Source organism: Prorops nasuta, unplaced genomic scaffold (genome assembly GCF_024137725.1).
Source record: "Prorops nasuta isolate Cenicafe-Biocafe unplaced genomic scaffold, Cenicafe_Pnas_1.2 PNAS00024, whole genome shotgun sequence".
Classification (NCBI taxonomy): Eukaryota; Metazoa; Arthropoda; class Insecta; order Hymenoptera; family Bethylidae; genus Prorops; species Prorops nasuta.
In genome coordinates this window covers 3662781-3801674 of record NW_027116821.1, presented here as the reverse complement: position 1 = coordinate 3801674, position 138894 = coordinate 3662781, and the positions used below count along the sequence as shown (strand labels likewise).

General features: G+C 38.5%; 16 protein-coding genes and 2 long non-coding RNA genes across 38 annotated transcripts; 10 read left to right on the top strand and 8 right to left on the bottom strand.

The window, feature by feature from the left end:
* Positions 1 to 61516: 61516 nt before the first annotated feature.
* On the top strand, positions 61517 to 63341 carry LOC136781914 (U11/U12 small nuclear ribonucleoprotein 48 kDa protein-like). The gene is made up of 5 exons (XM_066740940.1): positions 61517 to 61729; positions 61800 to 61968; positions 62039 to 62101; positions 62377 to 62521; positions 62592 to 63341. Exons 1-5 carry the CDS (start codon positions 61610 to 61612, stop codon positions 63232 to 63234), a joined length of 1140 nt encoding a protein of 379 aa, XP_066597037.1. The 5' UTR covers positions 61517 to 61609; the 3' UTR covers positions 63235 to 63341.
* A 201-nt stretch (positions 63342 to 63542) lies between these two features.
* Positions 63543 to 68964, top strand: LOC136781913 (transmembrane protein 135-like). Of its 6 annotated transcripts, none has more exons than XM_066740935.1 (10): positions 63543 to 64311; positions 65430 to 65722; positions 66474 to 66604; positions 66683 to 66809; positions 66875 to 67029; positions 67102 to 67357; positions 67422 to 67589; positions 67661 to 67801; positions 67887 to 68053; positions 68116 to 68964. In XM_066740935.1, the coding sequence occupies exons 2-10, from the start codon at positions 65576 to 65578 to the stop codon at positions 68228 to 68230; spliced, it is 1407 nt and encodes a 468-aa protein (XP_066597032.1). In that variant the 5' UTR covers positions 63543 to 64311; positions 65430 to 65575; the 3' UTR covers positions 68231 to 68964. The 6 variants fall into 6 exon arrangements, with proteins under 6 accessions (XP_066597032.1, XP_066597034.1, XP_066597033.1 ...); XM_066740936.1 differs by lacking the exon at positions 63543 to 64311 and adding an exon at positions 64479 to 65190; XM_066740937.1 differs by lacking the exon at positions 68116 to 68964 and having other exon boundaries at positions 64479 to 65722; positions 67887 to 68057.
* Positions 68965 to 69021: 57 nt separating this feature from the next.
* Positions 69022 to 71790, bottom strand: LOC136781912 (uncharacterized). The gene is made up of 7 exons (XM_066740932.1): positions 71658 to 71790; positions 71266 to 71423; positions 71097 to 71189; positions 70703 to 71036; positions 70451 to 70638; positions 69420 to 70381; positions 69022 to 69352 (listed from the first exon to the last, which is right to left on the bottom strand). Exons 2-7 carry the CDS (start codon positions 71316 to 71318, stop codon positions 69048 to 69050), a joined length of 1935 nt encoding a protein of 644 aa, XP_066597029.1. The 5' UTR covers positions 71319 to 71423; positions 71658 to 71790; the 3' UTR covers positions 69022 to 69047.
* LOC136781915 (haloacid dehalogenase-like hydrolase domain-containing protein 2) lies at positions 71326 to 73326 on the top strand. The gene is made up of 4 exons (XM_066740941.1): positions 71326 to 71708; positions 71902 to 72198; positions 72411 to 72621; positions 72686 to 73326. Exons 1-4 carry the CDS (start codon positions 71617 to 71619, stop codon positions 72851 to 72853), a joined length of 768 nt encoding a protein of 255 aa, XP_066597038.1. The 5' UTR covers positions 71326 to 71616; the 3' UTR covers positions 72854 to 73326.
* Positions 73327 to 73464: 138 nt separating this feature from the next.
* Positions 73465 to 79763, bottom strand: LOC136781910 (WD repeat-containing protein 48). Of its 4 annotated transcripts, none has more exons than XM_066740931.1 (12): positions 79138 to 79763; positions 78683 to 78899; positions 78323 to 78535; positions 77940 to 78235; positions 77679 to 77864; positions 77292 to 77606; positions 77124 to 77226; positions 76880 to 77045; positions 76619 to 76810; positions 76196 to 76361; positions 76010 to 76134; positions 73465 to 75939 (listed from the first exon to the last, which is right to left on the bottom strand). In XM_066740931.1, exons 1-11 carry the CDS (start codon positions 79183 to 79185, stop codon positions 76072 to 76074), a joined length of 1965 nt encoding a protein of 654 aa, XP_066597028.1. In that variant the 5' UTR covers positions 79186 to 79763; the 3' UTR covers positions 73465 to 75939; positions 76010 to 76071. The 4 variants fall into 4 exon arrangements, with proteins under 4 accessions (XP_066597028.1, XP_066597026.1, XP_066597027.1 ...); XM_066740929.1 differs by having other exon boundaries at positions 76015 to 76134; positions 76196 to 76442; positions 79138 to 79761; XM_066740930.1 differs by having other exon boundaries at positions 73465 to 75934; positions 76015 to 76134; positions 76196 to 76442; positions 79138 to 79761.
* Positions 79764 to 79864: 101 nt separating this feature from the next.
* Positions 79865 to 81056, top strand: LOC136781973 (DDRGK domain-containing protein 1-like). The gene is made up of 2 exons (XM_066741031.1): positions 79865 to 80082; positions 80209 to 81056. Exons 1-2 carry the CDS (start codon positions 79992 to 79994, stop codon positions 80967 to 80969), a joined length of 852 nt encoding a protein of 283 aa, XP_066597128.1. The 5' UTR covers positions 79865 to 79991; the 3' UTR covers positions 80970 to 81056.
* Positions 81057 to 82786: 1730 nt separating this feature from the next.
* Positions 82787 to 96434, top strand: CLIP-190 (Cytoplasmic linker protein 190). Of its 3 annotated transcripts, XM_066741027.1 has the most exons (21): positions 82805 to 82969; positions 83333 to 83462; positions 86522 to 86587; positions 87224 to 87376; positions 87450 to 87614; positions 88448 to 88649; positions 88826 to 89042; positions 89486 to 89536; positions 91040 to 91180; positions 91253 to 91417; positions 91542 to 91562; positions 92287 to 92467; positions 92852 to 93157; positions 93229 to 93347; positions 93410 to 93722; positions 93788 to 93939; positions 94001 to 95223; positions 95287 to 95371; positions 95440 to 95639; positions 95712 to 95884; positions 96295 to 96434. In XM_066741027.1, exons 2-21 carry the CDS (start codon positions 83360 to 83362, stop codon positions 96339 to 96341), a joined length of 4083 nt encoding a protein of 1360 aa, XP_066597124.1. In that variant the 5' UTR covers positions 82805 to 82969; positions 83333 to 83359; the 3' UTR covers positions 96342 to 96434. The 3 variants fall into 3 exon arrangements, with proteins under 3 accessions (XP_066597127.1, XP_066597124.1, XP_066597126.1); XM_066741029.1 differs by lacking the exon at positions 86522 to 86587 and having other exon boundaries at positions 82806 to 82969; XM_066741030.1 differs by lacking the exons at positions 86522 to 86587; positions 87224 to 87376; positions 87450 to 87614 and having other exon boundaries at positions 82787 to 82969.
* On the bottom strand, positions 83471 to 87171 carry LOC136781975 (uncharacterized). 3 transcript variants are annotated; one of them, XR_010824042.1, is made up of 5 exons: positions 86485 to 87171; positions 86333 to 86408; positions 85369 to 85450; positions 84150 to 85031; positions 83471 to 84022 (listed from the first exon to the last, which is right to left on the bottom strand). It is a non-coding gene; the product is annotated as an uncharacterized lncRNA (long non-coding RNA). The 3 variants fall into 3 exon arrangements; XR_010824043.1 differs by having other exon boundaries at positions 84150 to 85028; XR_010824041.1 differs by having other exon boundaries at positions 84150 to 85450.
* Positions 96435 to 96726: 292 nt separating the features above from the next.
* Rpb11 (DNA-directed RNA polymerase II subunit RPB11) lies at positions 96727 to 97585 on the bottom strand. Its single transcript, XM_066741032.1, has 4 exons — positions 97345 to 97585; positions 97178 to 97267; positions 96942 to 97116; positions 96727 to 96865 (listed from the first exon to the last, which is right to left on the bottom strand). The coding sequence occupies exons 1-4, from the start codon at positions 97395 to 97397 to the stop codon at positions 96830 to 96832; spliced, it is 354 nt and encodes a 117-aa protein (XP_066597129.1). The 5' UTR covers positions 97398 to 97585; the 3' UTR covers positions 96727 to 96829.
* Positions 97586 to 102129: 4544 nt separating this feature from the next.
* rl (Mitogen-activated protein kinase rl) lies at positions 102130 to 106566 on the top strand. 2 transcript variants are annotated; one of them, XM_066740727.1, is made up of 8 exons: positions 102130 to 102382; positions 103083 to 103209; positions 103293 to 103403; positions 103483 to 103734; positions 103819 to 103986; positions 104121 to 104309; positions 104385 to 104517; positions 104665 to 106566. In XM_066740727.1, exons 1-7 carry the CDS (start codon positions 102258 to 102260, stop codon positions 104508 to 104510), a joined length of 1098 nt encoding a protein of 365 aa, XP_066596824.1. In that variant the 5' UTR covers positions 102130 to 102257; the 3' UTR covers positions 104511 to 104517; positions 104665 to 106566. The 2 variants fall into 2 exon arrangements, with proteins under 2 accessions (XP_066596824.1, XP_066596825.1); XM_066740728.1 differs by having other exon boundaries at positions 104653 to 106566.
* Positions 106567 to 106712: 146 nt separating this feature from the next.
* On the bottom strand, positions 106713 to 111673 carry LOC136781740 (nuclear cap-binding protein subunit 3-like). The gene is made up of 6 exons (XM_066740726.1): positions 111368 to 111673; positions 111072 to 111241; positions 110856 to 111007; positions 109538 to 110328; positions 109031 to 109470; positions 106713 to 108696 (listed from the first exon to the last, which is right to left on the bottom strand). The coding sequence occupies exons 1-6, from the start codon at positions 111470 to 111472 to the stop codon at positions 108564 to 108566; spliced, it is 1791 nt and encodes a 596-aa protein (XP_066596823.1). The 5' UTR covers positions 111473 to 111673; the 3' UTR covers positions 106713 to 108563.
* Positions 111674 to 113190: 1517 nt separating this feature from the next.
* On the top strand, positions 113191 to 119339 carry LOC136781859 (solute carrier family 23 member 2). 2 transcript variants are annotated; one of them, XM_066740867.1, is made up of 11 exons: positions 113191 to 113595; positions 114890 to 115009; positions 115111 to 115268; positions 116451 to 116656; positions 116728 to 116854; positions 116918 to 117038; positions 117112 to 117367; positions 117706 to 117834; positions 117904 to 118062; positions 118127 to 118348; positions 118459 to 119339. In XM_066740867.1, exons 1-11 carry the CDS (start codon positions 113563 to 113565, stop codon positions 118671 to 118673), a joined length of 1746 nt encoding a protein of 581 aa, XP_066596964.1. In that variant the 5' UTR covers positions 113191 to 113562; the 3' UTR covers positions 118674 to 119339. The 2 variants fall into 2 exon arrangements, with proteins under 2 accessions (XP_066596964.1, XP_066596965.1); XM_066740868.1 differs by lacking the exons at positions 114890 to 115009; positions 115111 to 115268.
* A 23-nt stretch (positions 119340 to 119362) lies between these two features.
* On the bottom strand, positions 119363 to 122923 carry LOC136781857 (bone morphogenetic protein receptor type-1B-like). Its single transcript, XM_066740866.1, has 4 exons — positions 122791 to 122923; positions 120988 to 121987; positions 120018 to 120333; positions 119363 to 119844 (listed from the first exon to the last, which is right to left on the bottom strand). The coding sequence occupies exons 1-4, from the start codon at positions 122879 to 122881 to the stop codon at positions 119716 to 119718; spliced, it is 1536 nt and encodes a 511-aa protein (XP_066596963.1). The 5' UTR covers positions 122882 to 122923; the 3' UTR covers positions 119363 to 119715.
* Positions 122924 to 123123: 200 nt separating this feature from the next.
* Positions 123124 to 123827, top strand: LOC136781858 (uncharacterized). The gene is made up of 2 exons (XR_010823999.1): positions 123124 to 123264; positions 123399 to 123827. It is a non-coding gene; the product is annotated as an uncharacterized lncRNA (long non-coding RNA).
* A 2761-nt stretch (positions 123828 to 126588) lies between these two features.
* Positions 126589 to 135610, bottom strand: Rad17 (Rad17 checkpoint clamp loader component). 2 transcript variants are annotated; one of them, XM_066740614.1, is made up of 9 exons: positions 135517 to 135610; positions 135243 to 135363; positions 134762 to 135161; positions 134241 to 134702; positions 134091 to 134177; positions 133826 to 134016; positions 133632 to 133750; positions 133402 to 133559; positions 126589 to 127106 (listed from the first exon to the last, which is right to left on the bottom strand). In XM_066740614.1, exons 2-8 carry the CDS (start codon positions 135249 to 135251, stop codon positions 133451 to 133453), a joined length of 1377 nt encoding a protein of 458 aa, XP_066596711.1. In that variant the 5' UTR covers positions 135252 to 135363; positions 135517 to 135610; the 3' UTR covers positions 126589 to 127106; positions 133402 to 133450. The 2 variants fall into 2 exon arrangements, with proteins under 2 accessions (XP_066596711.1, XP_066596710.1); XM_066740613.1 differs by lacking the exons at positions 126589 to 127106; positions 135517 to 135610 and having other exon boundaries at positions 133202 to 133559.
* LOC136781672 (putative leucine-rich repeat-containing protein DDB_G0290503) lies at positions 127048 to 133014 on the top strand. Its single transcript, XM_066740606.1, has 11 exons — positions 127048 to 127238; positions 127578 to 127908; positions 127996 to 128126; positions 128187 to 128367; positions 128432 to 128610; positions 128695 to 128884; positions 128971 to 129195; positions 129286 to 129357; positions 129452 to 131488; positions 131568 to 131663; positions 131735 to 133014. The coding sequence occupies exons 2-11, from the start codon at positions 127764 to 127766 to the stop codon at positions 131956 to 131958; spliced, it is 3480 nt and encodes a 1159-aa protein (XP_066596703.1). The 5' UTR covers positions 127048 to 127238; positions 127578 to 127763; the 3' UTR covers positions 131959 to 133014.
* On the top strand, positions 135357 to 136542 carry LOC136781676 (RWD domain-containing protein 4). Of its 2 annotated transcripts, none has more exons than XM_066740615.1 (4): positions 135357 to 135578; positions 135653 to 135762; positions 135976 to 136180; positions 136237 to 136542. In XM_066740615.1, the coding sequence occupies exons 1-4, from the start codon at positions 135474 to 135476 to the stop codon at positions 136402 to 136404; spliced, it is 588 nt and encodes a 195-aa protein (XP_066596712.1). In that variant the 5' UTR covers positions 135357 to 135473; the 3' UTR covers positions 136405 to 136542. The 2 variants fall into 2 exon arrangements, with proteins under 2 accessions (XP_066596712.1, XP_066596713.1); XM_066740616.1 differs by having other exon boundaries at positions 135363 to 135578; positions 135985 to 136180; positions 136237 to 136534.
* LOC136781674 (RUS family member 1) lies at positions 136490 to 138542 on the bottom strand. Of its 5 annotated transcripts, XM_066740611.1 has the most exons (8): positions 138318 to 138445; positions 138226 to 138251; positions 138091 to 138149; positions 137871 to 138031; positions 137289 to 137794; positions 136968 to 137227; positions 136706 to 136907; positions 136491 to 136647 (listed from the first exon to the last, which is right to left on the bottom strand). In XM_066740611.1, the coding sequence occupies exons 4-8, from the start codon at positions 138011 to 138013 to the stop codon at positions 136589 to 136591; spliced, it is 1170 nt and encodes a 389-aa protein (XP_066596708.1). In that variant the 5' UTR covers positions 138014 to 138031; positions 138091 to 138149; positions 138226 to 138251; positions 138318 to 138445; the 3' UTR covers positions 136491 to 136588. The 5 variants fall into 5 exon arrangements, with proteins under 5 accessions (XP_066596707.1, XP_066596705.1, XP_066596706.1 ...); XM_066740610.1 differs by having other exon boundaries at positions 136490 to 136647; positions 137520 to 137794; positions 138091 to 138251; positions 138318 to 138542; XM_066740608.1 differs by having other exon boundaries at positions 136490 to 136647; positions 138091 to 138248; positions 138318 to 138538.
* Between the last annotated feature and the right edge of the window lie 352 nt (positions 138543 to 138894).

Below are 138894 nucleotides of genomic sequence, written 5' to 3'. Positions count from 1 at the left end.
ATAGAAATTTTGCCATATCGTTTTCAGCCTCTGACTTTAAATATATATATATATACTCGGCTAATAAGTAAAGGCACGCAATGTAGTATATATATATATGTATATAGCTATAAAGAGAAGGTGGGAGTAAGAATTGCGACGAAGCTTTCTATGAAATTGCTTAATCAGTCGATTCAAAGTAAAGCCACGTTCTCGGGACGAGTCGATTAGCAATAAATTGGCTTGGAGCGAGAGAGCACGGAGGTCGGAACGAATGCTGGATCCTCGTGAGTGGCATTACCGGGCCAGTGACCATCGACGATTACCCCGAGACGGAATGGCGCGCACGGTGGCCGGAGAGATAGGCGGCAAAATCTTCGGCGTCCAATCCGCAGCGAGCATCGAGCGCGCGCGAGGGATCGGAAGAGCCCAGACAGCAATAAAAGTGATGAACGGGTCTGCTCCCCTTCCCCCCCCCCCCCCTCCTCCTCCTACTCTACCACCCCCCGACCACTGTGTCGTTCTCGCCGCATCGCCCATCGCTCGTTCGCCCCGAAGACGGCTCCAGTCACTCGTCAGCTTTACGTCCGAGCCGTTCATCATTCGCTTGACAGACTTCATTGCCAATTTCCCAAGACTCTTCTTCTTCAACACACACACGCACACACGTGCATACAGGACATAATGGATGGTGAGGGAGAAAAAATCTCCGCCACCGGATAACACGCGGTATAACGATCGATAATTAATTCCAGTGTTCACCGAAAAACCCCCCGAAGAAGGGAGGAGTGTGGGGTCGTTGGAAAAAACGAGAGGGTATATACGTATATATGTAGCGAGGGGCCGAGTGGTAAAATATGAAAATATAGGAAATAAAGGGAAGTAACGGAAGTGGTATAGGTCGGAGTGGTCGCAGGTCGTGGAAGATCGGCCGTAGATCGCGGGAGCTTCGCGATTGTTCGCTGTTGTGGATGAGGGGGTGGGGGGGGGGGTGAGGGTGGTAGACTCTCGTTCCGTAATTAGTGAAAGTAGGTAGGAGAGGAGAGCGAGAGCGAGAAAGAGAGAGAGAGAGAGAGAGAGAGATGGGAGGGAAAAAAGAGAAGAGCGCGTGGCGGGGTTGTTAGGTGTGGGTGGAGGAAGGGTGCTGCTGGTAGAAGGGTGGCCATAAAAGTTTATGCTCTCCATATGTTGTAATATAGTCGGTAGCAAGCGGCAGGGCGCGGGGGATCGGTAAAATATGCGGGCAATAAGTATGGATTGTTATTAACACGGGGCGCGCGGTGTCCGCCGCGTTTCTGAATCCATTACCTCCGCATGGCGGCTGAAATACCGGCCGATATATCCGACCTGGTGTGTACATCGCCGCACACCGATGCTACGCGACGCGAGGGGGAGGGGGGGGGGTGGAGGGGTCGTGAGAAAGAGATAGTTGGAAAGGGGTGGGGGGTGCGAGAGAGAAAAGCAATGGTGAAAAAGGGACATCTGGCGCGGTGTGCGCGGGACGAAGGAGGAAGGCGGAAAAAGGGTGAAGAAGGTGGAGGAGGGGGGGGGAGGGGAGGGGGTGGAACGAGCTGGATCCAGAGAGCGTATGAATGGATTAGCAGGTACGGCGCGGCGGGTGCGGTGTGGCTAAAATTACGATCGGATTTCACGTAGCGCAACCTGCAACGTATACGTATGTACGTCCTGGAGGCGAGATAGAGGAAAAAAACGTGCGGAGTGCTTTCATTTCCGGCCGGAGCTTATTAAACGTTACGTGTACGCGATCGGCACACGCGCAGTCCACCCCCCCCCCCCCCCCCTCCTTTCCGTTTCTCCCGCAGTTTTTTCAGGCAACACTCTCGCACACACACGGGGACGAATCGTAGAACCGATAGAGAGACGCGCACCTGCGCGGTGGCCGCATATTCGCGGCCCGATCACTCGGAAAGTTATATGAATCCACTCTGCAATTGCTGTCTCGATATTCGGCCTCGCTCGATAATCGTGATTTATGCCACGCGAATGGTTAAGATTCGCTCTGGCCGGATTTATATCGCGCGCAGCTTTCCGAATCAATGAGGAGGATAGCCTTTGGCGATACTGTAGCCGCGTTCTCCCATAATAAGCGACGGGGTTCGATTAAACTCGCGAAATATATCGTGAATCTCGAGCGAAACGTCGTCTCCTTCGATCGATGATTCGTCGTCCCTTATTTCTCTGTGTGATATTGTATGATAAATTTATACAATATATTTGGCACTTTCTTCGGTCCATCATCCACATAATTACCTGCAGTTTATAATAACAATAATATATATATATATATATATATATACGTTATTCGTTGAGCGATTTCTGGGTGGATCGGCATAATTAGGAAGGTATACTATATATATATATATATAGACGGTCGGCTGATTCTCGTTTCAGACTCTTAAAATGGGAAGACAAATAAGGGGGATAGGGAGGGCGAGGGTGAGGCGGAGGACCGATGAGTCTGGCGTGGTTCTAACTAGACGCAATCAAGCGAACAAGCAGAGTTTGCGGCTGGTTACGAGAGGTAGAGAGGAATGAAGACTAACAGCGCGTCGCTCCGAGGCTAACCAGAAGTAATGCTGCCTCGGATCAATCTCCCTGGACCGAGATCCAAAGCCTGACCATCCACCTTTTCTCCCTAATCCCCCCTCCTGTCCCTGTGGACACGTCCGATCTCTCGATAGACTCCAGAACGTGTCCATCGCTCCTTCCCAGGCTTATATATATATATATATACACACACACACACACAGTGCTTGGAAATTTACTCCTGGAGAACGGATCGTCATCGATAATGCGGGAAAAATTTCGCAAAGACGCGAGAACGGGGAGAAAGGTTTTCGCCGCGCATGCGTCTGGCGCCTCGTCAGAGGGTGGACGTGGCTGGAAACTGCGCGGCGTGTCGGATGAGACGGAGTTAACTCAGGTTGATTTAGCCGGTGGTGGCGCGGCGCTCCAGACACGTAGCGCCAGATTTAGTGAGACGTCGTGACGCCGCGACGGATACATAGATATCTTCCAGGGGCGTACACCTTCGCCCTTGCAACGTCCAGGCTGCTCCGTCTGTCTGTTCTCTGCGACGCGAGTCCCCCCCACCCCTACCACGAAACCTCGCAAACGGGAAGTAGCCCGCTCACATAAATTAGGGGGACGACATCTCGAGAGCGAGCGCAAGGATGGAGCGAGAGTAATAGCGACGCGAGGAACGAGAGGGGGGGGGGGGGAGAGGTACACGAGAAATATAGCGAGAGACAGAGATAACGGATGTCGGACGAAAGAAACTAAAAGCCAAAGGCCGTGTAATCGTAATCCTCCTGTGCTTTTTGCCTCTCTCCTCTCTCTCTCTCTCTTTGTTTCTATACGTATATACATACACATGTATAATACGCTCTTATTTTCCACCTGCAACCATCTTCCACTCTTCCGTTACAACTATATGTACAGGAATAAAACTACCTGCATCGATATTCTGTATATATATATATATATATATATATATATAGATTATAAAAAATAACAATGAGGTTTTCCCGTGGTCAGGAAGGACGAGGGAGAAATTGAAAAAGGCGTAACACGCACGAGTGGATGGACGGATATAGATAAATGCTGCTGGAGAGTCAAGTACGGTGTAATAATAAAGGTCCGGGGGCCATTGCGATCACCTGTTCATTCGGTTCTCTGCAGAGGCGCGCGACGCGTTGGATCGCCACGGTATTTATCGCTATCCGAAATACATTCATTTTCATTTCGAACATTACGCGCAGGTGGAGAAGAGGAGGAGGAGGAGGAGGAGGAGGGGGGGGGAGGGGTGGGGGGTGAAAAGGGGATCGCGGGATGGTTAGGCAACGAGAGCAGCCAGGGTATTACCAAGAGCCAATGATATAGTGACTATTACCGTCACTACATACCCGTGCACGGAGTGATGGCGGCTGACTGCGTGCCTCGATAGCGCTAAGCCTCGGGCCAGTAAAATACATCGGTCCGATGCCTGTGATCCGGCCGTATCAATGCTGCGAGGCCGTTATGTGCGACCCCGACACCCCTCCCTCCCCTCGCCCACCTCCCCTTACCCTCTTTCCGACTGGACAAGCCACGCCGAATCGCGCCCGCTACTTCCATACCGCTGCACGCACACACGCGTGCTATATATATATGTATATATGTATACACGACGCGTCACTCGAGTGATCTATCGTCCTTTCATCCCCGAACTAAACACCACGACCACCCTGCGGTAAACGCCGCGGATATTTCCTTCGATATCACTGGAATATTCCATTATGCGCATATACTGTGTGTGTATATATGTATATATATATATATATATATATATGTATAGAGAGAGGAGAGAGCGATGAAATTCTTGGAGAACAGCTCGCGGGAAAGGACGAGAGAAACGCGTGTACCTGTTGGTCGATCGAATCATTGAGCAAGCGAGTGAAATAATTATGTCCCGATAGAGGGAGGATGGAAGGTGGATAAGAAAATGTCTGAGAAGCGTCAGCACGGCATGGTGTTGCGAGGGGGATGTAATGGAGAGACGGGCTGAAGAACGAGGGTGGTTGGCACCATCCATCGAAACGTCCAGGACTCGATTCCCGGGATCACCCTTAAGACACCACAGGGAAAACGTGCGGCTGACTGAGCGCGTCCGCTAAGAAAAATTAATCGCATTCTTCTCCGGGCAAATCCAGGCCTTTACTTTGGCTTTACTCACTCACACCCTCCCCCCTGTACACCTCTCTCTCTCTCTCTCTCTCTCTTTCCACGTTTCTCCCTCTAGCCAACATTTTCACACACCAGCGTCGCATCAGCGTTGTATACGTTCCCCGCCGCTGAAAAGCCAGTTTCGTTAATTTCACGCGCGGTGGGAAAAACCTGGCGCGTCTGACTTATCGGTGACCGTTACTACTTCGTCCGACTCGCAAGCGACTCGTACCACTGATTCGTCGAGAGAGAACAATTTCGCCCGGTTTATCGCGACGCTTCCAGGAGCTGCCCGCTATATCTGTACGTGGCAAAGGTCGGGTAAATTAATTAGTGGTCAAAGAGTGATTTGGTGGATGCTGATATTTAATTCGTGCACGAAGCAGTGGTACGGCACAAAGCGTAGGCGCGGCTCGTCGATTCGCCAGTGTCCAACGCGTCACGATTCACAATAATTCGCGAACAATGATGGCGGCTCCCTGCTGGTGGCACACGCTGGACTTCAAAGCACATCGGAGGGGGGGGGGGGGGGGGAGGTATAAAGCGAAACGTTTCATAACGAGAGTTCGATTTGAATGTTGTGCGCGAGGCAGAGGCAGAGAGCTGCTGGGTGGATGGATCTTTTGCGGTCGACTGGAGGTGACCTCGACCGATGGAAACTTCGGCAATTTCCGTTCTCTCGGATATATCGCTTCTATATATATATATACGTGTACCGCTCTCGGACTCTACATATATATAAGATTGAGCAAAGAAAGTCCAAAGAGAGAGAGAGAGAGGGGTTGGTATTCAGCGCCAGAGGCAATATCGCCATTCGTTAAATATGCACGAGGACTCCGGGGGACCAGCGAGCACACGCTCGGATCTTTACACACCGGACGGTCTTCCTTAATTATCCGTGAGCTGACGATCTAATCGCTCGTGCGCCGGACGGGAGAGCCTTTGTACGGATCTACGAGGAACCCTTAACGGCCGCCTTAATGCAACCCGAGCAATTTACGAGGTCGACACCGCTGCGCGAGGGTTGCGGAATTACAGTTATCAGCGCGGCGTTATTTCGAATGTGATAATATTAGATAAACAGCGCTACCCACCAACATCTGCTACATCTAAATGCGCCATGAACTTGCTCCAACTTGCGAGAACGTTGGCTTATGCCGCGCTCCACCAGTGATAAACACGAGTCTTTATTACCGCCATTCGGCCCTGAACTTCCGAATCTACAAATCCGCTTTTTGGCATTCATTATTGTGTGTAAATACCCCCCCCCCCCCCCTCCCTGCAAGATTCTTTCGTGGGGCCTATTCGCACGTACGCCGCGTGCTCGGAGGGATGAAAAATTAATAACGCGGACATTCTGTACGTGGAAGGAGAGACGCGGAGGATTAGCGTCTTTTTTAATAAGACGAGGGGCTAATCAGGCGTTTGCAGGACTCTGTGTGTTGCCCCTCCTCCTCTCTCGTCCTGGTGCTATATGTACGCTTGCAGAGGCTAGCTGCTCTCTATATACCAGCTACTCTATGACCGGAGCAGCCTTTGTGCCACGGAAGTGGAGAGAGAGAGAGAGAGAGAGAGAGATCGACTACGGACCTCAACACCCGCCTTAATACCTCCGACTACACTTATGACAGCGGTCGAGGTACGAGGGTTCACGAAATTATACTTGTCAGGTCCATTATCCAAAGGCTGATGCCACTGGGATAACGGCGCTCGCTGTCTTAACAGCCGCGCACGCTACACCAATACTACGTTGCTATAGTAGTAGTGACACGCTCGAAAATTCGAGACTGCTATAAGCGTGAAATTTTAATTCAATCATTTCCATTTACCGAATCGTATCTAGGATTAAGTTTGCCCGCACCCACCACCCTACCGTCCTAAGTTATTTATCTCAGTTTACACACACACATATATATATATATATATATATATATATAGAGAGAGAGAGAGAGAGAGAGAGAGAGAGAGAAAACTGTCATCGAGTTTAACGAGAGCCATTGATAATTGGAGGAATTTATGTAAAAATCCTGGTATAAATTCATATCAGGATCGTACGAGAATTGTTTCGAAAGGAATTTTTGAAAATATTGATGATACTTTGATGATAAAGGATGCAAGAAAATATCTAGTGTCCTATATATATATACAGGCTAGTGACGCGTACAGCGAAATAAGCTGTTATCGACGCGAGGCCGTCGTGCCAACACGCAAACAACAATTAATTGTTTCGACAGTGGCGACGAATGCATTTGTCAGCGGGTGTTTCGTGAAACCGCGCATTTGCCTCAAGGGCGTCATCATTTACCGCCGTGTTCCACGTTGCGTTGTGTCTCTTCCTCGAACGGGAGAAGAGTCTAAGAGAGAGAGAGAGAGAGAGAGAGAGAGAGGAGGTTTGCTTTAGCAGCCTGAAGGAGAAACCTCCCACACCAGGATGAACCCACTTCATCGCCGTTTAAGGCGGATAAGCAGCAGCTATTCGTAACTCTCCGCTCGTGTAAGACGCTGAGAACTATAGTCTCAATAAAACTCGACCTTCGAGGCAATCCTCAAACGCAAGAAAATTTCTCGACGGTGTCTTCTCGCTTTGCCTCCGCGAATATGTCATCCCCGTTCTTGCTCACGTTTGTCCAAACTCTTATATATATATATATATATATGTGTGTGTGTGTGTGTGTGTATTTATAAATAGAACTAATTCTTTCCCAAAAATGACGTTTCACGAATTACGGGAAAATATGGATAAAATTACAAGTTTTTTCATCGCTCTACGCTCTTTGGAGAATTTACCCGACGCTTTAACAACGCGACACTCTTACACACCTTAAATGTATCATCGTTTCGTCGACGCGTGTTTTAATATACCTTTTCATAACTGTATGCTTGTGAACGATTTTGTTTTCCCATTATAGTATAACGAAGAGAGAGAGAGAGAGAGAGGCAATTGGATCGTGGGAATAATCGCAAATGTGGGACGCGATCGACGTTATGCACAGGAGAATGATTACAGGCCGTAATTCCCTGTAAAAGCCCATTTTGCGATTTCGTAATTCGAAATAATTATCGGGCGCATTGCGCTGGCCATTATCGCGGACAAACAGTTTTATATCGCGAGCGGGCGCCATTAACAAAGAAGAATTGCGTTGGCCACTGTGCGGATAGTATCGTCGATGTTGCTCGGCGACAAAAGCTGCGCGCTCGGATTACCGTCACCGTAACAACCTGCAACTGCCTGCGTGCAGCGAGGATTAACCATTTGCTTGCTCGCGATGCAGTCAATGACGCACCGATCACTCCTAACGCCCGTTTATTTCGCAATTAGTCCTGCGCGTTTATCCTACAATATATATATATATACAAGTGTGTGTGTGTGTGGCGAAGATTGTCCGGTACCACGGAGACTCGTCAAGTTCTCACGTTCAGGGAGAAACGTCGAGGTTTTTTGACGAGTCGAGTTGAGTGACCTTGGCAGACTCAAGGAGAATTTTCGTCCAAGTGCACGTGTACTTGGACGTATCACGTGTTTTCGGAATATATGTATAGAGTCTCGTCAACATCCGCACGATTTTCCAGCTGTTTCGCGCATACCCGCGGAAAGAGAGTCTCTTCCGGTTTGGCGAGAGAGCTGTGGAAGACGCGCGCGGCCGGTGAAAATTGAGATTCACCATATTAGGGACGTAACCGCAGTTTATTGGCCACGGAGTCTGCACGGCTGATACAGCCGCGTAATATTCCGTAATAACAATGATTTGGTGTGCAGGGCTGCTGGCAGTCTTGCCTCCCCCCCCCCCCTCCCCCTCCCCCTCCCCACCAGACTACTCCGCAGTTTTCCAGGCTTGGCGCTACGGTGCGAGAGAGAGAGAGAGAGATAGGGGGCTGTTACGAAGAACGAAACGAGCAATCCTGGGAAGGGAGTGGGGGGAGAGAGCCAGGCTGCCGTGAGTTAAGCGTTTAATAAGCTTAATCACGCGACAGATCTGTGAGATACAACTTGCTTCGCCACGCCACCAGCCAACCCTTCCTATATCCCCCTCCCACCCCTCTTACCCTCTCCCACTCTCTCGCAGGCATATATACACCTACAAGCAGGTTTCATCCCTGCTGTACCATCTGCTGTTAGCATTTTACCGCTGCTTCCACGAATGTGCGAGCACCACCTCTCTTTCTCTCTCTCTCTCTCTCTCTCTCTCGAGCACATACACGCGCAAACCCCCTTTCTCGTCCTATTAACGGAAAACTGTTTATCGCCAGCGAATAGCAGATCCACGCTATTATGCCGGCAGTTTTGTCTGCATCCTATATTTGTGTGGTATCAATTGCCTTCGTTAATAGGAATTATTTTAATACAGCCAGTGATTTGTGTTTATGGATATATTTATGCCGGATATTCATAATGCACATTAGTTTTTAGCACGCTTTAACGTCCCTCTCCTCTTGCTCCTCTTAATTAACGCTAATAAAGCCTGATAAACTGATAAAAGCTTGATCCAGTCGTTTCTTTCGCGACGGTGCAACGTAATCTCCATTACGATTTCCATGTACTCTTTGCGTTCTTTGCGCTTTGAAATATATAATTGTCGAAAGACGCAAAAACATCGGAAGATCGTTCGGCAGAGCTTTGATAGATGCAGAATATATACATACATATAATAGATTTAGGAGGAATAAATTAACGAGCATTCCGGAGTAATAGAATCTTGGAGCGATTGTTCGGAAAGAGCGGGAATCGCGCGGGCACCACCGGAGATGCTGCAGCCACGCTGGAAAACGGACATCCGACATCAGCATTCGGAGCTCTCGTGGCCTCAACATGCTACCCACTGCCGAATAGTTGGACGGCATTGATCATACCGCGCGCCCGATCTGTCGAACAATGCATCGATAGAATCCTCCTCCTGAATTCCACTTGAAACTGTTTCCCAAGTCGCGGACTTCCGGTCGACTCTGGCGACTCGTCTTCGGGGCCGATGCTCTCACCAAACCCAACCTATATATATATATATATATACTATGTACACGATTTGCCAAAAAATCCACCATTCCTCTTCTTTCTTCATATCACACCTATATATATATATATATATATATATACGTTCTCTCGAGTTCCATTCAAGGACTTCCGGTGGAGTTCGTTAAAATTCTCCAAAGAGAAAAACTATTGGAATTTTTCGAAAAACTGACGCGAGAGCCTGGTGAAAAATTCGACAGTCGGGTGAAACTTTTGATTATACTCGCAACGTCCACTTATATATACATATATACCTATATATCACTCCCTTCAGGTAATTGATTTACACCCGTTATACCAGTGCGCGAGGAGCGTGCGACAGAAAATGATAAACAAAATTCCTTCAACAGAGTCGACACTCGGAATCAAAAAAATGCCTCCGCTAGTTCACCCCCCCCCCCCCCTTTTAGTTTCAAATGCAGTGAAGGTTCGCTCAAAAAAATTCCACACACATCGAACAGCCATGCCTACACATTTACATCGGATAATCATTCGCTACTGGGAGAAATTTTATTTTCGTTCCAGGTGCTCTTTTTATCGTTGGTTTGTTTTTCACCCTTTTTTTTGCTATTGATTAGCCAGTTATCGCTCAACGGGGCAAGGATCGGACGTTGAGGGAAATTTATTCGGCGAGCGTTGGAAAAGCAAGCGCGCGGTTTGTCCCTTCGGCTCGACATGGTTTTTGAAGCGCGCGACGCGCGGCGTGGAACGGATCGGTCCGCGCTACTCGCACGCGATTGTAATCGACGTGTTTCGGGCATCCGCGCGCTCTCCGCGCCGCCTCCCGTCCTAGGGGCATTTCGCCCAATAAAAAAGCAAGGAAAAAAGTCGGCGAGGCCACAGAGAGAGCGCCAGGCATAAAAATTCCCCGTGAGCGTTGCGCGTGCATTCCGTTGCACGCACAAGAGTGCAGCGCTGTGCCACGGTGGGACGCGGTGCGAAAGAGGAATTTCCAATGCTCGTGGGGGGGGGGGGGGGAGGGGGTATCGAGGGGGTGGGGGTGGTTCACTGGCTGAAATCGACATGAGCGGTCGCTGCGAAATTTATTTATTATTTTTGTCGTGCAATTTTGTATCGTGCCCAACTGCGGTGAAATTAAATTATTATTTTGCCGGTATAAATCATTGGTCCAATGTGTGACGGGAGGGGGAGGGGGGGGGGGCGCGGAGACTGGAGTCACGGTGTCGAGGGAGGGGATAGGACCGAGCGCAGAAGCTTCGCTCGCGCTCGCTTTAAATCCCCGCAAATGAATATTTATATTTTCCATTGAATTACTCTTTCGGGGCGGCATAATACGTGTGAAATTGAAATATATTCGATAAATTAATTTTATCGAGCGACGGGACACGGCTAATCGGCGCGGTGTTCCACGGAAAATCCGCCGGACATCGCGCGCCGCGCGCGTTACGAATTTTACCCCGATGACGTTGGACGTTTTTTCCAACGGGAAACACGTTAACCTAACCGTTATTTGTTTAGCGAGACTCTCCGGCGATCGAGGCTTTTAATCGTAAATGCGAATCAAAATCGATGCCTCCCATAAACTATTACCGCGGTGCGAAATGACCGAGCGGAAAAAATAGCGGGAAAAAAAAGACGAGAGAGGAAAAGTATTAACCGTGCGTGAATTAAGAGACATAAAAATTGTCCAGCGATTAATGGCACCGTGAAATTTGTATCCCATCGAAATGGATAGCGCGTCGGGGGTGGAGGAATAAGTGCAGCTTTTAAAATTCGAAAATTCTTCCGAGGGCCGGAAAAGGCTCGAATGATTCACAGCGTGACGCCGCGCGAGAGCGATGAAACTTTTTAATCTGCATCTGCACACGCGCATCAAACCGGAGGAGCGCGCGCGAGAGAGAGAGAACGCGCAGGTTTCTCGCAGAAAGGAGAGACGATTCGAGAGAGGAAAGTGTCCCCATGTGCGTGAAATGGTTTTGCGGGGCCCGGCTCGATGTACTATCCCAGTGCTAATGGTCGCTGTACAAACATTCATTACTGGCCCCCACCGTAGCGTGGTTCGTCGAGTGTTGGGAGGAGGAGAAGAGAGTGACGATGGTGGTGGTGGTGGTGGTGGTGGTGGTGGCGGCGGTAGTGGTGGCAATATTGTTATCTTAGATTTATAGATGTAACGGATGGCGGACACCGCTGTGTGAGGACGGACCACCGTTCGCTTGGACATTAAACGTGCTACCGTCATACCGGCCTTTCCAACGACCCCCCCCCCCCCCCCTCCCCCACTCTTGTCCCCGACCATAGTCTAACCTCCTAAAACAGAGGCCGACCGATCCAGCACCCATGCGCCACCTGCCCCAGCATAAGATATCACTTCGACTCGTATATATGTGTATGTATATCGAAGCTCGGACGCTACCTTGGAATCTTTTCCTCGCAAATTTCTAATACGTGTAAAAAGTGGAGAGATAACGCGCGCGCTCGCTGTCTTTGTCTTATGAAATTATGTAACGTAACAGGTGCAGTTGGGATAAAAATTAATAAGCGAAGGTTGTAAAATAAATATATGCATCAAGGTGCGCGCTATCATCGTAACGCTCCATTGTTGGCATAACGCGATAATGCTTTTAAAATTCGATAAAAAGAATGGAAAAGTTACAGTAACGATACTTTCGATTACGCCTTCTCGTTTCGAAGGATGCTTCTGCACCGCGCACTCTCGCTACGACCTTTAATTACTCTTGTATATATATATATATATATATATACACATTTTCCCACTCGTTATACACATACATATATATGGAAGCTGGAGCTCTCAAAGCGTGCAATATTATGTGACATAGATCAAACTTAATAATTAAGACCGTTGCTTCGCCTCTCTTCGCTGGAAAAGCTCATTTTGTCTTGGAAGGGTATGGCGCGTTGGTGCAGCAGCGTGGTGATGGTGATGGTGATGGGGAGGTGCCGCCGGACGACCCGACCTCGAAGCCGCGGTATCTGAGACACTTGACGCCATTAGCGGCTCCAAACTGCTCCTCGCGCAGTTAAAGTGATTTGCGACTATCCGTAGCCAGAAACCACTTCTCACTCTCTCTCTCTCTCTCTCTCTCTCTCTCTCTCTCTCTCTCTCTCTCTGCCTTTGCGACCGCCTCACACCACCCCCCTCATAACCGTTCTCCGCAGTCCGTATGCAGATCCTTGTCCCTGCAACTCCCACCACTCGCGACCCGCCCCCGTTAGCCCCTTCCAACCCTCTTTCGGGATTACCTAGCAGAGACCAATTATAATTCTCCGTAGGAACAATGGCACGACAGCTCGAAAACGCTGCTTTCGACTCGATATATTCGCATACCGAACTCACCCCCTACCCCCCCCCCCCCTAACTCCACTCTTTGGAAAGCCCTTTTGTCCAGATTGCCCGTTCTGACAATCGACGATCGGCCTGCCCGCTGTAAATCGCTCCTATATATATCACGCGTATTTAATTCACCCTTGATTTGTGATCCAACGCTGTTTAACCAGATTCTCCCTTTCACGCCACCCCCCGCATACTTACCCGAATTCCCAACAATCTTTCTCTATACCCGCGTCTGTACTACCGACGAAAGACTCGAACTATATATATATATATATCGTATGGAATATTATTACACGCGATTTAATAGAGAATAATATACTCTATATTAATATATATATATATATATATATATATAGGTAACGCTTGAATAGCGATGACGCAACTTAGCTCAGATTTCGAGGTAACTATCCGAAAGTATGATTTAGCAGTAGCAAGGGAGGGGGGGGGGAGTAAAAGCGCGAAAAACCAATTTGAATATCCCGCCAAATATTAGCTCAGCGGGGAGAACATGATTAAAGAAATAAAGTGCGAGCGCGCGTGAATGGTACGTGGGGGAGGGAGATGGAGAGCGGAGGGTGGGAAGGAGGGTAATTTTCAGCCTAACTTGCAGTAAAGTGCAAAATAGCGGGCGGCCCTGGGAGAAGATATTGCGGGGTTAAAAAATGTTTTTATCGATATCGAGATTCCACGGGAGGCAGGACTGTCCCGAGAGGCGGAGGGTCGTGTCCAATTCCGCGCGTTTCGTCCGGACGCTTTTATTAACCCTTTTTAATGCATATTAACTAGTCTCGAGCTCGGCAAAAATTAATGGAAGAATTACAGTTGTTAGGGGGGGTGGGGGGTGTGATCGTAGGAACATTCGAGAGGAGTATCACCGTTAGCACTTCCTATTAGCGGGGTTCTTCATTGCTGCCAGGCCACAGCCCTCGCAAACGATATCGTATAAACGCGTCGTTAATTACTTACCCCGCGCACTCTGGCGAACCACCCCCTCCACCCCCCACCCGCGTCTCAGTCTACTCTCTCTCTCTCTCCGCACCTACCCTCTCGCATTAGAACGTCGCGTGTGTTAAGGAAACAAATGTTTATTCTCATAGCGAGCGCAAAAACAAATCTCGGCGAAACTCCCTCTACCTATATATATATATATATATATATACATATGTATACAGGCTGCGGATCGTGCAATAAAAATCTCGCTGCGTTAAAACTGCACGATTCACTCGGACCGATATACTTAATTACACAAATTAATTCTCGCCAAGTCGGGCGTTCGTTGTTTGGTCCATTCGCTTCGTTATCATTCCCAGCCAATTATACGCGATTCGACGACGCGTGCGGCTGCTTGTCAGCCACGTGTCGCGTTGCTCCTCTTTCTCTCTCTCTCTCTCTATATATATATATATATATACATACGCACGTTACACAGTGTTAATAGATTTGACGTATACCAATCCTACAGTTGTAATTTCGCGACGCGGTCAATGAATCGTTCGAGCCGATTGGCCGAACGCTTCTCACTTTTTCTACACACACACACGCACATTTATAGTAGAAGGAAAAAACGGAGAGACGATTCGAGGAATAGAATAATAATTGATTACCTTGTAAGAGCGAGTATTTAAAGAGGCGAGGAACAGAAGTAGCTCCAAGTGGAAAAAGACGATGTGGGATCAGACCGAGGAGAATTTAAGGATGAGGCGAGAGACGAGACGAGGGATTCGCCGCGCGAGATGATAAACGATCCGTGCATCGGGTGGAAAATGCGAGCTCGCGGAGTCCGCTGACTGAATCAAACCACTATCAATCACGCCCGGTTAGAAGAGTATAAACACAGTCCGGTGCTAGTGGTATAACCCAGCGTCAAGTCAGCCCTCTCTCTCTCTCTCTCTCTCTCTCTCTCTCTCTCTCTCTACTTCATCCGTGCGGCGTGCTACGTACGGAACGCTTGATTCGCGTGTTGGCAGCCTTAAAGTACCGCGCGAGGAAAAAACGGGATCTTCCGCTTTAGCGGATCTTTCATTTGTCACTCTCGTCTCTCTCTTTGTGGCCGCGAGAGCCCCGCTATAGATACGGCTTAACCGAGGAACGAAGACAAGTTTCAACGACTGCCGTCCTCCTCCTCCTCGTCGTCGCTCAATTTATTCCGTCCTTGTAAATGGCTCTGTAATGACGAGGAGCTCTTTCTTATGAAAAAGAAAAAAAAAACGATTAACGAATTTTTTCTCGACGATCAAAAATTGACGTTCGATCGAGCGACCGACGTTTTTTTGCTATTTTCGTGGAACAAACGAAGAATGTTAGCTCGAGCAAGTTTTTAAGTTGCGCTTTGGGGCTAGCGGAACGGTGGATGGGGATACTGTAAACGCTTTGGAGTAGCGAGTCTCGCGAACGGTGAGCAGGTAGCGGATGAGTGGGGAGAGAGAGAGAGAGAGAGAGAGCAGTTATTTGTCACGGTAAGCGGCCTTTCTAGCAGTATTATTTCCCGCAAAGTGTTATTAACTGCGCTCATATTTCGCCTTTTTCTCCCCCTCCGCACCCCGCCGCTTCCTTGTACTTCTTTTTTCCCTTTCGTTCCATCCTTTCGCCTTTTTTGTTTTTAATTGTTAATAGCCCCCGTCCTTTTCGGCCCTTAACCACCCCGACGCCTCGTCCATAGTTATTTACCTAGAATTCACCTCCTCCTCCGCCCCCCTCTCTACCCCGCTTTTTATTACCGGCCCACGAACAAAATTGTACAGCGTCAAATTTTACAAGATATCGCTTCCCGTTAAAATTATTTATTAACCATTTGCCAGTCCCCCCCCCCCCCTCCCCCTCCCATTTCCACGATTATCAGTCCCCGGTAATTATCGAAGCCATTAACGCGAAAATTTATGAAAATTCTAAAACGGTTATTAAAAACACGCGAGTGCCGGCTGGCTCGATACATTTTTTAATAGTCAATAACAGTCGCATTATACCGTCGGTGATAACGATGTAAAAATTAATAAATAATTATTCGGCCGCGCAAAGGCTTCGTGATACGCGTTTAATATACGACAATTAAAAAACAAAACGGTGAAAAAAAAAATAACAGTTGCAAAAAGCTGATTCGAAACGCGAGACGGTTTAAATAAAATAAAAAAACCTTTCTTTATTCATTCGATTAAAAAGTGTGGAGCACTGCGAAATGTGTGGGGGAGAGGTAAAAAAAATGGACAAATAAATATATAATAAACACAGCGTGCACACAATCGACGTTGGCTATAATTAAGTGATACGAGTGTGGGAGAAGTTGCAAGTACGTGTGTGTGTGTGTGTGGGTGTACGAACGAGAGAGTGTGGAGGTAAGAAAAACCAACCCTCTTGTGATCCATATACACGTGTGCATGTGTGAGTAAGGAGTATAGGCGTCGATCGAGGAAAAAGCGCGTGGACGATGAAGATATAATTGGACAAGATCGAGGGTGGTTTTTTATTTGCCGCGAGATTAAATGGCGGTGTCTGTTGGGGGCGGCAGGAGGGGGGGGGGGTGCTCGTCAGCTGTTTCATCCACTTCTCGCCCCGGGCGAATCGCGAGAAATTTCAGGCGTTTCCTGCCAGTCCTAGCCCCCCCCCCTATTTCCGGTTCCTAGATCGAGTGTGGAGGTGGGGGGGAGGGGGTGGCCGAATGTTTTTTGCCCTCGATCGAGCCTCATTAGATCCCATGGCAGTGTACACGCGATAACAACGTCAGCCGAGCTTCGTGGCCGTCAGCGTTGGAAACATTCAGAGTTGACAGATGTCACGTGGCTGGCCTGAGTCAGGCCTGTCACCTGTCAACCACCGGTCCGGACGAATTACGCACGACAATGAGCATGTGTTACGTCGCGAATAATCTACGGAAAATTTTAACTCGCTACATCACCATTATATCGTTCGCCAAACTCCCGCCTATCTTTGACAGCAAGGTGATCGACAAGCACTCGCCCATAACGCCATTTTACTCGCTAAATTTCAAAGCTCATCTGCCAAAACATTCCTCTCTCTCTCTCTCTCTCTCTCTCTATATATATATATATATATATATGCAGGTATTTACTTTTCCCTCCACTCTTTTGACACGGTCTATATATATTTATATGTGCTAACCCCTGCAACCCCCTATCACTGCAGTTATCGTCTCTGGTTGCAATTTTTATTCCTCGAATCTTCGACCATTCGATTCGTGCAAAAATCACTCGAATTGTTCCTTATACTGATCGATAGGAAAGAGATTCGTGGGATCTCGCGAATCGAATGGAAATGAATTTTAAGAAACGTGCATGAGACAGAGGCTCTTTCAACTCCCCCGATCCGATGCTGAAGAAGAAGGCGCGGCCAAACAATTTCAAACACCCGGCAACGAATATTACAACGCGATATTACGTGGGATGGAATAATCCAACCGGCTTTCGGCTCGTGAACAGGAGTAAACGAGAATCCCGTGCTAATTGCCACGAAAAGGGTTACACTTACAACCCCACCCTGTTCCACCCTCCCAATGCCCGCGCATATTGCCATTTATATTTAATTATAATCGCTCGTATTCTTCTTCCTCGACGAACAATAACCCGAAGAGTCATCGTATCGATAAAATTATCGCAACGACGAATCATTAAAAAGCCAGTCACGTGACTCCATCCACATCTATACAAAATAACAAAATTTACACAAAGAAAAATATTTTATTTTTTAAGAGAAGGGGGGGGGGGGTGAATTAGTGTTTACAGAAGCTCGTGGCATTAGAATATCGAATTTCCTTCAGCAGGAGGAAAATGGAAACAGAAGAAGAAGAGGGTGGGGGTTGGGTTTGGTGGTTGATACGGCAGTCTTGGGGGACGATATATTTGGAATCGTCGCCATGTCCAGGCCATTATTTTAAAAGGAGTGTCGGCGGGGATCGCAAGGCTGTTTCGCGAGTGGAAAAATATTTCTCAACGGCGCTGGGCTATCCCGCCCACTTCGGACTTTCCCCGTTCTTCTGGTTCACACCTTCTCCCGGCTCCCTTTCACGGACACGTATACCCTAGCTCTCCCTCTCTGCCGATGCTTGCGCTTTTCTGACTTTATTTCACTCGGAAAAATAATCGGCTGGTTCGCGCATTTCGCGCCCACTACTCTATATATATATATGCACACGCGTGTGTGTATGTGTGAACGACGCAAGAACAATAGGACCGAATTGGCGTCTAACCGGTGAGCAATAGGTCCGTCCCTTTCGTACGAATAAAGGCGCGCTTGTTAATTAATGGCCCCGATAAATCAGCGCCCTGGATAATACCCAAGGAGACAACAGGAATAGTTGATAAAGCGGCTGGCTTCGCTCTGCCTGCCGATGCCTTTGCTTTACCACGGAAGACCGTCTCGCGGATTCATCGCCGATCAACGAGAATCCTCTTACCGGATCGCCATGAATATCTCCAACTTCCTATTAGCTCCGAGGCCGAAACTTCAACATTTCCGAAGAAACTCCCTGTGAACCACCAGAACGAAAATTTCACTCTTCAAGATTACCTACGTGCACCTCGTCCCATAGTCCTGACAGTTTCATCCTAACCACATTCCTCGTACTCTTGAATCCATACGATGACCTTGAGCTGAATTAATCAACTTGGACGATTGTCCGTAACTCTTCATGGTTCAAAGTGGGAAATTTCGAAAGAAACTCTTGCAGGACGAGGTTCGAGTTGAACTCTTCAAGGTTGTATCATCCGTAGAAATAGTTAATCCAACGGTACATCCCACCCTGGTCCTCTGATCCTGACAGTCTCATCGTGCTCATATTCCCAATAATTGAGTTCTTTGTAGCTACGTCTGGAGAGTTGTTGCATCCGCAAGCCTGCAGTACATAACTGTCGAATCTGAAGACAGAGAAGGACAGATTATAGGGGGTTATGGTTAGTCCGATAAATCGAAGCATCGACGTATTATCGACAAGGCGAGATGAGACTGCCAAAGGCACAAACTGTATCATCTTTCCTGCCGATGCCTTTTCGTCCGAGCGAATCACCGGAAACTCCATTTATGCACCTATATATATATATATATATTTATATGTGTATATACATGTATTATATCGCAGAGAGAGAGAGAGAGTAAGCCGCTAATTTATCGATGACAGTAATCGCAACGGTTGCCAATTAACCAGCCTGGCGAGTCATAAAAATTTGATTCCCCCGGAATATAATAAATACGCGATAAAACAAACGTCAGGCATCGATTGGTATTAATCAATCGGCTATTGTGCTTGTTATTAATACCACTCGGTGCCGATTAATGCTTAAAAACGTTTAATTGACGCACAACGGAACACACGCTCGGCCGTAAATAAAATGAAAATTCGTCGCTGCTGGGCTAATCAAATTTGCATGGGCTTTTTTTCCTCCAATACTTTTATCGTCGAACCGCGACGTATGAACGATATAAAATGCTTTCCGCTATTCTTTTTTTTTCGCCCGTCATTAAAAGGGGGCTCGTGACGTTTGAATAAACGATAGAGATTTTTTATAAATAGAGGAAAAGCGTTGTAGCAGGTTTTTCGGACCCGCACGAGCGCCGCCCGTTTCGTCGTCCTTGTTCCGTTCGAGCGTCGTAATTCGCTCGTGATTGACCTTGATCCTCTTGCCTCGCAGGATCAGCGGGAGACCGTATCCGACATTGATATACACTCGACTATATATATATATATATATATATATAGTAGCTAGAGCAGAGTATTTAACCCGAGTGCTATCGTCGCGTGACGCATGCTTCGAGGGCTAATTTATAAGTCACGCTAATTAAAAGGATCCCTATAGTGGCCCTACCGAATCACCCTTATCGCTGTAGGATTTCTGGCGAGCCTTTTTCCTTTTTTTTTTTCTCTTACTTTGGTTGGACGCACCATCGTCCCTCAGCCTTTAAGGGACTGGCGTTTAAGCCTGAGGGGGTGGGGGTGAAAGCCAAAAAGGAACGAGATGTTGTCCACCCTGCATCGAAGAGACCCATAAAACCAAGTGGGGTGGAATAACAATAAACTAGCCTTATAAATCTTGGCCGGGACCTCCGATAGCGTGGACGATTATCTCGAGAAATGCGTTTTCTTCCGTGAAAACTCGTCCCTCTCTCTCTCTCTCGTCAGATCTCGAGGCTTCTTCTTCAGCTTCTTCTTCGTCTTCTTCGGTGGAAAGGCCTGGATCACTTATTTACGATTTCCTTACGTCATTATAGAAACGCGTAATCTCCTTTGTATCTCTAGCAGAAAACGTAGTTTCTCCTTGTAATATTTTTTCTTTTGGTTTTTTATATATATATACATATACAGCGCACGTATAGAGATTCGAAGTCGAACGGTGAAGTTTCTCGAGGGAGAGGGTGGAGAAGATCCTTAAGCGAGCGCCAGAAGGCTTGATTTGCTTAATGTTTACGAGTCTCTGGAGTAGCTCATAAATATTCTCCCCGGCCTGGACACTTGTACACAAGCTCACCCCTTCCTCAGCATCTTTTATAGCCCAGCCCCCCTCCAAAATCATTTTCCCCGTCCACAAATGGCCCTGCAATTCTGCACTTTGTTTTCCAGCGGTCGAGATAACGTACTCTTTTCGCTGTTTGGAGATACATATACGTGGTATCGCTGGAACCCTAAAGAATTTATGCCAATCAGGAGAGTTTGATACCTCGAAACAATAGACATTATAAATTTCTCATCTTGTTACGTTTTCGAACAATCGCTAATTTTCATTAAGAATTTTACTCTTTAATGTTTCACAGCAGTTTTGTAAAAAATTAAAATATACTTTTAAAATAATACTTTTTTCTAAGAATTACAAATTTTCGTTACGTAAGTCCTCGTTAATTACACGCCACTTTTAATAAGTACGTAAATGACTCTCGCGAGCAAAAACGAAGCACGTGTTAATTTATCGATACAAGAGACACACTGACTACATATTAATTTGTATCTCTATATATATATACGATTCTTCAATCCACGTCGATAGTCGTAAAAGTATATATATTATTACAAAAACACACACGAACGTTCTGGAAAGATTTAAAGCTTCTGCACATTCTTCTCCGTTCATCGAAATAAATCAATTTTATCCATTCGCACACTTTCGTTATTTATCCGAATATAAGCGAAATAGCGTTTCGCCAATTAGACAAAAATTCAATTTCTTTGGCAAATTTTACAAATGACGCTGGATGAATAATAAATATAGTATATTGATACAGTTTATCGCATATACCAGTCGATCGTCTATATTCGCAAAGGGTGGGAACACAGAATACAAGGCAGTAGGTGGGGGGGGGGGGGGAATTGATTTTGCAGGGTCATCCATACGTCAGTTTTTCGTCGGGCAATGAGAATTCGCACGCGGCGGAATTCGAGAGGAATGCCGGGCCAGTTTGAATCCCATCTGCCGCGAGCCGGCCAGGGAGAAATAAAATAATCGACGTCGCGTCAGTTTCGATCGGAACCACCACCCCCCTCCCCTCAGCCATTCTCGCGAATAGTTCGGAGGTATAATATGCGGTGCTCAGGATGATTTATAGGCGCGTGATATTTCGATACAATGGCAACTCGCTATAGGGCTGCGTCGAAGGAAGATGGGCAAAAGAGAAGGGGATGGGGAGGGGGGGGGGGGGGGGGAGAGTTTGAAAGGGTGGATGGGGTGGTTGTGCCACGGACCGAGAGCTTACCAATGTGTGTCGGGTGGGGCTCTGCAAAATGAATGCTCGCGTTTCTTGCCCCGTGGACTCTATCAGAGGACTCCGTACACACACCATGCAACGCTACGTGGCACTGCTTGCCTTTGCCACATTGCACAGCACTTGCACTCAGAGAGAGAGAGAGAGGAGAGACACGCTTATCTACCAACCCGTAAATAATAAAAATATAGACATTACCCAGCCATATATCAAATGGCAACGCTCGGTTCACTTTACTCTTAAGATAAATTCACGCGCTGGGATGCCAGACAAAGTTGCTCTCTTCGTTCCCCTTCGAGCAACGTTCTCAACGCTTCTCCCTTATTTCTATTATATATAGATATATATATATATATATATATATATATATATATATTATTTATATCGCTGAATTAGATTGGGAGTGACGAATAAATTTTCGAGCAGCACGCGTCTCTCTTACTCCTTCGTAAGTTAAAATTTTCTTTTATTTTACAAGAGGGGGGGGGGAGGAGGGGGTAATTAAGCGAGCACGGGAGCACGTCGAGTCGCAGCATCGCGAATCGAACGATTTAGCAAAAGTGCTGATGATAAAATTTCGATGACGGCGCGGGTGGTTGAATTTTCGGGTGGGAAGGGGAGGGAGGGGGGGGGGGGGGTAAAACTGTCGAGCCATCGCTCATACGGCGCGTTTCTCGTACACAGGCTGATCTAGTTGTATTTATGCCGGCAGTGAATCACGTCGAAGGTTTGATTTGTCGATGGCTTTTATGGACGGGAATTAACGCGTGCAGCGCTTCGCATTTTGTTACTGCAAATGCCTCCGACCACCCCGTCTCAACCCTCTCCCTCTCCCTCTCTCTCTCTCTCTCTCTCTGGCGACCACTCCAACATTTCCGAATGACCGCTCGTTCGATGATTTGTACCTCCACTTTGGCAATTTTTTAATGCGAAACCGACGAGTGTTCGTCCTGTCATTCGCTTCTTTTTTCGCCTCGGACATAATTATTTACAGTTCTCCAACCGCTGGCTTTATCGTATATTTATATTTAGTATTGAAGAGAGAGAGAGAGAGAGTATCCATCAGCAATTATTACTGATGAGTCCTCGAAATTATACCGCGATGTGAAACACCGCACTTTACCGATATACACGCGTCAACCAGTTTTTTGTTTTCCCCCACTCGCACTCACGTACTACTCTAAATAAACATCCCATTCCGCTAATTTGCAAAGTCCTCGTTTCACAAAAATCCTCGTGTTCGCCGCGATAACGCTCGATCGAACGGAAATATTATTCCATTTATCAACGAGAGAGTGACTGATATATATATATATATATATATAATATTTTAATATAGCTGAGGGGAGACTCGGTTGAAAATGCTGTCGAGTTTTCGCGGGATGCACGAGGCGTATTGGCGAGCAGTTTTGAAGAATAAGTTCGAAGAGGGGAAATTGTTTCAAGAGTGCTTTTATTCTTTGATTATGCAGGAGGAAACGTTGAGCACGCGTGACACTTTGGCGCGTAGTTAGATGTTGGGGTTGAGACCTTGGATAATTGAATCTGGCTATTGCACCTTTGCACAGTCAAGCAATACCAGCGTGTTCCTCATGATCGGATCGGGCTAGCCGAGGCGCAGGAAGGTTGAAAGCCGCTGTCAACATCTCTCAGTGGGCAGCGTTGTCTGGCTCGTAAACCTCGTTATCAACCACCGGCCATTAGGGGTCCAAGGCGACAAAATACCGAGCAAAGTGCCATCTTTCCCAAATAATTACGCTCCACATTGTCGGTGCCGTCCCATACTCTCCTTATCCTCACTCTCCAATCAGAAATTAACAAACTACCCTCCGACACCTTTTCATCCCCTAATTCCTATTTATATACAATTTCAGACTCGAATGTTTCTTTTGAGAAACACTCCAGCTATACACACATGGAAAACACGAAGAAAATTACACAATTTTTTCAATTGGTATCATAATATATTGTAATACATATATATATATATACACTTGAAAAAGAAAAGTTGATTAGATTTATTTTACAGTTGAATGGGAAAAGTATCGATGAGAAATTTTCTCCTGAAAATACAAAGTGTTTAATTGTTTGTTTCGTTTATTACAGTATATACTCATAGAGTGTGGGTGAGAGGTGAAAATTGAGAAGCGAAGAAAAGCTGCGATGGTTACATCGAGGGAAGTTTAAGGTGGGAAAATAACGCAGGGGGGAATGGCGGCGACTGGTTTCGCGAGCACAGTTGGAAAATTAGAGAGTTTGGCCTGCTTATTACGGTTGGTAAGAATTAGCATAGAGCGGAAGAGAGGCAGGGTAGGAAATGCAAAGGGGAACACGCGTAAACGTGGTCAGACGTGTTGCACGACACAAGAAGAAGGCTTTCGCGCTAATCCTGGGAGCGGCGCTAAATGAGGTGGTGGATTTGTTGGAAAGAGCTTATACTTACCGAGACATAGGGAAGAGAGTGCACGCCAGAGGGCTAAAAGCTAGCTGCTTCGTCCACGACGGAAGCTTCCGCTGCTGAAACTGCAAAGCTCGCATCCACACGTGGCCTAGCAACAATGGGATGATCCTGGCGGGATTACACGATCTTTAAAGGAAGAGGGAAAATGAAGGGAAAGCCTGCCAGCTTTTGCAGCCTCGCGACGCACGCTTATCGCGCGAGGCTTTAACTATCTCGCGTCTGAAGCAATAACCACCTCTCTATCTATATATATATATATATATATATAGAATTTGCGTACCGATCGAATCAAAGGAATCGGGATTATTCCTGAAATTTGCCCAAAATTCTCTACGTTTTCTTCGCTCTAGTAGCTGCTATATGTAGAATGAGAAAATAAATAAAAGTTCACGCGTGAATAGCGTGGAAGCATATAGAGGATGAAAGAGGGAAAACTCTAGGCATACGCGTGAAGAGTGGGGGAGAACTGTTGGATGGAGCAGCGATTTAGTAGTCGACGTTATGCCGGTAATAGATACAGGGTGGAAAGGGGGGGAGGAGTGAGAGAGGACGCGAGAGGGTAAATGGAAGCGAAAGGGAGTTGTGGAGAGAGGTAACGCGAGGAGAGGTATAGCTGTACGAAAAGAGAGAGAGAGAGAGAGAGAGAGAGAGGCGAGTGGTGACGTTGACTAATGATGGTGGTGAGAGAACACACTCCAGTCTAACCCGACCTGTTGCACCCCCAATAAACCCCGTCAAACGACGCGCCGCTAAATAGAATCGCGCCACGTCTTTCGACCCTCTGACTGATTCAGCCTGACACCGACAACCCGAACTGGGTCGAATCCTCCTGCTTTCCGCAACTTTTCACTCATCTTCCACTATGCTCGTACGTGTTATTCTATATAACGATTCGTATCTCGGTCCCTCGGTATTTGCTCGATGACGAACGCTGTATATTAGAGTGAGAGAGAGAGAGAGAGAGAGAGAGAGAGAGTTTGGTGAGAAAGTCGAAAGACATGCAAGGATGGCAAAATAAACGCGTAAATTCGCCAAAGGTTTAAACGACAGTACTAAATAAATCGAGGCCATATTTCGCTGGCAGTGCGGGGTAGCAGCAGCGTTGCTACATCCGAGCGGCTTCTCGAGTGGCACCTAAGTCAGAAGCAGCCGTGATTCACGGTAGAAGTCACGATTAGCCCTCTCGGAATCCCTGATTCCCCCACCATCACCATTTACAGGGGCAGGAGTGCTCCTCCTCGCAAGACGAGTGCAGTGACGTGGAAAATTGTCCGATTATTCGCGGTTAGATAAAGAGCTTCTTGGCGGTGGCCGCATTCGCGCTACGAGGGAAAGGGCTGAGACAGTGCTGACGACGGGGATGCTGAAAATCCTCCTGAGGAGGATGCCGAGTGTATATCTTTTGGTTTGGGACCGAAGTAAAATCGAGGCACAAGTTTTTCTGTAAAATTAATAATATAAAATAACAATAGATATATTTAAAAACTCGAAGATTGTTTCCTAAAGAAGAAATTAAATTGAAACTCGAGGGTATATGCAAACTCGATATATATACCGAGTTTCCTAATATATATATATATTGTGTTTGATGAAGAGGGAGAGGTGTTGAAGGACGAGATGACTGAAAATAGCGTAGTGCGGATGGTGGGTGGATGCGGGAGGGGATTGAGAGGGCGGTGGAATGAGATCTGGTGGGGGTGGGGGGTGCGGATGAAAAGGTCGGAGGCGGACGAAGGTCCGTGATTCTCGGAAAACGGGCCTGGCCGCAGCCTCGAGCACCCTCCAACGCTGCAGATTCAATCCCGAAGACCGACGAAATAATCATCCGGTGCCAGTTGATCCCTTCGCTTGCAGAAATCTCTTAGGTCCATCCTACACCGGAACCAGACGTCTGTCGCTCTCCTCTCCTTTCTTTTCTTCGCGGCTTCACCCTCTCTCTCTCTCTCTACATATATATATATATATATATATATATATAGATGCGGGCTCCTCTCATTATCAAGAGCGGAAGCGTCGATTCTACAATAAAACACTGATATCCGCATGGATTATCCTGCCAGCTACGATCCTTTACCAAAGCCACTCTCCTCTCTCTATCTCTCTCTCTCTCTCTATTGGCTAAATTCGCTCATCTCTCAACGACTCGAATCTCTCCACACTCCCTAAACTAATTAAATATTCCCTTCTACGTCCCAACCAATACGCACTATATATATATATGTATATAATTTCCTTCATTATGAAGCTGCGAATTTAGGTCGAAGCACGTATATAAGCACACACACACATACCTTATTTGGCGGGGTGAAAAATTTGTATTCCACAGGAGTTAGTGCCGTGTATGTGTGAAAGCACGATACAAGATTTGGATGTAAATGAGGTTAGGATGCATAATCGAAGATGGCTAAGGCGTGTTTCTCATTCAAAGAGGTCGATCCGCGAAAGAGGAGAATATGTGTGTGTGTGTGTGTGTGTGTGTGTATGTGCGTGAGTGAAAGAGGGTGGCATTTGGCGCGAGTGGGAGCTGGGGCGTCCCGAAGCGGTTCCTGAAGGATTCCAGCTTCGATCTGGCATCCCGGGAGGGTTTGGCTGGTGGTCTGGGGGAGGAGGGGAGGGGGAGACGCGGTGCGCATTTGGAATCCTCGGCATGGCGCTCCTGATGCTCGGTCCGCGATCTCCAACTCCTCACCCTTCCACTTGCTTTATGGCGCCATTGTTCTGAAAATCAAGAAATGTGTCAGCGGCAGCGAGGGTAAAAAGCTCGCTAGCTAGTCGCTAGTCGTCGTGTCAGGCCCAGGAAAACGCTAGGATCCCCCCCCCCCCCCCTCCTCAACCTCCACCCCCGGGAACCACCCGACGAACCCCGCAGGACGCCCGGTTAACGTTTCAACGCTAAATTATGTTGAGGACTTAAAGCAGCGTTAGCCCGACACTGGGACTCCCCCCCTTTCCTGCCCTCCACGGAATCTTAATTCCGCACCGCGTGTTATCCGTGCCACGCTGGACTTCCGGTCCGTTTCTTCACTCGACGTTCTTTATTCCCTCGGAATCCTAAAATTCCTACCCCGCTATATACACACACACACACATATATATATATATATATAGATACAATTATACCGCTACGGTGGATCTCCAGCCTTTTGTTCGTTCCGCTGATTCTCCCCCGGAACACTCGCAGCTTTTGGCAAAACAAGAGGCAGCCCGTCGACTCTCCGAGAAAGCCGTTAGGAAATTTCGTGGAATCGACGATAAAACTTGCGTGATTTCTCTTTTTTTTTTTCTATTTTCCTCAGGAATTTACCTCGCGATAAGTCGGTCCTGCCTGGAAATTATAATAAAAGTTTGTCGAATCGGGGATAAAAGTTGGAATATATATTTTTTTTTTGTTAGAAATGCTTTGTGATAGGTTGGTCGTTGAAGAGATGGAAAATGGCTGGCGCTTCGTTCAAAGATTGCAGTCTCGCAGTAGCGCATACGATTATAGTTAAAGGACGCTATACTATAGCGGGTTAGTCGCTATTAGTCGAAATGCTAGGTGGAAGTGGCTAAAGCAGGCGATTCGTATGCCGCTCGGTCCTTCCATCTCGGGGAATCGCGCGTTTCTGTCAGTCACAATGGCCGAGCAAGATTGCTCCCAGGAGAGGCCACGATCAGCCGTCTAATCAGAAATTAAATCTTAACCTTAATTCCTCGTGAAACGGGCGAGCTCCGACTAAAAGAATTCCAGATCGATCGTCCACTGCACCCGGCAATCCCCCGCAATGTTTTCTATATACCTTGAAACTCTCCTTCCCTACTAATACCACTCTCCACTCTTTCTCTCTCCTCTCTCTTACACTCCACTCTGGACACGTGCAGAAAAAACCTTGGAAATGTGGACCAGGAGAGTCTGCGTTTCACCAAGGGTTCACGTGTATATATATATATGTACTCTTTCATGATTATTATGGATACAAAAACTTATTTATATGGAAAGTGTCGATCGATGATTGTATCGGTAAAGACGAGTCGGAGGTTCTCTTCAAGGATTCGTGACGTTGTCGAGTGTAAGGATGACTCGAGTCGAAAGAGAGAGAGAGATAGGAACGATTTGGTTCGGTTCGAGTAGCGCGTCGGACCACGAGGAACCCTATGGACTTATTGGTAATCCGTGCAAGAGGATCCACATTCGATTTTATTTCACGGTTTCCTTTATGCGAGAGACGTAGGATTTCTATTAGCTTTGTGCTCCGGTTAGATTGAATAGCCGCGGGCTGCCCGGGCATACGTTCATGACTGTTTCATTTACAAATGTATTTGCCTCTCAGACGGAACTTTCAATTTAGTCGGGTGCTCCCTAGGATGCCGCGGAATGCGTTTGCGTTTGCGTAGGTGGGCCCGGTGCACGGTCTCCCTCGGAGAGCCGCCGCTTCCCTTTTTCGAGGAAACAAATCGAAACGACACAGACGAGAACCCCCCCCCCCCCCCACTCCCCCCTTCTTCGCGATTCGCTTATTTGCCCACGTTGCTCGCGACCGCGATCGCCTTTTCCCGATTCCGATTCTCTCACTGGCCAAATCCATTTATCGGTGAATCAACTCAACCCTCCCCCCCCCCTCTATACCACTCGATTCATTCCTAGCTAAGAATTTCCATTCTTCTTTTCGTTCCATTCTCCTCAAGTTCGCTACCCGTGCCTCGCGTTAATTATGACATATTTTTAATTATAACACGACACGACTCGACTCTTCAATTTTCCTTCGTCAGGTACACAGTTTAATCACGCATCAAATTCCTTTCAATTATTCTCCGTACATTCTTATACTCCTATATACAGAAACGAACCAATGAGAATCGCGAGTGAATTTTTAATGATTCAACAACGGAACGGAGAATCACCGATACCGAGATAAACTCGAGAAAGAGGCGAACATACATAGAACAGGTTTTTTTGAAGAATCGATCGTGACGAACTTTTCCGGATGATTTGGATAGAGAGGGAAAGAGTTTGGAGAGAAGGCGATTACTTGGATTTTAATGCCACTGGAGGTAGCTCGGAGCAGCCATCAAAAAGTTGGCGGGGTTCAAGAGGCAGCCCAACGGTGCTCCGTTGAAAACTGCGTGGCAAGTCCGTCAATTATGAAGGGACCTTTAATAATGAAAGCGGTGGAAGGAGCTCCCCCGGGCGGCATCACCATCTTTCATGCTTACTGCTTAACGGTCCAACGTCTGCAGCCGCCATTGCCTACCACCCACACCCTACATCTATACTCAACCAACTTGCCGCTATTCCGACGTATTCACCTCGAATCGACCTTTTCTTTGCCAAGCCAAAACTCTACATATATATATATATATATATACACACATAGCACAGAGAGGTGAAAAAGTCTGACTGTGTGCAAAACTTTCGAGCCTGCACCTCGGGTTATCGTTTTTATATTGCGGAATTTTCAGGAGGAACCAATCTCGTTTGAACTAGCGAGAAAAGCTAGTGTATATAAAGGGGGGGGGGGGAGTATTGGAATAGTTGGTACATATATACATGATTAATACCCGGAGGAGCAAAGCTCGTTTATGGCAGTGCGCGGGGCTCGGGGTAAGACAAGGGATGGCGCGAAGGTTTAATTATTTGCTGGATCGTATGAAAGACGAACGATAATCAGATATCGGCCGGAGTGGGGGTCGCGAGAGTAAGTTGGCTTCCGCGTTGCTCGCTCAAGCGCGTCCCCTTCTGCCAAATCCTACCTCGCAACCCTTTCCGAGCCACGGGACACAGACAAGCCCGAAACGGCGACCACACAAGCGCACGCCTACATATATCAAGTCAATAATTAACACCAGTTACAACTTGTGGGAATAGTAACGGCGTTTATGCTCCCGGGGACGTCGTATTTCAGAGAAATGTGCTCGTGCCGCTTCGTGGAAGCTGAGGATTTCTCTCTCCTCGAGCTCCTCCGCCGCGTTCTCCGCCGAGAGAGTGTGTCGGAGGACCCCCACGTTGCGGACCGAGAGCGTTCGAGAGCTCCGCGATCCCCCCCACCACTACCACCTCCGAGGAAAACCCATCCCTTATCACCCGGGGATGGGTTGGAAAGCGAAACGCTCCGGTAAGATCAACCGATACCGAATATGCATGCGCCACTTTCAATACATATATATATATAGAGAGATTTCCACCTGTATAGGAAGTACGGAGTGGCTCAGACCCGGTATACTTATTCTGCATATATATATGTGTATTTCTTTCACCGGGAATCCTAACGTCAGTTTTGGGACAAACTCGAAGATTCGACGTGGATCGGATTTTTTCGTAGATTCCTCAAAGTTGCGATAATTCTTCGCGGAGAAAGTTAGTTTGGGTCCGGTTGTAATTCAGTTGGTAACAGCTGCACCGTTCGTTTGGTTATATATATATATATATATGTGTGTGTGTGTGTATATATATATAATATCAATAAATTCACGTACCGGTTGCACGAGTGGCCAAACGCATCGGCTCGAACGACTTTAACGCAGTTATAGCTCGATATATCCTGTGGCCGATACGATTCGACACGATAATCCGCGTCTCGATGACACTGCGTCCTTCCGAGTGCGTCGATTACTTCGACTTCCGGTGGACGTGGTTCTCCTCGCGGAATTTCCAGCGAGAACCACGCGATTCTTTACCACACACGCATAGCACACATACATAGTATGATTATTATACAAATTCTGAATTTAACACCAGGTAGCTTTTAATTGGACTTAATGCCGTAAACACGGGAGGCAACGCATTAATGAAAAGTACTGGAACATTACTATTCGGTACATTAAGTCGCCAAATGAAATTCAAAATCGATGACCGCGCTGGAGCGCAGTGGCAAAAGAGTAATAATGCATCGCGATAAATATGTACAACGTATATCTGTATATATATATATATATATATATATACAAACTCGTTTATCGTAATAATGAGTTCAGTGATTCCTGCAGGCCGGGACTCGATTGGAGCGCGAGAGAAAAGCTGACCGGTTATTTTATTGGGAAATTTTGACGACGAGCTCGAATTTGTGAATCGGCTGTTCGATTGCTTTCAAAGGTAAATTAATATCGCGCCATGAACACGTGCCCATCGGATGCACTGATGAGCTTAATGAGAACGGAAGTAAAGAGCTGTAGATAAATTCGACTTTGATCAAACTCTAATTGGGCTCGCGGGCAAAGCTCTAATTGTCCGTAAGGTCAAAAGGTGACTGTTTGCCGCCAGCCTCCAGCCAATTTCGCCGAATCGATGCGCCGTTCGCGAGGGGACGAGGACGCCACGCGAATATAATAATTTCCACTCGCTCTCAGTGACTTTCTTTCGCGATTATTTCCTAAATCACTATATATATATATGTTCGTGTAGCAACGATCGATCGACGCCGTTAGTGGTACGGGCTCGAGAACGACCCTGAAGAGGATGCTGAAGAGACGACCGTGCAGCAGTGCACGTCCCGTTTGGTGGCGAGTCCGCAACGTGTCCATCCTCCGCAATAAGGAAAATGTAGGAACGAAGAGGCGTTTGGCTACATCTGCCGCTGCATCGTCCATCACCAGCTCTGCCCGGCTAGCTAATACGCGTATAATTACTCCTTTCTAAGATTTATTTTAATTAGCCCCTATATCTTCTGCTAACGACCACCGCTCTGATTTAGCGCAAACTGTTTCATCCCTCCTGGCGCGCGGCTTCAGACCCTTTTACGACTCCGATCCTTCTGCATGCTTCTCTCTCTCTCTCTCTCTCTCTCTCTTTGCCACCCTGAACTCTCTCAACTGCCCCAAGCTTCATACATTTATGCCACTCGTCGATCGCACCCACCTTAAAGTCACTCTTACATTCAGCTCCTGTAAATAAGAACTCGAGAAAAATTCTGATAATTTTCGTACAAGGAACATACGAGTATCGCGAGAAAAAGATAAATATGAAATTTTGTATATATATATAAATACAGGAAAATAGAGGGTTTGATGTGTCGGTAGTGGTGGTGGTGGTGGTGGTGGCTAGTTGGCACGATTGGTAGTTTGGCCAGTGCTAAATCAGTGTCTGACGGCTCAGACGGTCTTAGTCGCGGGTTTTCGTCGTTAATATTGTTATCATTAGTGATTAGAAGCGAGCGTTGGATAGAAAGGGGTTGTGGAGGGACGACTGGAGGATTGGGGGGATGTTGGCCCTCCGAATCCTCCAGTTTCAGCCCCGAAGGCACGCGTTTCCAGCGAGACGCTTGCTCCATTAACTCGTTCATAGGCGATCCAGCGTGTAGCGTCGTGGCCTTCTATCCTCGACTCACCCCCTAAGCCGCCACTAAATCAACCCTCGCACCAGAACCATCCGCGTCTCGCTCTTCCAAATATTGGTCCTCTCCTTCTCGCGCACTCCCTATATATATATACATATATAAGTGCACAGCTTCGAGCCGACCAAACTCGAAACTCAAGCCAAACACAAGGAAGAACCGGTGGCTCCTGCGCCCTCCAAGATCGTCTGAAAATCCGCAATCGTCCAAATCCCCAGGACTAACGTGCCTCGCGTGACCGCCGAGTCTTCCCTCGCTGCTGCACCGCTGCGAGAGTGTCGGCGCGGGGTGTGTAGACTCCGGACGCTCGGGGCATCGCAGTTCCTTATTGGCAAATATACTTGGATGTAGGATCTTCGAGGACCACGACCTTCCTTCCGTGTGCAACGACGAGAATTTCCCGTCCAAGGACGATGCGAGAGTCCAGGAGTGGACCTAACGATGATCAGGCGATAACACCCCACACGAAGCTTGATCTATATATATATATATAAGATGGAATATCAGGTAGTCATTTATTTTTTTCGATTTTTGGATGAAATACCAATATATATATATATACTAACGCGTGTCATTCTGCAGTAATGTTGCAGAGTGTACAGAACTGAAAGAAAATGTCTTTGAGAAGCTTATATTTTTTGTATATATATATATGGATAACTGGCATTACTATATACTATTCCCTCGGAGCGTAATAGAGCTCTTCAGGTATTTCCACGATAGAAACGAACAGGTTACTGGTATAGGAAAGGGCAGCCAGGTTGCACTTCAAAGTTGAGAGAGATGGGCTAGCTCCTGGCGTTAATGTCGATGGACCGAGACGTCTGTTAGGTTAGGCGTGTACGTTTAGTGCAGCGAGCCACGTGTACCAAATGGAGAGTGTATCTGGGTTTAGGAGCTTAATGTCTGGAGGAGCGGAGTATCCCGGAGTGCAGGTTTGCAAAAGCACATAGGTAAGTTGGTGGGAGCGCAAGCGCCTGGGAGAGCGCGTTGGTGCGCGGGGCGAGTGTTTTGGGTAGGATGGGTGGGGGTGGAGGGGTCAGGAGAGAGAGAGAGAGAAAGAGAGAGAGAGAGAGAGAGTGAAGGAGAAGAGGGGTCGAAGGAGGGTGAAGAGCGGGGGACGTTATTGTTATCTTAGATTTATAGTCATAACGGATGGTACTACCTCGCTAGCCAGCAACCCCGAGCGGTCTTATAATCACCCTCCACCCCCGCCCTCGACCATCCGCCTCAGCCACCCCCGCAACCCTTGCAGTCGAGCTCGCCCTCGCGTTGCTCCAGCCCGCAGTTTAAGTGATTTGCGACGCGGTGGAGCCGCCATGCAGATCCTTTTGCCCGTAGCTACCCCTCCTGCAGCCCCCCTCCCCCCACCCCCGACGACCCTGTGAGAGAACGCCAAACGCCTTTCTCTCTCTCTCTCTCTCCTTCTCACAGCCACCACCACCACCCCCGGCTTCCGGTGCCCACGAGGGATTAAGTCCCGCGAGACTCCTGCAAGCCGGCCTCAAATTATTATACATCGCGCAATAACGCAACGCTCTCTTATATATATATATATATATATATATATATATATGTATACACCACTGTTATCAGCTGTGTTGCACCTAAATATCTTCGCCGACGCATACACATATACACTCTGTGCGTTCAGAATACGAGGGTCTAACGCTGAACGCCCCAACGTGGACGAAGAGCTGACTGACGTTTGTAAAACGTTACAGGGACGAGTACCGTCAACCTCGCGTCAATATTACATCAAACCTATATAGGTGTAGAGTGGGGGGAAACGATTGGATAGGTCGCAGCTTGCGTCACAGCAGGATGGTCCGTCGACGCGTGCTCGCGTGTATCCTTAATGTTTATTGCTTCCCGCGTACGTAGCTGTACTTGATTTGATTTCGATTTTGCATAACAGCACCGCAGCGGATACACAGTTGTGGAGCCGCACGCAAATCGACTGGTGGATAAGTGTGGCAAATGCCAATGGGCTTTTCTCTCGTGCATGCATCGGATCGACGCGTATCGCTATTATTGCCCCGGTGCTTTCGCCTCTCGTATAAAGCGCACCCTGCATGACCGCAATGTAGTCGAAAAAAATATCGTTCGCCGTTGCATCTCCTGCCAAACTTCGATAAATCAAAATCTCGTTCGCGGTAATAATATAAAGCAATTTTCTTTCGAATCGATTTTTTCAAATCGAATCGCCCGATACTGCCCCCCTCTCTCTCCTTCGACCTTTGAATTCCACCCTCGATGATGCTTCCACACACCAGGGTTTCGATCTTCTGCATGGGGATTTATTCCGAGTGTAATTGCGTCGCTCGTTTAACAGCTTCGATGTTATACGTACGAAGCGGTGGTTCCTTGAGGAAATTTCGATATTCTTGGCTATATGTGTGTGTGTATAGATGTAGAAGGACGGGTTGTAGGTGGGGGGTGGGGGAGAGAGAGGGTGCGGGACAGTGGAAGGGGAAGGAACTGTTGTGACGAGCACGTAGGTCTGCGGATGGAGCCAATCAAGGAACCTCGGAGTCAGCGGGTTTACACCGCGTCGTCGTCGTCGTCATCGTCGTCGACGACGACGACGGTTGTTACCCTGACTCACCGAACCACCCTCTGCTTCGTGACTCTTCCATTCCGGGAAAAAGCGAGCAAAATTCAAGGACGCTAGTCGTCGTCACGCCTTCGCCAAAAACGTGTGAAATTAAAAGCAAACCTCGATGGAGAAACTTGGCTGAAATGCCTTGCGATCCTCCGGATAAAAAGTGCAACGATGCCTCCATCGACGATATTAAAATAGTTTTGCTTATTTAATTGAGACTCGCTGACTCGGCTGGAAATTTAAAAGTCCATGCAGATATGTACTATATATATTCGAGGTTAGAAAATATTGAGAGTAAAATGGATACTGTTATCGAGATCTCCTCCTCCACCTCCTCCTCCGATCCTCAGACCTTTCCCCGCAAGACTGCTGAACGTAGAGAAAAGATCCTGCAGTAAGGAGAAAAACCAGACTGCCTCCCTCTCTCATCCTGCAAATCAACCAGTTAACTTACCAGAATTTTCTGGAGAGAAAAAAAAGGAATAAAGGAGAGCAAGGGTAGAAATGACGAAAGCTCTCGTTGAAAGTGTTTATAATTAACGAACAAATTGCATCTATATATATTCTCTTAAAAAAAAAGAGAGGAAAAACTTTTTTTTTCTTCAACACAGAAAGAGAAAGAGAGTAGGTTGGGGGTAGGAAGGGGTGGTTTCTGGGAATTTCATTGGATCCAGAGAGTGGTAATTCGATCGTTCGTATTCCCTGACCGGTTAGCGTGCGACAATAAGTAGAGGGCGCTCTCGCAACAATAGTTTCTAGCAGTGTGCGAGAGGTATAGAGGGGGGGGGGGGGGGGCAATTGACGATGTGTCGTTCGGTGGTCGACGAGCACTGACGTTCGCTCGCTTGCACACTTGGCGAGCTGAGCTCAGCCCTCTCGGGGGTTGCTTTTGCCTCTCTCTGTCTGTCTCTCTCTCTCCCTCGCTCTCCTCGCCACATTGGAGAACCGAGGCGGAGGTGGAGGAGGCTGCGGGGGTGGCGGAGGGAACGCTGCTCGGTATAAGCCAGTGCGCGTCAATAACCGTCCATCAGATGTAATAGCTCCCCGAGACACATCGGTTGCATTTAAATGGCTGCTTAGCCGACTCTGTCTCGACGCCGACGTGGATCTATGGAATTCCATCAAGCTCCACAGGATCCCTTATCGTCCTAACCGGGTCGTCGCGTCTCGGTCCAAGCAACCCCCACCCCCTATTTTCTTTCTCCTTTCCACCAAAGCTTCGCGCAACCTCTCTCTCTCTCTCTCTCTCTCCCACCTTGGCATATATACCAGCACGCTTCCTACAGATTGCTAACTTTTTCTCGACATTAATCCCTTCTCTCTCTTTCTCTCTCTCTTTCTCTACGGCGAAAGCCAAAGCCCACCTAAAACCAATAGCGAGACTAGAATATCGCCTCGGAACTTTTCAACGAATAATCGTGACTCTCGGGATACAATGATATTGGCTGCGGCAGTCGGAGAATCAGAGAAACGACAATTTCTGTTTTTGGTATCTTCGGATGTCTCTGCGAGATATCCGGGATGACGCGAAATTCTTTATTAAAATGCCCTGGCAGGGCTCGACGACTCGTATCCTCCTTGGAAAGTAAGGAGTGCGGCCAGTAATTTCTCAACAGGAGTAAATCCCTTGGAAATCTTCTGGAGCTACGCGACATCACGGTGAATCGTTGTCGAAGCTATTACGAAATCGCAATAGCCCGATGTCGAGAAGCTCCCGGCTTGGTCAGGGAATACGAATGATCGAATTACCGAGCTTAGACTCGCGTCCTATGAAAAGCCAGCCAGCCAGCCAGCCAGCCAGCTACCTACCTACCCTCTACCCTCCCCCTCTCTCTCTCACTCCTACATCCTATACTATACATAGGGCCGTTGCCTCCGAAATTACCAAAAGCCAAATAAATATCGCTTCCTAATGGCCGTTCTCGCGAAACCATTACCTCTCGCTTTTGCGGATATAACGCGTCGCCGAACCAATTCATCCTCCCCCCTCACCCCCTACACACACACATACACACGGTACCGCGATAAAAGAGACTGCACGCAGCAATAAAATCAAGAAAGAATCAAACCAACTGATTCCACTCTGTCAATTAAATCCACCTGCGGTTATCACGCTCGTTCCGATCATTTTCAAGGTTATATCCGTACGAGTGGAGAGAGAGAGAGAGAGAGAGAGAGAGAGAGAGAGAGAGAGGGAGATGCCAAATAAGGAACGAGGGAACAACCTTGAAGATTCTGCATTGACGAGAAGCGACGCTATTGCGCACCCGAAAATTCTCGAATTTTGTCGATGATTTCGAGGGACGTTGGAAATGTAAAAATTGATCGTTCGCTCGAGTGGTTGAATCACGAGTTGGTCGATGGTGGTCAGGAGTAAACGTGGAGGAAGGGGAGTTACGTATATAAGAGTGCGTCGTACAAGGAGATTACCCAAGATATTCGATTGAAATAAATTCTCTAGCCTTCCCCCTCTCCTCCCCCCGACCGCCTCGGCGATCTCGAATTCGAGCCAGAACAGAGCAGCAGGCAGATTTGCGACGGACTTTGGCCAACTCCGCGAACGCACTGCGCGGCGCAATCTCCAAGGATCTTCAGGAATTTATTCTATCGCTTCTGCTGGGAATGACGTTCCGTAACGAGATATAAATTCCAAAGGTCCGGGTAAACAGCCTCGTACGTAATGCTACTATAGCTCTCTCTCTCTCTCTCTCTCTCACACACACACACTCTAGCTCTTTTTCTTATATATATATATATACACTAGTACCACACTAGTCTACATTCTCGATTATATTTTGCAACTTTATAAAAGTTGTCCTCTTCAAACCTATATAGCATTGGTCAACACCGTACAACAAAATACAGAGTTATTTTGTAAAACTGCCACACAGAGTTTCATTTGATTTTCAACGTTATTAATTGGAAGCTCGATAAGGTTATATCGAGGCAAGTTTTGCAAAGTCTCTCCTTTGGACAGATCGTTGTTCGATGAAGAAAAGCCCGAGGGACTCTTAATCCTGATACTCGCGGGGTAGGACTTCCGGCCCAGAACCGTGGCTGCATCTCTCTCTCTCTCTCGCTCTTACTTGCGTAGGAAAGCGCGATATTATCGTCGCAGAAATATTACTCAGAAAATTGCCGGCGTGACTCCGTCCAGCCTCGTTAATTACCGCGAATTACCCATAATTATAAGGACTGTAAAAGTTTTTACTATCGTCGTGGGGCAAACCGCGAGGGGTTGTGATGCAGAGCCTCGCTGGGCCCACCTTGTCTGCAGATTCACCGAGGTGTAACCCTGCCAACACCCCCCAGCCACCCCTCCCCCTCCCATACAGGCTCCAGCTACCCCCGGAACGCGCCGCTATGAAACCTACTTAACGAGACACTTTGCTAATAAAAGTTTCCCCTTTTCACCCCCTCCCCCTTCACTCCAGCCCCACAACCCCCATCAACCCTTTCAAATCCCACTGCTCGGTTCTCGTCTCTCGCTGCTTCTCAACCGTTCAGTGATAAATACAAATCGATATGATGCAGAGCTTTGATCATTTTAAATTGTGTGCGTGTGTGTGTGTTTATTTATATATACAGGTTATCCCACGACGATGACCATGCCAGCATCATTGGATAGGGGACAAAAATCTAAGTAAAAAAGTTGTAAAAACTGTTTGCCTAGCACTTTTGGTTAAAAAGTTATTTTCAATTAAAGATTATCGATTACAGTTTAGTTCCTTTCTTAAAGAGGAAGATTGTTTTGGTCGCATTAAAAGGACAAAGATGCTAAGATTCTGTGAATTAAAATACTAAGAAAATCACAAAGCCAAACATCCACTTGAGACTATTGAAGTGGTCGAAGGCCGATCAGCAGCTACGAGTACGAGCGCCATAAAAGCAATCAAAACATAAACAGTCTTGACAAAAGCTATTTATAGCTAAGATTAAAACTTTTGCAACTTTCGTTTAACAAATTAATTATTTATATTCTTGAATTGTGCGTATTTTTACGATGAAAATGAGTCCAAACGCAACATAATTACGTCAATTCTAGAGTTAATTGAAAGTTTTAATTGATTAATAATATCGCTAAAAATAGCCGTAATCATGCCATGTTTGGACTCATTTTCATCGTAAAAATACGCACAATTCAAAAATATAAATAATTCATTTCTTAAACGAAAGTTGCAAAAGTTTTTAGCTTTTGTCAAGACTGTTTATGTTTTGATTGTTTTTATGGCGTTGGCACTCGAAACTGCCGATCGGGCTTGAACCACTTAAATAGGCTCAAGTGGATGTTTGACTTTGTATTTTTCTTATTATTCTAATTCACAGAATCTTAGCATTTCTGGTCTTATAATGCGATCAAAACAATCGTCCTCTTTAAAAGAGAGGAACTACTACAATCGATAATCTTTAATTGCAAACAACTTTTTAACCAAAAGTGCTAGCAAAAAAGTTTTTACAACTTTTTTGCTTAGAATTTCGTAAACTACCCAATGGTATTGACATGGCCATCGTTCATGAAACACCCTACATATATATATTTATACGTACAAGTATTATAATAATTTATAAAAGCAATATCGCATTAGCCCTCGAAACGAGAAATCCTAAGATAAACAAGAGTATAGCAGCGAGTATATACCGCATCAGTGACGAGTACAACGAGTAACGAAGCATCAGCGAGATTAATTGGATCGAACGCGTTGGGTCGGCGAGTTTTTTATCGTGGATTTTTTCGGAGCGCGCGCGATTACAGTGGTTAATGGGAGGCACGGCAGTGGGAAGAGGCAGCTGGTTGTCGCGTTAGCTTAGAGCTGATACGCGCCACTCTTGTCAGCGTTACAATGGACCTTAACACCCATCAGTCAATTCGAATGCACTCGTTCGTCCTTGATAAACGGACGTGCACGCTTTATGGGCCACCTGTTGCATCCACGCGCGTCTCCTTGTCGAACTTTTAGACTTTCCGTCCTGGTGAAAGAAAGACTGCGATATCGCCATTTCTCTCATTTACTTATATATATATAAATCTCTTTGCGAAACTTTCTCCACTGACCGACGCCTTATTCGAACTCATCGGACATTTTAGGTGCAACCCTCTGCAGTCCCTCTACACCTATATATATATATATATATATATATGTATGTATATATATATTCTGATAACGGAACAAAGGGTTTAAAACGATCCCGCTTTACACGGATTTTCTAATTTCTCCCTTAACTCGTCCATGGACCAAGGGAAAATAATTGTTTCGTCGCGTCAGCGTCCTCCGCAGCGCGGACCATCTCGGGTAATTAAGCGAGCACCTGGGAACACCTCCAAGTGCACCGCGACGACACGGGGAACACCGGCAGCGGACACGAAGCAACTACTTTTATACCCAAGCCAGAGAGAACGTCCATTTCGCGCCTTACCGCACTGACGAAGGTCATCAACTCCGAATGAATGTAAATTAAGAATGCAAGCACATCCCTGTTAATTATTCCATTGCCCTGATTGCTACCGGGACGGCTGATGTTCCTCGAACGAGGAGCGTGTATAAGGAAAAAAAAGAAAATGGGAAATATCATTACTCGCCCTACATTTTCTCCAGCCAGCAACGCGCGACGCCGACGCGAGAAAGACGGAAATCAAGGAGGGACGAGCGAATTTAAAAATCTCGTTAAATCCAATCTTTTATTCATGCAACAATTTAATCGTGTCCTTCCTCGCCTCGAATGTATATTCCAAGCGGCTTTTATTATTGTTATATATGGAAAACTATATAATTTTTATTCTATATATATATATATAAAAGTTTTTCTATGTGTCCGAGGTACGAATGAAAAATGAAGAATCGATGAATGAATTTGGAACTTTGTTTGGAACCCGCCTGGATATTCGGGTTTGCAAAGGTGTAATGGTATAATTATATAGAGCCATGCACACACACATATACACACAGTTGCAGGGGGACATCTTGGAGGGGATGCGCTGCAAACAGCGCGGTTTCGTGACTCTCGGTGGGAACTCCGGTGAAAAGAGGTTTATCTGCGGCCCGAAGCGGCCGTTTCCGGTATCAGGTCGCCCGATGAAACTCTCTCACGAGCCGAACTCACAGGAGCACTCAGCCAGCCACAAATCACTGGCAATCTTGATTTACTTGTGTTTGCCCATTGGCTCGGTATCACTTGCGCAGTGGTAAGTGTAATATACTCGAGTCTGGCGCGCACACCGCGCCGGGCCCTGCAGCAGCCTAAGCAACCCCCGAAAAGCACACCCCCCCCCCCCCCCACCATTAGGAAGCGCGAGATTAGCTACTCTCTCTCCCATACGTATATATATATATATATAGCTCCTTCTCATCCTCCAAGTGGAATACCTAGCTCTTGGCCGATATCATCTACGCGCACACATACACACACTCTACACTCGTACACGTAACAGAGAACACACTCTCCAACCCCTCGCACCCCTCGCTTTCTCCGAGAAATCCGGAATAACTACCGTTACACCTTATCTCCCAGCAGCCGAAATCATTCAAGCCCCTTTTGTGTTATCCCACCTTTTATTCCTGCACCACCGAGAGAACTCATCCTTCGCTGTACTCTCGATCCACAACCGACTCTTCAATTTTCTTATATATATATATATATATATACCGTGCGCGAGCCAAAGCCATGCAGCAGAAATTACTGCCCCACTTTTCCCTTATTTTCCCCTTATTATTCCCTCGTAGCCACGCAACTGTACATTTTTCCTCAGCATCCGTATACCGATCGGAGCTCGAGCGTGGATGAGATACGCCACGGCAGAAATTATTATTGCAAAAGCGGAAGGCCGAAAATTGCGGATTGGAATAACGAAAGCGTCGCTTGTACAAATATGGAGTGACCGCAGGTTCAGCCGGACGGACGGACGGTTTTAACACGGCCCGTGCATTTCCCTAATGATTTACAAGCATTATTGGGTATTAATTTCAATCTACGTTGCCAAGGGATGGAATGGCGAGTGACGCGGTCGACACGGATAAAGAGAAAGAGTCTCCGTTTGGTGAGAGTGCGTGGGGTTGTGTGAGTGGATGTGTGAGGGAGGGGGGGAGGGGGGCGAGGGGTAAGGGGTAGGAGGGGGACAGGTCGACGCCGCACGTCGCGGGCTACAAATCAACCGTTCCGAACAAATTATGAATGATATATTCGTTGCACCATTTTGATATATGCACATCTCTCTCTCTCTCTCTCTCTCTCTCTCTCTCTCTCTCTCGTCCCTGCCACCCAGACTGCATTGAAAATTCCAACCGTAGCTACCACCGATTCAAACTTTTTAGCCCGAAATATATTACTCACTTGGCCAACAATAATCCTAAACTAATCTCCCATCGATAACATTAATTTTTACCATCGCTCGATCCTCCAAAATCGATTCGTGCTTGGTTAATTCGCCTCCTTTTCAATCTCCGCGTTCCACCATTCCCTTCGCTCCGATTGGATTTTTCTTTATTGCCACTTGAAAATAGTTTGCCCGTGTCCTCTCATGCAATATCCAGTATTTTCTATATATATATATATATATATATCGCGTTGCGTTTTAATTCGACGTCTGATCCGTCTGGACGTGTTCGCAGGTGATACACACACACACACACACACATAGACAGCACGGAGGGGTTGAAATCAGAGTTTAGCGGCGCGTGTTTTTCCTGTCGTGGAAACATTTTCGGAGGGACAAAGTGGAAATGGGTGCGCTATAGGCCGATAGCGCGGGGAATTTGTACATAACGTGCGCAATAACTTGCCACTATAAAAGCCATCGACAAATCAAATTCTGACGTGATTCACTGGCCGGCATAAATTCCGAGAGAGACACCGCTGACACGGACATGTGTTCGTCCTCTCCATTCCTCTTTTTCTCGCACCTATCAGCAGCGAGCTTAGTTGTCCTCTTCCTCTTCCCCCTCCCCCTCCCCTTCCTCCCCAGCCTCGCCAAATATTCCAACGAGACCATCCCCACCCCCACCCCCACTCCCGCAACGCGCCCTCTCGACACTACACTATATTTATCGCTATATACGTGTGTATATATATGTATACACTCGATCAGCAACTTTTCCTGCCCCATGCCCCCCCCCCCCCCCTCCCCATTATTACTCTCGCCCTTTTTCAAACCTTAATTAACTCGAGTCTCCTCCCCGCTCCCCTAACCAACCCTTAATTAAGAAGAGACGTCGCCGACACCACCACCGAGAGAACTCCACCCCCGTGCATCGTCGCGATACACTCGAAAATCATTTGGACACCCGAAGGCGAAATTTCCAATTGTAGATATGGGAGGAAGCAGTCTTTACAGGCTTCTTAGACGCCGAGCACAAAAGGATCTTACGTTTTTGGATGTTGCTTTCGAGACTAATGAAAAGTCCTGATACGCTGCTGAAACTCTCGCGAGGGGCAAATTTCGGCAAGACGTTACGCGTTCCAACTTCCTCCACGACTATATATACATATATATAGTATACTACTTTCGGAGCCTCTACATATATACCCTCCTTCTTTCGATCCTCACCGCCCTCTCCACTGTACAGGTATATATGACGATAAGCCGAAGAACTCGAACGATATCCGAGAAGAAAGAGTCTTTAATTCCGCAAAGAAACAACTAATGGTGAAAAAGGGAAGAAATCGTATTAACGTGGAACAAAGTGTATGTATGTGTGTGGAGCATCATCGTATAGTAGCAGTAACGATCGGTGGATTTTTCAGGTGGGTAAAATTGAATAAAAGGGATAATTTAGTGATGCTTGAAGTTGGAGCTGCAAGCTTTGCATATAATTAGCCTGTACAGTTGGCGTCAGCTACAATTAGAGCATGTATATGTGTGTTAGGGGGGCGGGGGAGGTGCATAGGGGTGAATAGCGAAGGAGAAGCAGTAAGCAGAAAACGTTTAGTTGCTCGGTTGTTTCCTGCAACGGCAACTACCATCGGTAAGTCCTGCGAGGAGAAGGACCAAAGTTGCTTCTCTCCATGCAATTGCCATTAACGGTGTCTATTGTTACTCGCGGCTGGCGTCTTTAACGACAACGACTTGCGCGCCATTCGATTTCAACGTTTCCCCAACGCTCGCTCTCTCTCTCTCTCTCTCTCATAGTAGATTCCTGTAATAATTCGGTAGCGAGAGACACACATCGAAGTATATATATATATATATATATAGAGTGCATGGTTTTTTCTTCGGGGTAACGCTGCGCGAGCATAAAAATGCAAGTGGGACCAGGAGGAGGAGGATCGAGGTTGATCTCGATGGAGACAAAGCGGATGGAGTATATATATATATATATATATATACCTATAGTAGCTGGGGAGAGTGGTGCGCTATAAAGGAGGGTGGATAGCGGTGCATGTATCCGAGAGAGGACTAAGTCGATTTTACCAGGAAAGGAGCTTCGAGATGCGGTATCGTTGGGGGTTGGAGGGGATGTGGGGGTTGGGATATAGGATAGGTTAGGGTGGTGTGGAGAAAGAGAAGAGGGGGGGGGGGGTTTGATTCGAAGCTGCCGAGTTTACGAGGCGGCCGTGAGGAAGTCGCAAAGTGCGGTGGTGGCTGTGAGAGGCGGTGGTGGGGGCGGTGGGGGTGGGCGAGCAACAGCAGTGCAGCTTGAAGGCAGCACACGGCACCGATTATAACGTCACATACCGGTTATAAGGTATACAAGCCGACGCTTTGCCCGCTTAGGAGAGCGGGGAGAGACTCTCCCCCCTCTCTGGCAAGGGGGAGAGCCGCAAACGTGGTGGGAGGACGGAATGTTCGGATTATCGCGAGGTGCCTGTGGATTTCAGGAGGAGGTTGGAGGAGAGTCGGCAGATAAGAACCGTAGCCACTGTGTCACGTACCGGTTTCAGTGTGATGCTCGACACCCCTGCACCGAAGCGCCCCGACGGTTCTCCACTCCCACCCCTCGCGCTCCTCCTCGCACGAGCTATAGCACAGTACGTATATATATATATATACATATATAGGAACCCTATTGCCAAAGAGCCGATCTCTCGCGAGAGCACCTAACCGACGCCGAGACGCGCGCCGCCCTCTTAACTATCCACCCCCTACAGACATCCCGCAGCCACACCTCCCGTTCTCGCAGAATCATCCCCGAGGACCGCTTCCCGGATCCACCCGAATTTCGTACTTACCGATTTCACCGGCCGCACACCTTTTATTCCCGCCTTATCGCGACTCTGCTTGTATATTCGCTCGGCTCGAGGGTCGCAGCAAATTTCGCAGTCGCGATCGAGAGGGTTCGGGGGTGGGGGAGGGTATCGAGGGAATTGGGTTAAAAAGGCGAGGGCAGGGGGGCGGGGGTTCGGTGCGCTCGCGCGTTCTTCGAGAACGTCGCCGTAACTCAGTTTCGTTAACTCGGGACAGCATGGAAGGAGAGCGTGGAAGCGCACAAGGGTTATGACAGCGGAGATAGCGAGGCACGCAGAGGGTAGAACGGGGAAAGCAATCAGAACTTGGGCCATTGCTGGATATTACGGAGACGTGAGAGATGTCTCCTCAATCATATTAATTGCCGAGATAACCGCTGCTTCGACGGAACCTCTTCCAACGACGACGCTAACCTCCGTGACCTCTACTCTTCTCCACCCCCCTGCAACTCCTTCGCTGTATATATATATATATATATATGTACCGATGCAATATTCATTTTTATCACATTTTCGTTATTTCATTACTGCACGACGATCTGTATAATAAAATTTTCTGCTCTTTCTTCTGGAGTTTATATACACGCTTATATTTATATGTATCTAGTCTTTGATATTTTCTACTCATCCATACACACATGTAGAGTAAGGAATAACGAAGGGACGGAGCGTGCAACGACATTCGTTTGTTTCTCGCGAATATATGTTTCATCTGGCAGAAAGTTAAAGACTCGGAGTGAAGCTGCCGACATCGCGAAACCTGTCTCGATGATGGCACTCAGACACGCTGCGAAGAGTCAGCACTCGTTACTCGATAACAAAAGGGCTCGACTGTACCTGTTGCATACGTCGGTGATCCTTCCAGGATACTCCGTCACGTCTCATATTATCGTATCGTTTATTCTTCAAATTTTTCGAACAAGTTTACCGATTCCAACGTTCTGATCGTGATGAAAATAACGTGGATAATGAAAGTAACTGCTGTGCGCCATATTTAAGATATTACGTATAGGTGCTTTTATACTATATGTGTGTGTGTGTGTGTGTGTATGTGTAAGAGGGACTGAGAAATTCTGTTTAAAGATAAAGGTTGTTTGTGGAATAAATAGTATTTGAAGGAATATGAATTGGTCGGTTGAAAAGTTGGTACACCTGTTTGCTCACTAGACACCTAAATTACGTCCTTTCAGCGGCAATGATCGTAAATTGCACCGATTAGCATACACGTACTGGAGGTGTACGCTCTTTCAGCGTACTTACGAGCGTTTATGCCGTGTAAATGTCGCTACGTGCCTGGCAGGAAGCGACTCAGCGTATATAAAACAAACCGAGCGACTCCATCTCTCTCTCTCTCTCTCTCTCTCCCAACCCCCCCCCCCCCTCTCCTACTCACTCTTCTCAGAACAGACGAGTTTGCTCCGAACAGTCCTGATTCAGCTCAAACTGGCGTAATCTTACGCCAACAGCTACTCCACTTGCTAATCATTCACGGAAATATTACGCTTGCCAAAATGCTGAAACTCGCTCGCGAAAAACAAGCAACCGTGTATTTTGCGCAACGTAGAAAAATATCAAGATCGCTTTAAGAAGCTGGCCTCGTACGCGAGAGACCATAACAACACACCTTCGACAACATTGCAACGAGTCTAGAAAATACTGCATCGCGCGACATACGCAAGAGGATGGATTACGCTGACGAGAATAAATATTAGTCGAAGAGAAAAAAGAAATATCCATTTGTGTGCCCGAGAGTCGAACAAGCTTTGGATTTTTATCGGATAATTCGTCGCTGGCGTTGAAAAATAGGAAAAGCTTTGGCAGGGGGTGGCTCTGTCATAAAGTGGAAGATCGAAATCTGGGCTTTAGGGCAGTAATTTTGGAAAATACTGTCGTTTTATTAGGTCGATCTGCCGGGGATAATCGGCGACAATCAAGTTTCACGGCGGTGATTGGCTGTGCATAGTCCGATGCCAAATGCAGCTGCATATGCATGACGCAATCTCATATCCTGCACATACGCATCCCTGGCTCTAGCTGTGGATGGAGGGGGGGGGGGGGGGGGGGGTTGAATGGAAGCTTCGATTCCCACCGCGGTCGGTCATTACTCGTCATTATCCAGCTATCAAATCGCTCGGTAATAACTATCCGACGTTGCCATTGTTACTGCTACGGTTCTTGTTATTATTGTCACTGTTGTTCTTGTTGTTGTTGCTGTTGTAGCTTGCTGTGCGCGCGGTACGGGCCCCGTGCCACGAGCCAGGCTTACAGGCGATCAAAGCCTCTCCATTCCTGAGCCACTGCTGTCCGCCGGATGCGATGTGTGCAACTCTGCTCTGGTCCGATCGGACAATTCTGCGACCCTCCTGCAAAACGGTTGGAATAATCCTTCTTTAATAACGTTGGCGAACCAACTACTATATATACGCGTTAATGATTCGACGTTACACTCCACTTTAGAGCGTTGGAATATTCGCATCAGGGATAATGGAACCTTGAGTTTTTGTTTGACCTTTCTCGCTACCGAGCGACTCGTCACGTTCGCGGATTGGTGTATATATATATATATATATATATATATATATAGACGCGTTGAGTATGCGCAAAGTATTTAACGGTATTTCGAAGGAGAGAGTTAGGGGGAAAACAGTTGTAAGTTACTGCAAGAGAATAAATACTCTTTGTTAAATGGCGAAACGGGTTAAAGTGGAATTTGCTCCAATGGTTTTTCGTATTTTTCTGGAGGGTGTGGTGGTGGGGTATTCGTGAATGAGGAGGCGGTGTGTTTCGGTGTGAGGTCGACGGAGAATCAAGATGGACAGAAGGGGGTGGGGGAGTGGTCGCAGGGGTTGGGACAGTTTTCGGGGAGAGAGCGTGGAGGGGGTGGTTTTATATTTGGCGAGTATATAAATTAACGGTGGGGGTGCGCAGTTATAGGAAGAGGACACAGTGCGGAAGGCGCGGAGTGCCATAGGAGGGCCAGGAGGTTAGCGGTGGAAACACGGGAAATTAATACCGGCCGCGTGGTAGCCGTGTGGTCGCACTTGAAAACGAACTGTAACAGCCGTAAAAACGTCTCGATGAACGTTACCAGCCCCTCCGGTAAAAGCGGTTTACGACGCTGCGCCAGGTTGTTATTTTTTTGTCCAGCCCCATAGTCCAAATTCGAGGAAGTCCAGGCATACTTCCGCCCGGAATTTACACTGCTAACGAGATATCAGTCGTGCAGGTTTTCTGCCGCGGATAATAACGAAGAGAGAGAGAGAGAGAGAGAAAGAAATTAACACTTTGTCTGCAAACCCCTTGAATTACACCGGATATAAAACGCTTGATAACGTCCCGAATTATACTTGGGCGAATGATCGTAACGAAAATGAGCAAAGTTATTTTTGTCCACTCCGCAGCGTTCGGGGTTCGCTCGGAAGATCGAGAGGACGAAAATATGGTTGCGAACCAACACACGCGTATGCTGTAAGTATACAGGTTGGGTGAGTGGAAGAAGAATGGGTAGAATGCATTGGTTGCATCGGGCGAAAAGTCGTAAGTAAGGTTGTGCGAAAGTATGTAACGGAGTAACGAGGAGGGGTGAGAGGGGAGGGGGGGGGGTGAGCCCGGCCGGATGTTATTGGCAGGAGAGTGGAGCCATTAGTCGCTATGATGGATGCCTGACAGGAACGGCAGCGTCCTAGCCTGCCGGCAGTTATAGTAAGTAATGGCTTCACTCTGTGTCCTGAGAAAGCCTCACCACCCCCTCCCCTCTCAGTTTCCCCAACCCCCTCCTCCTCCTCCTCCTCCTCTTTCTCTCTCTCGCACTCCGTCGCCGCCGTCGCCGCCACCCAGTAGTAATAACAACAAATCTTGCCTATATTAATTCCCTGACGGACATAACTCTCGGTATATGGACGGTAACTCGGGAAAAATTGCGCGATGAAAACGTCGTCCCGGCGAAATACGGCGGCTCGTATTACGCACGCACTTAGAACAAGCCAGCGTCAAGCTTTTGCTCCCCCCCCCCCCCCTCTCCCTACCTCCCAACCCTCCTCGGCCTGCCGCCTCTCCTAACCCATCGACCCTATATACCTACACCACCACTCGCGAGAGACCGTCGGAGATGTCGGAAAGACGTTAAGCAGCGTCAGCTACTTCCCTATTCCCGTGGGAGAAACTTGCTCTCCTTCTTCCTTCTCCTCCTTACGTGTGTGTGTGTGTGTGTGTGTGTGTAGGTAGATTATAACTCCTTTTCCATTCGATGTCTCTCTCTCTCTCTCCTTCTTCTTCTTCTTTTTCCTTCTCTCCCCTACATCAATGCAACATTCGTCAGATCCTCATCTAAAAACACGTATAATTACCCGAAGCAAATTATTTACAAGTTATCGAGTTTCTTTATCTGATCACGCACGAAGCTCATTCGCCCTAATTAACTGCTTACGCGATTATAAATAAGGCGCACTTCACCCGTTACCGGCACGACATGCATTTTTATCGCTTGATTAAGTCGACCAAAACGGTTACGAGATTCATTCGTCCGGGAAAGCAGAGAATTTTTAGCACCTTACAGCTATGCAGTAGGATTCCCTGCAGCAGACTCTGTGTTTCTCTTGATCCATCCTTTCTTCAAGAATCCCCGTTCGAACGACCCTTCTTCCAGCCACCCCCGGAACTTACACCTGTGTATGTGTGTGTGTGTGTGGGTGTGTGGGTGTGTCGAAGAAGAGGACCTTTGCAAACATTTTTCTTTACGAATCACTGAAAATTGTGTCCTATCCACTATACGCACACACACAAACACATGTTTATAAGCTTTATTAATTGGACACTCTGCCACAAGATTCTTCTTCTCGTTTTCTCGCGAAGGACGTGGGGAGGGGGAAGAGAAGGGTTTACGAAACACGACCAATTATTGTTAGGATAATCTGCCGCGAGCCTGTTGGGACTGTTTAAATTAGAGGGCGGATGCTGCAAACATCATTGGATTCGGAGCGTAACCGTCCTGCCCCGGTAACCCTCCCCCCCCCCCCCCCCCCACGGCATCAGAGCGGCCTAAATCATTGATTGTTGCATTATCTGTTATTGGCAATGCAATTAACCCCTTACGGTAAAACAACGCCGGCTCGTCGTTCAGGTTTGCAACTGTGCAATGGTATACACATATATATACACGCGCTATGGAGCATGCCATACTATCATACTCACCTATACATATACATATACATATATATAGATCGAGCTACAGCCATTATACGCTTCCTATAACGACGCGTGACTCTATCTCGGCGTGTGCGCGCGCGAGAGAGACAAAATTGATTTGTTATACGGGGTCCCGCGTGCCTCGGTCCCTCCCCCCCCCCCCCCCCCTCCTCGTCCATCCCCGTTAAATCCCGAGAGCGGGATACGCGACAGGATTAAACGCTAGCCAAATGCACTTTCCAACACACGCAACCTCCCCCTCCAAGCTCCGAACACAAACCGGATTTCACGTTTCTCCCAGACGCTCCCCCGTTCGCGCCGTACGATTATGTACCGATCGAGCTGGTAACTGTCACAACGCTCCCTCGCCTCTCTCGCGGGCCTGCTCAAGGACGACCCGAGCCCCACCGTACCTCGTCCTTGATGATCCACCTGACGCGAGAGCAGTCCAAAACTCTCGATCACCATCAATTTTGTATATATATAGTTATTCGGTGAGGAATTAGATTCGACACTCGCACGTTTCGAATTGTTCCAACGATTCCTCTTCTTTGAGTTTCGGAGTATTGGTCCTCGAAGGAGCTGGCTGTAAAAAATTTCAAGGCCATTGACAGTTTTTTGATTGCATCGCATACAGGATATTGTTATCGTTATTGATAATATTTGCCGGAACAGAGCCTGGCGAATGGCTTTGATGGAAAGGTTCTCCAAGGGTCGACGTGGTGCACAGCCTCCGCAAAGTAGGAAGATCCAGGTGGGGGCGTGGCGCGCGGAAGGTAACTCGGTGATCCAGGGGTGGCAGGAATTAAGGTTCGATGCTCCTGGTATACGGACAATGCCACTGTGGTATATATAGGGCGCTTGGTAATATCGCCTGACGCGGTGCTTTGGAAATAGACGCGCGAGGGAGAACGCGGAAGTTGTGGGGGGGAATTAGTGGTAGCAGAGCGTGGCCTTGCGAAGATACCGGGGGTGGAGGGAGAAGCAAGGGGTGGCATGCTCGTGGGAAGAGAAGAGAGAGAGAGAGAGAGAGAGAGGAAGATCGCAACCGTGAAGACCGGGCTTAAGGCGTGTTGAATCATAACGAGGACTTATGCCGAAAGCCTCCGACAAGAAGCCACCCCTCCCCGCCCCCAGCTGTTGTACCCCTTTTCGCCCATTTAGCTGCACGGTTGCCGGCCGTTTTCGCCGCATTGGCTGCCAGTGCTGCGAAACAACACAACGGGGGTGGTATTACCCCGGTCCCGCTCTACTCCATATTCATAGCGTCGTTGTCGCTCGCAGAGGCTAGGACCTGGCGAACAAAAAAAAAATGGCGAAATGCGCTGGGAAGAGAAAAATATAGGGAGCTTGGGGGGTGGAAATAAGCAGGAGGATCGCGAACGCCACCGTGACCCTTCGTGCGAGTTAATGGAATCGCCGGGCATGTAGGTGGTCCCGCTCTTCCCCGGGGATTAGGCAGATGGAGATATCCGAAAGGATCCACCCCTATACCTTCACCGGTCGTAATCGAGGAATCCTGCAGCGATCGGTAAACGATGCTGCGACGTTAAGGCGACCGTATCATCCCCCATTCTCCCCCTCGATTTTATTTTAATTCTCATCGACTTCCTTTTTTTTGCCAGCATTTTAATGCGTCGCCTGGATAATTGGTCGAACGTTGCGTTAGCCGTTCCCATTAGAAAACATCTTATTGGCCCTAAGGCGCTTATTACCGTTCCTAATTGCGCAAACGCGCGCTCTTACCCTTATTAACTGGCTGCTGGCTAGGAGTACCCTTAATGGCGCGCCATTATACGCGGATAATGCGTTTTTCCGCGTATGTCCACGCGCGCCTCCCCCCCCCCCCTCCCCTCCTTTTCTACATCCTTACGAGGCGCGGATTGCAAAAACCGATTAACTCCCGATGCGTGTGTCTCGCTGCCTCTTCCGCATGTACGATTATTGCGTCGCTGAGGAAAGTAGCGCTCTGCCCCTGCACTCTATTGGCTCCCCCCCCCCTCCCAATTGTGAATCAAATCTCATCGTGACGCGCTCTTGCAAAAACCGTGTATATATATATATACAGTAGGGAACAGAGACGATTTGAAAAACCACGGGAACGATGTAAAGGGGAAAATGAGGGAGGGTAGAGCAAAAAAATCCAAACAATAGATAAAGTCTTAATCCTGCAGGACGAGCACAGTGGGGGAGAGAGATGGAGGTCGAAGGATGCTTGATTTAGGTGTAGCGTGTAGTATATATAGGGAATGGGGGGGGGGGGGAAGAACGGAGCGGAAAAGAAAGATGGTTAAGAGTCAGTGGTCCATCCGTCGATGGTTGAAGGGCGCCGGTCGGGCTCGAATGGCGGATATACGACAAAGATCCGGACTGGTTTCGGGCCAAGCACGAACGTTGTACGTAGCAAGGGGGTATCCATTAGGGACAGAAGTATTCGCGCGCGAGATATATCGACGTCGCCCCGTAGGATTTATCGTGACAGCGGCGCTTGAAGGGATTGTAAATCCCCGTTTGAGGATCGCTGATACCAAGTTTTATGTGGGACATTAGTTAGGTGGGGCGTGGTTGAATGGTGCGGAGTCGAGAATAGCGCTGGAGCGACAAGGAGGTAAAGAAGAGAGCGCTGGTGAGGATGGGGGGGATAGCAGATATAGGGGGTTAGATATAGAGAGAGAGAGAGAGAGAGAGGGATGAAGGGGTGGGGGTGCATGGAGAGAAAGAGAGTTGGCCGGGCGCAATAAATTAGCCCGAAATGAAAGACAAATCGCCTCGGAGCTGTCCGCCCGTTCGCCCGACGTGATAGAAGCGCGCGGACCGAACTGATGCCCGGCTGTTCCTCTACCTCCCCCCCCCCCCCCCCCCTCCCCATACCATCCCCCTTAACTGTCTCTCTTTCTCCTCCCCAAGCTTCCAGCGAGCCTCTCTCCCCCTCTCCCTCTTTACTGCATCTCGCTTTATTTCAGTCCCTCTGGACCAGTCTTCCAGGGTGAAAACCCACTCCACCCCCTCCCTTCGATTCAAGGCGCTTCCTCTTTCAATCCCCTCCCCTCCTCCAGCCCGTTCATCAACCACCTCTGACGGACGCCTGTCGAACCACCAGGGAACTCGTCGGTTCCATCGCCCTTTCTCAGCCATCTTCCAATAGCAGAATCCAACCGTCCCATTTTATATCCCCCCTTTTCCCTCTACAATTCGTTTATCCGTTAAATAGCTGGTGTAATTAGTTGGGAAAAAGCAGCGCGCTGGCAATGTTTACATGTTTTTTAGTTTTTTAGACGAATTCTTATGTATAAACGTAGATACATAAATACTTTTATCTTGATCGCACTATATGCATCTCATTATTATTTTGTAGTTTAAAAATTGAGCGATTCTTATTTGAGAAAAGTTTGAATTTTAGTAAAATTATTTTAATATGATAATGAAATTGCACGTGTGTGATGAAAATAAAGTATTACATCATTTTTAATCGTGGATAAATATAGATAATTATCAGTGAATACGACGAAAAATACAACTCGTGGTTCACTGAGAGCACGCAATTTTGAAAATTGAACTGTCATAGGCTGTAGAAAATGGAACCATACGAAACGAGAGACCGCTCATTGGTCAGCGTACTGAATAATCGTATCCGATTGGTCGTATTCTAAAAACGCGCCAGAAAAGAAGGATTGCGCACAAACTGACCAATCAGCGGCCTCCGTTTCCCATAGTCCCATTGTCCACCGCCAGTGACAGTTCAGTGTCCGAAAAATACCACGTGTGTGACTGTCAGTGAATCGCTCGTCGCATTTTTTTTTCGCAAATCACTGACATTCATTCATTTATCCGCGATTAAAAATAAGTTCATACTCTATTTTTATCACACACGTGCAAATTCAATATTATATTAAAATATTTTTATAAAAATTTGCACTCTTCTCAATTAATAATTTCTCAATTTTTTTTAAATACAATATCACATTGGCATGCATTGTGTGAGATAAAACTAAAAGAGTATTCGCCTACACGAACAAATTCCTCAAATTACCGATAAAATTTGAAAACATTCTAAGTGCGCGGCTATGTCGATGCAGTGTTTTGATGCAACGGTCAACGATGTCAAGGACAACCACCACAAGGACTAACACAGCCTGTGTGTGTAAGTTTAATGTTTTGATTTTAAAGTTGATTGAACTCTACAATTAAATCGATAGAATTTAAATAGCTAATATTTTGTTTTGTTTTGTTTTTTTTTTGTTTAGAGTGGTTGACCTCACTCTCGGGCGATAGTACGCGTGTACCGAGTATCCGCGTCGTAGTTAACACTTTAAAAACTGTCGCGAAGTAAAGTTTAAAAAATCCGCTTCGCACACAGTGCGCGTAGTGCAGTTTCAAAATTTCGCGTCGTTTAGTGCGCGATATTTAAAACTTCGTATCGCGTGGTGCTGGTTCGAAGTAATTTTTTGCCAGTGTGTTTCATCCAACATCATCATGGTCATCCTCATCGTCGCCTGCAGAAAGATCATCGATGGAATTTCGCCGAACGAGTGAGTCCCACGGGTAAAGCCGTGGACATTTTTTTACCAACCAAAGGATGACCGAAAACCTATCGGTAGGTTTCAGTCTGTCCTCCTTCGATTCAAATCATTTCTTCTTTTGTATTCTTGCATGTTTTTTCAGCTTCTTCGACGCGAATATATTTGTTTTGCGTGTGTTTTTCTTTCAGTTTTAGCTTTCCGCAATAGATAGGCCCTTTAGCTTTGCGTATATCGGTTAGGCATTATAACTTCCGGTGTTACAGTAGGCTTTTTTCTCAGCTTCTTCATTATCGATCACCGAATAAAGTGGATTATGACAAAGACCTTTTAAAAATGCGATATTCGACAATCGGCAAATTGATCGTTGATAGACAGAGACAGCTGTTCACTCATTCTTCTATCTCTGTCCATTAACCACCAATCACATGCCGATTGTCCTCCATCGCATTTTTAGAAGCTTACTCGTCCCAATCCACTCTATCCGACAATCCCTGTATACTTGTGTACGAGTTTTGACGAAAGAGAGGAGAAGAAGAGATTTTGAATGGAATACGGATTGAGTACGCTCCGGGAAGAAGAAGAATAAGAGGGCGGGGGGGGGAGGGGGGATGAGTAAAAGGAGCGAAACTCGGTCAGGCAGCGCGAAGAGAAGGCGAAGGTCGGCATTATCCGGGGGGTTCGGTAGTTGGCAAATTGAAAGCGAGCTTCAAACGAGGCGGGAGAGGCAAATTTTCTGCGACAAAGGCTCACGAAGCAGCTGCAAACACGAGCCCTACGGCTCTGCCGCGTTAGAATTCTGACGTTTCGTCTACAAAGGCCAGAGACGTCAATTAATTAGTCGACTACCTTTGGATCTCGAAATACGCTCGGAGGATAAGCAAGAAGAGTCAAGGACTAGAACTTGCTTGGTGCTATAATTAGATCATCCGAGCGTATACCTAAGACAGCTCTCCGATATAATCGGAAGCCTCGTTATGGGAAAGAAGATTTTTCTCCTGGCTGCCATGGAGAACCGGGGGGGGGGGGGGGGGGGGGGGGGGGAACGATCGCAGAGTCGAAGGAATCTCTCTGGGAATATTTAAATAATTTGCTTTGCATTTTGGGCTTTTATCGAAATGAGGGAAAGCGATATACTCTCTCCTTTGGATTTTCTTCCACTCGGGCGAGACGGCGGTGTGACGCGTAGAGGGTTCCTCAGTGCTCGAAAGAGTAAGGTGAGGATGGATCAAGTACACTTGAAGAAATTGCAGGAACGACAGTTACGGTTATCGCCCTGCAATACAATCAGCAAAGTTTCCATCGATGGCAGCTAATAAAGCTTTATGTATATTACAGGGTCATGCGCCGATACTAACCGTACGTGAGCCTTTCATCAAACCGTGTTTCTCTCGCAGAATCTATTCGGGATGGGAAAGAGGTCAGCCGAGAGAGAGAGAGAGAGAGAGAGAGAGAGAGAGAAGACCTAATGGTGTACCGGGAGCTGCCAATAAAAATTGCCACTTTGAGAGCGAGCTACGAAAACCTCGCGCGAACCCAATAGGGTGATTGGGGAGGGGGGAGGAGGGGTGACGATGGCAAAGGCCCTCCGTCGTAAAAACTAACAACGCGTATCCACCGGAGAACGACCGAATTATGAGCTCTGGCTGAAAAAATGAGATAAAAGGGAGAAGGAACGCACAGTGGCGTATTGTCGAATTTGCTAATATCGCAAAAAGCGGGCCGCGCGGAGGCTGCGCCGGGAGAATAACTCATAGAGTCGAGCTTTAAGGGGGGGGGGGGGGGAGTGCGGATCGCGCGTCCGGTGGAGAGCAGAGACGGAACACAGTCACCGTTGGCGAGTGTCTGCGGCGAAATGAACGTTTTAATTCCCCTCCATAAAAGCCAACGACAAATCAAAGGACTTTGACATGATTAACTGGCGGGCATAAATATCGCTATCAATGCACGTGCACGTGCAATGACGTGTCGCGTTGTCCGTCTCTTGGCCTCATCCCCCCCCCCCCCTCCCAACCACTTCCAGCGTCCCTCTCGAACTCCGGCGCTCTGCCCGCACGAGCAAAAAGGAAGCCGAGCGACGACGAGAGAGCATGGCACCACGCGCTCGGTACCACGGAGTATGGTAGATGCGGCTCGATATTAAATATACAATGAATTAGCCTGCGTGGCCTGCCATTAAGAGTGAAAGAGGATATGCGCCGGGCAGAAACGCACGAGATCGAATGCAACGACGATTGTATGCTAATGCGACTACGCGAGTTCGATCGGGCCCTTCTCTGCCACCACCCCCCCCCCCCCCTCCCCCTCCGCTCTGTGCCAACCATACCACACTACTCCACTCTTCTTCTCTCCTCTTGTTTATGTGCGCGATTTCCCCGGATTATTTCAGCCATGCGGTGCGAACCAGTATCAATGCGCAAACTGAGAGACGACTTTACACTTTACAAGACGCGCTCCTTTCCACTCTCTCTCTCTCTCTCTCTCTCTCTCTCTCTCTCTCTCTATTTATTCCTCGCCCCCTGCGCAACCGGATGTGCAACTCCATGACTCCCTCTCCCCCCCTGCTACCTCCACTTTACCTCACCGTCTCTCCCTATCCTTGCTCCCATTTTTTAACCTCCATCCACGCTCTTCAATTTTTCATCTCTTCGCCACTACCGAGAAATTTTCCGTATTCTTTTTCTTCTTTACAATTTCCAATTTCGTAGCTTTGTTTACAGAATTAATCTTTTTTCGTGTAATTCTAATCTTACTCCTCGGTAACAATGTTTTTTTTTTACCAAGAAATATTCCTAACGTCGTTTGTACTCTTCTCATATATACTCCGTCAGACAAGTCGTTCCTCCAGGTTGTTGAGATTTTAGCAGCATCGATGCGCCATCTATCAGTCGCGCGCAGAAGCTCGACGTTCCGCGCGATTGATAAACTCGCCAGTCTCTCTGTAATACCGTTTTAGTTGATAAAGTTTTTAATTTTCAGTGTTGATGTTTCGACAGTTTTAGTTTTAGTTTTGCAAGATTATTCGCGAGGCTTCGTTGCAAATGCTTTTTATCTTCGTAGACAACCATCAAAGCGTTGGACAGAGTATATACGCAGAGAGAAGTTAGAAAACGAGAGAGAGAGAGAGAGAGAGAGAGACGAAGGATCTCTATTGTTAGAATTTCGCGAGCGTCACTTAAACTTAATTGTACATTCCTGAACGTCATGTAAGGGCGGAGAATTTAAAGGGATTTCCCGGAAAGTTTTTCAACTTTCCGGTGGGTGTACATAAGAAACTGGGTTACCGCAACAGGTGGGTACTAAAGTAAATATACGCACATTACGACCTCTCCTAAGGAATGCACGGGCATCTCCACGCACTTTAATTCTCCCTTGACTAATGCTCCCTCATAATTCGTTATTATTCCCTACGCAATAGTCGGCCGCTCGCGAAGGATTTTCTTATCCGTCGAGACATTCGGTGGACCGCCGGACGTTGCTGAAGAAGGAACGCGGGAGAGGAGCGAGCGACGCGAACCAATATTTCACGAGATTAAATCAAAGAGTCCTCGTTAAACCGAAACTTTGGCGAAGAGGGAGGGGGAAGCACGTTGTGCGCTAAAAAAAGTGTGACGCTCGGTCCTATACAGCCGCACCGGAGCGAACAACGTCGATTTCCCAATAAACATATGTATATATATATATGTATACACACGTGTATATACACATAGACATACAATATAATCCCGCGCAGAAAGCACAGTTCCTACACATAAATTAACCCGAGAAGGCATTATCAACCTATATTTTCACAATTTATGGCTACTAATTAAAGGGTTTAGGGAGAATCTCTGATTTGCGCGCTCCCTTCGGGCCCGGGCGAACTTTAAACGACAAGCACGGTCTCATTAAGATACGAGGCGAGCTAACAGCTTCCACGAACCAACGTGGTCGTCCTCGCGATATAAGATAACGCGCGTCAAACTCCATTGGTCGTTCTAATTAAAAATACTGCCTTGATCGCCAAGTTTCATTTGCCCGTGGAAAAATTCGAAGGACTTCCGATGCGAGTGTATATAGAAACGTTTGATGCTTCGTCTTTAACGGACACATATATATGTATATATATATATATAAAGATGACCAATAATTCACGGAGCTCCGCGTCAAGAATTATATGCACTGTCTCGGCGATAACCGTCGTCCCCGAGTCTCGTGCTCGCTCGTTCCTACCCAACGATACAACTTATCGCCAAGAGGTAGTTCTCCAACTAGCGAACGTGTCCTGGGTTTGGCTTCTCTCTCTCTCTCCCTCTCTTTTCTACAGCATGCAGACATTCCGGTACAACACCTGCGTGCAGATGTACATATATATTGGCAGGTCGTTGCACTTGTGTTCGCCATCAAATCTTTCATTTCCAACTTCAAAATTTTGTATACTGTTCCACGATTCGGTATTGTTCGTTACACAAGCCATTTAGGACAGGACATCCCCCCCCCCCTCCACCCCCCTCTCTGGTTCTATATTATATCCACGAGGAATGTGTATATATATATATATATGTATATATATAAGTTTCTCGTTTCGATGTAAACTGTCATTAACAGATACTTGGAGAACGGAGAGTATACGCGTTGAAAGTAGAGAGATGCGCCCGCACCTGCGTGCACCATTAAAACGTATTATTAAATATTAATGGAGATGTTTATGAGGACTATGTAGTATAGAATAGTCGACAGAGCTATAGTGTACAGTAACTCGACGGTGCGAAATCTTTTGGGATACTATTGGGATCCGACGTGGGAGAACAGTGAGGGACCAATATGGCGGCGTGCGCAATTCGCGTATTATAAATTGCATGGATAAAAAGCAAAATGTGACACTTCAAAGCTCTCGAAGCCTGACAAAAGAATAATGAAAGAATCCCCTATCGATTTAACTGCTCGTTTTCCTGATTTTCTAGAGTTAAATACTCATTTATTTTTTATTTTTTTTTTTTTGTTTTTCGATATATTTTCCTCAGTTAAGTCCTCGTTAAAATTTCTCGTTATAAATTAAACGTTCGTGTGTATTACTGTCATTATTCACGAAAAATAGATAGACCAGCTTTATACTTCTTTTAAGAAATTTTGCGAATTGTATACCAACCGTATTGTCCCTCCCCCCCCCCCCCCTGTACACCATGTCAGATCCCATTCTTGGCTCGTTTATTTACGCGTCCATATACGAACTTTGCTTTTTCTTCCTGTCACGTATTTCCGGTATCTTGAAAACTGATTGAAAATTTTCGTCGATTGAATTTTCTGCGGGTTTTTCAACGACGATAGAAAACGCGTGGTTCGAAAGGCGTAAAGGGACGTCGCGACGGGTGGAAAAAGGGAGAATCCGTTGTCCTCTCTTGATGTTGTGTTATTAAAGCCATCTTCGTGTCGTTCGATAAGCCTCGACCTCGAGCTACGGCGCACTCCGTTGGGTACACACGACACAAAGGCCTAATTACCCATAAATTCGCTGATTTACGGCGGTCTAGAAATGTAAATATGAAATATGAAAATGAGGACGGTGGTAATAAAAGTGATGTACGGGGCTCCGTAGGGTCGTTCATGAAGGCGTCCATCATCAGCCCTGACAGGCTTCTTTGTCTGGTTACAGCACTGAGAGCCATATCATCACTACTCCCCTCTCCCCCCCCCCCCCCCGCTCCCTCACGTTTACCTCCCCCATCTTCTCTCTCCCTCGTTCCCTTACTCGTCACTATCACCACCTTTATTTCCCTTTATTCGTCAACTCTTGCATGAACATTATAGCAAATAAATATTTTTTTCCAAAATATTCCTAAATAATACCAAAGACGCTTGTACGAAAAATTTGGTTTTACGTCATCGACTTGGTAGCGATGATCAGAGAATCGAGTGAAGCTAAAATACTCGGGCTCTTTTCAAACGATAAATGCATTATCTTCTTTGTTTTGTATGCCATGAATCTATATTAAACCCCAATTGTGCTTTTTTTTTCATTTCTGGTGGTACGATTTACGAGACAAAAAAGATTTGAAGGGTGCATGACCCACGTCTGTTCCCTAGGATACCCTAGATGAGACGGAAATTTCAATCTGAAGAAACTATGTATATGAAATGATAAAAATAACGCAGTAAGGACAAATATACTATTTACACACACACAATGTACATTCGATAAATATATTCTCTATGAATATTCGCGTATAAGATTCTTAATTCCTATTAAGAGTATATAAGGTGGACACCAACATGACAGAGTAGCCCCGCTTAAACTCTTAAATATCAGAAGATAATGTGATTTAAAGACCGATTTCACCTTAGGCGACGGCTTTCGAATCCTCGGAGAAGCATCTTTCGAATAAAAGAACAAAATTTTCAAATAACATTGTTTTTAAAAATGAAAGATGTTTCAGGATAAAAACGCTCTCTATAATATCGCTTAATCCCTCTTCTTTCTCTCTCTCTCTCTCCTTTTTTAACATCTGTCGGTAAAAACGAACTTTAAACTAGTTGATCCTAAAACCGCTTTTCTATATTGTGGCAGCACTATTTCCTTAGAATATTGAATTATTTGGATCGAAACCAAATTCCAATTGAATCCAGCAATCAACCGATTCATTGCAAGTTCTGTAAATGAAAAGATGATTTCTGATCGACATAAAGATTTGGATGAACTAGAAGCTTTTTCCAATATAATTGATGGTGAAATTAAAGAAATTACAGCCAAGCTTAACTGGACAGTTGAAAGCTTAACCAAAAATGTAGGTTACATTTGACAGAACATTCATTTCCCTTGATTTTTCATTCATCTACTGTGCTTATTTTTAATAGAGTGAAAGCGTAATAATATGCCCTTACAATCCTGCGCATAAAATTAATGAAAAATGTCTTGATAAACATTTGGCAACTTGTCAGTGGAAAGCGGAAGGATATGGACCAAATGATTTACCACTACCTGAATCTTCTTTACCACCAAACTCAACTTCTAATATTATATTTGGTAATTGTCTTATACATATGGCTATTTATAATTTCTGTGTTATACTTTTACTGCATACTTTTTATCACAGATGAGCAACTGCAGGACTGCGTCATTAAAGCAGCTAAGGAAAAGGACAGTAACATGAAATTAGGTTAGTATCTCAATATGGGAAGATCTGAAGCAGCTCAGAAGTCTTAAATGATACAATTTTTTCCAACAGATAATGAGTCTTATACTTCGCACGAGCTCTACATATCCTTTTTTATATCCTTTTTATTATATAATACAATAAATACCAATCTCTCCCTAATATCCTTTAAGTCGATTGTTAATTAGATTGTGCTACATGAGAGAAATGAGATTATTCAATTTAACATTTCATTTACTTTGTTCAATATTTTCATAAAATTCTTAACATGTAAATAGGTATGGGCCAGAGGTTAATTCCACGTACATCAAATAGACTACTCACAGATTTTACCAGTGATGAAAGGAAGGCTCTATATGAATATGTTATTGCCAACACTGTAGCCCCAGACATTGGCAGTGATATTACAGATTTAAATAAACCGTATGTTATTTTGCTAAAAGCAATATTTTTCATCACACGCATAATTTGTAATTAATTATTTGTATTTCAGAAAATCTGAGACCAAGGCTGATAAAGAGACTGCCTATTTAGAACTACTTGCACAAGAACGCAATTTGAAAAGAAGAAGAGCCAAGCACAAGGGGGTTCACACAAACAAGAAATCTCAAACAGAGATACTCAGAGAAATTATTCATCAGCAAATGGAAATGTATGCTGAATATTTAGAGGAGCAGGGTGGACTTCAACTATCCGGTGTACCAAAAAACACTCCTTATCTTGATAAGCGTGACAAAACAGGCAATTTGCCAGATTTATATCAGAGATCTGATAATGATAACTCAATGTTGATGGAGCATAATGGTCAAAACAGCTATACTGACGAGTATTATCCAGATAGATATAAACCTTATGAAGAGAAGCATGAAAGAAGGAAAAGGTCTTATGAAGAAGATTATTGCGAATCACAGCGACATAATAAGAGACACAAATCAGACTTAAGAGAAGATTCAAAATATCATAAACGTAAATCGTCTGATAAGTATCGAGAACACCATTCGTCAGAGAAATATCGACATAAAGAGGATCGGCATAAAAGTAAAAAACATAAATCAAAAGATCGACATAGATCACTGTCAACAAGCGGTAGTTCTAGACATAAGAAAAAAGATCGGAAAAGTGATAAAGAACGATGAATATTATTAGAACAATAGCAATTAAATTTGTAGTATAAGTAAAAAAAAAAATCAACATATATATGTATATATATGTAAAACTTATTTTTATAAAGTATTGTAAGATATTTCTTTTAAATGTTCACCATAAAAAGTTTTTCTCCAGTGTCGGCATAGAGCGGTATACACTATAAGATTTCGTGTTATTATTTGACTACAGGAAGCGTGCAGCAAATACAATGATAGCGAAGTGTCAATGTGTGCAATTGTATGCATATAAACAAATTGATACCTCAAAACTGCGAAAATTGACTGACAGTTTGTGCTGATATTATGCATTTACACCAATGCACATTCTTGTCTCACTGTCATTGTGTTGGTATGCACGGTCTCTATAGCACTCGTCTCATTACCATATCTCGTTTAAATTAATATGAAACATGGTGAGCGAGGTCACACGCATACAATTGAGAAAAAATTATGTTTAAATTATGACGAAAGTTATTAAACTAAAATAAGCAATTGAAAATTAACACTTTAAGATTTTATTAAATATGATAACACGTAGATTATAATTGTATAATTGCTGTAGCGAAATGGAGCAATTCTTTAGGCCGCCTTTAGAAAAAAATCCTGTACATACGTAGATATAAATTGAAAAACATAATTGGCGATATTAATCATCTTCTGGATTGTTATATGCAGATAAATACAACATGGCTTAAAGACGAGCTAAATTGATAAATGAAATTAACTGAAAATTAAAATTTAGCTGGGCTTTAAATTTTATCGATTGAGGACTGAAATTCGGTTGTTATTTGCCAAATCATAGTAAATATTTTGACCGTTATTGTGTTATAAGCAGGAGGTATGGTAGTTTCTACAAGTAAGCGGTCGACGTAAGTCACGCACCTTATTATTAACGACTAAAAAGGAAAATTACTTATTATGAAATATTAGTTTATTAATTTGAAATTTTATGTATCCTGACTTATGTAGTTGAACAAATTTTAATCGGCTTAATCTATACAACTGTGCGCCACGCTCCGAGGAGAAATTTACTTGATATTATCTAATTACCGTTCAATGACATTTGAGGTAGGTTGAAACTTAAATAACACATTGCATATTTAAATGTGCTGAAAGTCTCAAAATAGTCATGACAGTATACTTTTTACCACATTAAATTCTACTGTATATTCAACTCTTAACTAATTTAACAATCAGCAGTTTATTAGTTACAAAAATCTAATGTTTAATTGTAGCTTATATACAGATTTAAACTAGGAGAATAAAACGAGAGAATTATGTACTAGATTGTGATAGCCACTTCTTTACTCAGAAGAAATGCGTGATGAAAGGTCAGGAGATGAGAAAAAAAAACAGTAATAGGTACGAGAGACCGGAGTCGTGTATTTTCAAGGTTATCGCTGAGTGCACGTGTACTTACCATGGGTGCAAATGTAAGATGACCTGTGGTATACACATATAATTCAATACATGTATTGACGAAAGCAGCTGTATCATGATGGAGAGAATGAGAGAAAAAATAGTGGAGAGGGGGAAAGGCAGACAGAGATAGAATAAATGGATATGGATAGTTTATCATAGAGAGAGAGAGAGAGAGAGAGCAATATAATTTTAAATTTAATGATGGGATATTTCAGTGGAGAAAGACAGCAGTAGATTGAACATTTACTGGCCCCTTCTCTACTTGAAGCTGATTCTTTTCGTATGGGATAGAGGATCAACTGCGAGCTCAGTTCTACAATTTGCTTTGCACTTTACTACTTTTGCTTTGCTTGACTCCGGGAGGGAAACGTGTAACTCCTCTGATTGAGACCAGGCTTAGTTAGGGCGGTCAGGACTTAGTTCAGTCCAGTAACGGCAGTAACCAATTCAGTTCAGTCACTTCAGTCGGCTGTCGGTTCAGTCCGACCGCAGCAGCCGTGGCGTAATCGTGTATTTCATAATACGGTTTGAAAGATATTCTCAAAGCCTCGGAAAAAGTCGCAATTACTGCAGCTTTTAATCTTATAAAATTCTCCGTACATTCTTGTAATTCGCGATTACAATCTTGATCGACGAATGAATTTTAACAGTTTCATCTTCTTTCTCTTTTCCTTTATTTCGCTAGGCATCGCTCATTCTGATTTTAATTATTAAAATCCTGAAAACCTAGTGACATCTGTAATAATAATGCAAATTTATGTCAGATGATCATTTGTGAACGTGGTGCTAGATTTGTCTAAATTTGGAAGCAGTAAGCCTCTCTACATGCGACAGCTGTCAAATATTGGATCTTTCGCTCTGGATTAGAGTCAGGTCAGGGATTCCGCGAAGGTTCGCTGAAAGGGAAGAAATGCCCGCCAAACTCAGCAAATTTACTATTGATGCTACGTGCCGTGAATATGTGCATCCTTGGACGTCCAGTTGCATTAGCTCCACGGCTGGTCTGGGATTGCATGCCCTTCAGGATTGCATAAGGATCTACACAACCGTCTATGTTGTAAGTTCGTACTTTTATTCTTATTTTTATCACTTGTGTTTTAATCTACAAAAATAATTCCTGTCTTTACATATTCTTAATCCCTGTGGTGCTTAAATCATGTATTATATGCGTACAGTGAATCGATAGTACACAGCTCCAAGTCGCCAAGTATGTACCATCGAAGATGTGCTAAAACTCCAACTGATACTGTACTGATAAGTGATAGCACACGTAAAGGCATCAATCACATTTACTGACGTTACACACTGCTCTGCAGTCAGATCTGCACACTACTACGTGTACAACATATATTTATATCACACGTGTTTAATCTCATTGTTATAAAAACTTGTTTACATTCATAGTGCTTTACGCCACTATAAAATAAAAAGCAATTAAAATTAGAAACAATTTATTCGCATCGCGTACAACATTTCTTTTATATTAATTTGTGATTGTTCGATTATTATTATTCAAATAATAAGTCATTGAAACATATTCAGTTGAACGGGTCAATCCTTCTATGTTGAAAAAACTGAAGTATACGAAATGACCGAAATTGACTAGGAAATAATTATGTCGTGTATGAAATTGAGTAACTTATTGAACAATGACTAAGACTTAAAATATTGACTATGTTTCTTAGCACGTCGACCGACTGAAAGCGTTCTCTTCTTAAAAGCATGAAAAACAGAAAAAATACATGTATACACATACCATATTGGTATATTGTATATATGAATAACAATTTTGTTTGAACTTTTTGCAGATTACTCTTCTGATGAAAGGAAAAGTACCATCCAAAGATGACATAATACGAACAATTTTAGGTATTATACAGTCAACATCATTTTTATCATGGAGTGCCTTTTCCTATGCTATGTTCATTTGTGGTTTAAGGTATTGTATTTTTATCAATCTAATTATACATTGTAGTAATATATGCTTAAAACGCTAATGATTTTTTTTAACTTTCAGGAGAATTCTAGGCAATTTCAATGTTTTAACCGTCTCTTTTATTCCATCACTTTTATCTAGTTTTTCTGCAATTCTAATTGAGAGGCCTTCCCGTCGTACTTTGCTCTCCCTCTATGTATCAAATATTGTAAGTAAAATAATACCGTAGTAATATCTCTTTGCTCTTTTCCAATTATAGCTTATGTTTTTCAGGCAACGGAAACCCTATTCAGAATGGGAGTATGGCGAGGATATTTTTCTGTTATTCCAAAGGGGGAAATTTATATTTTTGCTGTTAGTACAGCTGTACTGATGTATTTTTTTCGCAGTAAAAGTGATAAAAAAGATTCAATATATAAGATAATCAGGTGCATGGACAATAATTATTTTGTTAAAAATTAAGGTTGAATAAAATAATTTATTTAGTCCTTTTAATTTAGGTTAATTATTGGGCAATATGAAGAACAAGAGTATAAAAAAATGAGATCACTTCAAGAAACATGTGATAAAAATGCTAGTGATAAAACTAATGTAAATAAGAAAAGAAATTCCACTAAAGCTAGGTCACAACGAATTAATTTTGAAATTCTATCAAAAGCATTGAATGTTTACAATGATATTATAACACGCTTAAAATCATTGAAGAAACATATAACATGTCCCCATCCACACAGTTGTGCACATTACATCTTGATGGTATGTATAATTGTGAAATAGAGCTGGGGTTTCCTTTGAATTAGCTTGTTGTTTTTGATAACAGGGAAGTGCTAGAACATTTAGCTACGGAATATGTGGTCAACTGATATTAAAACTTGCATTGAATATGAGAAGAATAATTAAACAGCCTAATTTAATTAAGTCTACAATTTTTAAAAAAAATAACCTAAATCTAGCAGTTTTTCTTAGTGGATTTGTTGGACTTTACAGGGTAAGCTTTTAATAGAAATATAAAAGATATTTGTGATAAGTGATATAAATAAATACTTTAAAATATTCTAGTTGGTATCGTGCTCACTAAGAAGAGCTTATAACAAAGATTCAAGTCTGTTTGCTATACCAGCTAGTCTTGTAGCCAGTGTAGCATTTATGGTATATCCTGACAATAGTGTTGCATTATACTCTATGTGGAAAGCTTTACAGGTATGAGACTATAAATCTTTAACCGATTAAAATGTGAACAAGATCTTAATATTTGTTAGTAATACATATATTTACATTTTCACAGTTAATATGGAATGAAGGTGTAGAACAAAAAAAAGTACCTGAAGTAAAGTGGTTTGTAATATTCTTATATTGCTTTAGTACTGCAGTTCTTTTCCATGCTGCTATAATTGAGCCACAAAACTTGAGGCCATCCTATTGGAAGTTTTTGTATAATCTGTCAGGTGGAAGGTAATAGTTATTACAGTTATTATAATTGCTGATTTGTTTTAATTTATGACATACAATTCTAGGATAGCAACAATGTGTCGTATACCTTTGGATGGCTTTGGCTTAGGATCTGCCGAATCGTTACAGCAAGTGCTGAAAGAAACTCGAACCACTGATCAACTTACTTATTCCTTCTAGACAATCTTACAGTTAAACATGTTCCTTTTCAAAATAAGTATTCCCATATATTGCAGATAAATATTAAGCCGATTAGAACCAAAGAAACTTTGAACAAAATGCACCACTGCATTTATACGAATGAAAGTATAATTTTAAACTTTAAGTTGGACATATTTTGTTTCTTTATATTTCTGAAGCTTTTAACATACTTCTTTGATAAAGGTACTCTGTTGCTGTTAACTTGACTTAAATAATAGCAATTAATGTTTATTGTTTATATTTATATAAATTGAAACCATGGTTTTATTTCTAATATTCGTCTATAAAATTCTAAAGCATACGCTTAGAATTGCATTGAGATATACAAAATACTTAATTTGTTTTCAATAATTTAATATACCAATTATATGTGCTTCGTAATAATTTGTAGTCTGACAAATGGTGCCTGGTTTATGTGAATTGTGATAAGAATGGACACAAAGTTTTACTTAGAGAAATGTTAATGATTGTATGACTTAATATTTTGATAAGCTTCTGGATGTATATTTACACACATGTAACATATGTATATAGAAACATCTATTAATTTGGGTGACTATTATTTATAAAAAAAAAAGATGTGATAAATAATTTTTAACGAATTAGTTCTTGTACACTGATAAAATGTTTTTTATACAAAGCAAGAATTTGGATATATAGTCAAATTTATCAAACGGAAAAAAGGTTTATACAATAAATTTTGTTATATTATACAGTAATTTTTTTTGCTTTACACCTTTTTATAACCTTTTGAAACTCATAAAAGCCCGATTTATTCCTATTTGAATCCAACTTACTAACATTCTTGTTGGAGATCTGTTAATTTGTTTTTTTTAATTATTTTCATTGCTGTATCTATAATATTGTCAGCGTCTCTTCTTTCTCTTTTTTTGGCTCTCTTTTTCTTTTTTAGAACACGATTCCAATTAACTCTGCTTTGCATCGTCAAATTAGCACTGTCAATTAAACCTGGAATAACTTCTGAGTCTGAGGTGAAAACGTTATAATGCTCTGGTGGAATTTGGAATGGTTCCAGCGTTTCTATTAAACCAATTTGCCATGGTAAGATTCCAATGGGACACTCTGACCATTTATGATCGGCTAAAATGTATAAATTATATCAAGAATGCGAAAAAGACAATTCTACATTGCATTATCAAGTACATACCGTGTGCTAGCATCAAATTCCGATTTCGAATTGTTTGGTCTGCCAAATATACCAAATCTTCTGCTTTATCAAAATTATCTTGCATATTTTGTAAACATATATTTACATTCGGATTTTCTTTTAAAATTTCATTTATTGTAAATATTTTTTCAGTGATGTCATGATTTGCACAATGTTTATTTGTATAGATTTTAATTAATTCTAATAAAGAGGCTTTGGTCTCTTTTTTTATAGTTGGTAATAATTCTAAAAGTGACTCTGTAAATCTTGCAGAATATTCATTTACTTCGAGCATACACTTATTTATAAAATTCTCATTTTTTATACTGTCAGGTACATTACTCGACAAATTCAGCCACAAAATTTGTTTAAGTTTTGGATAGTTTTTATTCACCTTCTCCTTCACTTTTGAAATCAACGATTTTGACTGATTCTTTCCTACTTTATTGCCTACTTGGCATTGCAAAGAACATAATACTTGTTGACTAGTAGTCAATTTAATAAAAGCTTGAATAACATATTTTAACCATAACGACGCCAAAAGTCGTTTGTTACTTTCTTCAAGCTCATTATTTAACAGATCGTACAATTTGAAAAATAAATGGTCCAATATTTTGTTCTCGTGCAAAAGAACTATAATATCTTGCCAAAATTGAAGTATACTTAATGGTAATTCATTAAGTTCTGAAGTCTCCTCATTTTTCATAAAGAGATTTAAAAACTCTTTACTAGGGAGGAAAGCTTCACAATTCACTAAAACGCGAACAATAACATCTTTTTTAAGCGAAGTTAAGTTGCTTTTGGTAATGTACAGCGATAACTCTTTTAGCAAAATAGCTTTTGCCGTAAATAATTTATATTGACCATCAATTTGAAGAGGCACCTGAGTATCAACATTATCACATTCTTTATTACTACTACTACGTCCAAATGAATAATTTCTCAAATCTTCCAACGTTTCTCTGGAAATATATATAATATTTTATTATTCCCTTCGCAAACATCACATTGCATCTAATATTTTGCCTTACCTAAGTCTTGCATCAGGGATCTTCTTTACCAAGGAATAATTTGCTAAGGCATATAAAGAAACTGAAGTCCATATTTCTATTAAATCAGAAAATCCTTGAGTTTCTTCATACTCCTCAGCTTCCAATGCCTCTAGGCGATTCAAATAGCATTCTTCCATAGTTTTTGCTTCGACGCACCAATACTCTTCCTACAAATACTTTAATTAAAGCCTCAACTTTTTCATTCAATATGCATAAAATAAAAATGCATACATGTAACCATGTTAATAATATATTAACAGCTGTCCTCATAATACCAATAGATGGTAGTTCATGTCCATGAGCAGCATCATGCCTTAAATTTACAATCCATTCAGGAATTCTAAGTTGCCTAGCTATTTGAAACAAAGATGTTTGTTTTGTAAGACCTACATGAGATATACTATTCAAAGTTCTCATTATGGTTGTTGAATACATAAGACGTAAGTCATCCTCATAGTGGATCGGTAATTCTCCTTTATTTATTTTTGGAGTCCATTCACGATCTCTCAAACAAATTTGCATAAGAGCTAGTGAACAATCAATTCCAACTGGTAATTTTGGAACCCTGTGTGAAATGTATAGTAATAAAATTTTTACCTCCATAAGTTATATGAGCAAATATTACCTTGCTTTCCACACAAGAAGCATCTTATATGCTTCTGCCTGATCGCTTACATTATTGGAATAAACTAACTTATACACGTTGTACCATTCGGACCTTGATAGAAAAAACATCTTTTTGTTACAAAAAAGAATCAATATTTTAAAAAAGTAGTAAATTTTTTTGCGCTTACGTAGAAAACCATGGTACAACTTTAAATCCCTTAGACTTAACATAAAGGGCCATTATACAATACGTGTATCCGATTTTTATTAGCGGTTATTGCCGCTATTAGGCACGCTTATCGTTGTGAGAGGTATATGGATAGTGAACTGCACTGATTACAAGTCTCTGTAGGATAGGATTTGTAAGTAAAGAAGTAAAAGAAGTGGATACTGTGGACAGTAAAAACAGCAGCATCGATGAAACAACGCAGCGCAATATTGATAGAGTTATTCATTCAAACTATACTAGTAAGGAAATTATTACAAAAAGACCTTTTGCTTTCAAATAATACTTTCAATTCCAACAAAAGAGTTCAAATATGGCAAAGCTCAAAATGGTACTGATTGACCTCAGCGGTACCTTGCATATTGATAATTCAGTGATAACTGGAGCTGTTGAAGCTTTAAATAGGTAACTTCGTCATATATTATAATACATTTTATAATGCCTCAAATCATAATTGATAAAAGTCAAATAAACTTATCAAGTGTTTACGTTCGCAGAATAGGAATATTGTATAAAAAAGAGATAAATTTTTATTTACCTCAAGTTGGCAAAATGTAAAAGGCGGGAAACTTTAATTTCAAACTAATTCTTGTTATAGACTCCGGAGCACCAATATAAATATTAAATTTGTCACGAATACAACCAAAGAATCAAAGAATTTGTTGTATAATCGACTAATAAATCTAGGATTTAAAATTGATAAAGAAGAAATATTCAGTTCATTGGAAGCAGCAAGAAGAGTGATAATATCTAAGCAATTAAAACCACTGTTGTTTCTTGATGAGCAGGCAGTGGAAGATTTTGAGGATTTGATTACTGACGAAAAACCAAATGCGATATTAGTAGGTCTTGCACCAGATAAATTTAAATATGAAATTTTAAATGAAGCGTTTCGGTTAGTGGATTAAAACGCGGGAGTATATAAACTACTATGTACTGCACATGGGACAATCCATGCTAAATATATACATAAACGCCTTTCGGTAAATCTTGAATAGCAACAAATTTTAAGAAATTAATTCAATTTGTCGAGTCTGCGGTCTTTGATGATTTAGTGTGGAATGTCCTACATAATATCACATTTTAGTTTAAATATTAAAATTTTAGATTATTGCTGGATGGCGCAACTCTTATAGCAATTCATGAAGGGAAATATTACAAGCGACCTGACGGACTAGCATTAGGGCCAGGAGCCTTTATTAAAGCATTAGAATATTCGGCAAAAGTTAGAGCGGAAGTTGTTGGCAAACCTACAGCTAATTTTTTTAAAGCAGCTTTGGGGGATATCAAACCCGAAGAGGCTATTATGATCGGTGATGTAAGAAACAGTGAGGACTTTTTCCATATTCTCATATTTTAATCGATTAAATTTATTTGTTTAGGATGTAAATGATGATGTAGCTGGTGCACAAGCAATCGGTATAAAAGGTATTTTAGTACAAACAGGAAAATATAGAGAGAATGACGAAAATACCATTGATCCACCACCAACCAAAGTTTGCCCTTCTATAGTTGAAGCTATTGATGCTATTATAAATAGCGCAATATAAAAGCTTTACATGTACACTAAATATTGTTGGGTATAGAGGCGCAATTCTATATTAAATTATATATTTATTTAAATATTAGTGTGAAATATTCGATATAATGGCATACATTTCATGGTGTCATTAGCATAATATAAACTAGATAGCAATTGCAAGGAAACTGATTTCCCTTTTGATATGAGGCTTATTGTGTCAGTTAAAAAACAATTATTGTATAATGTATGCGCGAAAATTTAATGACTTTTACAATTTTCAGTCTCGACCGTGTTCCAATATGCGAATAGAATTTAATATTCGAAAACTAAATGGTAATTTTACATCTTTCGATAATATAATTTACATTTTAACAAACAAAACATGATTTTTTTCTAACATATAAATCCTTCATTTATTACTTGTAATGATAATAACAAAAAAGATCAACTTAACTTTAAGTGTATTTGTACAATAATTTCTTAACTTAATTTCAGATGCACATGTTTACATTTTAATGATAGAGGTATCAAAATTATGTATTACTAATCATCAATGTACTTTTAAAGATTCACACATGTATTTTGAAAAATTTTATAACTCATCAGACAATATTTCTTGAATATATAAGTAATCCTAAAACAGATTCATTGAAGTTTTATTCATAAATACATTATATTATAAAAATCATGCAGTTCGTGCGTAATCATGACATAAAAATTACACGTTCAAACCAAACTTTCATTCCTTTCGTCCTATTTTATTAGATAAATGGTGCATTCGCTCCGATTATGGTCAGTATAAAATTTGGCACCATGCATTATATTTAGCTTTGAAATGAAAGAAACTCTTAACGACCGCTTCAGCATGTATTCAAACGAGTATAGATTTCTGTTTCCACTAATTAGCTTTTGATTTCTCAAGACATGCGCATCTATTTGCCAAATGTAGATGGAATAATTTTAACACCCTTACATACTACTCATTATATAATGAAAATGGCGTTTTACCTGAATTTTCGCTTATAAAATTGATAATTCAGTTGTTAAATAATACTGTATATTTAAATGAATAATCCAAAAATTATGCTGTTCCTTGTTTTAAAAAAAATCAAATGTATTATATATAATATATAAAATTTACAAAAAATATATTTGAATGTCTATTTTATAAAACAATAGTAGAGAATTTTCCTTTAGTCTTGAAATATAAAATTTAAAATAAAATACTCGTATAATAGCAAAATAGTAATATCATTAAGCATTAACAAACATTTAAATTTAATATAAGCTAATATTTATAGCCTTTTGTTGATAAATGGTTAATAATTATGCCAAGCACTATAAGATTATATTCTTACAATGATTTTCTTTTAAACCAAAATAGTCGCTTATGACTGGAATGCCCACTATAACTTATAATCTAACATCAGGCACATCATAATTTCATGTGCACTTTCAGAACAATTGATGCTTGGAATAAATAATTGATTGGAAGTGAGATGTTATTAATAGCTTAGACGAAATGCTTTGCCTTACTAAACCTTACGTTTATATGTAAATATGAGAATAGATAGAACATAAATAAAAGTGTTATATATTAAATTTGGTAGCACAATTCTAATAGTTATTAATCTTGTCAGGTCGAGATAGGCTTTACTACAATACAGTATCCTGGTAAATTACAGCCATTTCATTACGACAATACTGAATCAGTTTGTATTTTTCTAATATAAATGTAAAGAAACAAGCATGGCCGTCTATTTAATTGCTTTTTAAAAAGTTAAATTCTTAACCACAAAGTTGATTCATAAATGATAAAATTTATCATGGGTCCGATAAAATATCTTCCACATCAATTCGATCACACTTTGCAATAAAAGCATTCTACTCCATTTCAATTGTTGTAGAAACTTTTATAAATTATAAATTAAAATTTATGAAGAGTTTATCATAACAGAATGGATATTATCCACAATTATAGTACCTAAAACGTTTATATATGTACATTTTATATATCTTAATAGACTGTATAGAGATAAACATATAATTACCTAAAATATCTTCATATTTATTTGTATGCATTAAAATTGTCTCCTAAGATCAAATTCTGTCAAGATTCAATTATTTAAAGTTCTTGACTAATTTATATGTTCATACTTTTGAATTTCTATTTTAATTTTTATTATTATTAGCGTTTGTATTACTAGTAAACAGTCTTACTTAAAACAGAATTTGATCTTACCATGTCAAAGACAGAAAGGTTACATTCGTTTTTGTTTCTAATAGGACATATCAAATTATTAATTTGGCTTCTCAAATATAATTTGATTAATAATAAATTGACATATTCATCTCCCTTCCTTTTTTTCTTGATTCTTATCACCCTTCATTTCTGTTCTCTTTTGGTAGCTCACTTATTAGCGAGATAACAAGGCAAGTATCTGGAGTACAAGTTTTATGCATTTACACAAGGTATGTAGTCCAACGTGAAAATTATTCTCATATTAAAGTGATCGTTATAACATCTTAAACAAAATCTATTTTAATTTTCTCATGACAATGAATTTTATTATATTACAGATTAATAAATGTATTTCTTCCTGGGCCTATCATCACTAGTTTTGTGCTTAGCCTTTGTAGGTTCAAAATCGGAAGACGAAGTATGGCTGACGGTAGTAATTTATAAACTACTAACAACAGGTACAAATTATAATTATATACTACTTTTAAAATCAAATTTGCCTACGGTAACCGATGCTTTCTCTAACGTGATTTGGCCTCAGGAATTTAGTGTATAAAAAGCTCATAATTTATATAAACCCATACGGCACAAATGACTCAAAGTTAATTTAAAGTCATCTTTCATTCATCCAATTGACTAAAAGATAACTAAAATTCGTTTTTTTAAGACGATAAGTGCTGAATGGTAATTAATACTTCTATCAATTTTTAATCATTTGTCCAATAAACTACAAATACTTCGTATGTACCTTCGCATAAAATGTTGTTCTTACAATTTATGAAACATCTATTAAAAATTGACCAAATGTTTCATAAAAGGAGGTTGGAACAAGGCGCCATACACTATACGTTGCCCACATGCTTTTTGCTATTCTAGGAACAAATTTAAATTTTTATATAATAAGATCTAATATATAATATAGATTTCGTAATGGAAGCTTACCTTACCACGATGTAAAACCAGGCACACTCTAGAGATCCTCGTTTCATTAAATTCAATTCTAACTATTTAACAGGACGATAATGGAGTGTTAAGTCTGCTGAGCTTTTCCAGATGAAATGTCTGACCTGAGATTGAAAAAAAGCATGTTTAGAGTATTTGTGATTTTGGTACCATCGAAAGTCGTACCGTTCGTAAATCCATAGACGGATCCAAAACTTGATCGTTACACAACAATTCAACCTTTTCTTCGGCCAATGAAGAATTGTCAGCATTGGAATCTGTATTTGTACGATCTCCAGCTGGAGATCCGCCAGACACCGTATTACCTCCTCCAGCAACTGAACCAGAATCGCTACCAGCACCAAGTACTTTATCATAAACATGTTCTGCTACTTTACGAACTTGAATGAAATCATTAGCTATCAATCTGTCTCTTTAGAAAGAAAAATAAATAATAATGAATACACAAATAGAGCCATGTATAGTTGTATATAAGTTACACGGTAGTGCTCGGCGGTATAGACATGTCATTATCTACTTTTATATGTACTTGCCGTCGAGACACTACCGTGTCTCTTGATTATGTTGCTAATATTAAACATGGCATACTTCTTTAAACTTTTTACACCAGATGCGGCATGGGGAAGTAAGTAAAAAGGTATTTTAATAAATTGTGGTAAATTTTTCTCCACAACTATATTAACCACCCATGCTGGCACTGTTTCAGTCAGAGATAAGCCTTCGGTTTCTCCCGCAGCATCTCTAACTAGCAGCCTGTACAGGGTACGTCCTCCTACTTCGCTAAAATAGCAAAGATAATTATCAATAATTTAACAAAAAATTCGTTGAATTCATTTTATAAATGTTTACCTAAAAATAACCGGTGTGTGACCAGGTACAGAAAAATATGGATTACCCCCGCTTGTATGAGTCGGACGAATCCCATCATTTCCATTACCTTCATTTTCATCGTCCGCGTGCAGTGGTCTCCACCAATGCTCCAAAAGAGCTTGTAATAAAAGATTTCCATAATTTACTATAAAAAAACAAATGTATTAAAATCCTAGTACTCTACAATTGCTTCAAATATCTTTCATGCTTCTTTCTCAAGTACCTTTTGGATCTATGGCATCATTTTCAGCCAAGCCTGTTTCCTTTGTTGAAACCCAAGCTGAGAAACAATCGTTTTCATCTTGGCCTAAGTGTATAGTTAACATCTAAAAGGTACAGAATATATATTTAAAGTACTTATAAAAGATTAAAATTATTTGAATGTACTTACCCCAGTTTTTAGATCAACATTAAACCAATTGGGTACATATACCATCTTATTTCTCTTTTTAATTTCCTGGTCAAAATCTACTTTTCCCAAGTCTTCTACTTTACAAGCTTTTAATACGTCATACAAAGCTACGTTTTCTTCAGTGTCTTTGGTTAGAACATGCCTCCTGTCATTTAAGACATGACAATGTCTTATTGCTGGTCCACCTAATATTTTCTGAGTCGGCTCTGTATTCTTTACCAACTCTTGCACTCCGCTCCCAGCGGTATCACAATAATCACCTATTCCTATATCTTGCCAATCATGACTTATACTCTGAAAAAGTATAACAAATATATTTAAATGCTTGCTCAATAAATTAGAAAGAAATTTCTATGATTTAGTTACCCAATTGTTAATGGTTGAATCACTTGTTGCTACCCAAATACTGCTCTGATCAGGTGTCATGACCATTTTCAGAATAGGAGCTTTTTCCTTACATATCACTGTATACCTATCTGGTCGGCTTAATTCAGTCATTACTACTCTTTTATCCCTTCCACCAGATATCATATGACTAAAAGATTCTGTTGCCTATGAATAATTCGATTAATAGTATAAATATTTTCTATAACCTATTGAAATGACAAAAATATTTGGATTACTAACCAACAATGCCCACACACCCTCTTTATGCACTCTAAATGTCTGAATACACCTCTGCTGTCCAAGAGACCATAATTTAATTGTACCATCAGAACTAGCAGAGAGGCACTCAGTACCATCCCTATTCAAAACTAAAGCCTTAATATTGTCCATATGGCCTCTTAATTTCATAATTTTTGAGCACTTCCTAGGATCCCAAACTCTTAAAACTTTTTCTGTACTTCCGCTTACTATAATAGTTCCAGGGGGATTCATAGCTAAACTATATATGGAGTCTCTGTTACCTACTAGGGACGATGCTGAAATAATAAAAGAGAAAATTATAAATTAAGACACAATGTTGAATTAATATCCACTACAATTTGTACATAAAGAACTTTGCTTACTTGTTACTGTATTATTAATTGCTGTAAGGGCAGTAAGTGTATTAACATCCCACAAAAAAATTGCTTTATCCAAACCTGCACTAGCAACCTGTTCTCTATCCTTTGCATATGCCAGTGCTTTTACGTAATCTTTATGAGTTCTAAGAGTTGACATACAGAAACCTTTATGGGCATTCCATACTTTAACAGTTGTATCTGAGCTGGCAGATATTACTACAATTGAGTTAAAATATTAAATTAACAGAGGATATTATATTTTAATCCTTGTACTCGCTGTCCCTTCTGAAGGGACATAATACTCTCTGTACGATAACAGCAGAGTGCAAAGGGTTAATCATAGACTTGTAAATTTATACTTACAATTTTTACCACCACAACATAAAACAATATCATTAACCCAATCAGTATGATGTTCCATTGATTGAATATATGGCTCTTTCAAATTTTTACAATTCCATATTCTAATAATACTGTCTCGTCCTGCCGAGTACAATCGATGTAAAGCTGGGTCATATTGTAAAGAATTTACGCCTGCTCTATGTCTTCGTTCAACTTCATCCCTTATAACCATTGAAACCTTTGAAAAGATTTGAAAGATTCAAATATTTGTGTACTTTAAACTAACGTGAATTACTGTAATGTAGGTTGATAATTTCTTAAGTATTAATTAGTTATGCAAGATAACTTTATACCACTTAAAAATACAAAGGGGATATTGTAATAGGTTATAAGTGAAAACTGATATTCAGTGGTATTGGAAATTATACAAAAATGGATTGGGAATAAATTAATTCCAATTTATTAAGTGCACGTACTTGGACCTTTTTTCGAGCGCTTTGTGCGCCCGTTTTGTGAGCTGCCATTATATTGCAATGTGTTTGAATATTTGACACAACTTAACAATTGACGAGGACATTGATATTCAACAAATTAAACCATTACATGCACAAATGTGCCGAAACCTCGTAGAAGCTTCATTGTCGTTTAATCGCTACAAATCTCCACGTTGGTGAAGTTACCGTTTCTTGAATTTTTCACTTAATTAATTGTTGAAGCATCTCTGATAAATCACAGAAATTCGATAAATTTTTAGCGTTGAATAATTTCTCACTTTCATGACTATTGCGTATTCGTTACCCACGGAATTTTAATGCCGGTGTAAATGCACTACACACGTAACATTAGTATTATAATTATAAATCTAGGCCTATTTTTAAACTGTAGATAATTAAAAAGAATGCTAGGCTTCGCGAATAATCTTAATTTACACGGGAGAAACTCTGCTTCCACCGCTTGAAAATAATTTATTTCAATATTCTCTCTCATATAGTTCGGTATATTAATCAGAATTGTGATAGTCAGCGATAGCAGTGAACACTGTGAACAGTGAATAATACACAAGACACAGCAGAACCTTTGCAGGAGTACAACAACCTAACGACCTAACTGTTAAATGCAACGACAAATTCACTAGGTGAATCGGATTACCGCGCTTTCGCGCGGTGCTAATTTCATGGAACTGTTGGCAACGCTGGTCGCTGACTTGACTGACAGTTGACACATCGCAATATGGCTATCCTGCCCCAATACCTCCCTTTCATAACTCCAATGTTGAAACCAAACTAACCAAAAAAGAGAAAAAGTTAGATTTTGTATTATTAAATGATTAATGATGGATACCATATATTTACTATTACTAGCTGCATTTATAATAACTTTTATTATAATTCTTACATTGTATCTGCAACAACAAGCAAGTAGTTAGTAGATTTTATATTAAGTCTGTTATAACTTATTACTGTCAAAATTGTACAATTTTTATTTTTAAAAATATGAATTAAAAATTACGGTTATATCGTATTATACTTATATTAATTTTAATGTAGGGAATCAAAACGCAGCTGTTTTTGAAAATGCAACCCCACAAAGGGCCATAAGGCATACAACAGGTGTTAGAAACCGGCATCTGGCACAAATGAATTATGCTGCAAATAGAGAAGAAGTTGGTCCTCAAACAGTAACAGCTAATGATGGAATAAAGAAAAACATAGAATCTCCTTTTCATAAAATTGGTACTAAGAAAAAAGCAAAATTAGAAGCAAAAGCAGAAAAAAGGGCACAGCGTGATGCAATTGAGCAAGAAAATGAAAATCGGAAAAAGAGGGAAAAAGAGATTCAAGATGAAAGAGATAAGGAAAATGAAAATGAGCGTTTATTGGAATTAAAAAAAGAAGAAGCAAAAAGAAAAGCAAAAGAAATAAAAGAAAATGAAGAACATGCAGAATATTTAAAGATAAAAGCTGCTTTTACCATTGAGGAAGACGGATTTGAAGAATATACAAGTGAAAATGAAAATAATTTGCTACAAGAATTCATAAAATATATAAGATTGAAGAAAGTAGTTCTATTAGAAGATTTAGCTGTACATTTTACAATGAAAACATTAATAGTTTTAGACAGAATTCAAAAATTGCAATTAAGTGGCGATTTGACTGGTGTGATCGATGATCGTGGCAAGTTTGTGTATATCTCTGAAAATGAACTTAGAGATATTGGTAATTTTGTAAGAGGATGTGGTAGAATAAGTATAACAGAACTTGCTGAAAACTCCAATCAATTGATAAATATCAATTATGTATCTCATTAAGAACATGGAAACATTAACAATGGAGCAACGGGTGTATTATTTTGTACCGCACTGAAAAAAACTACAATAAAGTAGAGTGAGATCATGTATGATTTGTTTCAAAATTGTTTATTTTCTGTATAATTTTGAAATATTTTTCTTTATTTGTGTTCTTTCATGCTGTACACACCAGGAATGATGTAATGTGGAGGTAAGAATAAAGCCGAATAAAACAATCAATTTATGTTATTTAAACAAAACAATGAACATTAAACTTATTAATGTTAAGTATCAATGCAACTCATAGGTAAATGTTATTATGTGCTCTATCTAACTATAATCAAGATAGCGATCAGCCTCTTTCCTTTATGATTTTGAATTCACTCCCAAGAACTTATGCTACTAGCCTGCACACTACCGAAAAGATTGATGAAAAACCAGTTGTTTTTTTCCTACTTGACAAATTATGCAGATTTTAAATTTCTGTTTTTATAAAGATGTAAAAGAAAGTTAAATATTTAAAAAATTTTTATTACAAAATATATAATAATATAAAAAATCATACACATATTTTGAGTTCTGTATATATACATAATACATAAAGTCCGCCATTTAATATGCTCCATAGTTTATATGTAAGAAGACTTATTTTAGTTACTATAAAATATATTAAAATTTTCATATTTCCTTTTCGAAACATATTATTATTTTAAATCAGAGAGGTCCTATACAAAATATAACATTGATATGTTTAATCGAGTTGCAGAGAGAAACGTTGTCTTTCACGCATGCATCGGCCATTTTAAGTAAGCTATAACGAATTCTAATACATAAATTACAACTTTAAACTAACTAATACTATAAAACATGTTTTTATAATTGACTTTTAACATTTTTTTGTTTCATTTGTGTCTTGAAAATAATTTTTTGTCTCAATGAGAGTGCTAATTCTCTATGTACTTTTTCTGTGGATCTTTTGTGACTTCTAAAAACACCCAATTGTATATTTGAAAAATGCAAGTAATTCAAACATATATAATTCTTATTTCTATTATGTTAAATTTTCTAAAACAAATTACCTTATAATATTCATTCTAGAAAAGACTTTCTTGGAGTTATGAACTTAATGCTACTTTTTTTTTCATTTTACTTGATACTTTTCTTCTGATTGAAATATGTTTACAGCTCCACTTAATGATAAAAGAAACAATAATAAATTATCTAACATAAAGTAAAAATTGATTTTAACTAAAAAATTATATATATACTTTTAGAAATTGTTGCTGCTTAATCAGATCCCATTTATTCTTAGTCCATTTGATTAATTTACCTCTCTTCTTAGACTTAAATTTTGGCAAAGGAGTATTGTAAAAAGGTAAATTCCCTAATTTTTTAATACAGTCATTTTCTAGCAATTTGCATTCATTATTTTCCAATTCAATAGATTCTTTGACAAAATTGTCACAATCACTTTTTATATTATTAGGGATTATAGATAAGCTCTTACAGAGTCTTTTAATCTACATACGTATGTATGTACATACATAAGCCAAGCTTGGGGGTGTTGGGCCCATTGGGCCTAAGGGAAAGAGGGGAGGAGTGTAGCCATCAATAACACACCCCTTTGGCTTTTAATATCATTCTACTTTATCATCAGAGAAATTTAATATTTCATTCTAAAGACCACCAACAGTCGCCGAAAGGTGGTTCTAATAACGTTTCCGCTTAAGTCCCGCGCCGTCTCCATTGTCTCCAAAATACTCCAAATTGATTTGCTTTGACAATAATTGTCGTAATTGCCTTGACAGTATTAGTTGTTATAGTGTTGCGCTGTAGTTGACTGTACCGACCGTACCATAGTTGAAATTCTTTTCTGTAATCTATACATACCGTTAGCAGTTAGTACCATTATTTTCTTTTCAGTGTTTATTCGCGTTAGTGCTAAATGTAATATGCCAAAATATTACGGAATGGATTCGTGAATTCCCAATCCAGCAATACGTGTCCCATTGTTTACTTAGGTAATAATAGAATTTTTTTCCGTAACAAGTACTGTGCAAGTACCTAATTTAATCCATTCCTTCCATTAATTAACCTCTCCAATTTTCAACCTGATATCTCTCTTTAATTAACATCTTCCCAATTTAACCCTCTAAATTTTCAGTTTCCTTTTTGATCTACTAAAATTCTGTCAAAAATGCTTACAAACGTGTAATAAACTTATTTAATGATTTCCTAACCTCCCATAACAAGAACTGTCATTCATGATATATCATTGATATCATGATTTAGTTTTTGAAAAATTAATAAAAAATATTATTTTACTTGGGTCTACGTCCAATACCACATTTATAGAATTGTAATTTCTATTTTTAATATTACAGAGTTATATAAGGGTGTAAGAATACAAGATGACAGAGAGACCTTCAGGAATAAAGCCTCCTTCGAAGATAGGCACACTGCCACCTAGACCAACAGTTGTTCCAATTCCCTCCCCAAGAACATCATCAATGAGTAAGTTTGTATTTTTTTGTCATCTTGAAATCAGCCGCTTTGGTGTAGTTGTACAGAACTGCATGCTTTTCTGTATAAATGTGTATATAGAGAAGCAATATTTTTAAATTAATGAAAAGTTATTTACAACTTAATTTCTGTACAAATATGGCACAATAATAATTGCCATAGTTAAGAGGAAGGAAGTGTTTGTATTCCAAAAGAATTTAACTGTAACATAACATTATTGTGTAGAGGTAGGTTATGGAAGTTGGAAAAAAAATTTTGTTAGATTTTTCCAGCATGGAGCTTGGCGCCACCTTCGTTCACTCATTAATTTTACTACAAGATACGCCCACATAGTCCAGAGCAAACGTGCTCGGATATTCTCAGGAATCCCGCGAGTCGTATTTTCACCTTCCACGGCGCAACATCTCGATTATCTCTTAAGGCAAACACTGGTAATTCACCGATGCCATAAAAAAATCCAAAATCAGCGTTAAAAAATCCAGAAAACCAACTCACAGAATTCAAAATTGATTTAACAATCGTCCGATGCATCTCCATAATACGAAATTTGCCTAAAATTAATAAAAATCCTTTGATTAACAAAACTAAAATTTATCATTAGTTACCTTTCGTTGTAATCAATTCATTTATTTAAAAATTAAAAAACTTCATTTCAATATACTTTAAATGATTACTAACTTGAACATTTTGTTTCGGCGAGTTACGATTGATTATTTTGATTGTTTAAAAATTTTAGTTTAACTTCAGGCGTGCTTTAGGTTTTAATACACTGCATGATATAAGGGAAGAGAAAGATGGCTTTTATGTGGAACTTGTGTGAATGTTATAAAGCTCGCATAATCCGGTGTTTATGGGGGGCACGTATGTCGCCTTATTGGTGCATCTGAAGTGGCTTCACCGGTGACTGCAGCCGGTGTAGTCATCGGATGACGCATGCAATTATGCAATTACATGCTCGATTTCTTTTAGCCGTATCGATTATAACCGATCTTAACCGATATTGATTGATTTTCGTAGGGAAAAGTATAAAGATTCAGATTATGGAAATCTAATTAAAATCTTTTACTTTATCACACAATGATCCACGATCGGCAGTAGCATTTTATCGACCTTTTAATTCAAGAACATCTCCTTTGCCATTCAAAAACCGAGAATACTTGATCTTTGGGTGACGTATGCAATTGCACACTCGATTTATATAGCCATAACCTTTATAATCTGTCACCGATTGATTTTTATGGTGATGACAAAATTTAACTTTCAATGAAAATAAATCCTTAACTGTTATTACAGCCAGCAATAATCAGTATCATATTTCCAAGTTTTTTGTCCAAGAACGTCTCGTTTGCCATTCGCGTCCTGAGAACACTCGAGTTTCGAATGACGCAACTCTATAAGGCCCTCGAGGTTATTCAATCGGTTTCGGCCGCCTTCCATCTCAATATTTTGCAGCCTCAAAAAACCTGTTTGTTTACTTTTCCTATGTTATTTTTATCGGGGTCCTGCATCTCGATCTTGGCATCTAATTTGTTACAGGACTTGTTTCTCTTATCCGTACTACTGAAATAAGACAGGTGTATATTTAGTTACTGTAACTTGTGTGTTACAACAGTATATCAAAAAGGAACGGATCTGTGATTCTTTTCGTTTTTCTAATCGAAAAACTCGTAAGAATACACAGCGACTAATAATATTTAATAAAAAGTATGTTTGCTTGGTTTTTTTCAATACTCAATTGGCGCAACACGTTTAAGATGGCTTCAAAATATGGACCATGAAAGTCAAGTAGTTTTCGAGAAGTCCAGAACTCTTTTGAGCGTTCGGAAATTGCCTACTATAAACTATATAACTTGTTCCTCGAACACTATACACACAGTGCTTAACCTTGTTTACTCACACAGCCTTCTCGCTTGAGGAATTAAACATTGCAACATCTCCGCCATCTTAGAAACATTAACACATTCCTCTCACAATAAAATCTGAAACCACACAAAAGTAATTAATCCACTAGTAAAATATTAACTAATGTAATTTCAAAGATCTATCGACAATTAAGAATTAGATCTATATTTAATTAAGTTTCTTTATTTTGAAGGGAAAACGCGACGCGTGTTAACTTCTCAACAGTATTTATTTAGTATAGAGAACAGATACTGTAGCCATATAATATTCATTTCTAAACAATTTATTTAGTATCCTCTAGATAATTCATTTTCATCAAACCTAAAAGTTGTTATGGCTGATACCTGCTCGAATGAGCTTAATCAAATCTGTTGTTTACTTTGTTCATACAAATAAAAGTCGTAGCGCGGGAAAATAAGAAGGAAAGATGACAACTTGAAGAAACGTTTAACGATTAGTAATAAAACGTGTAAGAAAAAACGGGAAATGGCATGCATTGTTTTGATGTAGAATTTCGTGTTTGATAAATCGGGATTTGTGATCTGCCCACGTGATCAGCCTACTACTGAACCGCCCACGCTTCAGCATAAATAATTAATTATCCTGCTAATCGCGCGCGCGGTATATCCGGACATACCGGTCATTCCATTTGTGGATTTTGTTACTTTTCATACTATTACGCGAAAACACGCAAGCTTTGATTCACATTCGATGATCTTTCATTAATTCCGTACTAGTGATTAACAACCAATCTCATTAATTCGACGAGTATCAAAAGAAACGGATAATCAATCAAGAAAGTGTAGCAACTTAATAATAATGAGACGGGAATTAGTTGTATGAATGAGCAGCGATTATATATAGATTTATGGGATTATCGAACTGATTTGATTATTTAATGCAAGGCGAATAACAATAGAAGCAACAATAGTGATAAATAATTATAGTAACTATCGTACCGTTTATAATTTTATCAAGTAGCACGAAAAATTGATTTATGATTTCTTTGGATTTAGCTATAAGTTGCTGAAAAATCTGGAAAATAATGAATTTTTCATAAAAATCAGAATTTTATTTGTTACTTTTGAGTTTTTGGCAGCATGTTTTGTACGATTTGCATTGTTTTTTGCATTGTCTTGCATGGGCAGTCCAAATGGATCGGTGGGAAACCCATGGCCGTCGGCTATCCGAGGCTGGTGAGCGTAGAGGATCAGGTAGGTTGCTTGGTGTACAAAACTTGCTTCTTTCCTCTCTCTCTCTCTCTCTCTCTCTCTCTGTTGTTTCTCTTCTATCTCTGTATCTTTGTCTCTTCATTTATGCTTTTCTGACCACTTGTCACGTTTATGTATACGAACTGTAAATAATATTAGTAGCAGTAGTAAAAATAAAGAAGTTTTACGTGAAAGGTTAATATGACCAAGTTGATTTAACTCTAAATATACTTAAGCAGGATACCAACTCATGCAGAACATACGAACTATTTAAAATGACCACCCGGCAATCGCCAATTGTCAATTTGCCTATTAAACTTTAGAAAGCTCCACATCTGCATTGGTGCGGAAGTTGATAAAAAAGGCTGACAATTTGTAATTACCAAACTTTTTGCTTAAATTATTTCATTTGCTTTGCATATGTTCGCAATATTCAGAATTAAGTCTATTTGGTAGATTTGATCCAAAAGTAATAGCAAAAACTATGTTTAAAATCCTACAAATAAGCGACGCAGTATAAAATGACAAAGAGTAAAAAGAGGTACAGTTTATAGCACGACAAAATAATGAACTAAGAATATAGAGTAGATATATTAAAGGGATCTTAAATTGTGAAAGTAAAATTTTCGATTGAACCAGATACCAGCGTGATCCTGACACAGGACACCGACAGCTTTATAATAGGAGATCGGGTATGGGTCGGTGGAACAAAACCAGGTGCCATAGCTTACATCGGGGAAACACAGTTTGCCCCGGGTGATTGGGCAGGGGTTGTCCTGGACGAGCAAATCGGTAAATAAACCAACAAAATCTGCAAATTATAAGGAAAACATACAACTGGGGTATGGTGGATTTCGTATTCCAGGAAAAAACGACGGGTCGGTCGCAGGTGTTCGCTATTTTCAATGCGAGCCGAAACGTGGAATTTTTTCGAGGTTAACCAGGCTGACAAGGGAGCCACTTGACGAATCTATATCGCCAACGGAAAGCATCAGGTGCACACTCAGCAAATCAGTGTCGCCGTCATTGAGTAAGGATCGCAGCAAGAATTCACCATAGAGTCTCCAAAACATCCCGTAAAAGCACACAAATAGGTCCTAAAAAGTCAAACAAACCACTAGAAAACTTTCGTAGAGCCTTCACAGCGTCACGCCACCATCTTGCTCCCCCCCCCTCACCTCCGCAAAGCTTCTGTACATCACCGCATCTTTACAAATCTCTTCGAGTACGTTACAATTAATATTTTTAGCAAGAAAAAATTTTACGGCTCGAAGGGTTCCATACAGCAATTTTATGTACCCATCTAAGTAGCGTATTTGTATGAATTTGTCGATGCTACGCAGTACTATTGGTCAATGTAATTTCGTCTTACGTCACTGATAAATTCCCTCAATGGCGGGAAACCAATGTTTCACCCATTGGAGGAATCTTCTTAAATTTCCCAATTTTTCGTTAAGCAATGCACGCTTCTATTAGCTACATTATACCTAGAAATAATATATATATACATATATATATACACTCATATTTATCGCTTAAACTGTAGTATTAGAAATGAGCACTGTATAAAAATTAGCATAAGAAATCCTTTTCTTTCCACTCTTATACTATACATATATATGTATATTCAACCGTTATTAATTTTATTAGTATTTTTTTACAGTACACATATACAATTTATATCGGCATATGTCATTAATTAAATATATTTGTTTCGATTCGTTTTGCATGTTTTTATCTATCGCATGACCTTGACCGTGACCATAACCTAAATTTCGTTCCAAAGTAGTCACGATTGGTCCAAGAACGATTCTATGGAAAATGGCTGAAGCAACGTCTAACATAACCTTACTAACACTACAGCTACGTCCACGACAAGTTTGGCATCCGCTACATCCAACCGGGAGCTAAGGGTTGGCGAGAGGGTCATCGTGTCATCCAGTCAGGGTAGCAAAACTGGCGTCCTCAGGTTTATTGGCCCCACTCACTTCCAGACCGGCGAATGGTGCGGCGTGGAGCTAGATGATCCTCTTGGCAAGAATGACGGCTCCGTTGATGGAAAATGGTTTGACCTTGAAATTACCTCTAAATAATAAAGAACAACTCGGTTTGACGATCGAACGAAGCTTGATTGACTTGCGAACCAATCGGAAGAACAGATTGACGTTCGATTATTAAATTGAGTTTGTAGAAACAGAAAATACACCGAACGGTTTAAGATAGATTTACATAATTTTTCAGCTATTTCGTGTGCAAGCCTAAGCACGGACTCTTCGTACCGGTGAGCAAGGTCAGCAGGTCACCAGCTAGCAAAAGATCAATCTGTGTAATCCATAAGCCTTCCGGGGCGGCGTTGAACGCTAGCCTAAGGAAGGCAAACAGTCGAGAGTCGTTGACAAGTCTCGCCAGCGCTACCACCAGCGTTAGGACCAGCTTGACTGCAGTTTCCGGTGCCAGGGTAAGGTTCGCCATGCCGGAAGTGAGCCAGGAGCGAACCTTCTCGTGATTGCGCGTCGCCATCCGCTTCGTTTTATTCTACACTTCGTCTTCCTCTTCTTTTCTAACTCCCTACACTTTATTCTATTACTGCTTTTTATTGTTATTATTCTTGTCGAAAAGGGAGATCATTGGTTAGTGATTTAATTGTTTTTAAAATCATAACAATTTTGTTGTAACAATATTACAATGATCATTACCAATCTTCTCCTTTCTCGCTTATCTTGTTGTTAATTCAATCCAGTTTTTTTTCTTGTTGTAACTTCTCCTAAGTTCTGGAGAAATGTGTTATTGGAATAGTTTGTAAGACATTGTTATTTTCATTAGGAAATTATTGAATCGCATGCGCGAATTAACTTGTGCAAGTTGCATGAATTTTTTATTTTGTTGCATCTGATATTGCAGAGGCCTGTTTTGCGCACGTCCTCCAACACACCTGTTCGAAAAAGCCTGCAGGTGAGACCAGTATTCGTAAACCTATCATAATGTATAGTAGTAAGCCAATTAACTAATTTTGAAAGAAATCAGTTTGCATATATATGTATTGAGTTTTGCCTTTGTTAATATTAATTTTGTAGCTTTTTTGAGTAGTGTTGTTAACGTTGTAGCAATATTTGGTGGTTTTTATCTTATTGTATAATTAATAAAAGATTCGTCCTCTTGGATCTCCTTATTACTCTATTAGGTGAGGTCAGTATAGATTAGAGAGCTTCAACGAATATTGTTCAATATTATTGATCATTGTATGATTTTTTTTAATTTTATTAAACCAACACACATAAAAGGTATTTTAAAAGTCTGGAAATAGCTGAATATTTCGAAAATAAGCGCTTTAGTGAAAAAGACTAGATAATGTACATTTTTAAAAGTTTAAAAAATCTAACATATCGCTATGTAAGTTTGACCTTGAAAGGCACTCTAAAGGACATGAAAATCACTGAATTTTTTAAAATAGAAATATACATGTTTTATTACATATTCTGATATCCTATTTCAAGAGCTTCTCAAAACACTAAATGAATGTTCCATTTAATCTAGGCGTTCATTAAATATTTTGACTAGAAATAGCAAATGGGTGTGATGAAATGACATGCGCGAATATTATACATGCAGACGTATATTCATTCATTTAGCTATTAATTTCAAGTCCAAATAACTTGTAAACATTTAAATTAAAGGATGCATTTATACAGTGTTTTGGAAAGCTCTTGAGATAAGTTACTACGGTATATTGAGAAAAATAAAGGTTTCTGCTTAAAAAAGTTAAGGTGACATGTCTTCCAAGGTCAACCAGACACAGCCATCTGTTGGATTTTTACAACTATTAAAAATACATACCAAATAGTTTTTCTCACTGAAACACTTTTAGTTTTTAAGGTATTTCTCTATTTTTCGACTTTTTGATAACTTTGTATATTACACCTAGTATAAATTTAGTGCGTATGTAGTAGTTGTTGGTACCGAAGCTTGGAGCACCTGGTAGTACAATAAAGACCAATTGCGTAATGGTTCAGTTATCGTAGATGTAATAATTGCCAAAAACATTGAGAGCCACATTTCGACATCTAAAAACTTATTATTAATTAAACATAGTTCGAGTGTAAATAAAAATAGGTAAAATTCCATATGTAGGATTCGACGCTGTTATGACAATTGTACAAGCTGCTTTTGGTAACATCATTGAACAGCCTACACGACAAAAGATCATTATCGAATATGGATTGTCTCAACTAAGATAGACAAGATTTATTTCTCGACCTCCATTCAGTTTTCATGTAAAACTCGATGTTGTACAGATAATTAAATTATTTTTTTTCTTGTTAGATCATTAGCATTCTTATGATGTAATCAGTTGTGACGATATCACGAGAGAATAAGTAATGAGCTAGGATGTAATTAATTATTCTTAAGCCAAGAATGCTTTGAAGGTATTCTACAGATATGTTTGTGATTCCGTAGGATCAATTGAAAGAGAAACAGCAAGAAATAGAAAATTTAAAGAAGGAAAGAGATTTGGACAGGGAACGAGCGACAAAAGCTTCGATCCAGGCTGATCAAGCAGAGCAATCGGCTGTCTCTTTAAAAAATCAATATGAAAAGGTAAGAAAAAATACATTTCATCAATGCACACCAACCAATGGTCATTAATAACTATTTTTCTTCCCTCTTTAGATTCGCGAGGAAATGGAGAGGACCACTCTCGACGCTGAGAACGCATTTGCAAAATTATTGCAAGAAAAGAATGATTTGATGGCACAACTGAAAGAGGAAAAAAGGAAATATGAGGATCTCCTGTTTCGTTTCGAAGAGGTGTCTGTTAATAAGGACGACATACAGGTATAATCAGCTAGCTTTGATTCTTTAAAGAAATAGAATTCTCAGGGATTGCTTGATGGTGGTGGTCAATCATAAAATTTCTTTTGGAGAGGGCCAATTAGACAAATTTATCGTTTATTTTCAGAAAGAGGAAAAACTGCAAAGTGTGAGTATCCGGAAACAACAGGATGGGTCCGTGGATACATTGATGCTATACTTCTGCACTGCTTGTTTTATAGTAGCTTGTCAGTTAACTTCTCGCCTTTAGATATTAGAGCTACTTAACGTTTTAATATTTTGCTACTCTCATCACGCAATTTCTTAAAAAGCTTCACTTGCAATAGCTACCTTTTATCCACACTATGTTTGGTAGAATTTGATTTTAAGCTTTCCAATGGTGCTGTGTTCCACAGACTTTAGGTTTATTTGTTATTTATTTAATTTTGACTGCATTTCATTAAGAATACATTTATTAGAACTGAATTCAAAGCTTCTAATTGGTGTTGTGTATGTAAGGAAATTTACAATTGTTAAATTATTATCAGCAGCCTTATTGCATGCATTTACTAGGTTGGCATATTTTTATGCTTCTAAATGCTGTTTCGTTAAAATCGTTCATTAATAGATTAGTTATTGATTATTATATTTTGTTGCTCAAGTTAAATTGTTTATTTTTTTAAGTGATGAAAATCGATTTCAAATTTGTTCCTAATTTATTTGAATATTATGATATGTCTGTGTATTTTCATTATTGCTTATTTATTTTCTATAGTCGAGAGATCAATAAACGGTCGTTAAGAATTTCATCTGTATTTCAATATGCTTTTTAAGACACTAATGTAAAAGTCGTAAAGTCGTATATTGTGGATAAAGAAATAATTTTTTAATAGGTGATTAATACTAAATATGAGAATAGGATAAAGGATCTCGAGAAACTGCTCTCGGATGAGAGAGAGCGCATTGTTCAGCTTGAGAAAGATAGTGTAAAATTATTCGAGACTGAAGAAGAACTTGCCTTACTTAAAAATGAAGTATCATCTATCAACCTTCAAGAAAATCCGGAGTTCAAAGGTATTTGCACCGATGTTGCCTGAACTTTCAGGAATTAATGGGAAATAGAGCAAATTGATACAAAAAAATTAAATCTGAATTTTATATATGTAGTAAAATTGAATAAACAATTAAATTTAATAATTTATGCGTGCTATAATAAATTCTGGCTCAACACTCTGAAAACGACACATGTATTATTGGCTAAATAGTTAGCATTAATAGCAACACTTGTGTAATCACGCATGTTTAATCATATTTAAGAGATATGGTAAACATATAAAATTTAACTTGATTAAAAATTCTAATGGTGCATCAATCTGCCTGCTTTCCTATTCAGGAATATCGTTAATTGTAATTTATATCTATATTTACTGAAATCTTTTAATAAAATTGCTGTTTTAGGTTTGGAAAACCGTTATAAGGGCCTGGAAGAATCCAAGATAAGTTTAACAAAACTGTTAGAAGAAAAGTCTGATTTATTAGTTAAGCATGAAAATCATATTAAGGAACTAGAACATAAATTGCTAGAAGAGGAAAGAAGCAAAACTGCACAAAATGCACATTTAGCAAAAATAGAAAAAGAAGCGAAGGACACTAAAATTATTTTGAAGGAGAAGTTGGAATTTATAGAGGGTATCAGGACAGAGTATAAGTTTAACATGGAAAATGCCTCTCAAAGATGCCAAGAGGCTGAGCAGAAAAATGAAGGTTTGTTTTGATAAATAAGAAACAGACACTAGAAGGCAATTAAATTGATTAATATATTTGTTGATCGACAGAGATTACTGCAAAATTAAAATTAATAGAAGAACAAAACTCGACGCTTATTAAGAAAATACAGGAATATCAGAACAAGAGCTTGGATGCCAGGAAACTTATAGAAGAGAAGCAGAAAATGGTACATTTTCAGTCAAATTATTGCTAAAAAAAATTTGTATTAATTATTTTTCTTATTGATAGGAGGACGAGATGACTGCTTTAAATTTATCATTTGTCAACGCTGTATCTGAAGCAGAGAGGCTTAGACGTGAATTGGACTTAAAAGATAGAGAAATGGAGGATTCTAAAGACTTAAATTCAAAGCAATTTCAAGATTTAACTCAGCAATTTCAAGCACAAATCCAAGAAAAAACTGTATATATTGATGAGATTCGCTCGGAAATTTCGCATAAATCTTTGATGCTTAATAATCTTGAAAAGGATTTAGCTGAATTGAAATCTATCATAGCCGGGAAAGACGAAGAAATTAAAAATCTTTTAGAGAAAGTATCAGGTAACAAAAATTAATAATAGATAATCAGAAAACCGATAATGAAACATAAAAATATTCTTTTACAGAGTTACAGTATGCGTTAACGTTATCAGAACAGACAAAGAATAATTTAGAAAGCGAGAAGAAAGGATTTGAAACAAATACTGAAAGTTTAAGTCAAAAAGTGGTAAGAGCAGACGAAAAGATCGCTCAACTAACCGCGCAAAAAGAAAAATTGGTATGTTTAATATGAATAATATGACAAAATAATTATGTTATTAAATATTTATATTTTTAAGGAATTGGATATTGCGAATCTCATTAGTACATCAACGAATTCGTCTGAGCAGCTTACTAAGTACAATGAAGACTTAAGGAATAAGGAGAAAGAATTGGATATATCACGAGAAAAAATCTTCCAGGCCCAAAGTGCTCTGGCATCTGCAGAAGCAAAGTTGTCAAGTACAGGGGATACTTTGAACAAAACCAATTTGTTGGTCGAGCAATTGAGGCAGGATGTGGAAAGTGTCAGATCTGAGTTAGCAATAGAGAGAAAGAATAATGTTGAAATATCTGAGAAGTTGAAGTACCAAGAAGAAAAGGAAAAAGAATTACAAAATGATTTGCAGAGAGGTAAAGAAACCGAGGAAAATTTGAGACAGAAATCTGATATTATTAATGAGTTGAATATTCAATTGAAGAAAAGTCAAGATGAGGCTAATACTAATCAAGAACAGTTGACCAATTTAAAAATTGCTTGGGAAGCAGATAAAGTGGCCTTCCAAAAAAAAGTGAATTACTTAGAAACTACTCTGAAAGAGTCTCAGGAGGAATTAAGTAGCTTGAAGAAGATTAATGTGAAATTAGAATCGGAGCAAAGTGCAAATCGATGGACCATCGAGGAATTTACTGAAAAATTACAATTAGAATGTGAAAATCGTTCTAGATTAGAGAAGCAGATTCAAGATAAAGTTTTGGAGTGTCATGTTATTGAAGAAAGACTATTCAATTTCGAAAAAGATACTGAGTCCGTGAATATTTGTAAAGAAAATGAAAACAAAGACTTAAAGGTTTCTTTAGAAAAAATGACTGCCAATCTTGAGGAGTTAAAAAATAAATTAAATAAAGCTGAGGAAAGTATTGCTATAAAAGAAGAAGAAACAACTTCATTAAAAGAAGCTCGGTTAAAATCTGATATCGAATTAAAGGACGCCTTAGAAAATTTGCAGAAAAAAGAAACTGAAATAAATGCTTTGACAGAAGGGAAATCCTTCTTAGACGAGAAAATTACTCTTCTAGAAACTAAATTAAAGGATACAGAGGATAAATTAAACACAAAAGATATGGCCATGGAAAAATTAAAAATGTCAATGAAAAATATCGATGAAGAAAAAGAGAAATACATTCAAAATTTGGTTGAAAAGTTAAATAATAAAGATGAGTCTCTTTTGACTAATCTGAAGAAACAATTAGATCTGGTTAATTTAGAAGTCGCAGAATTGAAAGAAGAAAATAATAGACTGTAAGCTCTTACAAAAAGCAATTTAAAGAATTTATTATTCTAATTAGTAATTTTACTTTTCAGGGAGAAACAAGAATTCAAATCAAGAATACCACAAAAATCAGATCAGCTTATAGTGACAAATGAAAACAACAAAAATATTTACGATGTAAGCTTTTAAATTTATGATTTTAAAAGAAATATAATTTAAGCACTAAAGCTCCCTTTGATCACTAGGCTGCAGGCGGGGACATAAAGCAGCGCGACGAGAACATCACTACACTAAAATTAGAGGAGGAATACGAAACTGCGAAAAGCCAAATAGATTTTCTCAATTCTGTGATAGTAGATATGCAAAAGAAAAATGAACAATTGTTATGTAAAATTGAAGTACTAGAAATAGGCATTCCAGCTAATGAAGCTGATGATTATAGCAGGTATCAACATTATTTATGACTGTAGAATATAGTTATTGCAATCGGTAAATTTTATAAATGGCTTTTTTGTAGAAGTACAATTGACAAACGTGTAGCAGCACCACGTATGTTCTGTGATATTTGTGATCAATTTGATCTACATGAAACTGAAGATTGTCCACGTCAAAGCCAAGACTTTGAAGAAGTCGCAAGATCAAAATCTAAAAAGCCGTCAGTTGAAAGACCTTATTGCGAAAATTGTGAAAGTGAGGAATTAGTCAGTTTAACGGGATCCCCAATATTGACATTATAGGGCGATAATGTGACATCTTGTAACAGTGATATTCAAAGATTGATTTCAGTCTTGTTGGACTTATTAAAAACATTAGTAATTCTTTTTTGTATTAAAAATTATCTTTTTTCAATTTATTAGTCGATTTCTAAGTACAAAAGCAATTGTTTAAGCAATGCTTTTTGTTATTTAAAAAATTTGACTGTTGTACTAAAAAATAAACAGCTACTAACGTCGCTCAAATACTCTTATAAGGTTATAATCAGTCTTCGAATAATACTGTACTATTGACACATCTTTTTGCTCTAGAATGTTAATTTTAGAGAGTCCTTTCAATTATTAATCTCGTCTTCATATGATTCAAATCTCGTAATTTTTTTGCAGTGTTTGGACATGACACTAACAATTGCGAGGATGGAGAAACTTTTTAATATTTGATCAATTTTTATCACGTTGCTTGCCAGAGAAAACCTATGAGAAAGAGAAAAAGTTTGTTGATACTTTACAGAGTCTATTTTTCACTTGTAAAATTTAATTTTTACTCTCACATAAGAATATCTTCTGAGGAGATATACTTCAGCAAGTCTTAATTGCTAAGCAATTTTAACTTAGATGGAGTTAAGTGTGATGTAATTTATTGTGTACAGCTTATACTTAAACTAACCTTCTTGTTTATAATATATATTTATTATGTAAATATAAAATAAAGTTCCTGGCTGCATCATTGAATCTAATTAAAATACTCTTTTTGAGAGATACGCACTTCTGTTTTTGGAATACAATATTAGAGAACTTTTAGTAATAAAGCAAAGTATCAGTGATAATTTATGGTAACTCATGAGATTTTGATAAAAAAATGTTTAATTTCTTATTGTTTACTTAAGCTATTCTATATACAAAAAGTTTACTAATTAAGAGTTTAATCCAAGCCTTCCTTTTTCTCTTTAATTGCTTCCTGTAAGCATAGTATTTAATAATCAACATTAATTATATCAATTGATGCCTGTTACTTATACAAAATATTGACTTACCTTAAAACGTTCCTCAAACAAGGATAATTCAGCAATTAAATCTGTAATGGCATGCATAAAAGCTTCATGAGGGGTATAGTCAGAAGTTGTCTGTATCCTAATAACAAATTTATGTTCCAATGGATGTGGTACTTTATAGCCAGCAAATAGAACTTGGGGGTCTTTTAGCAATTGGCTGTAAAAGTAAACAAGCTCATAGTATATACATAACAATACAATGTCTAACTAATGCTCACTTTCTAATCATGTTTCCTAAAGTATGATCTTCCTTGTTAACAGTGAAAATCGCTGCATTAGGAACTTTTGTGTCTTGCTCCTTAATAATCCTGTAAGCCAAAATTTAAGTAAAAATTAGGTAAGAAAATTTAAGGTTAGGATGTACCAGAAACAAAAAACTACTGACTTTTTCTCTCCCTCGTATAAAAGAAATGATTCGAAGGTTGGTGGTGCATTCATTTTACAAATAACTTTTTAATAACCTGTTTTCACTTTAAGGTAGCTCCCTTGCCTACCTTTCTAGTCAAAAATAAATGCCTAAAAATTATTTTGACTTCGTATGTCATGCGAACGGAAGTACTATATACAGCAGTAGCAGTATCGGTACAGCGTTGCCAAGTCCGCCATGTTGGAAGATACTACGCTGTATAGTTTGTTGGCGAGAATTGAATATACCACGCAAAATGTATAGTAAGTGTGATTCACAGAGAAGAAACGATGTATAGTGTTTTAGGTATAATAAGCTCTCAGTGCTTTCGGACGTGTTTTGGCCATTAATCTTGCGTCGCGGTGTTGTGTTAGTTGTGTAATTAGAATCAGAGGGGCGAGGGAATTTCTAGGGAGTTTGTACGTAGCTGTCAAATGGTGCGATTAACCCTCAATTTTATATCATCAACAAAAATATTCGGAAAACGATTGTGGAAAAGAAGGAAGGATTTTAATAAATAACAGAGAAGACAAAATATATCAGATGAGTATAAATTAATAAAAAAAATGAAAATTATTGTGAATTTTTAAGAAAATATACTTTGTGGTTTTTTTTTTTTTTTTGTTACAGTTGAAATCCGGTTATGATGACTTTCAATTAAGGAAAAAAGTAATTACAGACCAATAAATGAAAAAGTATTAATACATTAAGCATTTCTGTACGGCCCAGTCATTTCAATAATTGTGACTTAATGTTATAATAGTGAATGTGTAAGCGATTAGTGCATATACAACAAACTCTTATTGTAAATTTAATAATCTTGTATGACAATGTTTTAATTGCTATTATTTTAAATTAAAGCTAGTTTAATTAACATATTTTTATTTCATCCCTTTCTCAAAATTCTAAACACACATGGTAATTACCTATTCTTGTAGTAGTCATATATTCGTTAAATTACATACAAAATTACAACTGTTTTATATATGTAAAGCATAGCTGTTTGTTGCAATGATTTTTATTATTCAATGTGAGACAAATCGCATTTTGTTTAGGTAAATGTCTTATTTATCCGCCATATCCTTCCATATTTTATGCGACATTTATTTGGCTCCGTTGCACTATTTTCTTCCAGTCTATATCATATAACATTAATTTTTTAATCATTTATACATACACACAGATCTAATAACACTGCTGATCTGCAATTATTTTTGTAATTGTTGAAATGATTGTTAAACCATTATCTTGTTTAATTTGTAAAATGGACATTTGAATGATGCTATTAAAATTTGGCAACTTTTCTGCGAGATATGTTCTGATAATATTTGTGAAGATAAAGTTCTTTAAAAGGTATATGTATACTGCTGAGTTCATCTTGTTTTCAGCTTTAAATAGTTTTCCAACTACACGCATGGATATCTATTTTGAATATAGAATACATATTTCATTACATCTATTATGATATTGTTAAGATTGATAGAAAGATATCAATTCTTTGAAAATGATATATTATATATCTAGTAACTGGATTAATTAAGGTTTTAGAACAGATAAATTTCACAAACAAATAGGATTAACAAAATATGTATTATATATTGAGGAAGGATATCCAAATGTGAATTATTTGAAGCTAAAAGCAAGATAAATTCAGCAGTATCCTTAAATGTATTGGAGAACAACATCCTCTCAAATTTAAAGGGAAGATATCCTATGGAAGAGATGCCAAACATTATAAGTAAAATAATTCAAGTGTCCATTCTTCAACTTTAATAGAACAATGGTTTACCAATCATCTTGACATTTATAAGATTAATTAGTCAATAGAATAGCTATATCTGAGTGTATATAAAAATAGCAAAAAATTAATCGTATATTTTGAAAACTAAAAGAAAGAACTAACAAGGCAAATAAATGTTACATAAGATATGGAAGGATGTGGCGGATAAATAAGACATTTGCCTAAACAAAATGCGATTTGTCTCACATTGAATAATAAAAATCATTGCAACAAACAGCTATGCTTTACAAATATAAAACAGTTGTAATTTTGTATGTAATTTAACGAATATATGACTACTACAAGAATAGGTAATTACCATGTGTGTTTAGAATTTTGAGAAAGGGATGAAATAAAAATATGTTAATTAAACTAGCTTTAATTTAAAATAATAGCAATTAAAACATTGTCATACAAGATTATTAAATTTACAATAAGAGTTTGTTGTATATGCACTAATCGCTTACACATTCACTATTATAACATTAAGTCACAATTATTGAAATGACTGGGCCATACAGAGAAGTGCTTCCTGTTTTAATACTTTTTCATTTATTAGTCTATAATTACTTTTTTCCTTAATTGAAAGTCATCATAACCGGATTTCAACTGTAACAAAAATAAAATAACCACAAAGTATATTTTCTTAAAAATTCACAATAATTTTCATTTTTTTTATTAATTTATACTCATCTGATATATTTTGTCTTCTCTGTTATTTATTAAAATCCTTCCTTCTTTTCCACAATCGTGTTCCGAAAATATTATTTTTGTTGATGCTATAAAATTGAGGGTTAATCGCGCCATTTAACAGCTACGTACAAACTCCCTAGAAATCCCCTCGCCCCTCTGATTCTAACTACACAACGCCGCGACGCAAGATTAATGGCCAAAAAAAACACGTCCGAAAGCACTGAGAGCTTATTATAGGTCTGTTCTTTTTCGCTGTATTACTGCACTAGTGCAATAAGTTAGAGCGATAAAACATATGTTTGTCTTATTTCAACTAATTGCACCAGTTCGATAGTGCAGTGAAAAAGAACAAAGCCTATACCTAAAACACTATACTTCGTTTCTTCTCTGTGAATCACACTTACTATACATTTTGCGTGGTATATTCAATTCTCGCCAACAAACTATACAGCGTAGTATCTTCCAACATGGCGGACTTGGCAACGCTGCCCTCAACTCCTCTATGTATACTATCTTATAGCAAAAATTTAAAGCCAACAGCAGACGAAACGCGACATCGACAAATATGAAGATGACGTTTTGGACGTAGTAAAAGTATTATCCAGAAAGCATATTATTTATGTTGGAAATGTAGGGATGTCGAAAAATGGAATGGAAAATAATGCAAATATGGTGCATATATATAATATTATTTATCAAGTATAAAAGGGAAGAGATCGGATGCAATTTTCAGTCTATAAAGAGGAAAAAGCATCAGATATATAAGTATCGGGAGCAGCAAGTCAGAAGAAAGATTAATTTAACAAAGCAAAATATTCTTTAATCTTTCTTTTGATTTACTGCTCCCGATACTTATCTGATGCTTTTTCCTCTTTATAGGCTGAAAATTACATCCGATCTCTTCCTTTTTATACTTGATAAATAATATTATATATATGCACCATATTTGCATTATTTTCCATTCCATTTTTCAACATCCCTACGTTTCCAACATAAATAATATGCTTTCTGGATAATACTTTTACTACGTCCAAAACGTCATCTTCATATTTGTCGATGTCGCGTTTCGTCTGCTGTTGTCTTTAAATTTTTGCTATAAGATAGTATAGAGTAGTTGAGATGGAAATGAATCAATTTTGCGAGAAGCATTTTTGCTACAAGATAGTATAGGGAAGCAGAAACTATACCTGTAAAGTGATCGGAGAACGAGACACAAAGCTTGATCGCGATTATGCAGAGGGTCTCGTTCGAAAGATCACTCCCACCCAAATATATGAAAAAAAAAAAACTTCACATTTAATTTTTTTTTTCCCACCCAGAAAAGAATGTACAAATTCAGCACCAAAACTCTAAAATATGACGAGCGCGGGCAGGAACAGGAGTGGCCGAGCCATTGGGCGTGGAGTCAAAAAATTATAGACGCTGAAAGTTGTGGCGACATCTGCGTACTCTAGCGGTACTACCAAGTGATCTTTCGAACGAGACCCTCTGCATAATCGCGATCAAGCTTCGCCCGCCGAAGGCGGGCGAAGCTTGATCCGTTCATTATAGGTTTGTTCTTTTTCGCTGCATTGATGCACTAGTGCAATAAGCTAGAGTGAGAAATAGAAAAAACACATACATATACATATATACATACATACTATGTACATTACATTGTATGTACTACATAAGGTCTGTTCTCGTTGCCTACACTTTTTACACTTTGTGCACTTTTTAGGGTGTCAACTTATACAATAGACAAAGACAGAAATACAGAAAGTGTAGAAAGTGTTAAAAGTGTAGGCCAACGAAAACAGACCTATAGCTGTGTTTTATTTAGCAAAAAGTTGCTACACTTTTTACACTTTGTGCACTTTTTAAGGTGTCAACTTATACAATGGACAAAGACAGAAATACGGAAAGTGTAGAAAAGTGTTAAAAGTGTAGCTAAATAAAACACAGCTAATATGTCTGGTGAACCAATTCGATAATGCCGCGAAAAAGAACAAACCCTAATTGATAAACCCATAGATCGAATTAAAATGAAATAAAAGACAACGAATTATCAGCTTATCATGTGGGGTACGTTGCCCGTTTAACAGAAAACTGAAAGAAAGCTTCTCTGTTCTATAAATGCCAATAACTGACAACTGCATGGATATTGAAAATACAGAAATAATAAAATGATTTTAGTCGTTGATTTGGTTGATTCGTTGAACCCGACAGTGCCCGATGCGCACCGATAACAGCCGAAGCTGATTGCTGATAGAGCATTGTTGGCACTGTTGGCACTTAGCAGTTAGCAGTGGTTAGCAGTAAGCAGGGTTGGCAGTCTGGCAGAGACGGGTGGGACGAGAGCGACGAGAGAAGTGAGAACCAGTGAGAACCGCAACCGCAAGGTCCGCAAGGCGCAAAGTGGCGCAAAGTAGTTGTCAAAATGGCGAGCGAAGCTTCTGTAAGTGTTAATCCAAATTGCGAGGTTGTCCGCGGACAAACTTTCGAAGTCGGTCCTAGATACACAAATTTATCGTACATGGGCGAAGGAGCTTATGGAATGGTTGTGTAAGTGTTTGCAAGTCAAATTTTTCGTTCTTTCTCAACATTTAGCAGTGGTGTTTTCACTGTATGACAAGCGATAAGATAAACAATTAATACAAAAAAGTTCACTTACTCCAACCTCTCTCAATATACTTAGTCAAATCCCATAAAGTATCTCTACGGGGTCAACAATCAAGCTTTATTTGACATTTGATAATGAAATTTTGGAGTATTTAGTATCTTTAGCCTTCCCTTATAGTAAGGCTCAATTATTTTTGGCGCCAGTTTTAAATGAATGTCACACCCTGCTCCTTCCAAGAACTTCTCACCTTTGTTTGATCTTCTTATCTCCTTATCAGTGTTATTTATGTTCTTAACATACCTAATTAAAATCGCTTTATCAGTGTATTCATGGTATCCTGTGAATATTATTATTTATTATGACTGTAAAATAGTCTTACTTGTGTTATAGTACATTCAATATGACACTAATGAGTTGAAGATTGTGACTTCTATTTTATATATATATATATATGTATATATATATGTTTTTAAAGTTTTCTTTTTAAATAAAATCTTTACTTTTATTCAAGAAAAACTACGAAAATTATAAATTACAATCTGAAAAGTGATTGTTGATATATGAATACACTGACATATCAGATTTTTTATTGGCTTAGAAAAATTTTAACCAGATGTTTAATAAATAATTTCTTTGTTTCAGATCTGCTTATGATAATGTTACAAAGACAAAAGTAGCTATAAAAAAAATTTCTCCATTTGAGCATCAAACCTACAGCCAAAGAACTCTGAGGGAAATAAAGATTCTAACAAGGTTTAAACATGAAAATGTAAGACTTTATATGCTTCTCCGTTTTTACTTTAGAACGAATGATTAAAAAGTATCATTGGCATTTTTTTACTTTTTTATTAGATTATAGACATACGAGATATATTAAGAGCACCAACAATAGATCAAATGAAAGATGTGTACATCGTCCAATGTTTAATGGAAACTGATCTCTATAAACTATTAAAAACCCAGGTGGATAATGAGAACTGAAATATTAATGATTAATTAATAAGAATTATTAATAATTGATGAATGCTTATATATTTTTTAGGCTATAAGCAATGATCACATATGTTATTTTCTATACCAAATTCTTCGGGGGTTAAAGTACATTCATTCTGCCAATGTGCTGCATAGAGATTTGAAACCGAGCAATTTGCTTCTGAATACAACATGTGATCTGAAAATCTGTGATTTTGGCTTAGCCAGAGTGGCTGATCCAGATCATAATCATGCTGGCTTCCTCACTGAATATGTAGCAACTAGGTGGTACAGGGCTCCAGAAATTATGCTTAATTCTAAGGTAATTAGTTTACTAATTAAATATGCAATTGTTCTAAAATAAAATTTTGCATCTTTTTAACTATAAACATGATTTGTTTACTAGGGTTATACAAAGTCGATCGACATTTGGTCCGTTGGTTGTATTTTAGCAGAGATGTTGTCGCGAAGGGCTATTTTTCCTGGCAAGCATTACCTTGATCAGCTGAATCATATTCTCGGTGTCCTCGGCTCACCTTCCGCCGAAGACCTTGAGTGTATTATTAACGAGAAGGTTCCTACCGTTTATCGATTTTCTTCTAGCGTTTCTATTTGTACAATCTATTCCTTACACTTTTCGTTCTTCACATTTTTAAAAAAGCCGAATTCTCTCAAATTAATTATTAACTCGAAAAATATTTATTTCAGGCTCGTAATTATCTTCAATCGTTACCGTACAAACCAAAGGTTCCTTGGGTGAGTCTCTTCCCCGATGCAGATCCTAGAGCTTTGGACCTTCTGGATAAAATGCTGACATTCAATCCCAACAAACGAATTGTTGTCGAAGATGCACTGGCTCATCCTTATTTGGAGCAATATTACGATCCTGCTGATGAGGTAGCAAACACTAAAAGTCAGTCCACGAATTTTTTTTTTCATCAATTCATTCAATATTCTCCCCCTTTTGTTTAGCCCGTTGCAACCGAACCATTTAAATTTAACATGGAGCTAGATGATCTTCCCAAAGAAATTTTAAAGCAGTATATTTTTGAGGAGACTATACTCTTCCAGAAGAATCACCAAGAAAATGCTATGTAGTCTATTGGTAAGTCACAATATCGCTTGAACTAACGTTATCTTGATTCGAATAGCTGCACGAAAAAAATTGTTAAATTATGTCTTAAATAATTTAACTTATATATTGTAGCTTTACTTATTTTATCTAAGAAGTTAATTTTAGATATGACGATAGATTCGCAGGATGACCAAAAAGGGAGCGGGGCGTGCGGGAGTCAACTGTAACGCGCTTTAAAAAGATTACTGAAGCGAAAAGATGAGGATGATACAATTTTAACGTTTGCGGAGTGTAAGTTGGTGAATGATAAGGCACGCCTGAGACCTCCGCACATGTACATTCACAAATGACCTGAGACGAAAGAGAGAGAGAGAGAGAGAGAGAGAGAGAGAGAGAATGAAACAGAAAGGACGCGATAAAAGGGAAGAAAGCATTAAAGAATATACAGTGATTTTTCTCACGTGCATAATTCTTACTTTGTATTATAACATTTTTATTTTCCCGTATAAATATCGACATAGGTTACGCTAGTTGACAATTAATTATTGTTATTAATCACCGTCGTATGCTGTCTGTGATTTCATTGGTCGGTAAAGAGCAACCTGGCTAAGGATTTATCAGTTTCATACCCGACTCATCAAGATTTGTCGCGGGGTTGCCAATATTAAGATGCCACATCATAATTAACCAATGACTCGTTATGGATAATCAGTGATACATTTTGTGAATCTTACTAATTCTCAAGTTATCGTATCATTGATGAATATGACGTTAAATTTATGTAGTAGACTATGTTATATTATTTATATTATTTGAGGAACCTGAATGATTATCAATAATACGTATTCTGGATCAAGCTTAATATTCTGGATTCATTGTTTCATCGATGAATACATAATGTAAAATTTGTGCAGTTCTCTATATATTATTATTGGTGTAAATTGAGAAACACCGATTTATCATTGATACCCCATTAATAATCATTTTCACGTCTTCATGAAAAGATCTGTCCTTGATGAGCGAATCTTTGCAACATTCAGAGTTTCTTCATGAGAGTCATTAATTATGAATTTATAACTGATTTATTCCTGTTAAAGTTTTTCGCTTTTATCTAAAAGGGATCCGATAACAGCTAAGTAAGTATTCCCTCATCAAGCCAAGGGGATCTTTTCTAGAAAGAGCTATACATATTTATTGTGATTGTTAAAAGTAGAAATCAAAGTCTTGAAAGAGAATTCTTTCAGTTTTGAAAGATAATATGATGATGATGTGGAAGAACATAAGATAACGATTTGTCAATTCTTGACACACGATAATTGATATTCGATATGTGTTTTAAGTGTTTAAAAATTGAAATATGCGCATTTTGAGAATTTAATGAGAGATCTGTTGCTTCATCGAGAAAAACAAAGAAAGAGAATATGATTACGAGAGATAAATATAAATTTAAGAAATCATTAAACATTTTACGGCTCTTGTACCTCGAATTTAGTCTGTTTTTATTCATTGCATGCCTCGGATGAAATAATTGGATGCAAATGAGAGCACAAGTTATAACTCGAGTATTTTACAACCTGGGAAAAACTATATTGTAGATCCACTTGATATCTCAAGTATTGTAACCTTGATCGTACCTTGCAGCATCTCGTGGATGTTTCAACGATGACTTCATCATTTTCAGTTATGGATGATGAAGTTAATTTCAATTTCAGCAATGGTTATAAAGCTGCAAATTCTGAAAATATTTTATTAATGAAGATGTTCTTAATTGGTAAGAAAGTATCGATGTCTCTCTCAGCATCCAGGGCTACAGAACTTTTTCTAGCTTTCAAAGTCTTTCTGGGAATAAAAATCGCTTTTAATTACCATTCAATCTTCCTTATGTGTGTTATTCGAGAATCAGGAAGAGGAGGGTCCTCTTCGTTCTAAACTGAAGAGTTGTCTAAGGCGTACAAAAATATTTATTGAGTACTTTTTGGAATAAAGTATGAGTGAGAATGAATGGAAAAAGCTGATTTGTAAGAGAGTAGACGAACTCGGGTGTCGTTCCCAATTGAAAAATAAAATAATCCAATCGAATTTTTGACGCTGTTTCATCTTAAGTCTAAATGTCGTCAATAATTACGCTAAGTAAAGAAAGTTCTGATCTGTCAATATTACTTTGGAACCTATTCAGGCTCTGTCAATAGGAAATTTAAACTTTCCAAATGTAATTGTCAATAGTCAAGTGGGACACACTAAGGAATGAGAGCGCAACGATAGATTAGGATTAAAAATAATACATTGATATATTATTATCAATATCATCAGGCCTAATATACTTAACGTTACGTACGTGTATTTGTTGTTGTTGCCTATTCATATCTTATATAAATATATCCGAATATTAAGAGTATTTCGTGTATGAATTTTCAATGTTTAAAGCTGTGAGGGTACACAGAGAGAAATTATTGCCTGTTACTTTTTACTAGCTGATATTCCAGGATGCGCCTTGTCGATCATTCTCAAGGTCAAGTTTTAACAGACGACTAATATTTTTGAAGGTAAAATATCACCAGATTAAATGACTTCAACGATATTGCGTCTTGTTTGTTCTTGTCGAGTAGGTCCTGTTGTTTGTGTCCAGCTGCATTCATAGAATTTGGATTATTCTGCATTTAAGGACACCCTGACGATGACTTACCATTTTAAGGTGTGCCTCATCGATTAGAAATAAAAACAAAAAATGAGAAAAAATAATAAAGAACGTCGCTCTCTATTTATACAATTATATTCAGAGCACGTCTTTGTCGTTCAAAAAGAATTGCCTTCGAAACTAACTTTCTCTTCGTTATTCAATTAGATTTTTTAAGCAACACAAGTTCAGATCCTCCGAAAAGCCACTTCTAGTTAGAAATGGATCTTTTCTAGTAATGATTAATATGAACTTATTTATTGATTTCTCAGCGCTGATCTTGAATTATTGACTAATTATCAGCGATCGGACTGATCAATCTTCCATAATCAATAGCTGAACGTAGTGTTAGTGACTTTTGATTTGCGAATTTTATCGTTTTCTCAGTTTATATACCACAGCTGTAAATATTTCACTGTGCGACCGTGAGGCACGCAATAATTTATCACAATAAATTCATTGCAAGCCGAGTGAATGCGACCGTTTGAGCCTTCACGATCTCCAACGAGAGTTACTTGAAGGATGTATTTTCTATTAACAAATATTCTTAAGTTCCAAATAGTTTTTAATTATTTCTCTCCTTTAGATCCAATTAGACGATTAATTATTCAACGTCCTGAGACTGGTGGCAGGTACACTAAGTTCTTACGTAATGAGATTAGGATAGACTCGAGTCTAGAATAGTTGAAAATGATAAATTAAATCAAAGCCTGGAAGACTTTCCCCGTCTACGAAATCTATGAATGTAGCTAAGAGTGTCAGAATACATGTTACTCACTGTGTTCTAGAATCGAAACTTTTTTCGATTACTTCAGTCATTTCTTCGAATGATTGTTATCCATGTAAATGATATTATATGTATTTAAATCATTATTATCGATTATTGTATTTGAAATGATTATTCAAAGTATTATTGTGCTAATATAAATGCTGGCTTTATTGGCCAAATTATTCAAAGTTTCACGTCATTCCTAATTCCCTACTTTAGTCAAGCAACTCTTTAACCTTTCTTAATTTTCAGTGGAATGTGACAAAATTGATACATGATTTTCATTAATGTTTGCCATAAATACCATTGATGAAGTAGTTTAGAGATATATATACCTCAATTGAATTTGAAAATAAGAAAAGTGAATTGTAAATGCTATATGTACAAAATGTCAGTTGCATACAGATACTATTTATTCTGTTATTTACACAGCATAATTGAATTTTTCTTTAGACCTTTCTTCCAACGTTTACTGCATAATTAAATTGCTCTAAGTGTATAAAAGAGACTACACATTCTCAGCCACTTGAATGTACTCACTTATGCTTACAAAGTTGTCTCTTTTTTTTTAAATAGAAATGAGTAAAGCTTACACGAATCACAATGCTACACAATTATTAACTTAACATCAAATCAACCAGTTCTTTTTGTATATTTGTCATTTTTAACTTCTATCCTTAGTGAAGAGCGTCCGCTTGCATTATTTCCTATTCGAGAGCGTAAATCACCTTTTAGCGTATTTCTGAGATCTCTTGTTTTTACATTTCTAAAAATCAAATCAGAGTTGCTTATTTTTTCTGTTATAGCGGTGAGTACACGACGCGTGAAGAAACCGCACTACGCTGTGTGTGTTTATTCGGTCTAGGTGATTTTTAAACGTTTTAGATTATTTGGTTGACAAAATTAGCGTACTTCAGGAAAGCTTGTAATACATAAACTGCATAAATCTTGAAAATCTATTTTTTAACTTGAAAATACTATGCGGAGCAAAAAATGTTTGCCCCACAAATTCGCATCGCATAAAGACCTCAACGCCGCGCGTAACTCCATGCGCCGTGTACCAGCATCCGAGTTAATGTTTTTTTTTTATAAGCATTTACCCTTGTTTGAAGAAGCTGCTGTTTGTTGCACTCTTTACATTATTTAGTCTAGTCCAGACAGTAGAAGCAACTCGAGGTTTTTGTGGTACAACTTTTATCACACTTCCCCTAGGACCTTGAGCCTCTGTAGCTAGCCCGTAACTTTCTTTACTTTCTTCTTCATCCTCTTCTTCCTCCGCTTCGAGCTCACTAGGCACCTCTTGCATGTATTTATTTTCTTCCTCCTCGTTCTCCCCCTCTTCTTCCTCATCGTCGTCATCCTCCTCTACAATTTCTCCATCCTCCTCTTCAGATTCTACAACCTTCTTCGACATTTTAAAATTGTTTGCATTTGTATTTGTGACTACAACTTGTAATGTGTCTCTGAATGGAGTTTCCTGTTTACCCTTTCCCAACCTAGACCTCAAGTCTTTCGTTTTGTTCACTTTACCATAGGTAGACTAAATAAAATTAAATATATTAAATTTCACCATTTACCTTAATTTTACTTATTGTTAAAACCTGTACCTGTGTTTGAAGCTGATCCTTTTTTTTCTGAAGCTTTTTCTCCTCGTCATCTGCGTGCATTCGCATTCTCAAGACTTTACTACGTTTGCACCATTCCTCTTCACTGCTTTCCTCAGATGTGCTGTCTTCAATAACTACTACTGGATCAATATCTTTTACCTGTTGCTTTATACCTAGCCTTTCTTTTATACTTCCCTGTTCTTTAACACTTAAGCCACGATTAACAAAATCATCTTCTACAGAATCATTCACTCCCCAATTCTGGGACAAAGCTCCCCATGGGTTTTTTATTCTTTTCCGATTGGTCTCACCATCTACATCTTCATCAAGCTCTGACCTTGCCCTCTTTGTATATTTACCTTGTTTGTACATTTTTTTACAAGACTCTGTTAAAATTCCTTTAATACCCCCAAAATTTGGATTCCCATGTTTTTTATAATATTCACTCATCTTTTCAGAATTTGGTTGTTTTCTGTCATTTTTTGTAGCAAATCTAAGAAATATGCCTTTTGATTTTGGATAATCTATTCCTTTTCTCCACAAGCCAGGAGGCAGAGGACATTGTATATCTTTTATATGCACACTGTCTTCGGATTTTTCTAGTTCATTTGTTTTTTCATTGGAAACATTAGTATTTATTTGCATTTTATTGTCACTGGATCCATTGCCTTCTTGCTTAATTTTATTGTCTAAGTAAATATTTTGCTCATTTTTATTAAGTCCAATGATTTTTTTGGACAAACCTAACATTGCTCTGGCTGCAGTCACTGCATCCAGCCAAACCACATTGCCTTAAAATGAAGTAAAGGTATTAAATTTGAATTAGTTCTAGTATAATACTATTAACGGGATCCCTCACGCGTGCTTTACCGACAGTACAAGTCAATAAACAATTCGTTTAATAAAAGTAAAATGCGAAACAAATTGCAAAAACGCGCTTCTTTATGACAAGGTGCCAATTCTAACGAATCAATCCAGCTTAAAAAAACTCAAATCGGATGAAGAATGACGCTGTACCACTGTCCCGCGTTCTTGAAGTGGAAATAACCAAAAGTAACCTCTCTTCAAGAACGCGGCACAATGGTACAGCGTTATTTTTCAACTAATTTGAGTGTTTTTAAGTTCGTTTGACTCGTTATAGGACTGGCACATTATCCTACAAATGCCCGATTGTTCAATTTGCTTCGCATTTGAATTATATTAACTTAATTGTTTATTGACTTGCACTGTCGGTAAAGTAGGCATGAGGGATCCCGTTAAGCATTACTAATAATTATCATGATAACTATACACAAATAATAACTACACACATACATACATGATATATCATTGATCCATTCAATAGATGTTGGAGCATAGGCCTCAAAATATTTAAACACATCCTGTGTGCTCATGTTTTCAGTACCCCTTATATGTATAACGTTCAGCCGAGTATTTTTTTGTACTTCACTATCATTGGTTATACCCATACTAAAATTGATTAATGATAACAATTAATCTTATCAACAGAACTTTTGGAATCTGAGAAAATTACCTGGTATAAAGATCTTTATCATTGTTTGACACAAGTGTTTTTAATTTATCCGCAAGCCCAAAACGTTTGATCCTTTCTTCCTTTTTTAAATTCTCTTCTGTACTAAAAATGTCTACACCAGTAGTGAAGGTTTTTCCATGATTCTCAAAATTCATTTCAGGTACAGTTACCTATATATCAACAAAGCAACAAAATAAGACTTTTAGGTTATGCTAAGACAATCATATATAAAATAGTATATTCATTTAAAATTACATAGGTAAAAATATGTAGTTGAAGAGTCTGATGCTGCTTACCTGAAAAATTTGTACATTTTCAAACGTTTCATCAGTTTTCAGGGATTTTTTAAGGTTACTATCATCCACCAGTGTCATTTCTACATCTTCGTCAAATTCATTCATTTTAAACAAATTCTTATTCCTCCTCCTCAATCCAATTAAGTAAAAGGATTCTAGGAACGCAGATTAAAGTGACCTTTGACGCTATTTAAAAAAATCTTCATCCGAGCATCCTTAGACAAGATAACTGTACACTTTTTACTGCAGCTGTTTAGGTTATGGTTTACAAATAAAACAAGGAACGACAGTACCGACAGTACCGAGTGGTACCGAGTGCCGACAGTGGCGTCTCCAAGCATTCAAACACAGCGGTACTCGATCTTCGATATGTATTCGCTGTCGCACGCAAAGGTCAGCGCCAACTGGTGGTGAATTCAGAACTGACTTAGAAAGGAAAACATTGAAAAAATTTTTCACAGAAATTAATATTTAGTGTGTCGAACATATTGCAAAAGTAATTCCATTAGTGGTGACCTAATAATTATATTTATTCTATTTTTTATAACTTGCACTATCTCTTTTTCTCTAATGTCTTTTTAAGCGGCCATTTTTATCACGATTCGATGCGCCACCTAGTGAGTGTTGCGATGGCGAATTGAAAAAGGAGTCACGTGAAATGTAAAAAAGGGCGCGAAATATATAAGAAAACAGAATCGTTGAACTATCAAATTACTTATTTTTATGCGATTCGACGAAAAAGAAAAACTTTTTCGTAGTAATTAGAGATTCAAATTTAAGTCATATGATAGATAATTAATTATGATGTCTGGTGAAACACCAAATAAAGCAATTTTTCCACTAGTAGATATCTACTGTATTAATGAGACACGCTTTAAATAGGAAACAAATCTTTATATATAATTAAATAAATAATTTGGAATACCATAAATAATGATTGATACATATTTAAAAAAAATCATTTTAATGTTTATTTTTGATGTCATATTATTACTTGCATTAGCTCATTTTCCCTTTCAACTTAATTATTCTCCTAAAAATTTAGTACTTTTCATTTGACTTTAATTTTTTTAATGAGTCATTTTCACCATTATATAAAAATGCTTTATAAATTCATCAGATAGACTATTTAAAACAATGATTAACGTGCTTCGCCAAACCTATTCTATTTAATAAGAACATCATTATATAATTACATACAAAAATTTATATTATATTTGTTTTTGTAGATTAATAAAAAAATTTCTTTGGTCAACTTGTACAGTATATTTTAACGATGAAAATAATATCACAGAAATTATAACCGAACGAAACAACAAATTTAAGAGAAAAACTAATTAAAAAAAGACAACTAATGAAATGGCATTTGAATAAAATTTAACAAATGAAATATTTTTATACTATGTTCTACAAATTCTATTTTCTATTTTGCTATTGTTTCTTCAAATATAAAGCAAAAGTTTAGTTATGTATACATATATATATATATATATTTCACATTTAAAACATATCTGATTAATATATACAGTATATAGATATCTAGTGGAGGAATCACCTTAATAATTCTGAAATAAGATTACAGCGTTATAAATAAATAAATAAAATTGGTAGGGGGTAAAAGTTTAGCACTCGAGTAAAATTTTAGTGCAACAATTAAATGTTTTACTTTAATTTCTTCTCTTTTAATATTTATCAATTTTCGAAAGAATTTGAATGAATGATGTACTACTGGAAAATCGTTACTATAGCAAGAGGGGCAACGAATAAGTGGGGAATATAAGAAACTCGTAACTTCGTGATAGCGATCAGTGGATCAGTGGGAATGGTAGTGGTATAGTTAAATAAGCTGCTGCTAAAAGAAAAGAAGGAGTACTGGTTGAGCCAAAGATTTAATTTTCTTATATTGACACAATTGTTACCTAACCATTGTGTTAATGAAAGATTAAATACTACGAACTTATAAACCGAATTCTTGCGTGTGATCTCGTTGTATCTTTTGTAGTTTCGACACCTCGCGTGTGACTTTCTTTTGTTTCAACAGAATTTAAAAATAATTCCAATATTTATCTTCGCGTATCTTGTGCACGTGTATATATATATATATATATATATATATATTTACAAGTGTCCATATATTTGTTTGTTATTCTGCGAAATTAAGTTGCATTGTTCAAAATTTTTGAATTTGTAAAAAAATGCCTGAAAATGGATTGCAACTATCAGAAATTGTGAGTATTTTTTTTTCTATCATAAATTATTTTTTACGTAAATATTAATTTTTTTCGATAGGCATTTTGATGAATATTATTGATATTAGCATAATTGCTTATTAAAATAATAAGATAAAATTGATATTTGAGTTAAGCTGTTTAAGGCAATTAAAGGCAGGTTTATCTCTACGTACTGTACACTCAATTTCTCTTCTATAACATTTATATTTGTTTTTCGTAAAATTTATTGACTAGAAAGAAATCATTATATTTGTAATAACTAATAATGTTTTATAAAAGAATATAATATTTTAAGGTTCTCGCGCGCGTTTTGGAGTGTGAAGTGAACGTATAGTGGGAATCATTTTAATAAAAAATAATTTGATACTCGAAAATTGGAGAATTGAAACAATCGAATTCCCAAGTCTATAAAAACCTCTTGTGCATACACGTATTGTTTATCATTATTATCAGGATCTACTATACTTATTTCGACGTTTTCTTAATTTAAAATAACAAAACCCGAGGAATCCAATTTTGTACCCAGTTTTCATAAATAATTAAAAATTTAAAATTTCTGAAATGATTTTTCTAATCGTATTTCAAACTGACTCAGCTGTGTCCCTTTTCATTTCCTTTCTTTCTCTCTTTCTTACTCTCTCTTCCAATGCTTTGTTGAATCCAAAGTCATGAATGAAGTAGTCATGAAAATTGTGGCAGGACGGAATACGCTAACGGTACAATCTGCAAATACAAGAAAGCTTCCAAAATGCTATGACCGAAAATCGATATTGTGATTAGGGTTGTCAATAGACAAGACAGAGACAAACGAATAAGGAATCGATGTCTCTCTGCGTCTGTTACTCCAGCCCCCTCCCCCCTCGAATTCATTTACTATAAAGAGCTGGTGAAATGGGAGTGAGAGAGAAGCAGTACATTTTTCTCACTTCCCTCTTTTTCTCTATCTCACTTTTTTAAGACAAAGTTAATGAAGGAACTTGTATTCGAGAGAGAGAAGTGGAAAGTGCACTACTTCTCTCTCACTCCTACATTTCACCAGCTTTTTAATAAACAAATCAATTCAAGGAGGGGGTTGAAGGGATGAACTCATAAAGACAGCATTTAGCTTATTCTCCTGTCTCTGTCTATTAACAACAAATCACATGCCAATTATCGACCATCGTATTTTTAAATACTTTTCATCTCGATCCATTTTATCTGTCGCTCCCTGTATAATACGATTACACATCATTCTTAAGACACATTTTTGTGGTATAAAAATTAATAAACTTAGTTTTTATTTTTAATCTAGACTTTGGACAATACTTTATCATCCTTTGACAATAGAGACGTCGATTCCAGAAAAGTTGATATTATTTATGGGATTGATGATACACCACCATGGTACCTTTGTTTATTTATGGCTCTACAGGTAAACGATTGATTGTTCTCAAAATTGGCATTAATAATTTATCGTTATCGCTATTGTTTTGTTAGCGATTGCAATATTGTTAATTATAAATATTCTTTTAGCATTATTTGACAATGATAGGGGCTATCGTTTCCATCCCTTTTATATTGACCCCAGCACTCTGCATGGCTGAGGATGATCCAGCTAGGAGTTACATAATATCGACGATGCTTTTCGTCACTGGAATCGTAACTTTTGTCCAGACAACCGTCGGATGCAGGTTGATTAATTAAATATCGATTAAAGAGGCTTTGATTTTACCTGCTCCATGATTTACAAATAAAAAGTTATTGATTCGTAAAGTAATGTATATATTTGATGGAGATCAAGGGTCAGCTGTTTCAGTGTTTCTTCAAAGTAATGTATTTGATAAACATTGCTAATTGTGGCAAATATTATAATATCAAGTTTTACAAAATTTATAAATTTATCGAGAAGTTACCGATATATAGGTACCCAGCGTCTGTTTGAGGGCTAGTTTTTTTATTTTCTGGTAAACATCTTTGTAAATTTGTTCTTTTAGGGTAAAACTTGAAGTTGAATAGAATTTACTGCAGCTAATAATTTTTATCAATGGGTGGAAAAACTGGTTTTAAGAGAGAGAGAGAGAGTGTGTGTGTATGTGTGTGTGTGTACAGAAAAAAGAAGCAGGGAAAGGGGATAGTACAGATACTGAATAAAAGAAATGAATTAATCCTACACAATATTGCAAAATGGTCAACTGTAGAATGACGAATGCTACAAGAAAAAACTAGAATTGTTCTTAATAAAAAAAACTAATTTGAATTACAAGGATTAATTCAACTTGTTCAATCTCTATCTATCTGCGCAATTCAAATATTTGCGTGATAAGGAGTACGATCATTCGTTAAAATAAAGATATAAGTCAAAAAGACTCATCTCAGTCCTTGAAAAAAAATAAAAATAATCTTTTCACTAGTATACCAATAATTTTCTCTCTACAATACTAAAAATGTTTCTTAAAACTTTTAAAATTGTAATGTTACGTAATTACAATGGCATATTTATTCAACGAAGCCTATTGTCAATTTGTTATCATGTATAGCAGTAAGAATATTCCAGTTATATGGATTTTTTTGCATCGGATAAGTTCACGAGATTACTTAAAAGAAAAAAATAAATGTTAAGCCATTTAAAGCTCTAAAGCATCGTGAGAAGCCAAAAGAAGATTTGGTGGAAATAATTATATTATCTCAAAGATATTATAAATGATAAAATATATTTGAACAATAATCATTCAGTTATCAACAATTATAAACTTAGTCAACTTTTTGAGTATTTATTTGTATTAAAAAATAATCTCACTCCAATTATTTTCCCTGGTTTTATTTTATCTTTAGTCCACTTCACCTTAATTTTATTATTATTATTCCTTTTATAGATTACCTCTGGTTCAAGGTGGGACCATTTCTTTCCTAGTACCAACACTGGCAATTTTAAATCTACCCCAGTGGAAATGTCCTTCAAACGAGATTCTTAGTGAGATGTCTCCAGAGAATCGAACCGAGCTCTGGCAAGTTAGAATGAGAGAACTTTCTGGTGCCATTGCAGTATCTGCGACCTTCCAAATTATTGTAGGATTTGGAGGTAATTATTGAAAGCCATTTTTGATAATTTTGTTATCCTAATTTTTCTTAATTGGATTTTTTATGTGCCAGGTATTATTGGATATATATTAAAATTTATAACACCGCTAACTATAGTACCAACTGTATCCTTGGTGGGTTTATCACTTTTTGAGAATGCAGCTGATGCTGCCTCCACACATTGGGGAATCTCTGCAGGGTAATTAAAAGCATTATACTCTTTTAGAAAATTCAGAATTACAGTAAATTCTTCTCTTTATAGAACATTTATCCTTCTGACCCTTTTCTCTCAATTAATGAGCAACGTTAAAGTTCCAATTATTCATTACAAGAAAGGCAATGGAATTAGGATAATCTGGTTTGAATTATTCAAATTATTTCCGGTTAGTACAACCTCAGGAAACAGAATAGAATTTTTATAGATTTTTCTTAATAATGTATCTTTTTATTTTCAAGGTTTTATTAACGATAATCGTTATGTGGATAATTTGTACAATTTTAACTGTGACTGATGCACTTCCGGTTAGCCATCCAGCAAGATCTGACAGTAAAATTAATATAATCGAACAATCACCTTGGTTCAGACTTCCCTATCCTGGTGAATGGGGAGTTCCTACGGTTTCATTATCCGGAGTCCTGGGGATGTTGGCTGGTGTCTTGGCTTGCACCGTTGAGTCGATTAGCTATTATCCGACAACGTCTAGAATGTGTGGTATAGTTATTGGATTCATGGATTAGATGGATAGATGGATGAATAAATAGTTAGATGAATTGAATAAATGAAGATGAAAGCTACAAGGAAATAGTTTTTCAGTAAAAATGACTATGAACTTATATTAATCAAGAGACATATTGTCAATTTTTTCATTATTCACTAATAAAAAATTCTAGATTTTACAGTGAATATTAGTTACAGTTTTCTTTTGGATCACAATTTAGTTATAATCCAGTAGATAATAAAATAATTAGCGGTGTGACTCGTGGTTAATATACTTAATTAATTTCTTTAATAACTTGGTGTTGTATAAATTTAATAGGAATATTTTTCAGGTGCCCCACCACCCCCTGTTCATGCCATTAATAGAGGGATTGGAATTGAAGGGCTGGGAACTATGTTAGCTGGTCTTTGGGGAAGTGGAAATGGAACAAATACTTTCGGAGAAAACGTTGGAACGATTGGTAAACATCCCTCGAGTAAATTAATAATTTTTACAATATTTCTTACCATATTATGATTACTTTTACCAGGTGTTACCAAAGTAGGCAGTCGCAGAGTCATCCAATGGGCATGTGCCTTAATGATCCTTCAGGGTATAGTCAGTAAATTTGCTGCAATCTTCATCATTATTCCAGAACCTATCGTTGGTGGGATATTCTGTGTAATGTTTGGAATGATTTGTGCCTTTGGTAAGATGATTAAAAATATAATACAAAGAATTCTTTATTTATTTAATCAATTCTTAATTAACAGGACTCTCGGCACTTCAGTATGTTGACTTGAACTCTGCCAGAAATTTATATATCTTAGGATTTTCCATGTTTTTCCCACTAGTATTGTGTAAATGGATGGCAAAAAATCCTGATGTTATACACACAGGAAGTGATTTGTTAGATAGTGTGCTCACTGTTTTATTGAGTACTACTATTTTAGTTGGAGGACTCTGTGGATGCTTTCTGGATAACATCATTCCAGGTACAGTGTAAATCTGTTTATCATATTATCTATCATTGCTCTTCTTATTAATTATATGATTCTTCAATCATTTATCCATATTTAGCATTCATTTATAATTTATGATCAAGGTACTGATGCTGAAAGGGGCCTAGAAGCTTGGGCCAAACAAATGGCACTTAGCACGCCGAAAGACGAGCAAGAGAAATTTAATCATGAATCAAATATTTTCGATTTTCCAATTGGAATGGATTTAATTAGAAGGTGGAGTTGGACTTCATATTTACCTTTCTCACCCACGTACAAGCCCAAACCGTTTTGTCCTTATCAGTCAAAACAATCCTGATTCAAGTACTGTATAGTGTCTAATTATTTTAATTATGGTTATTTAAGTTATTTATTAAGGCATGAGCAGAATTCCTCGAATGACTACACGAGTCTTCAGAACCAGGTTCAAACTTTTTATGAGCTATCAATGATTGTAACCTTTAGATATTTGGTTTGTTCTTTTTCGCAACACTATAGAACTAGTGTAATTAGTTGAAATATGACAAACACACACATACACACATATTTTTTCTTACTCTAACTTATTGCCCCAGTGCAGTAAACAGTAAAAAAGAACAGATGTAATATGCGAAACACTACATTTGTAATTTCAATTTTTTACAAACTAGTAAAAGAGAAAGAGGGAGAGATCGCTGCTCTTGTGATTGCTCGATCTTCAAAGCTTATCGTAGAATCAACATAAGTATGATAAATGTATCTTAAGAGATGGGATTCGACCGTTGAATTTGAAATTTCCTACATTATATAGACGGTTCGGCGTCCTTCGATTATTTTCCAACTTTTCTCTTCTTCAACCTTTCGTCGTTAAAAACACTAAGCAAATCTGTACATATACATGTGGCATATATCCTATATCTTTTCCCTAATAATACAAATAATTTAAATTAAATATCTGTAATAATTGTACAATTTTGTAATAAAGCAGAAACTTGTAAGAAATATATTTACAATTTTAGTTCCGTTTATTCAAAATTGTTTTAAAAATGATCTTTTCCAGAGTAAAACGTCAAATCTTTTAAAAATGATAAGTGTACTTAATTATATAAACCACAGAGTTTTTTCAAAAAATGAAAAAAACATTTGTTATCATTATCAATATTAATCGCAATTAAAAATATTTTTATCACACAAACACGTTCAGCCATTCTTATAACTCATTAGATTCATCAATATTCCTTTTCATTCACTACTTATAGCTATATATCTATAAGTTCAATATTCAGTCTTCACACTGTTGTCAGTTGAAGATTTTATTTACACCAGAGAGTTACGTGGGACTATTTACAAGGGCCTGACGGTTCTCTGTAGTACATTATGCACTACACCATTTTTATGGCGTTATCAATATGTAACATTGATATTGTTTTTTTCACTCGCAATGCTGTTAATCGAGCCATAGGATTCTCGTGCCAGCAGTCAACCATTAGCTTGACCAATGTTTGTAGGATCTGTAAGAAAAATTGTTTTATTATCATTTGCAAATGTTATATATTAATGCAAGGTAAAAATTTTTATATCGAGCTTTATAAATTATAACAAAGTCAGGTGTTCTAATTAGAAAAATAATTAATTGAGTATTTAATAATTTGGAGAGAATACTAATGTAAATTACAATGCTTACAGGGTCATTCTTCCATTTTGTAGGAATGTCTGGACGTAGTTGTTTCACGCAAACAGCTAATCTCATATCTTCGAAGTCTGGATCGTTGGGCACCACGTTGTGATAGGGTAAAGCGTAAGGCTCTGCCATAGATATATTTCCATCAGTGGCGTACCTTCTGCACGTCTCCCATAATACAAGTCCCAGTGAATATATATCTGCCATCTTAAAGGCATCGAACGAACGTGTGTTTAAACTCTCGTCCAGAACTTCAGGGGCCATGTAACGCCGAGTTCCTACTCTGATGTTTGGTGCTATATCGATCTCTCCATTCTTACTGAAAACAAATATATATTTTACTTAATATCTTGCAACATCTAATTAATCTGTGTGTATACATATATTTAGGTAGGAGTTAGAAATGATATTTTTTCATTCCAAGAGAGGTACCCTTCAAATCTTCTCCAAATAAGTAAAAGAAATATCATTGAAACCCCTGGGTGCTAAGAAAAAATCTTAGAATATCCCCCTCCCCCCTCCGAGCCTTTTACATTTTCTTATTTAAAAAACGTAGGGTTTTTACGGACTGTGGAAATTAATTTTGGATTTTTGGTAATCGTTACTTTACAATTGTTTTAATCATATTAAACTGTTAATTATAGGTAACAATATTTATAGAAATTTTTAGTGAATTTTCTGTAATTAATATCACCTATACTTGACAGTTTAATAAAAAAGTTTCAAGGTAACAAATACGGAAAATCGAAAATTAATTTCCACAGTTCGTAAAAATCCTATGTTATTTAAATGGGAAAAAAGTGGCTCAAAGGGTACTTTAAGACTTGATCCAAGCGCCCAGGTTTCGGGAATATTTGTTATATTTATTTAGAATAAAATTTTGCATGGTGTCTTAGTTAAAATGAAAAAAAAAACATTTTTTAACACGAGTACTTTAATATATACGTACTCATACATATATTGAAATAATTACCTAATAAATCTTACAGCTAAACCAAAGTCAGCTATTACACATTCCCCATCCTTCTTGATAAGGATATTTTTGCTCTTAATATCCCGATGAGCTACTGCTAGCTTTCCAGTGGTACCAAAAATTTCAGTGTGCATATAATCAATGCCAGAGGCTATTGAAAGACAGATGGTTAACAAGGATGGACCATCTAAAACTGTAGTTTGCAGGTAATCGTGTAAAGATCCCCTTTCATGGTAATCTGTGATCAGCAACATTTGAGTACAGGACCCTGTTCCTTTGATGTCAGCAGCGATACATTGAAGGACATTTTCATGTCTCATGACTACTGTTCGGTAAATTTCAGTTTCCCTGAACCAAGAAGCCTCCTCCAAGGTAAAGAATACTTTAACAGCAACTTTTTCACCTCTCCAACTGGCAAGCCAAACTTCACCATAGCGTCCTCTCCCTATGCACTTGGACAGAAATAGTTGCTTGGCAATGGAACTTTCTACCAGTAAAGGTAGACCAGAGCCTGAGCCACTGCTCTGATCAATAAAGTTTTGAATAATTCCCTCATTAGGTACCAAACGAAGACCACACTCTTTCCTCCTGTACCTATAGTAAGTTATCAATATTGTTATGGTAAATAGCATTAGACACACTGACAAAAACACAGCTAATATGATGAAAGAAGCCCCTGATGCTATGGCTATAGGATCAGGGGATGCTGTTGTGCGTGGTTTGTATTTTGGAAATAGGTCTTTGTTGCAGAAAGATGTATCATTGCAGCAAAGTATGCTCTTCTCTTGCAAATGTGGCACCAAGTATCCTTTACACTGCAGGAAGCTTTGTTCATCCGGTGGTAAACAACCAAACGAATACTCTGGGATAAATTCACGATTTTCAGCATCCCAGACCTCCTCCATAACGCTGAAACAGTATCCACCAGGTGGTCCTTCGCAAGTTCCATTCTGCCTCTCATCACGACAGTGTCCTTCGCAGTAGCAAGTTAGTCCAGTTACTAAAAACAGAAAAAAAAATTATTATTATATTTCATAAGTTGGTTCACCGATAAACAATCAATACTACGCTCTTAATATTTATAGCTATTAAAAACTCGACCAGATTACATACTTTGTACATATATATTTATATGATAGGGATTTGATCGAGCTTTTATCGTAGCTTTGAAAAAAATATATAGTAATTCGATTCACATTGGATATAATAACTGCTATATTTTGCTGTATGATGATAAATTATAATGCTGAAAGTACATCATAAAAAATTCATTATTAAAAATACCGGTTTGTTTTAATTCTAAAATATTCTATTTGATTTTTGTGATGTCATTATTTGGAAAATTGAATTGTTGAATGTTAAACGATAGGAAAATAATTCATATTAATTTCAAAATACTTTATTGGATTTTGTATAAATTATATTTTGTGGAATTACGATAAAGATCGAATTAAACATTTATCGTAAGTTTCACATTTAATACGATTACAATGATAACCCATATAGCACACTTGTCTAAAAGTCGTATAATAGTCATCTTTTAGTGATCTATATAAAAGATGTGTTTAAGTCACTTTGTGCTGCATGGGAACATAAAAAGTCTCGCGATTGAATTTGTATAATCAGTTTCATATTAAATTTAAATAGAATAAAAATATCTGTCATTTTCTGGTTCCAACGATTGACACAATAAATTACAAAAAAATTGTATAAAAATTTGAACGTTTTTTTCGATCAATTTATGATGTAAGGATATTAGGAAAGGTCAGTGGGATTTAATAAACTGTACGTAGGGATACTCACCATTGCTGAAATTGATGATACACAAAGTTAAAAAGATCCAAAAAGCGTGCTTACATTTGCGCCAATCCGAAGTATCGAAAAACGCATCCATTTTCTACACACTAGAGCACATACTTCTCTGCGACGTACTGACCACGTTTACTGACGTCACTGACCGCTGACGTAGACGTAGGGTTTTCAGCGCTAGGTAAGAGTCTCAAGTAGTCTCAATAATCTCAAACGTAGGACACGAATTGGTCGGCAATTTCCGGAGACGCTCGGAAATGATGAAGATGGAGTTTCTCCACAGTTAAACTAATGCTGATAAATGGCCGGAATTTGGTGCCCCCTCACTTTGAATATTATTCCTATATATATATATATATATATATTCGTGTATGGTTCAGTTATAGAATAGTGTATCAATTTTCATGTTAAAATCTAGCGTAAAATAAGTCGAACCACACACGAATCAATTCTGAACGCTGAGCATAAGTAATTAAAACTTGTATTACCTTTCAGCTTCAGTCATACCTGAATTACAAATAATTCCTGCACGATTACTTTACAATGACTAATATTAGCGCGGATACAAAGGTATACTGAAAAGTAATTAAAAATTTTTCTAGGAAATCAGCCGAAATGTGCAGAAAATCCCGAACGCTACTATAACCTAACGGAAATTTTGAACAAAGGATTTATAAATAAAGGGTCATCGTAAACCTATACCTCAACCAGTTTGACCTTACCTACTACTGACGCACGACACCGTTCCAAATACAACAATAAAGAGCATCGCAGCAATTCACAAGGCGAGGTATATTAATATGGAATAGATAATACTTTTATGAGAAATTAAAAAAATTTCTGTTTTATAAAATAATTTCAAAAAAATGTTTTATTCATGCAATACTATACAAAAATTTTTGATGATCTCTGAATTATTTAAAAAATATTAATTTAGACTAAGATAAAATTGTAATACTGAATATAAAATAGAAGTATATAGTCTGTGTACTAATAATCCATGGATTCAAATACATTAAATAAAAAAGAGATATATGAATAAGCGTTTTAACATTACTTTGAATTAATTACGAAAAATTCTGTGTGATAAAAAATACAATAATAAAAATATAATTCTAGTCAGAATATAAAAAAATGCTGACACAATCCATTTCTTATTATATCACGATATAAGTCAACTTCAGAGCTCCAAATGAAGCTCTGGTTCTCGTAAAAATTATATCATGAAATGCCGATATTATAAAAAGATGATCAATTATTTGAAGAGTGTAGAAAGCGTCTTAATTAATTAAGCAAGAAACCCATGACTGCGACTGTTTCCTAATCAATTCCTCAGACGTCGTTAGAGTATGGCTTTCTTTGATAGGTCGTATAGGTTCTCATTATAGGTCGTAATACACCCTCTGATATTTTTCATCTTTATAATAAATTTTCACTGGTTCTGTTTGTGTTCCTACTGTTTTTTTATCTGTAAATTGATCAGTTTGCGTACTACAATCTTTATATTTCCGCATGTTATTAAGCATCTATGAAAAAGGAATTTTTTATTTTAATTTTTCTAAACATTTGTCGTATTATTATTAAATTTTACTACTTACGAATATGATGTGTTTTGTATTCATTACTCAATAGTTTTAAACAGTCCTGAACAGCACTACCTAGCAGGGTTCGTGTTTCACTACTGAATTAAGCTTGCTTCTGCTATGAATATAAACTCTATCGTTAGATAAAAATGTAAACGATGCCAGATAAGAATTTATGGTGGGGAATATGTATCTAGTAGGGATATATATGGTAGGGATAAATACTATATAAGAAGTAATTATTTGTGTGTGTGTGTGTGTGTGTTTTATTTATTTATTTTAATTGTGCAAATTAGTCAATCCTTGAAAATAAGTAGTATTATATATAATATTATTTTCTTAGTAATATTTTCTATTGTTTTCAAATAGCTAATCGATTCTCATTTTAAGGAAACTATATTTATTAATATTCAGTGATTATAAATCTTTGGAAATTGGTATAAAAATTGCAATCTACAATACAGGGTACTGTATCATTTGCTTTCGATGAAACAAAACTAGGATTACTTATTGAGTTCTCAGAAAAAACAGAATGAGATGTATACTCATAGGAAATTTATATAGGGTATACTAATTAATATTCTCTAAAGACTGAGCATAAAAAACTTCATCTATATTCACGAATATAAAAGAAATAAAAATTTTATAAGGCCTTTTTGAAAGTACTTTCTATGTAGATATAAAAGGGTAATACACGAAACATTGATGTCCTTGATGGTTACGAGGGTAATTCCCTACTAGTTCTTTATACGTTCTTGGAAAATCAGCAAATCATTCTCTTATTTTAAAATAAAAAGTCTATACTTTATTTTCTAGGAATATAAATCAGTGTTCGATGATATCTCGTGTATAGTTGAGACATTTTTAAAACTTTGAGGTAAAAAGGAAGTATATTCCTGGTTCATTTTTCTCGATCATTTTTTTCATTAACGTCAAAAGACCAAAATAATTTTTTATAGAATATAAAATATCTTCTATCAGAAAGAAAAGAGGAAGCTGCTCGGTGATAACTTACAAATTGTATGAAATTGTGGAAGTATAGCTAGAGATTGCAATAGTATTATAGAAAAATATTTCATTTAGAGTTATCAGAACATTTCTTTTAAAGAGTACTTTTAATCTTTATTAAAGTTTTGCTCTTCTTCTACAAAACTGTGCTACTGTTTATTTTTTAAGATAAATGTATTTGTCCTAATTAATATATTTTTCTTTGTTTTTCTTCAAACTATTTTCTTTTTTTAGTACAATCTTTCTAGCAACACTAGTTTCATTGGTAGGTTATAAATTTTTACCCAGATTGAAAAAATAATATTTTGTACTTTTATATCCTACATAAAAAGGGTACGCGAGAAAACCTTAAGTTTATATGGTGACGTCAGTACACCGTCGACCACAAACGACAGTTTTTTGAGTGTTTATCTTATACCGACTGCAATGTACATACGGCATATCAGAAGCATTATTAAAACTGATCTCGTATTATTATAAGCTCAAATTCTGCTAGCGAGTTAAGTGATACGGTAAAGCGCTGATCATTTATTTTCTTAGCGCACTACTATCAAAGATGCCAGATTCTGCTCTTTAACAGCTAATGAGTCGAGTGGAGTGAGACACGTATACGGGTCTTTTCCTAACAGCGGGAGCGTAGGAGATTCTGGTTAGTTAACTATAGCACTCGGAATGATCGAATCTGAGAGCGCTGATTGGTCAATATTACGTAGTACCAACAGATAATAAGCCGTTATCAATAGTTGGATACAAAAAATGAGATTCATCCGCCATATTGGTGTGGAGAAATGTTTACATGCTAATCCTAGCAGAAAGAGGTGTAAAATGGAAAAATGTCAAATGTTGTCGTTACTAAAGTAAAAATTGAATACTTTGAATGAAAATGAAGAATATTCGTACTTTCCATTCATTATTTTCAATTTTTACTTTAGTAACCTTACCATTTGACATTTCTCCATTTTACACCTCTTTCTGCTAGGATTAGCATGTAAACATTTCTCCACACCAATATGGCGGATGAATCTCATTTTTCGTATCCAACTATTGGTAACGACCTATTATATGTTGGTACTACGCAATATTGACCAATCAGCGCTCTCAGATTCCATCATTCCGAGTGCTATAGTCAACTAATACGAATCTCCTATGCTCCGCTGTTAGGAAAAGACCCTGTATACACACTAAATAGTACAGTTTATTGCTCATTACGATTTTTCTAAAAATGTTTTTATGCATATCTGACTCTTGTATATTGTAAAATGGCAACTGCGCGTTTACCTCGTTACACTAAATTTTATTTCCCTTTTTTTGTTGGGCTCTGAATGGAGAGTCCAGTCGGTCCAGTCTATTTATGCATTCGAATTTCCCGCGCTAAATTTGGACACTCTTAACCCCAGGGTGGCTGTGAAATTGATTCGGTTACCTTTTGGCTAACTTTACTCCGTATGTACATTTTCTACTAATCCTATACTACACTATAGCATGAAGCCGACGATTCAATTTCCCACAATGAAGGCGCAGGCGTCTTGTTTGCTTGCTCGCGTGATTGTTCATGTTGTTTCTACTCCACTCTCTAGTAGTCCAGTCGGTCCAGTCTGTCCAGTCACCAGCAGTCACCAGTGTTCCAGAACTTCTGGCAGTGTTAGTCAGTGTTAGTTGGGTTAGTATTGTGCCGGTATCGCCGAAGTAACGTAGTCCGTACGAACTGTGATAGACGTCCTGAAAGTTTGAGGAATTTCGTCTGAGCCGTTAATTGTTGATATAAGTTTATAGCCTAGGCGTCTATGACGCGGAAAAGCTGAATAATATCTGTGGACTGGACGCTGTGAAACCTCAGTGTATTTTTCTTTTGTTAGTGGAATTTTGTATATAAGTAAAATACTTTAATTTCTTAATACGCCATCACCTGAGACGTCTCAAACTGACAGCCGTACACTGGTCCATATATTAATGGGCCTCGCAAACCTTCTTTTACTAATAATTATAGATAAAGTCTGTGTGCCTTTGTGTTTATCCTGATAAACAGCGTCTTCCTCATTAATACCAGAAATCATGTCACAAAATATTTTTTCTTAAATATAAATTACGTTAATATTTATTTATTTAAATCTATAATAAAATTCATACTACATTTTTATCAAATAAAATAACGATTGAACAGTTTATTCTTTCTCTTTGTGTTCTGTACAGTTCTGTGTGAATAAGTGGAAAACTCGTTACACTTAAAAAACCGAAACACAATGGTTTCGTTATTGGTTAATGTAAATGTGTGAGTGTGTAAATAACAGTGTAGTCGTTCGAATGTTCTGAACACGTGCTATACTTAAATTCGAACTAGCAAGAGCTTATTATACAGTAACTTTAATTTCATTAAATATGTTTTCTTTAGTAAGATTTGAACCACATGAATATTATATATGCGAATCGAAAAATATTTCAAGTATAGATAAAACCACCAAAACGTGTACTGTAAAATATAGTAACGGTGGAAAATATTTTGGGATCTTCTTACAGAAAAATGGTAACTAAAAATGCTAATTTAATTAACATTATAATTTTGCCTATACCATTATATACTCAACGCCTACCTTATCCTTTTTATTTATAGATAATATTAATCGTTTAAAAGAAACAAAACGGAAATTAGAAGAAGATGCAAAAAATCAAAGTAAAACGAAGAAAACATTAGAAAGTAAATATGAAAAAAGTAAAACAAAGAATGCGACAAAGAACAAGCAGGTAAATTATTAAAACTACAACTAAATACAGCAAATATTAAAAATGATTTATAATTTACAGAAAAATAAACTCATGATTCCAAAAAACAATGACAAAGAATCCACTGAAACTGCAGGTTCAAATATGTTGGAATCTGATAAATTCAGTGAGATAAAAATTGAGGAAGTAATAATTGAGATGGATGACATAACTTATGACACAGAACATATTAATGAAATAATCGGTATAAAAACAGAATCAGGTAAATTTTTAATTATAGATATCACTTTATTGACGAATTACTAATTTCTAATATGTTTTTGTAGAATTTACACAGAGAGGAGTAAGCAAATCAAATGAGCAAACTGAACTAATACAAGACATTACTTCCCCATTACAGATTAATGCGTCAGATATTAAGTTGGAAGTTATAAATGAGGATAATGCAAGTATTGAAATTGACATTGATTGTAAGAAAAATATACAGGAGGATTTAATAAGAGCTGTAAGTAAAGGACCAAGTTGTTAATTTATCAATTTCAATGCCTATTAAACAGAGAATCTGCAAAAACATCATTATAATTTATAGGAAGCTGAAGTAAGCATGGCAAAAATACTTGAGAATGGCAATAAAGCTAATGACATGGTGAATTGTAATTTGATATTACAATGTAATGATCTCAGTATTGACGAAATTATGAAAGTAATACATACGCCAGATGATACGAATTATAACGCAGAAAATATTATTGAAGAAACTGACTTCAAAATAGAATCAGGTAATTTCCAAATTAGATTGATTTTCTTAATTCTAGAAAAAACTGTTTACTGAAAAATTATTATTCTTTAATATATATTTTTATAGCATCTGTAGAAGAAGAAGCAAGCGATTTATTGGAACAAACTGAAATAGTACAAGATATTACCAACCCATTAGAAAATAATTTATCAAACATGTTAGGAGCTACTGATGAAAATAATGCAATTGCTAAAATTAGCGATGACGTTTTATTAAATGTTAGTCAACTGGATGATTCTATTGACTTGGTAGATGAATTAAAATTCACAGATTTATCATTATCAGAGAAAGGTTTGTTTTAAACTTGCTTAATTTCTAACTTAAATATTCATTCTCATTAAATATTAAATTTTTCCTTTTATTTAAAATAAATAATTTTAGAAGAATCGTTACTTCAAGCAGTAAATGATGGCGAAATGAATGTTAGTGATGAGGATTTTACAGCAACAACCAGTATGTATAGATACAATCATTAAAATCAGTTATAGAATACAATTACAAACATTTATATAAATTTATATTTTACAACTACTTTATTTTGTTATAGGGGTAATGGTAGAAGAAAATTGTAATACTCAGTTAACTAGTTCTCCGTCCAATTTTGAAGATGAAAACAATCAGCATAAAAGAAAAATAATTGCAAATGTCTTGAATAATATCATAGCTGGTGCTCCAAATAATAATGTATTAAAATTACCAGAAGAAGCACCGAAAAGACATAATTGCTTTTATTGCAATAAATTAGTAGTCAAAATAGCTCGACATTTAGAAGTGCGCCATTCAAAAGAGGCAGATGTACAAGCATTTCTAAAATTAAGAAAAAAATCGAAAGAGCGTTCTATTTTAATAGCTGATATTCGAAAAAAGGGGGATTATAACTATAATACAAACAAGACTGTGAATAATGGCAATCTTATTGTTCTTCGATTACCGAGCAAAGATAAAAATAGAAGTACTAATGATTATATTGCTTGTGCCAATTGTAAGGGGCATTATATGCGATCCAGTATTCGACATCATTTTGCGAAATGCACAAATTATACATTTAAAGGGGAAAGATCTATAAATATCTTATGTAAAATGGTTGATGGAAAGCTTCATGAATCAGCGAATAAAGTAGTAAGAAAGGAAATATTTCCTTACATTCGAGATGGTCCTATTAAAGACGTAATAAGATACGATGTGCTATTAGTACTTTATGCTAATACTCTAACTGATAAATACTCTCACGATAACTTTTGGGTAATAAGATCCAAACTGCGATTTTCGGGTAGATTTCTTATTGCTATAAAAAAAATACGTAATGAAATAGTTGACTTTGCAAGTATTTATAGACCTAAGTATTTAAAATATTGTTTAAAAGCTGCAAGTATTGTCGCAGGGTATAACGAAGATTTAAAGAGCTTTAAAGCTCCATCAAATATATTATTTTTAGGAAACATACTGAAGCAAATAGGTAAACTCTTAGAAATGTTATACATTGCAAAAAAAGATAACGATAAACAAAAGATGACTCAGAATTTTAATAACTTAATTGCACAAGGTTTTCAAATTATGAATAAAAAAGCTTTGGAAGCACAAATTAAAAGAAATAGGCAAAAGAAAGTAAACTTGCCATCAACGAATGATATAATTAAACTAAATGTATTTTTGGAAAAAAAGCGTATATCTTTATATAAAAAATTACAACAAAAATATACGTACAATCATTGGATATTTTTAAGTAAAATTTGTATGATCCAATTGCAGTTGTTTAATAAACGGCGACAAAGCGAAATCTCCAAAGCCACAATTAGTGATTTCAAAAGTTGCCAAAGTATTGATAAGGAGCAGAATGTAGATATGTACAATTCTTTGTCAAAGAAATGTCAAGAAGCCTCTAATTGCTACTTGAGATTTACTATACAGGGCAAATTAGAAAAAACTGTAACAGTCCTTATTCACAGAAATTTACAAGAATGCATAAATTTTCTTTTGCAATATAGAAGTAAAGCTGGTATATTACAACAAAATAAATATTTATTTGCATTGCCTGGTTTTGATAAAAATAGACAGCATAAACATATAAGACCCTGTGATTTGATGATAAAAATTTCTAAACAATGTAGTGCATCTTCATCAGACATCCTTCAGAGGACTACCTTAAGAAAGCAAATAGCAACTATGTGTACTGATTTACAATTAGGAGAACAAGAGATTTCAGATCTAGTTAGCTACTTAAGACACAGTACTAAGAACCACACAAAATACGACAGACAGCCTTTAATTTCAAGAGAAACATGGAACATGATACAAATTCTTGAATCTGCTACACCAAGTTTAACTAGTAAAAACCGAAATGTAGAACTAAATAACTCTGATATTATTAATGAAATTGAAAGTAGATTAGCAGAAGAAGAAATTGATGATCCCTTTAATTTATCAGAAGAGACATCTAATCATTCTGAGAATAAAACACCTATAGATGGCTTAAATAGCAGAAAGAAGGTAAATTGTAGGAAAAGAAAAGCTATTGATGTAGGAAACAAAACACAAAATAAGAAAGTAAAATATGTAACTAAAGGAAGAAAACTGCGCTCAAGCTGTAAGTTATTTAAAAACTAATTCATTCTTATTATTTTTATAATTGTAACATATATAAAATAGTATATAATTATTTTCAGTTCAAAGTGAGTCAGATTATGACGACGAAGATAGTGAAAACAGTGAAGATAATGAACAAAAAAGAACTATAAATAACACAAATATATCCAAACCCTGTAAGTTATTAAATATAAAGCTTCCACCTAGATCTCATAATTACTAAGGCTCAAATAAACATTTCTTTTAGGTATTATACGTATACGCTGGACGGAAGAGGAAAAAAGCGTTGTAGAAGAAGCATTTCAACAACATTTTGAAAATAATACACTACCATCTCTTACTGATTGCAATAGGCTTATAAAAAAATACAAATCTGTTTTTAATATTAAGCGAACAGGAGTGCATGTAAAATCGTACATTAACAATCAAAATAAGAAAAAAAGTAGGATATTAAAAACAAAATCATGTTAAGGTTTTTCAATTAAGTTAGACTTTTTTCTTACAGTCAAGATGATATAATACGCATTGTATATATTACTAAAGAGTTTGCCAATCAAGTGTAATGAACAAGAAGTGAATGTTGTAATTAGCATTTAATGAGAAGCCTTAATATATCCTAATGTATCATTTCCTCATTCTTGAAATATTTATTTTGTAGCAATTCTCTTAAAGTACTCAAGTATTTATGAGAATATTAAAGGAAGAAATGTGTCCAAACCTTTAGGTTTCAGACTCAGCATTGAGCTTTAAGAAACGTATGGACAACTTAATTATTATAAAATGATGTGATGAATACTATTCATTGCTTTGCAAAGCAATAATAATGAAATGAATGTAAATTTATCATTTTTGCTTTAATTATTATGTTTAATTTTAATATATAATAGCTATATAATCAAATTACAAACAATAAAAGACTGTGTAGAAGAATATGGGGTATTTTGCTTTAAGGCTAATGGTCAATACACGTACATCTAAATTTTAAGAGGTTTAAAAATAATGCCATAAGCTATTGTTGCAATATTTTGTTTCTTAAAAAGGGAGACAATTTTTCAATATTTAATGACAGTAAAATTAATTAAAGATGCATTGGAAATTATATGTTATCAAAATTTGTGCAGGGTGATCTAGCATGATTGACCGCCTGATTTATCTTCGATTTTGTAAATAATCAAGAAAAATTTTACTAATGGGTTATGTGGATTCAGAAACTATCTTACTCATAATGAAAAAAACGGTTAATAGGTATTAGTGATTTGGAACTTCAGGCCACTTTTTTATATTAATTGTATAATTGTTATAGCTTAGTTTTAAATTCTAAGCATAAAGATAGAAAAATCAAATAGAAAACTGAGCACCAAAAATTATTAATAAATAGTAGAAATACAGTAATAGAAAGAACATTCTTGCAACAATAACTATATCAACTACTATAAAATTAAATTCATATTACTTTTATAATAATGCATTGTTAAAGGAAATAATATGCATATTTCAAAATTATAAAATAATGCCACACGTAATGTTAAAAGGCAAAGCTCAATTTGATATCTTCTAATCTTCATGACTAAAGTCCAATTAGTGCCATTGTAAGAAAATTATTCCCCTTTATTGTAATAAATTTGGAAAGAAACTTTTGTTAGGTTTTTTATTTTCCAAGTTTTTAAAAGGAAGATTTTTTTCTTCAAAAGAGGTAAAACAATTCTATTTTACTTGATTAATCCTTTGATATTAGCAAATCAAATACACTTATATGCAACAATTAATGAGATTTTTAATTTTAACTGTAAATAAGTGACTGATCAACAGCTTTAGCGTTTTTTCATTGAATAATAAGACTCAATTAGGAAAAGAAATTGTATCTAAATAATAAATATTACTTAATTAATAAAAATAAATTATATTAGTACTTACATTCAATATAAAACAGTAAAAATGATTTATACTTTTCTTTGTTTATTTATTACTCAATAATACCATCTAATTCTTCTTCCACTTCCTTAGAATTTGTGTCTGCTAGTTTCATTAACTTTTTGTAATATTCGATTTCTATATCTGCAATGTCCCTGCATCTACAATTTTAAAATAACTTTCAAGCTAACTTCTTTTTTAATATTTTATTCTTTATTTATATATATATTTACCCTTCAACTTGATCACTCTGGGGCTTTTTAACAGGATTCCATCCTTTAACTGGATTATTGTTTGCCAACATTAAGCCACGGACACAATAAGAGAGTGCAGGTTTATATAAATTTGGTTCCTATGTTAGTTAAATTGGTGTAATAATCAATTCAATAAATTTTACTTGTGGTTTTCGATATTTAAAACTACTTGCCTTCCACTGAGCGCATAAAATTGATGCTACACTTAAGATTTCAGAGCTCTTAGCTATTATTTTTATATCCCTAGTAGTAGTAGTGTAATTTTCTTGTAAGAAATGAAGAAATGTTTGAGGTTGAGATTCAAAAAATGAAGAAATTTCATCAGGATTATGTTCGAACTTCCAAGAATTACCATTAGCAATCCCTAGTAAACATTAGATAAGTTATAAAGATTAAAATTTTTATGACTTAACTGTATCCTGGTAGGTAAGGATTTACTTTTTGGATTAATCACTCTTCCAACTGCATGAAAAATACTTAACCCTTCTTCTCTACCTGTACATTCAGTCTTTGACTTGCCCTTAACTAAAATTTATAATAATTAATTTTTCTCATCCATTTAAAACAAAAAAAAAAATTTTATTTTACCTTTTAATGATATAAATATAAGATTCAGAAGTGAGCTCCGTGCATCCCCAATGTTATTAGACAGAATTTCATCAATTTTACTTTGTGATGCATACAGTATATCACCAGCTGCAGAATTTAACAATCCTGAAGCTCTTTTTAACATAATTTTCATAGAACAAACTGTCACTGAATTAACAGAGATGCTATCAATTTTATATGTGTTTTTAAGAGTTTGTGGAAAAAGATTAAGCACATTATAAGAAGATTTCCCATAATCTGTAAAAATAAATGCAACAGATTGTCTTCCAAAACTCATATATTTTTCTAATAGTGAATGAAAATTCTCTTTATCTGTGTAATAAACATTAGGTAAATCTTTAACCAATAAAAGAGTTTTTGAGTGATTAGATAGCACAGATTGATAACGGGTAGTTCTAAATAAATATTCTTCAAACTTGTCTCCTTGTCTAACAAATTTAACTGAAAGAAAAAATAGTATTTACTACATATAAACTTTAAAACCCATAGGAATAACTTACCACCATTGAAACCATCATCCTCATATTGATCAATCGGATTTGTCCATTCAACAATGTGAAATCCACTTTCTTTAGCTAATACTTTAATTGCTACTGTTTTTCCACAACCAGTGGGCCCTGATAAAATTAGGATAGAAGGTTTGCAATGTGCAGCTTTTAATTGTAACCAATTGCGTATTTCTTTCTGTTTTATCCTACTGATAACTAAATCACTAGCTTTTTTTGGCATACAAAGAGATAATAACTTGGGCAAACTGTTTACAGATTCTTGTTTTGGATAATCCACAGGAATCAAATTTAAAGTATCATTTAATATTGTAGATCCTTTACTGCGTCTTGCGCCAGGACAAGAGTTTTTTGCTGGAGGACTATCAAATGATGGCTTAAACCAATTACTTTTCTGAAAAAATTGTAACTACATTACATTTTTTCAAATTTTTATTAAAACAATGAATGTAGGAAATATTAAAATTAACTATACATTTGCCATTTTTTCTAAACTGAAAAAAGCATTTCAGTTCGAGCAATATTTTGCTGTTTATTTCCGTGGAATTTTAAGAAATATTCTGTCTCGTTCATCTAGCTAGAGATGTTAACTCGAACTGAAATTGAAAAGGTCAAGTCAAGGCAGGGAAACATAACCTCTAATTTATTAATACAAAAACGTGAGACTAGTCAAGAAATAATTTAATTTAACATTAGAAAAGAAGCAATGAGTGATGCGGAATTACAAGAAGAGGAAAGAGAAGTTTTACTTTCAATTTATGATGGAGATACAGCGTTTAAACAGCTGACACCAACCACATATCAATACAAGGTGATTTTTGGCTCTGTATATACTGTCAATCCCTTGCAAAGCTTAATATAATTTTACAAAAAAAATTTTCTTAGTATGGAGAGGACAATGACGCTAAATCATTTTTACTGGAAATATCATGGGGCCCAAATTATCCAACAGAGAAGCCATTCATAAACATGAATACATTTTATAATAATCATATGTAAGTTTATATGTAAGGCCTACTTTTTCCACCTATTTGTATAATTTATCTCTCTGTTTGGTAAAACTGTGTGTGATAAAACTTATTAAATGTAGTAAATTCTATTGAATTTCCAATCTTACTTAACACAAATGTACAAAAATTTTACCAATAGGTGAAAAAACCAACCTCAAGATATCAATATATTCCTAAGCTTGTAATTAAAAATAAAAGTGTGTCCAGTGTACAGGCTGTTAAGAATAAAGTGGTACAATCTTTGGAGCAAGAAGCTGATCAATGGCTGGGTAGCGCAGTTACTTATACACTTTTTCAACACATACAAGAACACCTAAATGAATATTTGGAGGATCAACCAGATAATATTGCTGAGATTACCTCACAAACAGACAAACTTACTATTGCATCTGAAAATCAACAGGTAATTTGTTTATTGTGGAAAAAAAGGATCTTTTTGAATTTTATTTTGCATTATAGATGGACGAGGCCACTAAAAAGGTCAAGAAGGAACATTTAACAAAAGCGCAAAAACGCCGTCAATGGAATAAAACTGATGGAAAAGGGGAACAGCCCAGAGGATGGAATTGGGTTGATATAGTTAAACATTTGTCCCAAACTGGATCTCAGCAAGAACCAGATTCCTAACACCAAATATCTTATGTGCAAATGTACGATAAATTATATTTTTGTATATTGTAAAAATAAATTATTTCTGTGCTTGCTTCAAAAAGTTTTGTTAGAAAAACTACTTTTATTAAATCATATTTCTCTTCAAAATAATTGTAAAATATCTCTGCAGTTGAAAAAGTTAATATAAATTTTGTAACTACTATGACCAGGAATATCTCCATTGGCTTGTAGGTAAATAAATATTATTTATGTTCCATTCTAAAAAAAAAAAAAAATGAAATATTTTTATAGAAAGGGACAAAAAGAAATTACTCACTTTCTTTAAGTGCATCAAAAAATTGTGGATACTCCATTTCACTAATTGCAAGTGTATTTACTATACAATGAATATTTTTATCCATTTCTAATGAAAACGCTCTTCTTAGAAAATTAATATTATTTTCAGAATGTTGAACATATAGAAAAATATGGTTTAACACTGCAGATGATGTATTTGTATTAGACCTCAACAAGCAATCCTGGAAACAATTGCTCTATAAGCATAAAAATTATAATAAAGTATTTAAAGTGTAGCTTACCACATGAATTCCTTCTGTCATACATAAAAAAATCCCACATATACATGCATCGCAATAAGCATTTAACAAATCAGTCTGCTCAACATTCTTATTTAGTACAACATAAATGGTTCTCTTTTGCAGATTTGAAAAAATGAGATAATTTTGGTTTTGAAAGAATCCCCATACATATTTTATCTGATTTAAAGTGATCAACTTTCTTTTTAAAATCTCTGAGAAGGAAATTCCCATCCTCACATCAAATCCACACAGATCTCTGACTAAAAAATAAAAGATAGTTAGAAAACTTTAGACAGCACTTGCTTTTACTTTCAAACATACCAGGTTTTTGAAATAACAAAACAGACTCGGTTTTATTAATTTTCTCTGGACTAGGAATGGAACCAGTAATAAAATAATATTTTAAAATAGCAGCTAGCCTATCTTCATTAAGGGAGTTTAAACACAGTGATTTGATAGCAGAATAATTAGCAAATATATGTATAGCCACCAAGAAAAAATATAAATGAAACACATGTTTTCCATCATGGTAAAAGCGTAAAAAAAAAATACCAAAAAATGATGCAACTAAATTCACACAAGTTTCTTGGCTTCCATCTTTAGCAGAAACATCAGCTAGATTATTTTGCAATGCTTGATGTTGGGTTAAAGCTGCTCTTGTAGCTCCACCAGCTACCCCAACAACAGACTTCATAGCACTGGTAATGCATAAAATAAACACTGAATGCGATGAAAAATATGGAATCAGTAGTTCTATTCCCATTGCAATATCATTTAGAATATCAGCAAATAATCTCCACTTTTTACATTGTCCATCCAATGCAGTACTATCCAAATAATAAATTTGACTCAAAGAATGGTACAATTCTGATTATTTTAAGGATTATAGTTCTTCATTTTTACCCATTCCACCAAGCAAAGATAATTCTTCCTATCATTCCAGTGCCATCTTTTAATATCCATGTAATTGCAGCTGCCAGAGGAGTTGCAGCTGATTCACCCACTCCAACACCTTTCATAATAGAATGTGTAGTGAGCGTACCCATTATAGTACTGGCAAATGCCTACAATCATTTAATGATAAAAATAACATATTACCTAAAAAATTGTTCAATTAATTCACCTGCACTGTGTCCCAAATTTGATAAGGAACGTAATCATGGTGAACGCTGTTTGGAAACCCTTGAGGAAGAAAAATATCTTTCAAAATAGAAAAACAGTAATAATAAAAAGCCTTTATACTAATTCTGGAACCAACCGGCTTTTTGAATGATACTTTATCTACTACAAGAAAGTTAGGTTAAATAATATAGTAAAATAGAAATTACTAAACAAATTCTTTTTCTGTACCTTCTTCCTTTATAACAAAAGTTAATTTTTCAACATTATCACAATATTCTTTGAAAATAAGTTCGTCTTGCATAATGACTCAGTTCTTAAAACCCGAGCGTTCCTGTGTTGCGGGGGTTGCGGGCAATTTTAACACTCAACAGCCTCAACCTCAACAGTCGTTCCTTAACCTGTCAGTGTCACTCCTGTCAGTTACACGATAAGGGGAGTAGGAGGCCGCCGTCAACGCCGTCACTGGCGTCACTGACCGTCACTAGTCAGTTGTTAGTTAGGTTAGGTACAATGTTTACAATCATAAATGGCACCTAAACTATATACATCCACCAACACCAACCAATTTTAAAAATTTACACATTATTTCTCATTTGTTTTCAAAATTAATTTCCAGTCTTATCAAAATTAATATGTATAATGTATAGGAATTTTAATCAAATTTTCAAACTGAAATGACCGAAAATTCCATGAACGAAATTTGTTCACGTTTACGCCGTATTGAAAATCTACAATCAGAGATTCTGACAATTTTACCAAACATAAAAAATCAAAACAACAAAGCCCAAAAGAGCTTAAACAATGA

Excerpts from the sequence above, each read along its gene's own strand:
- LOC136781914 (XM_066740940.1), top strand. The coding sequence starts at position 61,610 with ATGATTTCTGATCGACATAAAGATTTGGATGAACTAGAAGCTTTTTCC. Across the intron at positions 61,969-62,038 it reads AACTTCTAATATTATATTTG|ATGAGCAACTGCAGGACTGC; the intron begins GTAATTGTCTTA and ends TTTTTATCACAG. Across the intron at positions 62,522-62,591 it reads ATTACAGATTTAAATAAACC|AAAATCTGAGACCAAGGCTG; the intron begins GTATGTTATTTT and ends TTTGTATTTCAG.
- LOC136781913 (XM_066740935.1), top strand. The coding sequence starts at position 65,576 with ATGCCCGCCAAACTCAGCAAATTTACTATTGATGCTACGTGCCGTGAA. Across the intron at positions 66,605-66,682 it reads ATGTTCATTTGTGGTTTAAG|GAGAATTCTAGGCAATTTCA; the intron begins GTATTGTATTTT and ends TTTAACTTTCAG. Across the intron at positions 68,054-68,115 it reads TATAATCTGTCAGGTGGAAG|GATAGCAACAATGTGTCGTA; the intron begins GTAATAGTTATT and ends ATACAATTCTAG.
- LOC136781912 (XM_066740932.1), bottom strand. The coding sequence starts at position 71,318 with ATGGCCCTTTATGTTAAGTCTAAGGGATTTAAAGTTGTACCATGGTTT. Across the intron at positions 71,037-71,096 it reads CTTCTTGTGTGGAAAGCAAG|GGTTCCAAAATTACCAGTTG; the intron begins GTAATATTTGCT and ends CATTTCACACAG. Across the intron at positions 69,353-69,419 it reads GAATTTGATGCTAGCACACG|CCGATCATAAATGGTCAGAG; the intron begins GTATGTACTTGA and ends TATACATTTTAG.
- LOC136781915 (XM_066740941.1), top strand. The coding sequence starts at position 71,617 with ATGGCAAAGCTCAAAATGGTACTGATTGACCTCAGCGGTACCTTGCAT. Across the intron at positions 71,709-71,901 it reads GCTGTTGAAGCTTTAAATAG|ACTCCGGAGCACCAATATAA; the intron begins GTAACTTCGTCA and ends TTCTTGTTATAG. Across the intron at positions 72,199-72,410 it reads ATTTTAAATGAAGCGTTTCG|ATTATTGCTGGATGGCGCAA; the intron begins GTTAGTGGATTA and ends TTAAAATTTTAG.
- LOC136781910 (XM_066740929.1), bottom strand. The coding sequence starts at position 79,185 with ATGGCAGCTCACAAAACGGGCGCACAAAGCGCTCGAAAAAAGGTCCAA. Across the intron at positions 78,900-79,137 it reads GCGCTCGAAAAAAGGTCCAA|GTTTCAATGGTTATAAGGGA; the intron begins GTACGTGCACTT and ends ATCTTTTCAAAG. Across the intron at positions 78,536-78,682 it reads ATGTTGTGGTGGTAAAAATT|TAATATCTGCCAGCTCAGAT; the intron begins GTAAGTATAAAT and ends ACTCAATTGTAG.
- LOC136781973 (XM_066741031.1), top strand. The coding sequence starts at position 79,992 with ATGATGGATACCATATATTTACTATTACTAGCTGCATTTATAATAACT. Across the intron at positions 80,083-80,208 it reads TCTGCAACAACAAGCAAGTA|GGAATCAAAACGCAGCTGTT; the intron begins GTTAGTAGATTT and ends ATTTTAATGTAG.
- CLIP-190 (XM_066741027.1), top strand. The coding sequence starts at position 83,360 with ATGACAGAGAGACCTTCAGGAATAAAGCCTCCTTCGAAGATAGGCACA. Across the intron at positions 89,537-91,039 it reads CTGTTCGAAAAAGCCTGCAG|GATCAATTGAAAGAGAAACA; the intron begins GTGAGACCAGTA and ends GTGATTCCGTAG. Across the intron at positions 93,940-94,000 it reads CCGCGCAAAAAGAAAAATTG|GAATTGGATATTGCGAATCT; the intron begins GTATGTTTAATA and ends TATATTTTTAAG.
- Rpb11 (XM_066741032.1), bottom strand. The coding sequence starts at position 97,397 with ATGAATGCACCACCAACCTTCGAATCATTTCTTTTATACGAGGGAGAG. Across the intron at positions 97,268-97,344 it reads TTATACGAGGGAGAGAAAAA|GATTATTAAGGAGCAAGACA; the intron begins GTCAGTAGTTTT and ends TTTGGCTTACAG. Across the intron at positions 96,866-96,941 it reads TGTTTGAGGAACGTTTTAAG|GAAGCAATTAAAGAGAAAAA; the intron begins GTAAGTCAATAT and ends CTATGCTTACAG.
- rl (XM_066740727.1), top strand. The coding sequence starts at position 102,258 with ATGGCGAGCGAAGCTTCTGTAAGTGTTAATCCAAATTGCGAGGTTGTC. Across the intron at positions 103,735-103,818 it reads AAATTATGCTTAATTCTAAG|GGTTATACAAAGTCGATCGA; the intron begins GTAATTAGTTTA and ends TTTGTTTACTAG. Across the intron at positions 104,310-104,384 it reads ATTACGATCCTGCTGATGAG|CCCGTTGCAACCGAACCATT; the intron begins GTAGCAAACACT and ends CCTTTTGTTTAG.
- LOC136781740 (XM_066740726.1), bottom strand. The coding sequence starts at position 111,472 with ATGAATGAATTTGACGAAGATGTAGAAATGACACTGGTGGATGATAGT. Across the intron at positions 111,242-111,367 it reads AAAATGTACAAATTTTTCAG|GTAACTGTACCTGAAATGAA; the intron begins GTAAGCAGCATC and ends GTTGATATATAG. Across the intron at positions 110,329-110,855 it reads ATGGATCAATGATATATCAT|GCAATGTGGTTTGGCTGGAT; the intron begins GTATGTATGTGT and ends CTTCATTTTAAG.
- LOC136781859 (XM_066740867.1), top strand. The coding sequence starts at position 113,563 with ATGCCTGAAAATGGATTGCAACTATCAGAAATT. Across the intron at positions 115,269-116,450 it reads CAGACAACCGTCGGATGCAG|ATTACCTCTGGTTCAAGGTG; the intron begins GTTGATTAATTA and ends TTCCTTTTATAG. Across the intron at positions 116,657-116,727 it reads AATTATTGTAGGATTTGGAG|GTATTATTGGATATATATTA; the intron begins GTAATTATTGAA and ends TTTATGTGCCAG.
- LOC136781857 (XM_066740866.1), bottom strand. The coding sequence starts at position 122,881 with ATGGATGCGTTTTTCGATACTTCGGATTGGCGCAAATGTAAGCACGCT. Across the intron at positions 121,988-122,790 it reads TATCATCAATTTCAGCAATG|TAACTGGACTAACTTGCTAC; the intron begins GTGAGTATCCCT and ends TTCTGTTTTTAG. Across the intron at positions 120,334-120,987 it reads TTAGCTGTAAGATTTATTAG|TAAGAATGGAGAGATCGATA; the intron begins GTAATTATTTCA and ends ATTTGTTTTCAG.
- LOC136781672 (XM_066740606.1), top strand. The coding sequence starts at position 127,764 with ATGTTTTCTTTAGTAAGATTTGAACCACATGAATATTATATATGCGAA. Across the intron at positions 127,909-127,995 it reads GATCTTCTTACAGAAAAATG|ATAATATTAATCGTTTAAAA; the intron begins GTAACTAAAAAT and ends TTTTATTTATAG. Across the intron at positions 128,127-128,186 it reads ATGCGACAAAGAACAAGCAG|AAAAATAAACTCATGATTCC; the intron begins GTAAATTATTAA and ends TATAATTTACAG.
- Rad17 (XM_066740614.1), bottom strand. Across the intron at positions 134,703-134,761 it reads GGATGATGGTTTCAATGGTG|TTAAATTTGTTAGACAAGGA; the intron begins GTAAGTTATTCC and ends TTTTTCTTTCAG. Across the intron at positions 133,560-133,631 it reads CAGAGTGATCAAGTTGAAGG|ATGCAGGGACATTGCAGATA; the intron begins GTAAATATATAT and ends TTAAAATTGTAG.
- LOC136781676 (XM_066740615.1), top strand. The coding sequence starts at position 135,474 with ATGAGTGATGCGGAATTACAAGAAGAGGAAAGAGAAGTTTTACTTTCA. Across the intron at positions 135,763-135,975 it reads ACATTTTATAATAATCATAT|TGTGTCCAGTGTACAGGCTG; the intron begins GTAAGTTTATAT and ends TAAAAATAAAAG. Across the intron at positions 136,181-136,236 it reads TTGCATCTGAAAATCAACAG|ATGGACGAGGCCACTAAAAA; the intron begins GTAATTTGTTTA and ends TTTGCATTATAG.
- LOC136781674 (XM_066740607.1), bottom strand. The coding sequence starts at position 138,390 with ATGCAAGACGAACTTATTTTCAAAGAATATTGTGATAATGTTGAAAAA. Across the intron at positions 137,795-137,870 it reads ATCTTTGCTTGGTGGAATGG|TACTGCATTGGATGGACAAT; the intron begins GTAAAAATGAAG and ends TTATTTGGATAG. Across the intron at positions 137,228-137,288 it reads TTTGTTATTTCAAAAACCTG|TCAGAGATCTGTGTGGATTT; the intron begins GTATGTTTGAAA and ends TTTATTTTTTAG.